Below are 109155 nucleotides of genomic sequence, written 5' to 3' on the forward strand. Positions count from 1 at the left end.
CCAGCTCTGGTGTGCTAGCGTATTTTACAGCTGCACCACCTGAGTGACTGACCAGTTTTTAAAGAGTACCAAAACAACATGTTTCAAATTTTACTTCCACTACAACTTTCAACTACTTTTTATTTTTAATCAACTTCATTGTGTTTAATAAAATTAGAACAAGAAGTATAAGATTAAGTAAAACATCCTAAAAACATTTTACACAGCTGATACAGTCATGCTTGGGTATTAGAAAGAAGTTCAGGAAACAATTATATCTTTATGAGCACTGATGGGTTGCATCATAGAATTATTAAACACTTTAAAATCAAAAGTTTGTTAACAAGTGATTACAATGATTATTACTTATTTTATCATCTACAGTGTAGAGGATTTAAAGTGCCTTTTACGCAGCACCCATTGCTTATTTAATCCAAAAATATTCAGACCATATTTTGTGTGTGTTACAACAGCATGGCTTCAAGTATAGAGTGTGCATGCTAGACTGTTCTGCCTGCAGTCCAGACATGTCTTCCACTAAAAGTGTAGTGCAAAATGTGCTTCATTAGACGAAAAAGGCACAGTACAGCTGCAGCTGAATAATAGAATAACTCACTCACTTTCTTTACCACTTATCCAATTATACCGCTTATCCTGCTGGAGCCTATCCCAGGTTTCCAATAGGCGCAAGCCACACAGTAACACCCTGGATGGGGCGCCAGTCTATCGCAGGACAGACACACACACACACACACACACACACAGGCAGAACCTATAGGGGGAACCAGTTAACCTGTTTAACCTCTCCAATTAACCTGACTGTGGGAGGAAACCCACACAGACAAAGGGAGAACATGCAAACTCTGCACAGAAAGGACTCGGACCGCCCCCAGGGGATCGAACCCAGGACCTTCTTGCTGTGAGGCAACAGTGCTACCCACTGAGTCACCATGCCTAACAGAATAACTGAATAATTTAATTAACCTATATTATATTGTATATTTTTATATTTATTAACTTCTGTCTTTATTCAACTAAGGATTGTTTTGTTGTTATAAAAAAGATTATAAACGTGTTCCTGTCCCAACTTTTTTGGAATGTGTTGCAAGCATTACATTTGGAATAAAAGGTTAGATAGTACACGAGGTAAAACATTAACAGTTCAACATGTTTCATACATATTTACATTTAATAAAAGTTAAAAGGCAGTTTACAAATCACCGATGCCTGTTTTTATAAGCATTTCACTTACTGTTCCACCCTGTTCAGAATAATGTTTGTAGAAATATTTTATTATTAAAAAAATCTGTTGTTTTTATTAGAACACATTTGGCTAACTTTAAAACTATCTTCTGTGTTTTTTGACCCAGCTGGTAACCAGCAGTGAATTTTTTACTGGCACTTTTTCATCATATTGTTCAAATACCAGTAATACCAGAGCACTCAGTGTTTTCTTGCAGTTCAACAATCTTTCACCCAGTTGGCAGTTAGAGATCCACATAGACACTGAATAATACTTTTACATCTGGATATTATATATTCTTTAGTAATCAAGGTGTTCTCTGTTTCGATAACTTCCTGATCCTTTGATCCTATTTAAATTATTTGTTAATAAATATGATTTCAAAAAGAACACTTACATTAGAAAAATGAGAAAACTGGACCAGTGATGCCATTGTGACTGTACGCAGCATGGATCCAGGCATGATCAACAATAAATAATATATATTATATATATATGAAGAAATAATACATATTATATATTTAGCTGGGGTGGCACAACGGGCCAGTAGGTAGTGCTGTCACCTCACAGCTAGTTTGATTCCCTGGTCGGGGGGCCAGGGTCCTTTTTGTGTGAAGTTTGCAGGGAATGGATGTACAGTACATTAACTAATGAAATGAAATGAAATATTTTGGGTTTGTACTGTCTTCAGTGAATAAAGTGAATGTAAGAAACACTATGTTTGTTTTATTTGCCTTTTCCATACTGTCCCAACTTTTTCTAATTTGGGATTGTTCAAAAATTGGGAGCGTGTTATACCCTGTAATTGATTGTTTGTAAGTGTGTGTTACCCTGTAATTGATTGTTTGTAAGTGTGTGTTACCCTGTAATTGATTATTTATGAGTGGGGTAACGTGTAATTGATTGATTGTAAGTGTGTGTTACCCTGTAATTGATTATTTGTGAGTGAATGTTACCCTGTAATTTTTAAAATAAAATGTTTGTTAGCGTATGCTGCCCTGTATTCGACCTGCTTAGGTCCCTGCTGAGTCTGGTTCCTCTCAAGGTTTCTTCCTGTAATTTGAAGGGAGTTTTGCCACTGTTGCCCTTGGCTTTCTCAACAGGAGTTTTTGGTTTGTTGGTCCTGGATGCTTTAAAGTTGCTTTGAGACTCGTTAAATTTGAGTTGACTAGACTGTAATTGAAATGTGTGTGCTGCCCTGTAATTGATTATTTGTGAGGGTGTGCTGCCCTGTAATTGATTAATTGTGATTGTGAGCTCCTCTTTAATTAATAGTTAGTGTGTGCTGCCTGTAATTGATATCTGTGAGGGTGTGCTACCTGTAATTGATTATTTGTGAGGGTGTGCTGCCTGCAATTGATTATTTGTGAGGGTGTGCTGCCTGTAATTGATTATTTGTGAGGATGAACTCCCCTATAATTGATTATTTGTGATTGTGAGCGCCCCTTTAATTAATAGTTAGTGTGTGCTGCCCTGTAATAGATTATTTATGAGGGTGTTCTGCCTGTAATTCATTATCTGTGAGGGTGTGCTGCCTGTAATTGATTATCTGTGAGGGTGTGCTGCCTGTAATTGATTATCTGTGAGGGTGTTCTGCCTGTAATTGATTATCTGTGAGGGTGTGCTGTCTGTGATATAGTGGAGTGTTGTCCAGGGTGTATTTCTGCTTAGAACCCAGTGCTTCTGGATGCTGCTAGACCTAACGCAACTCACCAGGATGAAGCAGTTCATGAATGTATTATCTCCATTTTTCAGGTTTAAAAAGCAGATATTTAATTAAGGGGATACAATAAATCTGATGTACAGTCAACAATTAGATGTTAATCTGTTTTGTTTGTATTTATGCATTTAGTGATGAAAGACAGTTATCTTAATATGAGGTTTGCTGCTCTGTGAGTGTATGTGTATGTGTTTAAGAGAATTCAATGTATATGATTACATAATAGACGTAGTCTCTAATGGTGTAGATTGTATGAGTTTATGGCTGAGAGTGTTTATCACCAATTATTTCATTCTGATGATGAGCGAGTGACTCTTTGTGCTCAGTAGGCATTAAAAGAATTAGGATAAAGGTCCTTTTCTGATTCTTACAAAGTATCCTAAAAACACACCAGATGTGTGTGTGTGTGTGTGTGTTTGTACCCTCTGCTCCACTCCGCCTTCACCATCACCCCATCATAATTACCCCCTCCTACCCCCTTCTGGATCTTTATAGCCTCCTTTACTTCTTTACTTCTCATAATCTGCTGCTGTCTGCAGGCAGTGATGGAGAGGTCTGTACCGCTGCTTCTGCTGGGTGTGTGGGCGCTCAGCAGCCTGTCCCAACAATCGGGTGAGTGCACACTTGAAATTTTAAGGATGTCTAAAAGTGTAAATGAGATAAAATTGCTAAAGATGGAATGTTTGCAATGATGCACGTTTATAAACAAATGATACACAAATGCAAATGATGCATGCGACTTATATGTAGGTGAAACCCTAAAGTGGGTTGGTACTATTTAGAATTTCCCAACTTTTTTTCTTTACTTAATGGTGTAATTATATATTTTTACGAGTTTGTAATGTGTATCATGTGACAGAATAGTTGCTGTCACAAGCATTCAGCATGGGACTGTGCATGTTTAGTATAAAGGTTAGATAAGACAGTCTGATTAAATAACATCATGATTTATTGACCCTTTAATACATATAGAGTAATTATGATTTTAGGAAGAGATTAGTAGTACAGTTTCCTTCAACTTTAAACTGCTGTGAGACTAAAATGTTTCTGTTTTTGTTACACCAGAAGATAGTGTGGGTTAGGTGTAAAGGCATTATTCCCATACTGCACCCAGTATAACTCAAGTTTCAGAACCACTGCAAACCTGATCGGGATAAAGGGGTTACATACATGTAAAAAGGGCTTTCATACCAATAAGGGCAGCACGGTGGCTAAGTGGGTAGCACTGTCGCCTCACAGCAAGAAGGTCCTGGGTTCGATCCCCAGGCGGGGCGGTCCGGGTCCTTTCTGTGTGGAGTTTGCATGTTCTCCCCGTGTCTGCGTGGGTTTCCTCTGGGTGCTCCGGTTTCCTCCCACAGTCCAAAGACATGCAAGTGATATAACCTTGTGAACTGATGAACTTTGTGTAATAACTACCATTCCTGTCATGAATGTAACCAAAGTGTAAAACATGACGTTAAAATCCTAATAAACAAGCATAGCAATAAATGCATTTCCTTTCACCCCAGGTAAATGATGTAGGTAAATGTGCTTTTATGACACAGTAGGTAGCAGGTAGTGTTGGTGTAGGTTTTTTAGTGCTCTGTTAACACCCCCAGCTGAGTTTGGGCTTGTCAGGGCTGACAAGTGCTTCTTCCAAATTACCGAAAGCCAGCCAATGCCATCGTCTACTTTTCCACATGGTCACACCTCATTCTGGACTGCTGACGATGCACCAGTAGACAATTTAGCGTGCTTAAAGGACCTCCTTCTATTTACATAAGATCACAGATGCCTGAAACTGGCTAATGTTGCATAGATCCCTCATAAACATCCCGCATGTGGCATTGCTTAGGATGGGACATCTTTTTCATTTTAATCTATGTAATTTAGTCTTACTGTGTCAGCACTAATTAATTTAATTTTCATTAACAATTTTCAGGGTTGTGACGGGTCTGGTTTTACCAAGAAACACTGGGCGCAAGGCAGGGTGCCAATTTATTGCAGGGCTTTGACCTTGCCCCACCCCCCACACATATACATTGCTAGCCAAAAGCAGTGGACTAGCATAATAGACCACTGTCCCAGCACTTATAAACCTAACCAATTAATATAAACGTTAAAAGATCTGTCCCTGCATCAACTTTTAAAACCAACATCGCTGGACGACATTTAATATTTAATCCCTACTACAAAAAAGTGATAGAACTGTTATGATCTGTAATTACGATGTAGATACAATAACATGATAAATGTTTACTAATATAATATCTATAAGATCAGATCTATATCAAATTGTAGGCATCATTGTAGTAGAAGTATGTTAATATGTTAAAAACAGTTCAAATATGGCACTGTAGCATTTTGTAAAATTAACTGTATTTTATTTATTTGTGTGTGACTTTATACATGCTGCAGTGGAGGTGATCGAACAATGTCCAGAGAGGATTCTGGGTAACAAAAGGAGTCAAACATGTCTCAAAAAGTGCCAACAAGACAAAGACTGTGGCAACAAGCGCCAGTGTTTGTGTGATGGACAGTGTGGACTCAGCTGTGTGGTTCCAGGTCAGACATTTACTAAACCCATGTCCAGAAAGGTTGGGATACAACACCTTTATACTCACAGAATGATTATTTACATGATGTCTTCTTTGATACGTCTCTATATGCTTTACACACATGGATTTAGGCAGTTTATGCAATTCTTCTTGGCAGATACTCAATCTCTCTCAGATTTGATGGTGAGAGTCTGAATTGCCACCTTCAGGTGTCTTCCCAGATGTTTAATGGGGTTTAAATCTGAGCTTTGTCTGGGCCATTAAAAGACTTCCCAGACATTTTATTAATTAAGAGTGACCACTGGATTCTTTCTTATCTCCATGACCAATGCCCTTCTTGCCCGGATGCCCAATTTGGCTTGACGGCCAACTTTAAATAAGTTCAAGGTTGTGTCAGCCCTTGAACTTCATGGCTTGTTTGTGTCAAGACAATGTAGGGTCAATTGTGTATCCATATTGCGCCAGCTGTGTGCCTTTCCAAGCCGTGTCCACTCAATTGAAATTGCATCAGGTAAACTCCAATTAAGTTGTAGACCAACTTAAGGTAAGATATAGCAATCACAATGCACCGGACCAAAACTTGAGTCAGCACAGACTTAGTTTTGAAGTTCAAGTCATGCAAGTCAAGAAGTCTGAATACTTGCAATTTGTACTCTAAATATTTTTAGACGTTTAGAGTAGAACAATACTAAAAACATCAAACTAAGTGTATTTGGTATTAATTTGCCCAACCCCAGATATAAATAGGTCATAAACCACCTTATTGAACTACATTTTAAACTTCAAAACTATTTGAACAGGTCGGACGTGTCCATGGCCTCTTACCCCCGGTGATCACTCTGACGTGGTTCTCCTCTCTGCATCACTGTCTTTCTCTGCTCTTCTGGAAGTGCGCTGTCATCCAGGTTACTCCACGGCCCATGGACTGAATGCTACTATCCGCCGGTGCCAAGGTGACCAACAGTGGAGTGGTAATGAACCCGTGTGCAGAGGTAATTAAACATATAGTAGATAACAAAAAAGAGGCACCATACATTATCAATCTGTGTGGCATAATGTTCACTAAACACAACAAATCAAGACATAATGAATAGTAATACAATGTAAGGAATATTTAATTTTAAAAAAGTACATTTCAAGGCACCAGAGAGGTGCAAGACATTCACTCTGTCTTCCTAGTTTAAAGCAAGTTGAATTCATGATGGTGTGGACAGATCCGTAGCAGAGCTTGTTGCTGTTAGGATCAATTTTGGTAATTAAAACAGCTATGGTAATGAGATTTGTATGTACTGATGTACAAGACAAAGATGGCACAAACAAGTTATTAAGAAACAAGAACAAATTATATGGCAGGACACATACCAATATATTACAAACAGTTGGAACATTTTTAAAATAATAAAATATTGCAAATACTGTAGGTCTTTTGTCATCTACAATACATAACCTGGAGAAATCTGAGTATACAGTGTATCACAAAAGTGAGTACACCCCTCACATTTCTGCAGATATTTAAGTATATCTTTTCATGGGACAACACTGACAAAATGACACTTTGACACAATGAAAAGTAGTCTGTGTGCAGCTTATATAACAGTGTAAATTTATTCTTCCCTCAAAATAACTCAATATACAGCCATTAATGTCTAAACCACCGGCAACAAAAGTGAGTACACCCCTAAGAGACTACACCCCTAAATGTCCAAATTGAGCACTGCTTGTCATTTTCCCTCCAAAATGTCATGTGATTTGTTAGTGTTACTAGGTCTCAGGTGTGCATAGGGAGCAGGTGTGTTCAATTTAGTAGTACAGCTCTCACACTCTCTCATACTGGTCACTGAAAGTTCCAACATGGCACCTCATGGCAAAGAACTCTCTGAGGATCTTAAAAGACGAATTGTTGCGCTACATGAAGATGGCCAAGGCTACAAGAAGATTGCCAACACCCTGAAACTAAGCTGCAGCACAGTGGCCAAGATCATCCAGCGTTTTAAAAGAGCAGGGTCCACTCAGAACAGACCTCGCGTTGGTCGTCCAAAGAAGCTGAGTGCACGTGCTCAGCGTCACATCCAACTGCTGTCTTTGAAAGATAGGCGCAGGAGTGCTGTCAGCATTGCTGCAGAGATTGAAAAGGTGGGGGGTCAGCCTGTCAGTGCTCAGACCATACGCCGCACACTACATCAAATTGGTCTGCATGGCTGTCACCCCAGAAGGAAGCCTCTTCTGAAGTCTCTACACAAGAAAGCCCGCAAACAGTTTGCTGAAGACATGTCAACAAAGGACATGGATTACTGGAACCATGTCCTATGGTCTGATGAGACCAAGATTAATTTGTTTGGTTCAGATGGTCTCAAGCATGTGTGGCGGCAATCAGGTGAGGAGTACAAAGATAAGTGTGTCATGCCTACAGTCAAGCATGGTGGTGGGAATGCCATGGTCTGGGGCTGCATGAGTGCAGCAGGTGTTGGGGAGTTAAATTTCATTGAGGGACACATGAACTCCAATATGTACTGTGAAATACTGAAGCAGAGCATGATCCCCTCCCTCTGGAAACTGGGTCGCAGGGCAGTGTTCCAGCATGATAATGACCCCAAACACACCTCTAAGACGACCACTGCTTTATTGAAGAGGCTGAGGGTAAAGGTGATGGACTGGCCAAGCATGTCTCCAGACCTAAACCCAATATAACATCTTTGGGGCATCCTCAAGCGGAAGGTGGAGGAGCGCAAAGTCTCGAATATCCGCCAGCTCCGTGATGTCGTCATGGAGGAGTGGAAAGCATTCCAGTGGCAACCTGTGAAGCTCTGGTAAACTCCATGCCCAGGAGAGTTAAGGCAGTTCTGGGAAATAATGGTGGCCACACAAAATATTGACACTTCAGGAACTTTCACTAAGAGGTGTACTCACTTTTGTTGCTGGTGGTTTAGACATTAATGGCTGTATATTGAGTTATTTTGAGGGAAGAATAAATTTACACTGTTATATAAGCTGCACACAGACTACTTTTCATTGTGTCAAAGTGTCATTTTGTCAGTGTTGTCCCATGAAAAGATATACTTAAATATCTGCAGAAATGTGAGGGGTGTACTCACTTTTGTGATACACTGTATGTAGGGCAAGGCAGGAAATCACTGTTGAATGCGTCTGACCCTTGAGCCCCCAGATTGCAATGCATGAAAAACCACCATGCTATTGTGATAATTTTAGCTAAAAGGGCTTGGAAGTACTTTAGAAAACTATTGTCACCTAACAAGGGTTACTGCTGCATCACAAAATACAACTTTAACCTCAGAAGACGTGTGCTTGGGTCAGATTACTCCATTTTTCCATGCAAAGAACTTAAATGACCATCCATATTGTTATCAGTAAAAAGGGGACAATATCTATTGCGGTATGGGGGTGCATCAGAGTTATTTGCATATGTGTGAAGGTACGATTGACATAGAGGCATTTATTATGCATCCCAAATCCACAGTGTACTAATAAGAATGTCAAAATAGAAAGATTGTTAATAGTGCCATTGTTGACTTCTATTGACATAATGTGACGTATATTGACAACCGGGGCAGTGGTAGCTCAGTGCTTAAGGTACTGGACTAGCAATCAGTTGGTTGCTGGTTGAAGCCCCACTTCTGTCTGTTTGTAGACACTGTTTGTAGACAGACTACTTCATGTAAAACAATATATTTTAATTATTAGTTATATAATTAGATCAGTAAAATACACAGAAATCTAGCAATTGAATTGTCGAACATTTATTTGTAGATACTAGAATATCATGTACAAGTGCGTTTACTCAAAGAGTACAGCCAGCCGTGATAACCTAACAATACAGTCCATTATTCAGCTCTCCTATATGCACACAAGCGCAAATACAAAGGTGCCACACACACACACACACACACACACACACACACACACACACACACACACACACACACACACACACACACAATCTATCTCCAAGAATAAAGCAGTAGGCAGGAGATTAGATGTGGGTGTTTAGAGAGCTTTTCTATAACAGCACCTGCAGCTCAGTGACACGGCAGAGCAGAAACTCCACACACATGCCGACACTGTAAATGTGTTAGATTTCCTCTCTCCTCACCACCGAATCACCCACGCATGCTAGAGTTTGTCAGATATCAAGAAAACCTGTGAACAGATTATTCCAGATGGATCGCTATAAAGATGTACACTATTCATCTGTCCTCCTTTTCCACCTACACATCTACTCAAACATTCATTCATTTAGGCATTAATCTAGTACTTTTGTGATTCTAATCATGATATAGCTTTACTGTAGTGGTGCAGGAGATACCTGACTGGCACCCAGTAATCAGGACTAGTTTTTTTCTATTCAGAATTGACCCAAGATATTTTCTCTCTTGATTGTTTTTCCTATATGTAAATGTCACTACATTGTAATGATTAATCCTCCTAGTTTGGTATTTGCAGACAACTGATACATGCATTTAGCCATTAGGTTTCTAAGTACATTTAAACACAATAAAATTGTGAAGATCTGAATGTGATCCTAAATCTGTTGCTAGTCTGTATGATCTACAGTTAGATTACCCCATGATTAAACCATTGGCAACTCAATAACTCATTTAATTGCATTAAAAGGCAATGGGTATAAAACATTTCCAAGACCTTAAACATTCATATTGACATTAGTCCAAAATTTCATCCAGAGACCTTAACGATCTTATCAGGACAACGAAGAAAGATAGGATAAGGTAAGATAATCCTTTATTTGTCCCACAGTGGGGAAATTCACAGTGTTACAGCAGTGAAGGGATAACCCCCCCCCCCCCTGTTTTACTGTTTTACTTACATAATGCCCTGATAAAGGTTGAGAAGAATATGTCAGTGGCAACCACAAGATCACCAAACAACCAATGACTTAATGGCAAGACTGTATAGTGCATGCCACTCCTAACCAAGAAGCACAGGAAGGGTCAATTGGAAAACATTATTTTGTTTTATCTAAATGCATGTTTAGCAGTAAGAGCGATCTTAATGCTTAAACAATTTAAACAAATCAGAATAGATTAATTGGGCGACATGTGGCGCAGTGGGTAGTGCTGTCAGTGTGGAGTTTGCAGTTTGCATGTTCTCCTTGTGTTTGTGTAGATTTTCTCTGGGTGCTCTGTTTTTTCCCACAATAATTTCCTTTGGGGTTAATAAAGTATCCATCCATCCATCCATCCATCCATCCGTCTATCCGTCTATCCATCCATCCATCCATCCATCCATCCATCTACCCATCCATCCATCCATCCATCCATCCTTCCATCCATCCATCCATCTAAAGTCCAAAGACATGCAGTCAGGCTAATTGGAGTTACTGACAATTGCTGTGTGTGTGTGCCCTGTGATGGATTGACCAAGACCATGACCAGGATAAAGCAATGCTAAAACAGGCCGAAATTATAAATGTATATATAATATATAATGTAACATAAAAACAATTTAAACAAAACAGAATAGATTAATAGGGCAACACATTGGCGCAGTGGGTAGAGCTGTCATTGTGGAGTTTGCATGTTCTCCCTGTGTTTGTGTAGATTTCCTCTGGGTGCTGTTTTTTCCCCCCAATAATTTCCATCAACCCATCCATCCATTCATCCAACCCATCCATCCATCCATCCATCCATCCATCCATCCATCCATCCAACCCATCCATCCATCAACCCATCCATCCATTCATCCAACCCATCCATCCATCCATCCATTCATCCAACCCATCCATCCATCAACCCATCCATCCATTCATCCAACCCATCCATCCATCCATCCATCCATCCGTCCATCTCAAGTCCAAAGACATGCATTCAGGCTAACTGGAGTTACTGAAAATTTGTGTGTGTGTGCCCTGTGATGGATTGACCAAGACCCTGACCAGGATAAAGCAATGCCAAAACAGGCCGAAATTGTAAATGTAATATAAATGTCAAAACCTGGCACTGGTGTGACCTCTGGTGGATATTTTCTGAACTTCTATAGAGGTAAAAAAAAAGGTGATTTATCTGTTACCTGTTTTTTTTTTTTTTCATCTGCTTTTAGGTCAAAATATTAAATCAGAGACAGAGTCTGGGGTATCTTGCCCTCTGCCCAGTCATGAGCTGCTGTATGTGAATGGCAGTGCTGCAGTAGGTGCCACAATTCAGTACCAATGTGCACCTGGGTAAGAGAGATGATCAAAAAATGAAAAGCAAAACAGAAATATTCTAAAAATTCTTTTAATTTTCACTTCTTATTTATCAAATCCATTTTAGATTCATGCTGGTTGGAAACAGTGAAAATGTTTGTCAGGAGAACCAGACATGGCAGTTTCCACATCCCATCTGTCAACGTAAGGATGCTTCGTTTATGCTTCGTGTTCACTTTTCACACAGATCTCACAAAATTTATGTAAGAATTTAAGATCATAAGTCACCACAGCTACAAATATGAAACAGGGCTTGGGGATGCAAGGTTTAACATGCATGGATGTGGAATACTGTTGAGATGAAGAGAAATTTTAAAGATCTGGTCTCTGTATGCATCCAAGTAAATAAATAAATAAATGTGTATTTACAAGCATTTGTGCTACAGTGAAGAGAGATGTTGGAGCATGAAGGATGGAGAGAGGAAGACTGTGTGGGTGGTCATGCTGGGTTGGGGGGCTAAAGTGCTATGCTGCTCTCTGTTGGATCCATTACAGGATGTACACTTTAGTCACGTGGTTTTCGTCTGTGTTTACAGTCTTGACTGCCATCTGCAGGTCATTATGAGGCACAGCAACTGCTGCAATTTACAGTGTAATCTACAGCAGCAGTGCAGAACATCCGCTGTACCTACCGCCCCCAACTCCAACATGAGCACATACTGTACAGCACAGCACAAACCCAACAGGCCAGACCTCTCAGTTGACAGTAACTGTGATGTAGCTACTCTAAGAGGTTTAAAAAGTGTGTACAAAGCACCTAGGAATAGAACAGAATGCCTTTATTTGTCATATACACCGATCAGCCATAACATTAAAACCACCTTCTTGTTTCTACACACACTGTCCATTTTATCAGCTCCACTTACCATATAGAAGCACTTTGTAGTTCTACAATTATTGACTGTAGTCCATCTGTTTCTCTGCATGCTTTGTTAGCCCCCTTTCATGCTGTTCTTCAATGGTCAGGACTCTCCCAGGACCACCACAGTGACATGGTGGTGGTGTGTTAGTGTGTGTTGTGCTGGTATGAGTGGATCAGACACAGCAGCGCTGATGGAGTTTTTAAACACCTCACTGTCACTGCTGGACTGAGAATAGTTCATCAACCAAAAAGAATCAGCCCACAGCGCCCCCAGGGCAGCGTCCTGTGACCACTGATGAAGGTCTAGAAGATGACCAACTCAAACAGCAGCAATAGATGAGCGATCGTCTCTGACTTTACATCTACAAGGTGGACCAACTAGGTAGGAGTGTATAATAGAGTGGACAGTGAGAGGACACAGTATTTAAAAACTCCAGCAGCGTGTCACCACCATGTCAGTGTCACTGCAGTGCTGAGAATGATCCACCACCCAAATAATACCTGCTCTGTGGTGGTCCTGTGGGGGTCCTGACCATTAAAGAACAGGGTAAAAGCTAAAAAAAAAAAAAAGATATGTAGAGAAACAGATGGACTACAGTCAGTAATTGTAGAACTACAAAGTGCTTCTATATGGTAAGTGGAGCTGATAAAATGGACAGTGAGTGTAGAAACTAGGAGGTGGTTTTAATGTTATGGCTGATCAGTGTATACATATACAGACATACAGTACAATGAAATTCTTTCTTCGCATATCCCAGCTTGTTTGGAAGCTGGATTCAGAGCGCAGGGTCAGCCATCATACGGTGCCTTTGGAGCAGAGAGGGTTAAGGGCCTTGCTCAAGGGCCCAACAGTGGCTGCATGGCAGAGCTGGAATTTGAAGTCTCAGCCTTTCAGTTTATAGCCCAAAGCTCTACCCACTAGGCTACCACTGTGGACCAACACAGTGGACCAACCATAAAATGCTCAACAAATAAAATGCTCAATAAAGTGCCCAACAGTGGCTGCATGGCAGAAAAGGAATTCAAACCCACAACTTCCCAGTTGGTAACCCACAGCTCTACCCACTACCACTGACAAACAAATTAAGATACAGTGTGTGTGTGTGTGTGTGTGTGTGTGTGTGTGTGTGTTTGTCTTGTAGGTGTGTTTTGTTTACCACCAGTGGAGGTCAACCATGGCTACTTGGTGGCTGTGCAGAAGTCTAAATATAACGTGGGTGACTCCATTTATTACCTCTGCAAGAAGACTTTTTTACTGGATGGACCAAACCAAGTTACCTGTCAGTCAGATGGCACATGGAGCACAGTGCCCTACTGTCGAGGTAAGAAAGGGTTCATTAAATATTGTGTTTAATATGAACTTTACTCCATGTTTAACTGTGTCATTAAGTTTTAATTTTGCATATTTGTCACACTACACAGTTTCAGATCCCAATAAAAATGTGAAATATGACAAAGAGCACATAAGAAAACACAACACACTGTCTTTTCCCACTAAATTTTATGAATGTAAATGTAACATATTATCGAAATCACCCATGTGAAGGGCAAGCCGTAGCCTAGTGGTTAAGGTACTGGACTAGTAATCAAAAGGTCACTGGTTCAAGCCCCACCACTGCCAGGTTGGTGCTGTTGGGCCCTTGAGCAAGGCCCTTAACCCTCAATTGCTTAGACTGTATACTGTAACTGTACTGTAAGTCGCTTTGGAAAAAGGCGTCTGCTAAATGCCGAAAATGTAAATGCCTCCCTAAACTGATGCCACTTACAAAAGCTGCAACCAAACGATTCCAATAACTGAAGATCAGTGTTTTGCATAGCTGTGAAAATTCTTTGGCTGACTACTAAGAATCATTTAAATTAAAGCACACTGGGGGGCCTTCAGGCAAGAACTGCCTATTTAAAATACTCACACTCAATCATAATGGGGTTAAGTCAGAAATTAGACTAGGGTAAAATCTTTAATTATTTTTTTTTTTTATTATCTTGGACTAGACGTACTCTTATTACATAATCCAGTTGTACTTGACTTACATATGACAGATTGATAACATACGATGGATCTTCAAAAAGTTTCCACACTTATATTTTGGCTATAAACGGTGAGGGTAGGAGTAATCGGTCATGTCTATATATACTGTATATATATATATATATATATATACAGTGTATCACAAAAGCGAGTACACCCCTCACATTTCTGCAGATATTTAAGTATATCTTTTCATGGGACAACACTGACAAAATGACACTTTGACACAATGAAAAGTAGTCTGTGTGCAGCTTATATAACAGTGTAAATTTATTCTTCCCTCAAAATAACTCAATATACAGCCATTAATGTCTAAACCACCGGCAACAAAAGTGAGTACACCCCTTAGTGAAAGTTCCTGAAGTGTCAATATTTTGTGTGGCCACCATTATTTCCCAGAACTGCCTTAACTCTCCTGGGCATGGAGTTTACCAGAGCTTCACAGGTTGCCACTGGAATGCTTTTCCACTCCTCCATGACGACATCACGGAGCTGGCGGATATTCGAGACTTTGCGCTCCTCCACCTTCCGCTTGAGGATGCCCCAAAGATGTTCTATTGGGTTTAGGTCTGGAGACATGCTTGGCCAGTCCATCACCTTTACCCTCAGCCTCTGCAATAAAGCAGTGGTCGTCTTAGAGGTGTGTTTGGGGTCATTATCAGGCTGGAACACTGCCCTGCGACCTAGTTTCCGGAGGGAGGGGATCATGCTCTGCTTCAGTATTTCACAGTACATATTGGAGTTCATGTGTCCCTCAATGAAATGTAACTCCCCAACACCTGCTGCACTCATGCAGCCCCAGACCATGGCATTCCCACCACCATGCTTGACTGTAGGCATGACACACTTATCTTTGTACTCCTCACCTGATTGCCGCCACACATGCTTGAGACCATCTGAACCAAACAAATTAATCTTGGTCTCATCAGACCATAGGACATGGTTCCAGTAATCCATGTCCTTTGTTGACATGTCTTCAGCAAACTGTTTGCGGGCTTTCTTGTGTAGAGACTTCAGAAGAGGCTTCCTTCTGGGGTGACGGCCATGCAGACCAATTTGATGTAGTGTGCGGCGTATGGTCTGAGCACTGACAGGCTGACCCCCCACCTTTTCAATCTCTGCAGCAATGCTGACAGCACTCCTGCACCTATCTTTCAAAGACAGCAGTTGGATGTGACGCTGAGCACGTGCACTCAGCTTCTTTGGACGACCAACACGAGGTCTGTTCTGAGTGGACCCTGCTCTTTTAAAACGCTGGATGATCTTGGCCACTGTGCTGCAGCTCAGTTTCAGGGTGTTGGCAATCTTCTTGTAGCCTTGGCCATCTTCATGTAGCGCAACAATTCGTCTTTTAAGATCCTCAGAGAGTTCTTTGCCATGAGGTGCCATGTTGGAACTTTCAGTGACCAGTATGAGAGAGTGTGAGAGCTGTACTACTAAATTGAACACACCTGCTCCCTATGCACACCTGAGACCTAGTAACACTAACAAATCACATGACATTTTGGAGGGAAAATGACAAGCAGTGCTCAATTTGGACATTTAGGGGTGTAGTCTCTTAGGGGTGTACTCACTTTTGTTGCCGGTGGTTTAGACATGAATGGCTGTATATTGAGTTATTTTGAGGGAAGAATAAATTTACACTGTTATATAAGCTGCACACAGACTACTTTTCATTGTGTCAAAGTGTCATTTTGTCAGTGTTGTCCCATGAAAAGATATACTTAAATATCTGCAGAAATGTGAGGGGTGTACTCACTTTTGTGATACACTGTATATATGATGTTATTTGTTTCTGAAATTCTTAATAAATAGTGCGGAAAAAGTGTGGAAACTTTTTGAAGAACCCTCATATATTCTCCTTCAGAATTTTGTTAGAATTTTTTTTGGTTAGGTGAAGTTCTGTCAGATATGGCAAGTAAATTAAGCCCCAAAGCATCGCCACACCATCACCACATTTGACTGGTCTTATATTATTCCTAATATAAACTCATCACTGTACAGACATACAGACATACAGACAATTATTCTTAAAAGACTGGGGGTCATCAAGGTGTTTCTGTGGAATATGAGACAGGAATTAATATTACTCTTGGTTCGCAGATAAATTTGTAAATCTTGCTTTGATCGCAGCTTAGTGTTCTGCTTCTAGAGACATTTTAGTCTACCTCACATTGCTGGAAAGCTTTTATTCAAAAGATGTTCAGATTTACCAGAGGTGACAGTAATTAAGTCTGAATCTAATTGTATCTAATTGTATCAAGAGCTCACTACAGACTTTATCACAGACTGGACTGAATAATAACTCCAAATATTTTTCTAGTTATAACTTTTAGTTCATTTTAATTTGTGTGTGTATAATATTGTGTAAATCCTATTTATTTAAATTATCCTCCAGGCCACCCAAGGAGGATGGGGGTCCCTGCTGAGTCTGGTTCCTCTCAAGGTTTCTAACTGTAATTTTAAGAGGGAGTTTTTCCTTTTCACTGTTGCCTTTGGCCCTTTGGTCTGTTGGTCCTGGATTCTGTAAAGTTGCTTTGAGACAATGTCTATTGTAAAAAGCGCTATATAAATAAAGTTGACTTGACTATCTTATTTTGGTTAAATTTGGTTAATTGGTTGATCGACTAACCTTTTTCCTTCAGTAAATGAAATAAACAACTGTAAAAAGGGACAGTTTTAAAAAACTGTATTTTTTGTTTACCTAGGCTGCCTTTGTCTTGTTTAAATTGAGTTCTGAACGAGATCTAAAACAATATATGCAAAAACAGAGGAAATAAAAAAGAGGAAAATACTATTTCACTACTTCCACTAAAAATAGTTTGACTGCAACCATTACGAGCTAGTGTGATCTGTTCACAAAGGTTTAGAAGAAAACCCAAACCGTCAGTTTAACTTTAGAGAAAATTAATTAAATGGTCAATGTGGTCAGATATAATCCAAGAACCACAAAAAAATAGACCTGTCTTGAATTGAAAGCTAGTAGAACATGGCTGACAGTCAAGTGAGCTTTGCGACGATATTCCTCTCAGCATACCTTTTAACCTTCCTGTTTTTTTCATTCTTTTTATGCCTGCCAATCAGCCCGCTGTACAATCCCAGCACAGCGCAGCAGAGTGATCGTGGATGGAGTTAAACGTTGGCCCTATGACTTGACAGATGGGATGGTAACTCATGGGGAAAATGTAACATTCTTCTGCAAACACCCACACAAGTACTGCAGTTTAACAGCTACAGAAAGCTGCTTTGATGGACATCTACCGGCACCCAGCTGCTACCTCGGTTAGAGAAATGCACAGACATACATACATACACATACACACAGTGGATTCAGACCTTAACTTTGTGCACAATTAATTGCCATTGTTATTCATAAATCTACACTTAATCACCTGTAAAGATGAATACTTCGATTTTTTTTTTTTTTTTTTTTTTTTTTACAATAAGTCTGATTTTCTCCTTGATCAAGGCAAGAATATGAAACAATATCTAAGACTTTAACTTTTCTGAGGACCCCAGTGGCCTTAATATTTTCAAAAGAAAAAAAGTCTTTGAACAACCTTGGACTTGCTTAGATTTGGTAATCCAGCCAAATTAATCATGTCTGCAGGAACATTTTTGGTCAGGGGGGTAAGAAAGAACTTAATGGTCAGTCTAAAGGAGCTCCAAAATTCCCATGTGAAGATGTAAAAACCTGTTGGATGGACAGCGATCTGTGCAGCACTCCATAAACAGCAAACTGGCAACATGGAAGCCACTGTGAAGTAAAAGGCATACGACATCCTGACTGGAGTTGCTATACATCATGTAAATGATTCTGATGAGGTCTAATGAGACAAATATTTGGGTGAAACATAAATCACTACGTCCAGCCAAAATTCAGGCACTGCAATTCCAGAATTGTGAATTATACGTGTATTTAAATTTGTGATTCAGATATACAGACAATCACAATGTAACATTTAGGGGCTAGACTGGACAAGAGGGGTGGACACACACACACACACACACACACACACACACACACACACACACACACACACACACACACACACACACACACACACACACACACACACACACACACACACACACACACACACACACACACACATTATTTAAACATTTATTTATAAGGAAGAAAAAAAAAAATAAATAAAATAAAATAAAATAAAAGACAGGTTGCGCAAGACCGGATTAAACACGTCAAGACAAACTAGCACAAGACCTATGCTAATTGCTAATCTAAATGTTAAATTCTAATTGCTAAACACATTAAACCTAAACCCTAAGTTAAACTAACAATACTAACATTAATCTAAACATGTGAACAATGCTAACACTAAACTAAATGCTAACAAGAACAAAGCTAAACATGAACTAGACTAACAAACAGGAACTAAACAAAACAAGGCATGAACAGAAACAGACAGTAGCTAACAGACAGATGGGAGCTAATAGACATGAGCTTACAGGAACAAACAAACAAGGGCTAATAGGAGCAGAACAGACAAACCAAACAAACAGACCAAACTCACAAGTTATTGTAAAATAAAGGCAAACCAAACTGACAGGACAGCATCAAATCAAAATAGTCTCCAGTAAATGGTCACCAGCTGCCATCTTAAATCCCTGTGAGTGATTAGCAGGGGACCAATCACAATGAGAGGCGTTGGCTTCAGCTTTGAGTGCTCCTGGAAAGAAGGGTGTGGCGCCTAGGCACACTCCAGGAGCAGAGAGGCTTGATTCGTGACACACAAATAGTTCACAAACTTCCCTTTGCAACATAGATTTGTACTGTTCTAAATGTAATGCACGCTAACATTTAAAAATGAATTAAATTAAAATAAAACACCAAAAATAAGGTAAAGATAACCTTTATCTACCCTCTCTCTGCAGACCCCACATGGTTCCAATATCAGCTCTACCCTCACCGGCTGGTATCTGAGATTAACCCGTGTGATCCTGCTGACCTGCTGTAACTAAATTACATCAGTGAAGTTCATACAGAAATTCACAGTGTTTAAACTTCTCATTACAGGCTTGTACAAGATATACATGGATTATTTTATGTAAAGCGATGTCACTATGTAACTGATTTAAAAATAAACAAAATAAGCAAATCAGAATGATATAATCATCATACATCATAAAGCACTGTTGTCGGTTTAGCTAATTTTATATTGCATAGACAAAATGTATTGTATATGAGCTTTAGTATTTTTGTAAATATTTTATACACTTTCCAGTTTAAACTTTGGTTTGTTAAAATTTGTTTCAATAAATATTCTAATAATATTAATTGTTTTATTTGGTTTTCATTTATGAAATAACTTTTCTAGCCATTTTTACAGTCAAAAACTAAAGAAAAGCTAAATTCATCTTTCTTAAATTAGTGATACACTATCTGCCTAAGAAATGTTTGTCTATAGTTTAAATTAAATATTTAAATTAAAGAAAAACGCAGTCACTACTTTTACTCTCTTGCATATTAATAAGCTACCTTTAGCCCATTCCAGTTGGCTGTTTTCAGTAAATGCCTATAACATGAATATTAAACAAATACATTTAAATAATCAATTTATGTACTTCGTCTCAAAGAGTTTAGATGATGTTTCAGTGAAAATTACTACCAATGCATGAACAATCTATGGAATAATACTGTAAGTTGGCTATTGTTTTAGGATGTGTTTTGGCTCTGTTTTTCTCCAAAGGCCCGGCAAACCTGTGATACATTACATTATAGACACTATAAAATACCAGGAAAACCCTGTTATGGACTGGTGCACAGACCATGGCATTTTTGTCTTTGAGCTCAATGTTTTTAGGGTCACAGTGGATCAGAAAACACTGGGCCTGCTTAGGGCAAGAAATATCTCCACAATTTCATTAAAAATGAAAAAGAACAAAACTAGTCTTTATGAAAGCTGGATATTTTTATTTTTAAAGAATTACATATTAAATGCTAATTAAAAGTCCTTTGATGGACTGATGCACAGTGTATTGTATTTTATGTCTTTGAGCTCAGTGTTTTTAGAGTCACAACAGGATCCTTGTTGTTGTATGTTCATGCAGTTGGTTGTTAAACACTTGGGGAGATGTTTAACATTTTATAGTTCCACTTCAGCAATACTCACATACACTATATGGACAAAAGATTCATGTGTTTCAGCCTCAACAACTGCTAACAGGTGTAATAATATGATATGCTTTTAGTTTTGCAGCAACAGTTTAGGGAAGGCCCTTTCCTGTTCCAGCATGACTGCACCCTGTGCACATAGCAGGCTCTATAACGACATGAAGAAAAGCTCGATTTAAAGCACAGAGCCCTGATCTCAGCCCCACTGAACAGCTTTGGAATGAACTGGAGCATCAATTGTGCCCCACTATATAAATGCTCTTTTGACTGAATGGGCACAAATTCCCACAGTCTTTTGAAAAGCCTTCTCAGAAGGGCGGCTCACATAGAGGTCACACATACACCGATCAGCCATAACATTAAAACCACCTCCTTGTTTCTACACTCACTGTCCATTTTATCAGCTCCACTTACCATATAGAAGCACTTTGTAGTTCCACAATTACTGACTGTAGTCCATCTGTTTCTCTATATACCTTTTTAGTCTGCTTTCACCCTGTTCTTTAATGGTCAGGACCCCCACAGGATCACCACAGAGCAGGTATTATTTAGGTGGTGGATCATTCTCAACACTGCAGTGACACTGACATGGTGGTGGTGTGTTAGTGTGTGTTGTGCTAATATGAGTGGATCAGACACAGCAGCGCTGCTGGAGTTTTTAAATACAGTGTCCACTCACTGTCCACTTTATTAGACACTCCTACCTAGTTGGTCAGCCCCAGCCCCACCCTAGCGCCGGCCCTGTAGTTGGTCCACTTTGTAGATGTAAAGTCATAGACTATCGCTCAACTATTGCTGCTGTTTGAGCTGTTTGCGCAGCTTCATCAGTGGTCACAGGACGCTGCCCACGGGACGCTGTTGGCTGGATGTTTTTGGTTGGTGGACTATTCTCAGTCCAGCAGTGACAGTGAGGTGTTTAAAAACTCCAGCAGCATTGCTGTGTCTTATCCCCTCATACCAGCACAACACACACTAACACACCACCACCATGTCAGTGTCACTGCAGTGCTGAGAATGATCCACCACCCAAACAATACCTGCTCTGTGGTGATCCTGTGGGGGTCCTGACCATTGAAGAACAGGGTAAAAGCAGGCTAAAAAAGTATGCAAAGAAACAGATGGACTACAGTCAGTAATTGTAGAACTACAAAGTGCTTCTATATGGTAAGTGGAGCTGATAAAATGGACAGTGAGTGTAGAAACAAGGAGGTGGTTTTAATGTTATGGCTAATCAGTGTAGGTGTTATAATAGAATTTGGTAACAATAATACTTTTGGTAACATCGTGTATTATTCAACTCTTTGTTTAATAAAGACCTTCCAAAGTGCTACGCCAGGCCCCGCCCCTGCCTCGCTGCCCCGCCCACTCATTCATTCATATATGGTGTTCCGGAAGTGAGCGAGGGTCGGGTTAGCCAGTGCCTGTGTGAGCCGAGTCGTGGGGTGAGATCAGTTTCATATTCAGTATTTTACTCTGTTTACTAAGTGCCGCGACACGCGTTCAGCCTCATGTGAATAAATACAGCCTGTCGTTTCAACAGTGTCGTTCCTCATGTGCTGTTCCGCTCAGAAAGTTTGGAGCGCGGTGGTGTGTACGCGGGTGGTGCTGCGCACACTGTGACCGGCTCGAACCCTCGGTAACCTTACGCAGAAAATGGCTGGTCGCAGGTCCGAGCAGGAGCGTGTGTGTGTGCGCACAGCGGGCGGATAGAGACGCGTTTAGGAGTCGGTTCGTTCTCCTCTCGGAGCTGAGTAAATAAAACGCGTGTAACGGCGTGGGTTCGAGCGGCATCACAGAATGGTAGGATAATGTTTCACCTCCGTTATTTTTACTGTCGGACCTCCGACTCGGTGTAATGGCGTCTGTGTGTGGCGGTGTCGCTTCCTCCCTGCAGGACGTTTCTGACCGACTCCATTCAGCATATTCAACCCAGAGTCTGTATTATAACCTTCGTGCTTTTACTTTAACATTCATGGCATTTAACATAGTGCAAGTAATTCAGGGATAAGGGCCTTGCTCAGGGGCCCAACAGAGGCAACCTGGCAGAGGTGGGGCTTGAACCAGCAAACTTCTGATTACTAGTCCAGTACCCTAACCACTAGGCTATGTTTTTACTTTAACATTTATGGCATTTAACATATTGCAAGTAATTCAGGGATAAGGGCCTTGCTCAGGGGCCCAACAGTGGTAACCTGGCAGTGGTGGGGCTTGAACTAGAGACCTTCTGATTACGTTTACATTTTTGGCATTTAGCAGACGCCTTTATCCAAAGTGACTTACAGTACTGCGACAGTGTACAATCTGAGCAACTGAGGGTTAAGGGCCTTGCTCAGGGGCCCAACAGTGGCAACCTGGCAGTGGTGGGGCTTGAACTAGTGACCTTCCAATTACAGCTCCTGTACCCTAACTGCTGAGCTACCACCACCCTGCTTTGCATTTAAGTGAGGTGAATTAGTGTGTGTTGTGCTGGTGGATGATGAGTGGATCAGACACAGCAGCGCTGCTGGAGTTTTTAAATACCGTGTCCACTCACTGTCCACTCTATTAGACACTCCTACCTAGTTGGTCCACCTTGTAGATGTAAAGTCAGAGACGATCGCTCATCTATTGCTGCTGTTTGAGTCGGTCATCTTCTAGACCTTTATCAGTGGTCACAGGACGCTGCCCATGGGGCGCTGTTGGCTGGATATTTTTGGTTGGTGAACTATTCTCAGTCCAGCAGTGACCGTGAGGTGTTTAAAAACTCCAGCAGCGCTGCTGTGTCTGATCCACTCATACCAGCACAACACACACTAACACACCACCACCATGTCAGTGTCACTGCAGTGCTGACAATGATCCACCACCCAAATAATACCTGCTCTGTGGTGATCCTGACCATTGAAGAACAGCATGTTAAACCCAGAGTTTGTATTATAACCTTCATACTTTTACTTTAATTCAGGGATAAGGGCCTTGCTCAGGGGCCCAACAGTAGCAACCTGGCAGTGGTGGGGCTTGAACTAGTGACCTTCCAGTTACATTTACATTTTCGGCATTTAGCAGACGCCTTTATCCAAAGTGACTTACAGTACTGCGACAGTATACAGTTTGAGCAATTGAGGGTTTAGGACCTTGCTCAAGGGTCCAACAGCAGCAACCTGGCAGTGGTGGAGCTTGAACCTGCAAACTTCTGATTAGTAGTCCAGTACCTTAACCGCTAGGCTACAACTGCCCTCGAGGTGCAATTACAGCTCCTGTACCTTAACTGCTGAGCTACCACCACCCTGCTTTGCATTTAAGGAGAGGATTAAGAGGCAAAAGTGTCCCCGACTCCTGACTGGCTGCAGGTAAAGACTGACCTGAAGTGATGAGCATCACTACCAACATAAAGTTCTCGTCACATCCACACTACTGCAGATGTTTGTTTGTTTATTAGGATTTTAACGTCATGTTTTACACCTTGGTTACATTCATGACAGAAACGGTTCATCCGCTCACAAGGTTATATTGAACACAGTTATGGACAATTTACTGTCTCCAGTTCACCTCACTTGCACGTCTTTGGACTGTGGGAGGAAACCGGAGCACCCGCAGGAAACCCACACGGACACGGGGAGAACATGCAAACTCCACACAGAAAGGACCCGGACCACCCCACCTGGGGATCGAACTCAGGACCTTCTTGCTGTGGGGCGACAGTGCTACCCGCTTAGCCACTGTGCTGCCCACACTACTGCAGATACATCTAAACAGGGATAAATATTAATGCTACTGGGTGGTACGGTGGCGCAGTGCCTAGAGCTGTCATCTCACATCAAAAAGGTCTCCAGGTGGCGCAGCGGTAAAAGACACGCGCTGCAACCAGAGCTGGATTTCGAAGGAGCATCGTTTCGAATCCAGCTCTGCCTTCACGGTCGAGGCTGGGCGGCTATGGACAACGATTGGCCTGTTGTCCGGGTGGGGGGCGGGACTTGAGACCGTAGGGGATGCTCTCTCAGGAACGGGGCGGTTGCGCCCTCTGCTGGCTGGTTGGTGGCGCCTGTATGGAGACGGGAGGGGGTGTGGCGGAGTGTGTGATCCTCCGTACACAGTACTCTGCCACGCTGCACTCGTCAAGTGTGGGTGATAAGACGGTCGATTGGCTGTGCACGTTTCGGAGGAGGCGTGGAACGGCCTCGTCAGCCCCAATCAGGAGCAGGAATCCGCACTAATGAGAGGATGATAGATGGGATGAAATTGGACGTGCTAAATAAAAAAAAAAATTACTCCAGTCAGTCTACAGTCAGTAATTGTAGAACTACAAAGTGCTTCTATGTGGTAAGTGGAGCTGGACAGTGGACAGTGAGCTGATCAGTGTAAACTAAAACGAGCCCACCTGCCGTATTCATCGACTGGAGGGGCTCAGTTATTAAATCGTATTCTTTTACCTTCCCAAATATGGCTGGCAGATGAAGCAGGGAGGCCAGATAATTAACGTGTCAGTTCCTCTTAATTGGTTGAGCGTTAATTTACCTCAGGTGGGATTGTTTCTACTTATTACAATTTCCTCCTCACAGATTTGCCAGCTCCTCTGTTGGAAACCTGCTTTTTTTTTCTTGAAACTGTAATGCCGGGCTTGGTCCGGTCTGGATTCCGGAGGGCACATGAGGCCAGCACAGTTGTATGTCTTTCTGGGAACAACAGCTGAAAGGTGCTGCAACACTGGCTGAATTCACAGGAACGAAGATAAAGAGTGTCGACATTTGCGCAGGTGTAAGACTGGACCGAGCCTGTCATCACAGTCTCACTGAAAATAAAACAGGTTGCTAACAGTAAAGCCAAGCAACTCTTTTGGGGAAAAAAAGCATTATTAAATAGAGGTACCATCACCTAAAGTAAACAAACCTTTAATGAGGTGCAGAGATTGAGTGTCAGGTGCATGGCAGGTAGGCATGATCCTGTAACCTGCACCTCCAGCTGATCTCTGCGACATGTGGACCTTCATATCAGGACATAAATGTCAGGAGGAAAGGAAACAAGCCAGTTCTAGACTTGTATTTGTTAAGGCACTTTTTTTTCTGTCCAGTTCAAAAGACACACCCAGTCATAGTCTGTTCTTCTCAAAAACACACCAAGGAGAATCAAGTATTTAATTTAAATTCATACAGACATACTTCAGACAAGTCCTGTGAGCTGCCTTTTCAGATCACATAGAGGTCACGCTGTTAAAATAGTGTTTGTTTTTGTAATGGCAAGCTCATGGTCAGGTGTCCAAATACTTTTGGGCATATACAGTAGTATACACCGATCAACCATAACATTAAAACCACCTCCTGGTTCCTACACTCACTGTCCATTTTATCAGCTCCACTTACCATATAGAAGTACTTTGTGGTTCTACAATTACTGACTGTAGTCCATCTGTTTCTCTACATACTTTGTTAACCCCCTTTCATGCTGTTCTTCATTGATAAGGACCACCACAGAGCAGGTATTATTTAGGTGGTGGATCATTCTCAGCACTGCAGTGACACTGACATGGTGGTGGTGTGTTAGTGTGTGTTGTGCTGGTATGAGTGAATCAGACACAGCAGCGCTGATGGAGTTTTAAACACCTCAATGTCACTGCCGGACTGAGAATAGTCCACCAACCAAAAATATCCAGCCAACGGCGCCCCGTGGGCAGCGTCCTGTGACCATTGATGAAGGTCTAGATTAGAAGATGACCAACTCAAACAGCAGCAATAGATGAGCGATCGTCTCTGACTTTACATCTACAAGGTGGACCAACTAGGAAGGAGTGTCTAATAGAGTGGACAGTGAGTGGACACGGTGTCTTATCCAGTCATACCAGCACAACACACACTAACACAGAGGTTTTCAACCTATTTAGGAATACGTCCCCCTTCGTGTGCCAAGCGCGACTTGCGCCACCCACCCCCCCCCCCCCCCCCCCTCGCGCCACGCCCCTTCCCCTTGGTGGAACGGCACTCGGTCGCGCATACCTTGCGCTGCTTCTGCCATGCCCCCTCCCCTTGATGAAGCGCGAACGCGTATGCTAAGCGCTGCTTCTGCCACACCCCCCTCCCCTTAGTGCCTTAGTGAGCCACGGCTCGATCGCAGATGACTGGTGCGTCCTCCGCCAGTCTCGTGTGCCGCCGGTTCATAATAGTAATCTTGTAGTGCCACGCCACCCTCCCCCGGTCAGCCGCTCACGCCCCCCCCAGACAAGTGGCCCCACAGGTTGAAGACCCCTGCACTAACACACCACCACCATGTCAGTGTCACTTCAGTGCGTAGAATGACCCACCACCTAAATAATACCTGCTCTGTGGTGGTCGTGTGGGGGTCCTGACCATTGAAGAACATTATGGAAAGGGGGCTAACAAAGCATGCAGAGAAACAGATGGACTACAGTCAGTAATTGTAGAACTACAAAGTGCTTCTATATGGTAAGTGGAGCTGATAAAATGGACAGTGAGTGTAGAAACAAGGAGGTGGTTTTAATGTTATGGCTGATCAGTATATATTAAGTAACAGATGAGCCCTTCTTTTCTTTTACGATCACAATCAATATTAGACAATTATAGAAAATCCAGGACTGTTTCAACCTCATTACAAAACTGCAGCCAAAAAGATTTTAGTAAGAGCACAAAGTACAATGCTGAGAAAGGTAAAAAATAACCCATGAGTACCGGCAAAAGACCTGCTAGACTTTGCTCTCTTTATGTGACCTCTAAAAAAATAAATATGTGTTGAAAATACTATACAACACTTCTGTGACAACGTTTAATATAATAATGATTAACTGTTCTTGTTATAACATAAATGCTTACTGTTACACTTTCAGAAAAAAACCCACTGAACTCCAACACTAAAACCTCATTCCAACTGAGAAGTGTTGAGTGTCCATCGTGGTTTGGATCTTGGAATAGTCCACCAATCAAAAATATCCAGCCAACAGCGCCCCGTGGGCAGCGTCCTGTGACCACTGATGAAGGTCTAGAAGATGACCAACTTTAACAGCAGACTTTACATCTACACGGTGAAAGCAGGGTAACAAAGCATGCAGAGAAACATGATCTGTGTATAATCCTTTGGCAGCCCAGAGGTTGTTTGGATTAATAAAAATTAGATGCTAAATATAACATTAGTAATGAAAAAAGCTTAAAAAATAAAAAGGTGGCTGATCTTGAATTATCAATATTAAAAATGTCAGTGCTGAATTACTATGCATTATAATCAATGTTATTTTTTTGACATTCATTGTCATGTTTTGCTCTTTTCCAGATTAAGACCTGATGACTGTGACTCTTAACAGGGACGGAGACTGATGGCTTCACCAGTAGAGGAAAGTGACTCAGTAGAGGAAGAGATGTTCAGTTATTTCTCAGGCAGTCACAAACTGATAGGATTACTTCTTCACTGGTAGGCTAACAACCAAAGTTAGCAGGCTTACATGGGGACTCTGGTCAGGACCTTCAAAGCCATTTGACCGCTACAGGTTTATCGTTGAATATCAGAGCCAGTCAAATGGATTTTGTGGACAACTAGTTTAGAGGACACCCACGGACAACTAGTCCGATCATCGACTACCCTACACAATCCAGTTCACTTCAGAACTACCTTGAGGATGGAGTGAAACGGACAATGGTGGTTCAAGAAAGATTCACATTATGATTCTAGTATTCTAGAAAATTCTTATTTAAAACAGGCGGTGGCAAATGCTGCCACAATGCCATAACCCAAAATTGCCAATATACAAATACTATATGGACATCTAACATCAGGATGAACAGTATTTCAGCAGAAATGAATGAACCAGTAAACAAAGCGTTATATTTAAATTCTGACGTCATATCTAATGATTTAAAAGTGATGGAAGTACAACAAGAATCACCCCTAAGTGATACTTCTAGTAATAACCAATGTGATGAGGGCTCTAATAACATAACCAAAGAGAAAAATGTACCGATACAGGATCTTTCTAATAATTCTGGGTCTGGAAATTTTACTAACACTGAAGACTGTATAAACCAAGAAAAGCCAGAACAGAGTCAAGACTGCAATAATTCAAACTGTGAATCCCAAATCCCCTGTTATAAAGGTCAGGAGAACGTTGAGGTAGCACTTGCTGAAGCGATGACCAGTGTTGAAGAAGCGATGTGTCAAGAAAAAGTGCTTGAACCACTAGATTTAAGGCTTCCGAAAAAGAACAAAGAAAACGACAAGTGTAAATGGCTTCTCGATCCTGGGAACAGTGTTTCACTGATAATGGAAGTAGATGAGATTGACGATGATACTCAGTATGTTGAAACGGGGGAGAACGAAGATGATCATACGGACAGTTTTGACCTGGACGATTGGGATCAGCATCCTTCGGTTGCCATGTCACCTACATATGAATCAAGCATGTCTCCTGATCTAAAGGATACACTTCTCATTGACGTCGAGGGCATTCCATACATTCTTACTCCAGATGGCCAGAAAATCCCACAGATCGACCTCGGATCCTCTGAGTTTGATCTTACGAGGTCCTTGGGTGTCGAAGATGCTGACTCTGATCAAGAAGTGTTTCTTCCAAATTTGACGTTAGGCAGCTTACCTGAGGAGGAGAAGAATGTGGAGAGTAAATCAGCTGAAGACCAGGCTGGACAGACAACCTTGCCACCCTTGTCTAGGTTTTCCTCCCTTCCTGTTCAGATTGGGGCAAGTAATACTGACTCAAGCACTCCAATCCTGCTTCTTTCTCCATCTCAACTTCAGGCACTCAAGGCATCAAATTCTAATCCAGGAGTTTTGACTCTGTCGCTACCTTTAACCCCTGCCCCCAGTATACAGTCCCCCCCTGTATTTCTTGTTCTTTCATCTCAAACGCCCTCTGAACCTCAAACTAAAATGCCCTCCATATCACCTGTTGCACTTTCATCATCTTCAGGTTTACTTGACTCTAAATCAGAACCTGTGTCCTGTACTACTGCTACAGACAGACTGCTCTCAGGACAAAATAATCCCTGTAACCTCGCTTCTTCACCTACCTCACCCACCTCCTCCAGCACTTTTTCAAACCTGGCTAACCAGTTGAAAACCGAGGCCTGCTCTGACACGCCTACATCTTTCCGTGAAGCGCTACTCAGATTAGCTGTATCTGCTGAACAAAAAAATGTGAACCAACCCAAATGCAATGAGGAATCTTTAGCCTTTAACCACTCGTCTTGTCCTGAAGCGACTCAGGCAGAAGGGGAACACCACAACACCGACGGGTCACAAGTTTCTGAGCAGACTTTCATCTCGGTGGACAAAACAGACTCTTCATTAAAGCCCATTTTTCCTAAAGACCATCCACTGCAGTCCTCCACATCGCCTGTTCATCCCGAATCAGCACTACTTCCAGAAGGCCAGGATTCTCAGGCATTAGGCCCACGGCGCATTCTCTACTGTCAGTACTGCCCACGGATTTTCTACTTCCTCTCAGACCTTGAACGCCACTCTATCACGCACTCCCAGAAAAAGCCACATGTTTGCCAGTGGTGCGGCAAGGCATTCAAACGCTCAAGCCATCTGGAGCGACATAAGCATATCCACACAGGTGAGCGCAACTTTGAATGCCAGCTCTGCCCGCGGCGTTTCAGAGAGGCTGCCGAGCTGACAAGGCACCAGCGTGTACACACAGGAGAAAAGCCTTTCCAGTGTCTGCTGTGCCATATGCGCTTTGCCGAGCGCAACACCCTAAGGCGACACACTAAGCGCAAACATCAGGGTCAGCACCACGAAGCGATGAACGGGAAAAGAAAAGCAAAAACTGAGGGGATGCCCGAGCAGGAGGAGGAAAATGCAGAGTGGTACAGTTCAGCCGTGGCTGAGATGGAGTCGGACAATGACACGGGAGGAGAATGAAAGTAAAAAAACTTTATTTACAAAGAGTTTGCTGTTTGATCTTTGTGTTCTGTTTTCATCTGGATGCATCTACACTTAAATTCCCATAATCTGAGTACCTAATTAGCTAATTATTTTACTGTAGTATTATAGAGCTAAACATTGAGGTTTTAGAATAAGCATAGATTATTTTATCTTAGTAAATTTGTAAACCCTAGAAAACTGCCTCACTATGAGCAGATAGTTTGATGGTGGTGTATAATCCTGCAGAAGCTGTCATTCTTTCTGATTATAAACAGTCACTTGCTGAAGTGCAGTTCAAATACAATACCAAACTGTACAATTCCAAACTGAAACCCGCCATTCAGATGCTACACACTTCTTTAACCCTTTAATGGTCTGCTTAACCATTTGCGTTAAGTCTAAATACTTCGGTAAAAATAAGAGATGTAAAAAATCTTGTTTGGTCTGTACCTACTCCTTGGTTGACGTGTTAAAAATATTGGTAGATGGGCCGCTGAGGTGGCGCAGCAGTAAAACACACTAGCACACCAGAGCTGGGATTTTGAATACTTTGTATCGAATCTCAGCTCTGCCATCCGGCTGGGCTGGGCAGCTGCATGAACAATGATTGGCTGTTGTTCATAGGGTAGGATGAGCCGGACCAGGTTCTTCATAACTGAGCGACTTATGACCTCTGCTGGCTGATTGATAGTGTCTGCAGAGAGTCTAGGAATAATGCTGATCAGGGTGTGGCTCTCCGTGCACAGAGCTGATCGGCATATGAACTCGTTTGAAGCGTTTCATGGTCCCGGTTAATGTGACTTATTTTACTAAAACAATGAGAAAGAACTTTAATTAGTGGAGAGAACTTATGAGCAGTAATAATTAAGAGTTTCTATCGTCATATATCATCATTTATTTTCTTGTCACCGTCAACGTTGTCAGCCCAACATTTTTTTTTTTTTTTTTTTGCAAGCGTTTTAGACTCTCTTAAGAAAAACTGAACCTGAGCTGTAATACAGGTTTAAAACTGAAAGAGAAGAAAAATCCAGCTAAACACAGATACAGTGTATCACAAAAGTGAGTACACCCCTCACATTTCTGCAGATATTTAAGTATATCTTTTCATGGGACAACACTGACAAAATGACACTGACACAATGAAAAGTAGTCCGTGTGCAGCTTATATAACAGTGTAAATTTATTCTTCCCTCAAAATAACTCAATATACAGCCATTAATGTCTAAACCACCGGCAACAAAAGTGAGTACACCCCTTAGTGAAAGTTCCTGAAGTGTCAATATTTTGTGTGGCCACCATTATTTCCCAGAACTGCCTTAACTCTCCTGGGCATGGAGTTTACCAGAGCTTCACAGGTTGCCACTGGAATGCTTTTCCACTCCTCCATGACGACATCACGGAGCTGGCGGATATTCGAGACTTTGCGCTCCTCCACCTTCCGCTTGAGGATGCCCCAAAGATGTTCTATTGGGTTTAGGTCTGGAGACATGCTTGGCCAGTCCATCACCTTTACCCTCAGCCTCTTCAATAAAGCAGTGGTCGTCTTAGAGGTGTGTTTGGGGTCATTATCATGCTGGAACACTGCCCTGCGACCCAGTTTCCGGAGGGAGGGGATCATGCTCTGCTCAGTATTTCACAGTACATATTGGAGTTCATGTGTCCCTCAATGAACTGTAACTCCCCAACACCTGCTGCACTCATGCAGCCCCAGACCATGGCATTCCCACCACCATGCTTGACTGTAGGCATGACACACTTATCTTTGTACTCCTCACCTGATTGCCGCCACACATGCTTGAGACCATCTGAACCAAACAAATTAATCTTGGTCTCATCAGACCATAGGACATGGTTCCAGGAATCCATGTCCTTTGTTGACATGTCTTCAGCAAACTGTTTGCGGGCTTTCTTGTGTAGAGACTTCAGAAGAGGCTTCCTTCTGGGGTGACAGCCATGCAGACCAATTTGATGTAGTGTGCGGCGTATGGTCTGAGCACTGACAGGCTGACCCCCCACCTTTTCAATCTCTGCAGCAATGCTGACAGCACTCCTGCGCCTATCTTTCAAAGACAGCAGTTGGATGTGACGCTGAGCACGTGCACTCAGCTTCTTTGGACGACCAACGCGAGGTCTGTTCTGAGTGGACCCTGCTCTTTTAAAACGCTGGATGATCTTGGCCACTGTGCTGCAGCTCAGTTTCAGGGTGTTGGCAATCTTCTTGTAGCCTTGGCCATCTTCATGTAGCGCAACAATTCGTCTTTTAAGATCCTCAGAGAGTTCTTTGCCATGAGGTGCCATGTTGGAACTTTCAGTGACCAGTATGAGAGAGTGTGAGAGCTGTACTACTAAATTGAACACACCTGCTCCCTATGCACACCTGAGACCTAGTAACACTAACAAATCACATGACATTTTGGAGGGAAAATGACAAGCAGTGCTCAATTTGGACATTTAGGGGTGTAGTCTCTTAGGGGTGTACTCACTTTTGTTGCCGGTGGTTTAGACATTAATGGCTGTATATTGAGTTATTTTGAGGGAAGAATAAATTTACACTGTTATATAAGCTGCACACAGACTACTTTTCATTGTGTCAAAGTGTCATTTTGTCAGTGTTGTTCCATGAAAAGATATACTTAAATATCTGCAGAAATGTGAGGGGTGTACTCACTTTTGTGATACACTGTACATGTGGAGCTTTTAGAGTGAATTTTACAGTTATTCCACACAAAGTTATTCCATGTTTTACTGCACGGGTCAAGCCGAGCGCTATTCAAATGGACTGTTCATTGTAAATTTAAAATTACATAAATAACATGTTGAGTTTATTTATATTTATATTTATATTCATTGGGTTTTATCATAACCACACAAGCACTAGCATTTGGGACTTTCTTCACAGCCATGAGGACAAATATTGAATTGTTGATTGTTTTGAATCCAAACCCTGTTTGTCTTCTTGGAAAAGTCATGAATAACATATTTATAATTATGTCATTATTATATGATGGATGATTTTTTTTAAAAATTGCCACTGTAGAAAATAAACAGAAATTGTGCCACTGAACAGTGGGTGCGCACTATTAAGGTCTATGAAGTTTAAAATGTTTGTTTTTGCTTTTACAAAGTTTTTGAATCCGTTTCTTGGTGGTGTCTCAATAACAAGTGCACATTTCTTTACACCACTTTGCTTTAAAAATACAGTAATTTACTCTATTGACTCTTCATTATTACTTGATCTTTTGCTGTGATGTTTAGACACATACACTATATTGCCAAAAGTATTCGCTCGTCTGCCTTCACACGCATATGAACTTGAGTGACTCCCATTCTTAAGCCATAGGGTTTAATATGATGTCGGCCCACCCTTTGCAGCTATAACAGCTTCAACTCAAAACAGCTTCAAAAGGCTTTCCACAAGGTTTAGGAGCGTGTTTATGGGAATTTTTGACCATTCTTCCAGAAGCGCATTTGTGAGGTCAGACACTGATGTTGGACGAGAAGGCCTGGCTCGCAGTCTCCGCTCTAATTCATCCCAAAGGTGTTCTAGCGAGGAAATTTCACGACTGGACTTGTTGCACAGGTGGCATCCTATCACGGTACCACGCTGGAATTCACTGAGCTCCTTAGAGCGACCCATTCTTTCACTAATGTTTGTAGAAGCAGTCTGCATGCCTAGGTGCTTGGTTTTATATACCTGTGGCCATGGAAGTGATTGGAACACCTGAATTCAATGATTTGGATGGGTGAGTGAATACTTTTGGCAATATAGTGTATTTTACAAATCTACATCATGACATGGATACCAAGCAATGGGTCACGTGGCATAATGATTCATTTTGCATATCACATCACTGGCCACTTTATCAGGCTTCTAATAGTAATAGTAGGTACTTGGTGACTGGAGAGGCTGCTGAAGTCCACTAAACTCATTGTTACGCTCATGAAACGAGTTTGAGGTGATTTATGCTTTTGAAATTGTGTGTTATTATGCTAGAAGTAGAGGTTGTTGCCATAAAGAGATGCACATGGTCCGCAATAATACTCAGACTGTGGCATTTAAAAATGTTAATTCTTTTGTAACTAGGGATGTAACTATACACTCTACCCACGATGCGATGCGATTCACGATACTGGGTTCACGATACGATTTTTTCCCAATTTTTTTAAACAAAGTTAAATTGAAGACAAATTATGACAAAGTTTTCTTTTATTATTTCTCTTAAAAAAATAAAATAATGTATTTGTGCTTATCTTTTGTTTATCTGAATAATGAATGCCCTTTTATTTTTGTGGTAGGTATAATACAATGAATAATACAAATAAAGGAAGTATCCTCACATGAATAAATTTGGCTGAAATTCCGAACCTGGCAACCCTGTAGTGTTGTCAACCAGGCGAGGTGAATAGCGCCAGTCCCCTCTGCTGTTTTTACGTGAATATCGATTCATTATACATGTAAACTGATTTAAATCGTTACACATGTGAATAGATTTTTAACTGTCTTGTGGTGCATCGTTACATACCTATTTGTAACAGATTCTGACCCTTCCATTAGTATGTTGAAGCAGAAATCGATCATTTATCCAGTAAGGCAATGTGTTTTTTATCTTCAACTGTACAGTATAAAATGCCCATGGTGCCCACAGGGACTACAGGTGCAGAGTGGGAAAGCACAGATCTCTTTAAACTGAACTTCAAAGGCATTCTCTGCACCTAATTAAGCTCTGTACACCTGGGGGTGGTGCTTTAAAAGTGTACTTGAAAAACTTCCTGGGTCCTCTGACTTGTGGTGCCCGGTGTGACCTGGTTGGTCATGCTAGCTGGACATGGTTAGGTCACAGCTCATTTATGGGCTGGGTTAGCTCCAGAAACGTGGTGTTACGCCACCTTTGGGGCAGTCTGCACTTCAGGGTGGTTCTGTTGTAAAGCCCAAAAATGTAGTGACACTTAGTGAGTCCCCTGAATGAGCTAAGGTGCTGACATCACAAGTCAGTAGAAGACCGGACTGGATTGAGCAGCCCGTTATCACAGCTACAGAAAAACTGCAGGTTAGTTAACAGAGGAGCTGCCAAGTCTGACAGGGAGAAACTGTAACATATAGAAAAAAACTACCACCTGGAGTGAATTAACACGAGATGAAGCTAAGTGGTAATTAGAAAAAACAGACAGAATCATCTGCATGTCCATGTCCCTTCGGTCGGCCAATATGGCAATGCAAAAGGGCATGAATCTTAACGTAACTCACTGCCGATCTACTTCAGCCGCTGAAACACATTAGACTTTATGTGCTCCCTGTGGTTATGTGGCCGTTTGAGTAACATAGTGTTCCTGTCAACTCGAACCAAGCTGGCCATTTACTTACTGTATTAACGAAACATTTGTATCCGCCGTATATTTAGTGTCTTATCAAATACACCGATCAGGCATAACATTAAAACCACCTTGTTTCTACACTCACTGTCCATTTTATCAGCTCCACTTACCATAGAGGAGCACTTTGTAGTTCTACAATTACTGACTGTAGTCCATCTGTTTCTCTGCATGCTTTGTTAGCCCCCTTTCCATGCTGTTCTTCAATGGTCAGGACCCCCACAGGACCACCACAGAGCAGGTATTATTTGGGTGGTGGATCATTCTCAGCACTGCAGTGACACGGACATGGTGGTGGTGTGTTAGTGTGTGTTGTGCTGGTATGAGTGGATCAGACAGCAGTGCTGCTGGAGTTTTTAAACACCTGACTGTCACTGCTGGACTGAGAATAGTCCACCAACCAAAAATATCCAGCTAACAGCATCCTGTGACCACTGATGAAGGTGGGCAATCGTCTCTGACTTTACATCTACAAGTTGGACCAACTAGGAGTGTCTAATAACGTGAACAGTGAGTGGACATGGTGTTTAAAAAACTCCAGCAGCGCTGCTGTGTCTGATCCACTCATACCAGCACAACACACACTAACACACCACCACCATGTCACTGTCACTGCAGTGCTGAGAATGATCCACCACCTAAATAATACCTGCTCTGTGGTGGTCCTGACCATTGAAAAACAGGGTGAAAGCAGGTTAAAGAAAGTATGTAGAGAAACAGATGGACCACAGTCAGTAATTGTAGAACTACAAAGTGCTTCTATATCATAAGTGGAGCTGATAAAATGGACAATGTGTGTAGAAACGAGGTGGCTTTAACGTTATGGCTGATTGGTGTAAATCCTAGGAGATGAACAAAAAGCCACCTGTCAGGCACCTCAATGCCGTGGTCAAAGTTACCCAGGTTACATTTTTCCTATTTTAATGTTTAATGTAACGGTTAACAGCTAGACTAGCTGACTAGATACTGACATAAACTTAAAGCATTATATAGAGGTAATAATTTAACTTCTCTATTTTTATTTAAAGCTGTTATGAATTGTACAGATCTGGTTATTAACTCCTGTGCCTTGATACGTTTCATTAATTCCTTTCATTATTATGATTGCACACTGTGAAAGAACGTTAAAGGTTTAAGCTAATAAGTTTATAACCAGTTTATTATTGGTGCTTTTGATTTGCTGTAAACAATGCAAAGGTTTATTTTTGTGTTGTTTGAGTGTGTTCTCAATATCTGCTTTTTAGTTATTTGTGGCATTTAAATTTGCAGTGCAGTTTAATTAACCCTCATTGATTAAGACTTTAATTAATGTCGCCCATATTGGTGTGTACACAGATAATTGTTTTTCTTTTAAATTTTATTGTCTTTGCTTAATTTGACTGTGACATGAAGATTTAATATTTTGCTGCAGCAATATTTCTGTTTAATAATAAATTTCTTGTAAATAATTAAAGGTCTAGATCTGAACACCCTGAGGTTAATTTAAATCTCAGCGTGTTGCTTGTATTTTATATGTAATAAGCAATCTGAATATTTGCTCACTGTAAGTAAAGCATGCTTGCTGACTTCTCATTCCTACTTCACTAGTTCCAGCGATCATTTATCCAGGTAATTTACCTTGTTTTAACTTCACATCTCGCTAATAAATTGATGCAGTGGTACCTCATTTTTCATTTTTTGGCATTTAGTGGGCGATTTTATCCAAAGCGACTTACAGTACTGTGACGGTATACTGTCTAAGCAATTGAGGGTTAAAGGCCTTGCTCAAGGGCCCAACAGTGGCAACCTGGCAGTGATGAGCCTTGAACTGGTGACCTTTCAATTACAAGTCCAGTACCTTAACCACTAGGCTACAACTGCCCTCATAACCTTGTAACTCAACGTCCCCTAAACTCAAAATCTTTAAAACTCGACGCCCTTTGTCGAGAAATTTGTCCCCTTAAACTCAGTGTTATTTATTTAATTTGAAATTGACATGAACAGCTGCTTTGTTTGACGCTTGGCATGAGCTGTGCAGTAAAACGTCATCAAGTGCATATATGAGACGAATCTGCATTTGTGTGGATAACCGTCAAATTCACTGTGAAAGCTCCACATGTATCTGTGTTTATCTGGATTTTTTTCTGTTTCACTTTTAAACTTGTGTTACAGCTTGAGGTTCTGTTTTTTTTCGTGAGTCTAAACCTCTCTTAATTATTACTGCTTATAAGTTCTCTCCACTAATGAAATTCCTTGTTAGTTGTTTTAGTACAATAAGTCACGTTAACCAGGACCATGGAACGCATTAACAAGTTTCCCATACATCCTTTTGAAAAAAATACCATGATACTCAATTGATGTTGAGTTTCAAGGTACCACTGTATTCATTTTAAATGAAACTTACACAGAGCTGCTTGGTAATAGCACCTTATTGACTTGGTTTGGTTTATAATAGCACATTTTAATTAATGTATATACATTTTCTCTATAACTGAATGATTGGAACACATACTTTTTGCCCCTCTATAATTTTTAATATACATACTAATACAACCCTAAATCAGCAAAAGTTGCGTCAATATGGAAAATGCAAATAAAAAACCTGCAGTTTCTTACATTCACTTTTACTTATATTTCATTACAGACAGTATGAACCCGAGATATTTTATGTTTTGTCTGGTCAACTACATTTCATTTGATAATAAACATCTATTCCTGCATTTCAGACCTGTAGCACATTCCAAAAATGCTGGAACGGGGGTAATTTAGGGCTTGTAAAAAACAGTGATGTGATTTCAAACAGGTAATGTGAACAGGTGAATGTAATCAGAATTTGGTACAAAATCAGTATTCACGAAAGGCTCTTTGAGTAGCAAAGGTGGACAGAGTTCCTAATAGAAAATGTAAGAAATTTGCATATTTCCCCCCTCTACAGTGCATAACATCATTAAATGGTTCAAGAAATCTGGAGGAAATTGTAGCAAAATATCTTGAGTACAACGCAATAAAGGTAATGGAGTGGACTTACAAAGCCCTGACCTCAATCCTATGGAAAATGTATGTGAGCAATGAGGACCAAAATTCAAGCAGCTTACTGTGTTATATTTGACCCAAATAATTTAAAGGCAATCATACCAAATACTAACCATGTCTAACTTCTGAGCCTGAGTCTCTAGTATTATTCTTTCATATTTCAAAATCTTAACATATAGTGGTGATCCTTACTGACCTAAGAGAGGGAATGTGGCATAACTGAGAAATAGAAACTAGTTAAATTTAAATGAAAATAGCGTAGGTGTGTGTAAACGTATAACTTCAGCTGTATGACTTGCCATAATTCTCTCACAAAGATCCACAGACAGTTCTGAAGGTTCATGGACTGTTTTTGTCCTAATAATGCAGTAGAAATTGAGGGCCCTTATAGACCCAGGCGTGTCTTTCCACACAACGGGTGGATTTTTCTTCTAGATCTAGAAGTTCTAGAAACATTTAAGGATAATTAAAGCAAACTAGATCCACCTGAACATGATTTAAAAAGCCACAACAAAGGGTGTGAATACTTTTGTGCATAAGAAATGTCTTCACCAAATTCCTTTTCACTTTGTTGTTATGAGTGATAAGTGATGAAGTGTAGACTGATAGATAAAAATGGCAATACAGTAAAGTGGACAAAAAGTCAAGGGGTCTGAATACTTTCTGAATCCACTGTGGGGTTTATCATTGTACCCCTCCCCTATAAAACCCCCAAAATGAACAACCAAAAAAATACCACCACCAAATTTTAATGTGTACCCGCTTCCCTGCCGATACAAATTTAACAGGGCTTTTGCTGAATTGAGTTCTTCTTAATCTGTAAACTATTGAGGCCAGAATAAGGAAATGTTTGCTGGAAAGAATATGAAGCATCTGGAAAACATCTGCTAAATGGTGTAAATGTAAATGCTTGTGTGTGAAAACCATTTCCACAAGGACAGCTGTGATAACGAGGATGCTAATTACCTCCTTACTTACTGTAAGAGATCAAAGTGTGTACAGCGCTTCACCTTAAAGTGTAAATTCACACACACACACACACACACACACTCACAGTGCATGTGTTTGGATTTGTGGGAGGAAACCGGCACACCGGGAGGAAACCCACACGGACACAGGGAGAACATGCAAACTCCACACAGAAAGGACCCTCCTCTACACATGCTCAAACCGTTTCAATCTCGCCTTCATACTGTGTAATAAACTCATTAGTAGTCTTGTCAATCCTCATCCTGCCCTATGAGAATCGCAGCATCTTTATCTCTGCCACCTTCAGCTCCCTGTCCTGTCTGTTTGTGCCGCCACCCTCAAGCCATCCAACAAAGCATGACATTTATTCAGAGCAATGTGACTGGCCAAATTATTCAGTCAGAGCAGTGTGCTTACATTTAAAATAAATAACTGTGTGTTTTAATGAGTTGTTTAATGTTGTTTAATGTATTTTTACACTTCACGTGTAATCTATGTTGCTAATCACTACGAAGCTTGAAAAAGCAAGTCACATTTAGCCAATCACAATGCTCGATTCCATATCTGGCGAGAGGATCAAACTGCAATAGCATGGTCTGCACCCAACTTCTCACAGAGGTCTCTCACAATTACATATGTCTGTCGAAAATTGTGCCTATTCAGTTAAAAGAGTATTTGTATGGCTGGGCACTGATGTTTTGGAATTGAGGAAAACCTCAATTAATGTTCTGGTTCATTCCAAAGCTGTTTAATGGGGTTGAAGTCAGGACTCTGTGCAGGACATTGGAGTTTCTTTAAACTAAGCTTTTCTTCATGCCTTTATAGAGCTTGCTTCATGCACAGGGGCACAGTCATGCTGGAACAGGAAAGGGCCTTCCTGAAACCAAGTCAGAAGCATGTAATTTTATTTATATAATTGATTTATTACAGCTCTTAGTGCGGCATGGTGGCTAAGGGGGTAGCACTGTCGCCTCACAGCAAGAAGTTCCTGGGTTCGATCCCCGGGTGGTCCAAGTTTTTTCTGTGTGGAGTTTGCATGTTCTCCCCGTGTCTGTGTGGGTTTACTCCAGGTGCCCCGGTTTTCTCCCACAGTCCAAAGACATGCAAGTGAGGTAATTGGAGATAGTAAATTGTCCATGACTGTGCTCGATATAAACTTGTGAACTGATGAATCTTGTGTAATGAGTAACTACCGTTCCTGTCATGAATGTAACCAAAGTGTAAAACATGACGTTAAAATCCTAATAAAGCAAACAAACAAACACCTCTTAGTAACTGTTTTGGCTGAAACACGTGAATTCAGTAATTAAAAGAAGTGTCCCAATACTTTTGTCCATATAGTGTAAGTTGCGGTGCAGTCATGTGACCTCCAACCCCTTCCTCACATTATTCCACTGTTTACAGGGTTAACAGGTGCTTATTGCGCGGTGCTGCCACTTGGGGGCAAACTCACTCCACATTTCTGCCTAGAGCTCAAACAGTAACATGTCAAAAACCTCAAAATCAGTGCTGTATTAAGCATGGTGCGTTTGATGCTATTAATAGTTCGCTTTAAAATAAAGAAGGTAAAAATAAAACCACTATTTTTAACCAGCCCAAACACTGACACCCCGAACCCCCCCACTGGTGCGTTCGCTACACCTGCGTCCTGTTTGTTTATTAGGATTTTTAACGTGTTTTACACTTTGGTTACATTCATGACAAAAATGGTAATTACTCATTACACAAGATTCATCGCTGCTCAGGTGGCACAGGGGTAAAATACGCTAGCTCACCAGAGTTGGGGTTTCGAATACATAGTATCGAATCTCAGCTCTGCCTTTCCGACTGGGCTGGGCGGCTGCATGAACAACGATTGGCTGTTCAGGGTTAGAGGGAAAGAAAGTCGGCTCATAGGTCCTCATAACTGGTGCGACTGCAGCCCCTGCTGGCTGACTAATGGCGCCTGCACAGGGCTGAGGAATAATGCTGATGGGGGTGTGGCCCTCCGTACACTGTGCCCGTCAAGTGTATGAACTCGACTCGTGCAGGTGAAAAATGCAGTCTGTACTGTGCGTAACGGAGGGGCGTATGTCAGTTGAGAGGCGTCCTCAGTCAGTGGTGAAGGGTCGAATCACGCAATCAGGGTAATTGGACACTGGGGGATAAAAAAATAAATAAATAAATAAATAAATAAACTCCACACAGAAAGGACCCGGACCGCCCCACCTGGGGATCGAACCCAGGACTTTCTTGCTGTGAGGCGACAGTGCTACCCACTTAGCCACCGTGCCGCCCCCGGCATCCTGTAGCCGCCTGAATTCAGTTCAAAACATACCAAGCCAAAGCCTACAAAGCCAAAAATGGACCGACCCTGTTCTTGATCCACCACTTACACTCTGTACAAACACCCAGGTGGTGGAACGAACTTCCCATGTCTGTTCGAACAGCTTATCCTCTTGCCATATTTAAAAGGCGATTAAAGACCTTCATAGCCTTTTTCCAAGGCACTTCACTTTAAACCAACTCACATATTCTGATCTTTTACACTATTTATTAAAAGACGCCTTTTAACTTTTGTTAATACATGGTTAGAACACTTGGTGGGTTCCCCAGGCGGGGCCGGTCCAGGTCCATTCTGTGCGGAGTTTGCGTGGGTTACCTCCGGGAGCTCCGGTTTCCTCCCACAGTCCAAAAACATGCAGTCAGGTTCATTGGAGACACTGAATTGCCCTACAGGTGAATGGGTGTGTGTGTATGTGTATCTGCCCTGCAATGGACTGGCGCCCCATCCAGGGTGTTACTGTGTGCTTGTGTCCATTGAAAAGCTGGCATAGTCTGCAGCACATCCAGCGACCCTGACTGGATAAGCGGTTAAGAATGTGAGTGAGTGGTTAGAACAGCAGATCTGTGTTCGTTGACTGTTGTCTATTAGAACTAGAGTAAGGAAATGTTTACTGAGGAAGCTGTTCTGTAAGTCTCTCTGGATAAGAGCGTCAGCTAAAAGCGCAAATGTAAATGTATTATTTATTAGCACGACTAACAATAGTTTGTTTTGTTTATGTTGATATTAAAATTATTATTATTATTTTTGACACCTATAGTGGATATAAAAAGTCTACACACCCCTTTTACAATACCAGGTTTATGTGATGTAAAAAAATGAGACAATAAATCATTTCAGAACTTGTTCTACTTTTAATGTGACCTACAATCTTTACAGTTCAACTAAAAAACAAACTGTATGTTGCATAAATATTTAATAAGTATACACTAATGTTGTTGCATTAATATTCACACCCTTAAACTAATACTTTGTTAAAATACATTTACATTTTCGGATAGGGCGGCGCAGTGGCTAAGTGGGTAGCACTGTCGCCTCACAGCAAGAAGGTTCTGGGTTTGATCCCCAGGTGGGGTGGTCCAGGTCCTTTCTGTGTGGAGTTTGCATGTTCTCCCCGTGTCTGCGTGGGTTTACTTCGGGTGCGCCGGTTTCCTCCCACAGTCCAAAGACATGCAAGTGAGGTGAATTGGAGACACTAAATTGTCCATGACTGTGTTTAATATAACCTTGTGTGAACTAATGAATCTTGTGTAATGAGTAACTACCATTTCTGTCATGAATGTAACCAAAGTGTAAAACATGACGTTAAAATCCTAATAAACAAACAAACATTTTTGGAAACACTTTCATCCAAAGTGACTTACAGTTTAAGCAATTGGGGGTTAAGGGCCTTGTTTAAGGGCCCAACCGTCGTGGGGTTTGAACCAGTGACCTTCTGCTTTCCAGTCTAGTACCTTAACTGCTAGGCTACAAAAGCCTTATATTACATTTCGATTTTATTACAGCATTCAGTCTTTTTGGGTTAAAGTCTCAGTATCAGTATGGCACATCTTGACTTGCCAGTCTTTGCCCACTCTTCCTTGAAAAAGGGTATCTCCTGTGCACAGCCCTCTTAAGGTCACCCCACAGATTTTCAATTAGAGTCAGGCCTGGACTCTGGTTGTATCATTTCAAAAGTTTGTTCTTCATCTGGTAAAGCCATTCCTTTGGTAACATTTCCTTTTTATCTTTTAGCTTTTTAGCAAAGGCCTGAAGGTTTTGTGTCAAAACTGACTGATATTTGAAACTCTTCATTATTCCATTCACATTGACTAAAAATGTGTTCTAAAACAGTGCTAAAACATAATGCTGCTACCACCATGCTTCACTGTGGGTATGGTCTTTTTGCAGCAAACATACCTTCTAAAATCATGGCCAAGTTCAACCTTGGTCTCATCAGACCATAACACATATTCCCACATGTTCTTTGGGATGTATGTACGTTTGGCTGTTTTATTTGCTACCCAACCTCACAACCCAGACATATGAAGAACACGGTAGATTATTGTCACATGTAATCCACAACCAGTTCTTGCCAAAAAATTCCTGCAGCTCATTTAAAGTTGCTGTGGGCCTCTTGGAACCTCTCGGACCTTCTTGTCTTCTTGTCTTTTCATTCATTTTAGAGTGATGTCCTATTGTTGGATATGCAATTGATGCATTTTATCCACTTTTTGATGATTGTCTTCACTTTGTTCCATGGTATATTTGATGAATTATATTTGTACCCTTCTTCTGACTGATACCTTCCAGCAGTGAGATGCCTTTGATGTTTTGTAAGCTCTTTGTGGACTGTGGCTTTTGGTGTAAGATGCAACAAAGAAATCCTTCTAGAAAAGCTGACTCTCATATGGGGTTCATCAGAGTCACTTTTAATTGATGGCAGGTACTGACTACTATTTAACATGAGCTTGGGCAAGGGCAGTTGTCGCCTAGCGGTTAAGGTACTTGACTAGTAAGCAGAAGGTTGCTGGTTCAAACCTCACCACTGCCAGGTTGCCACTGTTGGGGCCTTGAGCATGGCCCTTAACCCTCAATTGCTTAGACTGTATACTGTAAATGGATAAAAGCGTCTGCTAAATGCTGAAAATGTAAATGCTTGAATGTGATTGGTTGATTCTGAACACACCACCAATTATAAGAGTGTGCACACTTACACCGACCAGACATAACATTATGACCACCTTCCTAATATTATGTTGGTCCCCCCTGTGCTACCAAAACAGCCCTGACCTGTCGAGGCATGAAGTCTGACACCTTTCTATCAGAACCAGCATTAACTTCTTCAGCAATTTGAGCTACAGTAGCTCGTCTGTTGAATCGGACCACACGGGCCAGCCTTCGCTCCCCACGTGCATCAATGAGCCTTGGCCACCCATGACCCTGTCGCCGGTTTACCACTGTTCCTTCCTTGGACCACTTTTGATAGATACTGACCACTGCAGACTGGGAACACAACACAAGAGCTACAGTTTTGGAGATGCTCTAAACAGTCGTCTAGCCATCACAATTTGGTCCTTGTCAAACTCGCTCAAATACTCACGCTTGTCCATTTTTCCTGCTTCTAACATCAACTTTGAGGATAGAATGTTCACTTGCTGCCTAATATATCCCACCTACTAACAGGTGCCATGATGAAGAGATAATCAGTGTTATTCACTTCACTTGTCAGTGGCCATAATGTTATGCCTTGTTGGTGTATACTATCACATTATTTTAGACTTTTTATTTTTCCCCTCTGAACAATTTCAGTTCTTTTCACTTGAATTTTACTGATTGGTGGAAACAAAATCCCGGCATTGTAACGGGGGTGTGTAACAGGGACTTTTTATATCCACTGTAACCAGTTTAAATTGCTGCACAGCACAAAGCCCATCACACTTTGAGCAGCAGGGTTCATGCATTTTGAGCTGTGCCACTGAATGACGCACCCTGGGCGAATGGGAGGGGAGGTGAAAGAGAAGAAGTGTAACAGGTGTTAATCAGAACGGGGTTCCCAAGAGGGGGGCATGGCACTTGACAAGGGAGTGAAACATTACGTCATTCACCCACTTCTTTTTGGTACACACACTGTTTTCTTCACTATTTGTCTGTCAAAGTACCGTGTGAGCATTCACAGTGCAGTACTTTTTTATGAGTAATGTTCTTGTAATAATGTTGTAATCATTCTAAATGGTTAATGATCGTAAAATTATTATATGTTTATTATAGAAAATAGCCTGTGACCATCCCTTCTCTTTCACCAAACCTAACTGTCACTGCTGGACTGAAAGTAGTCCACCAACCATAATATCCAGCCAACAGCGCCCTGTGGGCAGCATCCTGTGACCACTGATGAAGATCTAGAAGATGACCAACTCAAACAGCAGCACTAGATGAGCGATCGTCTCTGACTTTACATCTACAAGGTGGACCAACTAGGTAGGAGTGTCTAATATAGTGGACAGTGAATGGACACGGTATTTAAAAACTCCAGCAGCGCTGCCGTGTCTGATCCACTCATACCAGCACAAAACACACTAACACACCACCACCATGTCAGTGTCACTGCAGTGCTGAGTATGATCCACCACCTAAATAATACCTGCTCTGTGGTGGTCCTGGGAGAGTCCTGACCATTAAAGAACAGGGTGAAAGCAGGCTAAAAAAGTATGTAGAGAAACAGATGGACTACAGTCAGTAATTGTAGAACTACAAAGTGCTTCTATATGGTAAGTGGAGCTGATAAAATGGACAGTGAGTGTAGAAACAAGGAGGTGGTTTTTATGTTATGGCTGATCAGTGTATTTCTGTTGCTCCGACTGCTTGGCCATTAAAACTAAAGCCATACACCAGAGATCTGGTAACTGACCGTGAGTGTTGGAACTACAAGAGCTGATCTCGGCTCAATACTGTGTGGCCTACATTTTTGCAACTGAGCTGTTGTTGCTCCTGAATGTTCCCAATACAACAACAGCCCTTTTATTTGATACTTGTAGCTGTACCAGGGCAAAAACATATAAACTAATTAGTTGGGAAACCAGTAGACACATTTTAATACCATGTTATATTATGACTGATTCTATTGACAGTGTTTGACTGCATGCTGGTATTAATTTGGATGGCATTTTTATCCAAAGCATAAGTAAGAATTAAGGGTTCTGCTCAGTGGTTTCGATGTTTGGAAGAGCCAGGAGTGTACCTCACAGCTTTCAACTTTCATACTGGTCTAGTCATTAAGCTCTAAGCCACTGCTGGTGATTTTATGCTTTTTTCAAGCAATGGTTGTGGCTTAAATAGCCAGACACACTTATTAGTAGTGGTGTCCACATAATTTGCCCTTTTTATTCCAAAAGACCACATTATGATTTCCATTCTATTTCACTTGCCATGTTGTGCAGCCATGTTGTGTCTCTCACTGCAATTTTACTTTCAGACTCTTTTAACGCTGAAGCTTTGACATCTGCTCCTTTCAGTCCTGAGCACTATATATACAATCTGCATAAAATAATTAGGATTGAACTTCCTGCAATGCGGTGAAGGCAATCCTCCTCTACCTCCCTCTGTCTCTCGCTGTCCCCCTCTTTTACGCCTTGACCTGCTGATACAGCAGCACACACCGACACGTCCATCAAAGTAGCTAAACAGGTGGTGCTGTAATGACCACCGTCAGCCCAGCCCCCCTTCTCACCACACACACACATACGCATACACCCACGCACACGCAAACGATAGTGAACCACAGTGAACCTAAATGCGCTGTAATGAGCTTTAGTTCTGAAAATGAACGACCGATCAATAAAACCACATGATCTACATGACATTATCAGATCTGATCCATGACTGCATGAGTGTTGTGAGGATCATTTAACTCCACATGTATAAAACAGGCAGTATACCACTCGTAGTGGTGGGCAGTGTGGCAAAAGATATTAACACATGAGTAGTGAAACTAGATATGTGCACTATTAATGAAATGAGAAATGACAATTAGCAAATAAGTAAACACATAAGTAAGCAAGTAAGAAAGGGTTTCATATCTGCTAATTATAAACTAATTAGACCTAATTATACCAACAAACAGACATGAACGGATTTTAAAGACACACAAATGCTGGTTCATACTTAATCAAGTCAATAATAAACAAAACTGTAAACATTAAAAGCTTTATTTTGACCAAAATAAGTTTCTTCATGGCATTAGACATGAAGTGGTAGAACAGTTGTTACAGAAATCAAGGAGAAATCAAAGCTACTTCGAAGTATCACAAAGTGGTTGTAGAGTTTGTAGAGTGGTTAAGTAAGGCCAAATGTTGGCTCTCACATTTTCTACTGTAGACTAATGAGCCAAAACATATGCTGTAAAAACAGCCCTGACTCACTGAGACATTAACTCCACAAGACATCTGAGGGACTCCTGTGCTGTCTGGAAATTTCCAGCAGATGGATCGTCCTACAGTGCGTCCTGGAGCCATCTATTCCTCGAATAAATGATGCATATATGTCCATTTATTCATGATCTTGGGGAAACCAGGATACGCTGGACCAGTCAAACTTCTTGCATTGCTCTAACGTCCAGTTCTGATGCCTGTGTGCTTATTGAAGGTGCTTTGATGGTGGACCAGTGTCCTGCAACCACGTAGCATTATTCACCAAATGGTTCCACACTCTATGTTGCGACATATTCACCTCATAACCAGTATTAAAATGATCTGCAATTTTAGACAGTAGATCTTCTGTTGGTCCGTTTTGGACACCATAGACTTCCTGTCTTCTGTCGTCAGTGGGTTATCTCGGTAGTTTGTGTCATATCCCTCCTGTGTACACTCACCATGGATGTCTGTGGGCACCCTTTACTGTTTCTGAGATACTTCAACCCACTAGTCTGGTCATATTGATTTGGCCATTAACAAAATCACTCAGGTCTTTATGCCTGATCAGATCCACTGCAGTCAACTCATGAACTATGAGTAACTACCATCAGCCCAATGTCAAATGTTACAAAATAGGCTTTGCCATGTATATTTTTGGGGGGCGATCGTAATGCTTTGGCTGATCAGTGTATATCATATGGAAAATCAGTGATACAAATTTTGAGCTGGTATCTATTCATGTTTCTTCATATACATGATTTAACCGTTTTGATACTACTATTGCTCACACCAAGTGCCCAAATGCCATGTTGTTGGACATGACATTTCTTTACATGCAAGCATGTTCAAACTTTTTAACTTTATATTCAATTGATCAGATGATTCTGATTCAGCATTTAACTCAGCGTTAAATATATAAATATGTTTTATAGTTTATAGCCCTTTTGAAACTGATCTGACAAGAGTCAAAGAGTGATGGAAGCCCTCAAGTGACCAAGCCTCAGCATCAATCAGCCAGCAGACAAGTCAGTGTGTGTGTGTGTGTGTGTGTGTGTGTGTGTGTGTGCCAATCCTAAGGTTTCTTAAAAGGGGGTTGGGATATAGGGGGAAGGGGGGGGGGGGGTTGGGTGATCGTTTGACAGCCCAACACAGTTGGCACTACCTCGTCCCAACGAGAGGGGGGTAGCGAGAGAGAGGGGAGAGAGGACAGGGTAAGTTCGGAGAGAAGGAAAAGAGACAGAAACTCTCCGAACCTCGTCTCCAGCGACTTTACCTATGTAAGGTCCTGGAAGGAAAAGAAGCAAAGCTTGGCATGAGAACTAACTCCGCTAAATGAATTTTAATTCCTGCCCTGCTTCACCTCCTCCAGTTTCTCTCCCTCTCTCTCTCTCTCTGGCACGGACTGAACAAACCTCCACTCCACTCCGGAGGTTCCAAGGAAGTTTCTGTGAGTGTTTCTTTCTGTATATCTCTGGTTTATCTCAGCACATGGGTGTATTTGGGTATGTAGAAAGTGTGTATATCTAAAAACTTCTGACGTACTTGCAGGGAAAAAAACTTTGCTGGTGTTTATAAAGAAAAGTTTTGATGTTCACAGAGAGACGATAAATCTTAATGGTATTTTTGGAAGTAGATGTGTCCTTGTTTTTTAATCAATATTGCAGGGAAATATTGCAGAGTGTCCGTTCGGCTGTAGTTTGTAATCATTCTGTCTGTTCCGAGCTGTTTGTAACTCAGGCTTATTTTATGCACAGCTACACAAGCTTCCATTAGAAAATAGAATCTGTCCAGTGTAATAAATTAATGCTTTTTTAATGTGTCGCTTTTGTCTGTCATTCCATTAGTCTCACAGCTTGCTTTCTTTTAAAGCACTGCAAGTATGTTGTGGTACATCCTGCTGTATCAGATTTTTAAAAGCAGGCCCTTGTCATCTTTTAATGAAGTCTGTCTCGTCTTGTTTTTTGAAGGGACGAAAAAAGCCAATCAGACAACATTGCTCATACCTGCTCTGCGGGAGGAAACATCACTGTACACCCCACTTTATAATCTTCCTCCTTCCATCTGTCCATCATGACCTTGCTGGCCTCTGAGAGGTCGCTGCTCATTCGGAACAAATTTCGCTCAGGTAAGGGGCTAAAGTCAGAGTTCAGATTGATCTTGCATTGGTGAGAATATACACGTGTGTGTGTGTGTCTGTGTGTGTGAGGTTTGAGTTTTGGCTGCAGATTGTTGTGTATTACGTAGCAGAGCTTTGATGGGGGTTGTGAGTGCTGTGCATCTATGTCCAACATAGGAATAAGACAGTAATAATGTATTATTGACCAATTTGTAAAGTAACGTGCAATTTTACATTGATACACTATACACATACAAAAGTATGTGGACACACAACCATAAGTTTGTTGCACATTCTATTCCTAAATCATGGGCATTAATATGGAGTTGGTATAACCACCCTAAACAACCCTAAATCTGAGGAATTAAGAATGCCTTTATTTCTCATTTATACATGTACACAAGTACAGTACAGTGAAATCCTTGTTTTGCATATCCCAGCTGTTTGGAAGCTGGGGTCAGAGCAGAGGGTCAGTCATTGTACGACGCCCCAGGGTTAAGGGCCTTGCTTAAGGGCCCAACAGTGGCTGCACAGCAGAGGCTGATTTGAACTGAATATTTTTCAATGAATAGCCCAAAGCTCTACCCACTAGGCTACCACTGTCCTAGAAGCCTTGTCAAAGCCTTGCACAGGATTTAGACATTTGTCTGAAATAATTAATGCCCATTCAACAAAGCATTTGTGAGGTCAAACCAGGCCTCCAGATTCCACACAAAGCTTGTAAAATCATGTCTTTATGGATATTGCTTTGTGCACAGGGGCATAGTCATGCTGGAAAGGGCTTTCCCCAAACTGTTGTCACAATGGTAAACATAACAGTATGTAATTTATTTGATACAACTGATTTTTATACAACTGCAAGCAATGGGTGTGGCAGAAACATCCAGACTCAGTATTTTCTATCTTTTCTGATTTTCTACCATATTAAAATGCTTTATTGAACAAAAGCAATATTATGTTGTTGCTAGGGGATAATATTGATAAGTTCTATGTGGTCATTCAGCTGTTCATTCAGCGTCTCAATTCCTTGCTAGTGATTATGATCGATCACAGCTGACAATTTTTCTGTGCCTTTATATATTTATAATGCTGGTTTATTTGCATGATCAAAAAGCACATGGAACAGTGGTCTTTTCCAAACATCAGAAAGAAAACCTAAAATTTCACTTTGTGCTGAGTGGAAATTTATCTGTACAGTCAGATGTAATCTAAGCATCAGTAAAACAGGACTGCCATGAATTAAACACGGTGGTGAAGCTGGCCACAGTCAAGCAAGCAGTAAATCGATATGGTTTTAGAGGTTGAGAGAGAAGCCCAGGTTCAGATCTGAATAACTAAACTGCCTTAAGAAATTCTCTAACTTAAATCTAATTGAGATTTTTTTGAGGTATGAATTTTGCAGTTTCCCAGTGACAAATTAGCAGTGTATCCAATTTAAAACATACAAACATAACTTTTGTTAGCAGTTGTAAAAATTTGGTGCAACCATTATTAGGCAATTACTTTTTTAAGGGTTATTAAATAAATTTTTCTTAAGTAATGAAATTATGTTTTACAAAAAATGTAATGTTTAAGTTAACTGAGCTTTGTGTAACATCATCTTTTGTTTAATAATCCAAAGTTATTAATTGTGAAGATTGGCAATAACAGACAATCAGAATTGGGCAGTTACTTTTTAATTTGATTATTATTCCAATCCTGGGTGTTTTGGAGTGTCAGGTTAAAGGAAAATCAATTTTAATTAATTGAATGCAATGGTTATAACAACATGTGAAGTTTAAAAACCTTGGGAAAAAAATGGGAAATCAATCAATCAATCAATCAATCAGCGGTAAAATACGCTAGCGCACCAGAGTTGGGGTTTCGAATACATCGTATCGAATCTCAGCTCTGACTTCTGACTGGGCTGGGCGGCTGCATGAACAACGATTGGCTGTTGTTCAGGGTTAGGGGTAAAAAATTGGATCATAGGTCCTCATAACTGGTGCAACTGCGGCCCCTGCTGGCTAACTGATGGCGCCTGCACAGGGCTGAGGAATAATGCTGATGGGGGTGTGGCCCTCCGTACACAGTGCCCGTCGGTGTATGAACTCGATTCGTGCAGGTGAAAAATGCAGTCTGTACTGACTGGAGTCAGTTGAGAGGCGTCCTCAGTCAGCGGTGAAGGGTCGAATCAGTATAGAGGACGCAATCAGGGTCATTGGACATGACTAGATTAGGGGAGAAAATTGGGGGGTGGGGGAGTGGGGAAATCAATCAACCAATCAATCAGTTAATCGTTATAACTCTTTATAATGATTATAATCAACTGATCAAAAGGTTTAAACATGTATAACCCCTTAAAACTGAGATGAATTTTGCACGCTGTTAAGGCATAGTAATTAAGAACCTTAATTTATTCCTAACTGTGTATTTAAACCTTTGAGAAGATTAATTCCACCACTGATTATAAAGCTCAGCAGAAAAGTTTTCTAATCAGCAGTGCTTTAAAAACCAAAAGAAACATCTTGTGTAACATCATGCATGTCTAAAAGTATCTAATCAGTATGATATTGTGTATATTTATGAGCGTGACATATTTCTGAATCAGTCATGATAAACACTAATATTAAAGGATCCAGTCACCACTAGGAGCATCCCATCCCAAATTAACCCTTTGTAATTGCTTATCATGGTATGTTCCACTAATCTGTGCTTCACAGTAAAATAAACAGTAAAAGTTAAGAGGCGTTTAGTATCAAACAGACCTAACAATGTGAGTTTTTACAACTAATTAGCTAATAATTGCAAAATTAATGAGTTCAATCAAACAGCAAACAACATGAAATCCATTATGATGGTACAAATATTCAGATTCAGCCACATATTTAGTTTTTATTTGTATTTTTAATTTAAATATTTTTTACAAGTAATTTCTGACATACTGATTTATTCTGGGTGATGTTTAGAATAGTATTAAATGAATTAAATTGAGGTGGATGTACTAGTACATACTATTGTTTGTTATATTATTTTATAATATTTTATTATATTATATATTACTTATATTATATGTATATTAATAATAATAATAATAATAATAATAAATAACTGAGGAATTAATTTAAGTATTTACTTTTAAATTAAAATAATTTCTGAATTACAAGGTATTAAATAATAAAAAGTACTTCAGGTCTGCCCCCCCCCCCCCCCCCCTCCCTTCCCACGGCCCTAATTGGATAAGCGGTTAAGAAAGTGAGTGAGTAAACTTCAGGTCTATGCCTTTCTTCCACCATTTAAACAAAAAGGAATTTGTTCTTCAAATTTTATTACAAATTACACATTTAATGTATTGAGCAATGGCTTTACAGCAGTGGTAGCTCAGTGGTTAAGGTACTGGACTAGAAATCAGAATGTTGTCAGTTCAAGCCCCATGACCTCCAGGTAACCACTGTTGGATAGCTGAGAAAGGCCTTTAACCCTTAATTACTAGAATTGTATGCAGTCACAGTTTGGACAAAAGTGTCTGCTGAATGTCACAAATGTAAATGTTTACTAAGTAGTGATTCTGATTACATATCAATGCAGTTATAAGCAGTTGTAAAGCTATGGATTAGTCTAGGATACAAAACTTGTGGAAAGCGTTGTACTTGATAGACACAGCCACAGCTATGACTGTATTTGGTGGTACTGCTTGTAGCTGTTAACAGTGCTGTAATGGATTCATTACTCACAGAAACAGATGATTAAACAGGAAGCAGGGCGTGGTAATATGAAGTGCTTTAATTTCCTCTGTATTGTTTTCAGTGCTGCTGTGTCATTGATCTTTGGCACATAGTTTTTCTCTCCATCTTCATGTGTTTTCTAATGAGAACTAGCTGCACTATTCCTAATGTATGAAGATTTATGCATTGGATCTGATCTTTACTATATGAAATATTAAAAAGAAATATATTAAAAACCTGGGTCTGTCCTAAATATTAGTAAAAGATAATAGCAGCAATAAATTCCTGACAAACGATCTTCTATTTATTATTTTACTTTTCTTATGCTACATATAGATATTACAATATTCTACAATACTACTACTAATAATTTACACTACATAATTGTTAGTGTACACAAATAACCAACAACAATTACAAACCATGTATTGTTAACAACTGCTATATTTATTTTTTTATCTTTACACTTTATGTACATTATTTTATTGATACATTTGATTCTATTGAACATACCAGTACGTATGTACCCTGATGGACCCTGAGATCTTTGGGTGTTTTGTGTTGTTCAACAACAGACACTCTCACCCAGGTGACCCAGCCGAGGTTAAAACATGCCACGACTTGTGTCCAAGTAGGACATTCAGTCCATCGTGTGCCCCTCCTTATCCACAACCATTTAGCTGTCTTTGGGGTGTCCTTGATGGCTTTTTTTGCTCTACCACTGATACCAAGCAACGTAAAAGCCTCAAAACCAAACCCCGTACAACCAACTTCAATGGTCTGTGGCAGATCTGTATATTTGGCTCTCATGGCTTCCTTTGGCTCTGCCAAGGAATAGTCAGTTCCAGCATTACCATCTGTCTCAGTGATTCAGACATCAAGATAATATCTTGAGGTTGGACCTCATGCTGTCTGCCCACTTTCAGTTGCCAGTCATTTGCTGTTACGTAGGTATTGGCTTACCTTTCTCTCAAAGCTTTCTGCCGTAAAAAGTGGGACTTCATACACCAGCAGAGGCCACAAAAATTGTGGTAAAATAGCATGCTGATCTGTGTACTGCTGCTCCAGCTCACATCTTGTGTGTTGGATAGAGGCGGTGTCCCTCAGGGAGCAGTTAAAGGTCTTGATCAGTCTGGCTTTTCAGATATGGTGGGAATCAGTGTGCCTTCCAAAGAGAAGTGGAACCTGTCAGCTAGCTATTCTTTCTCTAGCGCCAGAGACCTTGATTTGGAGGGCTTGAAGCACATTCATTCACAGGTCATGAGTCTCTCTAGGCCCCGGAGAATCCATCTTTAAACAGGCAGTGATGTAGCTGTCACTGTCAAGCCCTGAAGGGGCTGTCGAATGCCAGACTGGGTGATTGGTCCTCTGCACTTGACTTATGCTGATTTCACTAACTTGGCTATTGGCAAATTGTGCATCCAGCTATTATCCCTGTTTTCAGTATGACATGGTGGCTGCAGTGGCCTGAACCTGCTGTAATAGTCCAGGATTAGATCCCTGATCTTATCCTGGACATGATGTAATTCCAGTGTTAGCTTCACAGGCTAATGAGGTATGTAAGCATTAGAAAGGTCTATCTACGCTACAACAAGGTCTACCTTTTTTCTTGGTCTATCTGAGCACTTGAGTCACCATTTCTGTGTGCTTAGCACAGCCAGACACCTTGGGAATTCCTCTTTCTGGACAGAGGTGTCAGTGTAGGAAGTTCTTAGGAGGAACTCTGTCAAGTGGTTTTAGTCATTTACTGTATATGTGAGACCAACACCAAGAAGTATTTTTGTACATAATTGTAACTGGCAGATAATTTTCATACATTTAATAGTGCCCAACAGGTCCTTTAAATACCACATTCCTTTATGGATGTACGTATGTCTGCCATGCTAGAGCGCCAGCTGAGCTATAAAAACTGGACTGTGGAGCTCTGAAGCTGCATGACGTGAAACAAAATTGCAAGCACAGATGCACCTTTGTTATGGCACATGAAGGTCCATATTGAATATCCCCAATATACCCCAGTATACCATGAGCTATCAGGGACTGTTTTGGGCTACATGCAGTTGTCATATACAGGTGTGACCCAAAATATTGGTACCCTTTTAAAAAATCTCTAAATTAAGTAGAACATAAACTTAACTAAGTTTGAGGATCTGGATTAGATAAGCACTCACAGAGGACACTTCAGAACAGTCTAATGTTTTTAATCCTTAGGTGCGTTTTGATATGTGTTTTTGTCATAATCCTGCTAAAAGAACCATAACCTGAGACCGAGGCACAGCTGATATTTTTGTCTCCACAACGTCTCAGCTGTCTGACATTATGTTCAGCACAGTTTCAAATCACACAGTGCCTGAAGCAGCAAAGCAACCTCAAAACATTACTGAGCCTCCTCCATGGTTTACATTTAGTATGGTGTTCTTTTTTTTTAAAGTAGTGCCCTGTAAACAAACTCTACATTTTGTCTCATCTATCCAAAATAATTCTCCTGTTAGGACTGTGATTTGTTAGTATTTTGTTCAATCTAATGTAGTATTTTTGTATCTTGCCTGTAGAAGTAGAGTTCTTCTTGGTCTTCTACCATGGAGCTTATTTTCATTCAGAATAAACATTTATTTTATGAGTATTATGAAGGTCATCGTGGTTGTGTTTTTATGTTGTTCTTTGTTCTTTTTCAACCACTGGAATAATCTGTCTGCTGAATTCGGGCCAAGTTTTTCTCCCGCAACCACAACCAGTGATGTTGGCTACGGTCCCGCAGGCTTTCGACTTTTTAATAATATTAGCTATTGTGATCACAGGAACACAGAGAGATGGTTCTGATTCCTTTATACTGAGCATGCTTGCCTATTTTTCTCATCTGCTCTCTGCTTTTACTTTTGTTTGCCATATTTAATATGATACTCACAGCATACAACAGCAGGATGAGTAAATGTCTATTTTTAAGACTGGCTACACAAGTGATTGTGAGGTTAACATTACATATAGAACTAAATTAATCAGAACAGTTGGTAAATAATTAATAATAACAGAAACAATACATTTTTTATTTTTGCAACTTTCAAATGATTTCAATAATTTGATTAAAGCTTTATTAATGTTTTAGAATAAGCAATAATTCATCATTTTGTTTTTGTTCCAGCACAAAGACCCATATATGGGGCAGTGGTAGCCTAGTGGGTAGAGCTGTAGGTTATCAACTGGAAGTTTGTGGGTTTAAATCCTGGCTCTGCCATGCTGTAACTGTTTGGCCCTTGAGAAAGGCCCTTAACCCTTTTGGCTCCAGTAGTGTCGTACAATGGCTGACCCAGCTTCCAATATGTGGAAACATTTTATTGTACTGTATATGAGAATATGTATATATGACAAATAAATGCATTCCATCTACCGTAGATGGTGATGATGATGACTTTGGTTGCACGGTGACTCGGTGGGTAGCACTGTCACCTCACAGCAAAAAGGTCTTGGGTTTAATTCCCAGGTGGAGCGGATTTCCGGATCCTTTCTTTGTGGAGTCTGCATGGTCTCCCACTGTCTGTGAATGGTGGTTCATTATAATAAACAGCAAAGCTACCAATATTTTTGGCCACATCTGTAGTAGATATCAGGATGATTACCAGATCTAGAACATGCTCCTAAAAAGTGTATCGTCTAAGCTGGGAGAAACCAGTTGTTGCTGTTGCTATGCTGATTATAATGACACTATAGTAAAGTATTTTATAGCATGAGTATTGCAGTAAACCTGAGATCTATCCTGCTGTATTCACTAACAGAAAACCTCATAAACAGACTATTTTACATATTTTACTAGACTTAATCCACTTCAGTGACTTCAGGGACTTTAAGGATTCCACAGCTCTGTGGTTTAATAAAATAAAACATTTAAAAATCATTCCAGGACAATCGAATCAATTGGCTTTTTTTTTTTTTTCATTTTACTTACATGTTTTAACTCTGTATTGTGGTCAGGGCCCCTGGAATCTTTGGGTTCAAGGCAGTGGCAAACACCAGACAGGACGCTAATCCATCACATCCCTCCCCATCCTCCCCAGACATAACCAATCAATTGCACCGCAGGGCTATGAAACCTGGATCCCATCGGTAGTGAACTAGTGTAATTTAATGTAAATGTAATGTAAATGCAAATGTAAATGTAATTTAGTGCTGCACCACCCAAGCTGGTTATTTCTGAAAAAAAAACATTCGGTCACTTGGTTTATACCATTTTACTTTTTCTAGAAAACAGTTATAGTGACGTTTTAGCGACTGACCCTTTTATCTGAGTGTTAATGTTTTGTAGGTCATTGAGACACATTTGCTAGTTTACTGATGTACTCATTACAACAGGTGTAGAAACATTAGATGGGGTTTCCTACACTCTGCTGTTGTTACTAAACGAGTTTTAATATGCATGTGTTTGGTCATATTTGTGTTTTTAATAGACCAACATGCTTTAAAAATGCCAACAGCAGATCTGTACACAAACAGAAGCAACTATTGCTAATGCAGGGGCTACTTCATGTCAAAGTGACTGGGTTAACTCTACTGTAATTCAATTACAGTGTGAAAAGAATATCAAACCGCCTGTAGATTCTATATTTATGTTCTAGAAAAGTGAAAAGAGGAAGAAATTACTTTGCAAAACTGACTGAGAGAGAGAGAGAGAGAGGAACAGCTGACAGGAGGATGGGGTGACAGAAATAGATATACTGAGGGATAAATAGTTACCCCCGCCTGGTTTCTCCCCTTCATCCTGCTCTTCTATGTGTGTGTGTGTGTGTGTGTGTATAAAGTTGGAAAGAATGCATGACAGGTACAATGTTCCTGAATGTGATTGTTCCTAGAACAAGGTGAATGAGCAGCGTGTGCCTGATGTCAAACACATTTATGATCACACAAAAAGATGAATGATTCAATGTGCTTACAAACGCACTGCATACTGTACTGTACATACACCGATCAGCCATAACATTAAAACCACCTCCTTGTTTCTACACTCACTGTCCATTTTATCAGCTCCACTTACCTTATAGAAGCACTTTGTTCTGTAATGGTCAGGACCCCCACAGGACCACCACAGAGCAGGTATTATTTAGGTGGTGGGTCATTCTCAGCACTGCAGTGACACTGACATGGTGGTGGTGTGTTAGTGTGTGTTGTGCTTGTATGAGTGAATCAGACACAGCAGCGCTGATGGAGTTTTTAAACACCTCACTGTCACTGCTGGACTGAGAATAGTCCACCAACCAAAAAGAATCAGCCAACGGCGCCCCGTGGGCAGCGTCCTGTGACCACTGATGAAGGTCTAGAGGATGACCAACTCAAACAGCAGCAATAGATGAGCGATCGTCTCTGACTTTACATCTACAAGGTGGACCAACTAGGTAGGAGTGTCTAATAGAGTGGACAGTGAGTGGACTTTAATTCTGAATGCTGAACCTTTGTGGTGTGAGCGAGGCCTGCAGTTCCATAGATGTTCATGTTGGGTTCTTTAGTGACCTCTGGAGTCTTTAATGTGCTCATGAAGAAGTCTGTTTAAAAGTCGGTACAGTTGAGTTAAAAGTCAATATGGCAGGCAGTAATCAAGCTTGGGTCTGAGTGAACCTAGTTATCGGTTTATTTGCTGATTTTGGGTCGCAACAGCAGATCAGACTTGTTTTGATTCCGGATTCCCTCCCTGACACAACCCTTCTTAATTTATCTGGGCTTGGGACCCGCACAGAGAGTGCACTAACTAATCCATCTCCCAGTGGCTAGGCTGTTCAGCTCTCCGCCCCTAGACATAGCCAGTCATGTCTGTGTAGATGCCAGATCGGCCGATAGCACCTCTATGATTCAAACCCTGGATCTCAGCAATAGTTGGCTAACGTATTTGTATAAGTAAATGACTTTTTCACACGGGGCCAGTTGGTGTTGGATAATTTTTTTCTCTTTAATAAATAAATAATTTTGTTTTTACATGTGTTTTTTTGTCTTATGTTAAATTCTCTTTAGAGATCTGAAGCAATAGTGACAAATATGGAAAAATTTAAGTCAGGAAGGAACAAACACTTAGAATTGACCACTGTTTTCAAATCAGATACCCAAAGTAATGGCAAAATAACATGTATTTACAAAATAATGCTTCGTTGGTCACAAATGAATTCATAACTGGTGCCAATAACTTAATTTATATCAAGTTTAACTGAAAATCTATAGAGCCAGCACTTACAGTGGCTAAATCAGCATCTTTGTATTCTAGAAACTGTTCAATATTATTTTGCCCCGTCATGTTCTTTTTAAAATGTATTTATATGTAAAAACTACAATGAAGTTGATAAATTGATCAGTAAAAACACTGTGAACCTTTTGTTTTTACTTTTGTCTGTTAAATAAAGGTTCAGGATAATTAACAAATCACAGCTTCTTCTTTTTTGCTGTATTTTCCAAAATGTCCCAACTGTTATTGAAATGGGGTTTGTATTAATGTGCGGTTCATTAGTTTGATTGATTAGTTGGATTAAAAGTGTTAGAATTTTAGTACAGTCATTGTTTTGTTTTTCAGTTCTACAGCTGAGAATACAGAACCGCAGACAACAGAAAGAGCTAAATGCTACCGCTGGTGAGTGTTAGTCATGTGATCCTTACTACAATATAACTGTGACTGAGTGAAAATAAACTCAGTAATTCTCAGTAAATACGAGGGATCTTTAAAAGTTTCCGCACTTTTATATTTTGGTTGGAAACGGTGAGGGTGGGAGGAGTAGTAATCAGTCGTGTCTGAGAGACTGAGAGACGCTTATAGTCTGGATTTAGCACCATCTGATTTCCAGCTTTTTGGACGCTTAAAGAAGCTTTAAGGGGAAGAAGATTTTCATGTGATGATGATGTAAAAACAGCGGTGAATCAGTGGTTACACGCTCAACCAAAAACATTTTGGCATTAAAAAGTTGTATGACGCTGGAAAAAATGCATCGGAAGCTGACGATGTAGAGAAGTGATGTTATTTGTTGTTGAAATTCTTAATAAATAGTTTAAAAGTGCAGAATCTTTTTAAGGAACCCTCATATTTTTTCATATTTCTTTCATTGGGAGATTAATTGAGTTTTTGTAGTCCTTCTGCTCATGATGTTAATGACTAATTTTGTTTGTACATTTACTCTTATGTTGCAGCAGGTGTGAATGCCTCCTGCTCCGACAAAGTAGGGGAGAAAGAGGCCAACAGTGCAGTGGTGAGTACTGAATGAGAAATATCTAGTACAAGTGATAATGTTAATAAAGAATCTGCATCTGTAAGTACAATCATGTAACTTGGAGTAAATTCCAAATACAGAATACATTTGACTGGTAGTTATGTAGGTTCAGGTTATTTTCTTTATTAATCATCATTATGGTTAAAGAGGACTATGTAAAGTGGACTAAATGGTTAGATTAGGAGGGACCAACCTGAACATGTTAACCAGAAAAAAAACATTTAAGCATCTAAATAGACATACATACTACATGAAATTCTAAAAAATAAATGAGACGTCAGCTATGAGCCGTTGCAGACCATGTTTAAGCATGTTGTTATATCTCACCTGAAATGGCCAGGTTCACACATGTGCTTACTTCCTTTTCAGCAATGCCAGATACAAAGATATTGTGAAACTGAATATGATTAACATTATTATGCTGATTAAATGATTTGTAATAAGATACACTGAATTATTTCTACAGAACATGCAAAATAAAAGAATTTTTTTGGCCCACACTTTATGATCACTAAAAAACCCCATACATACAGTATGGAGGTGTGAGCGTAGTGATATGGGGTTGCTTCTCTGCAATATGTACTGGTTATGCCCCAGTACGTTTTGCAGAGAAGCAACCCCATATCATTATGCGCACACCTCCTTAGTGCGTGTATGTTTTTTTTTTGTGATTATAAAGTGGGAGCCAAAATTCTGAGACCAATAAAGAACATAAAGTTAAAAAATAAAGACATTTAACCTCATCAGCCAAGAAATGAAATCTGGGCTTTTCAACAATACAACAATCTCAAACATGAAGCCAAAAATAACTTGAAAATTCTTGAAGTCTTGCAAATAGATTTTTAGCCCTTTCATTATACAGTATATATATACACTATATGGTCAAAAGTATTAGGACACCTGACCATGAACTTTTTAGATGTCCCATTTCAAAAATGAATGCTATAAATACAGAGTGACGTCTGTGTGATATTTTCAGCTATAAGGCTTCTCACAAGACTTTGAATGTATGTCTGTGGGAATTTGTGCCCATTCAGTCAAAATAGCATTTGTATGGCGGAGCACTGATGTTGGTCAAGAAAGCTTCAATTAATGTTCCAGTTCATCCCAAAGCTGTTCAGTAGGACTGGGGTCTATGCAAGCCATTAGAGTTTGTTTAAACCGAGCTTACCTTTATAAATTCTGCTTTGGGCGGCATGGTGGCTCGGTGGGTAGAACTGTCGCCTCACAGCACGAAGGTCCTGGGTTCGATAGCCAGGTGGGGCGGTCCAGGTCCTTTCTGTGCGAAGTTTGCATGTTCTCCCCATGTCTGTGTGGGTTTCCTCCAGGAGCTCCGGTTTCCTCCCACAGTCCAAAAACATGCAGTCAGGTTAATTGGAGACACTGAATTGCCCTATAGGTGAATAAGTGTGTGTGTGTGTGGCTGAAGCCAATTATTTAAAAGGGTGTCCCAGTACCTTATATAGGGTTTTATATTGTGTAGTGTATTTTAACCTGAATTATTCAAATTATTTTACAATGTTTTTGACATTCTGAAATGAAATTATATGTGCTTATTAATCACAGTTCAATACATGAAAGGTTTCCTTAAAAACCATTAATGTTACTCGTAACTTGCACATTTACAGCTACAGTGTAGTGGTAGCTATAAGCAGAGATTTCTGTGCTCGCATTAGTTGAATACATGACTATGTAAGTGTGTTAGGCTATGACAGTGTGTGTTGGTGTTGATGGTTGGCATGACGGGGTTGTTTCTTCGATACAGCACCAGACAGTGGATGGCTCCTCTCTGAAGTCGCCCCCTAGTGCTCTGACTGCTGAAACTGCACAAGGTGATTCATGACGGGTTTGGAAGTAGTTTTTTTTATCACCCCGGAGATATTTGTGACAAACGTTCCTCCAGAGCTCTACTATAGAAGTGTTTATGTGTCTTTGTGTTATATATCTGATATATCCTTTGGATGATGCTTATCTAGAAGTATGTGACATATGTATGAATGATTTGAGTAACAGTACCATACATCCCAATACTTCATACTCCTTTTACTGCCTTTTATACATAGAGTCCTGCCGATTGAACCTTTTTTCTCTATTTTTTATAGACAGGGCTACTTGTGGTGCTCAGAGACAGAAAAAAGCTCGTCTGACTGAGAATGTTAGTGAGAAGATCCCAAGGCAACCTGGATCTCTTGAGCTTGTCCAGAAACAGATTATACCAATAGAAAACAGTAAGTGGAAATTCAGGGCTGTGGGGGCAGCACTGTGGCTTGGTGGTCGCCTTACAGCAATAACGTCCTGAGTTCGATTCCCAGGTGGAGTGGTTCCGGTCTTTTCTGGATATTATATTATACACAGGACAATAATCAACATACTGTACCTGTTAAACACCTTTAATCCCAAACATGGTGACACTGATGGCCCTCTTTCCCCTCTCTGTCTTCCTCTCATACTTTTAGCCCCCGTTTCCTTCACCTTACCCTCAGATGTCTTTGAAGACGACATCTTATCTTGCTCCTCTGCGTCTCCCGAGCAACTCGGGAACCACCAATCCCCCAGCTTCTCCTCATCACCGGGGCTGAGCAGTGACCAATTACTAAGTGATGGGTCACCTGTTTCCACGCCCATCAACCACAGCCCAAGCAGCATTCAGGTAAATGAGGTTATAGACTTAAGTTACATTCATGAGCAAATTAAATAAACCATATACACAAAAGTGTGGACACAACTCACACAATTATTGAATTATGGTGGTTTAGCCACACTCATTCCTAACAGGTCTGGAAAATCTTTTATAACCCCAATTCCAAAAAGTTGGGACAGTAGGAAAAATGTAAATGGAAACTGATAGCATTCATTCATTCATTCATTTATTCAATGTCTGTATTACCACCGCTTTATCTTGTTCAGAGTCAAGGTGGGTTTGATTCACTGGGTGAAAAATAGGAAACACCCAGACAGGTCACCAGTCCATCACAGGACAAAAACAGCCAGCAATTATTTGCTATATAGATATTTATTATTTAATATTAATATTTAATATTTTGATTGATCAGTTTGATTATTTTTTGTATATACATGAACGTTCTACATTTTACAATTGCAGCATGTTTCAGTGAAGTTTGAAAAGGGGTTTGTTTACCTCTGTGTTACTTCATCGTACTTTTTTACACCATTAAAAAGTGGCTTGGCACATAGTGACATCCAGTTCTTGTTTCTGCACTATCCCTTTTCTATCCACTGTCTCCACTGTGGGGCTTTTTGTGTTTTTTGGGGAACAGCAGACAGCAAAAACGTCACTTTACAACCACAACAAGTGACCTACAAAAAGAATGAGAAACAGTAGCTGGGGTAAAGTTCAGCTCCTGGGGGACAGGACTAAAATTAGAAAAAAGCCACTCATCAATAAGAAGCATAAAAGAGCCACACTGAGGTTTGCAACAGACAGAAGAGGACTGGAATAAGATCATCACTGATGAGTCCAGTGTTCAGCTTGGCTTAAAACCTGGTTGTCTAATGATTATATGGAGACCAGAAGATTTGGTAAAGGATTGGTGATTACCTGATGTGCTTTACCAACTCTGAAACCAGGCAGATTTGTCTTTGTGTTGGATACATGAACCACATTAAACCACCAACTCTGATCTTAAGATGTTGAATTAGAGCCACCAGTTCAGCTCGGTCTCCAGACCTGAACCCTATAAAAAGCTTCTGCACTTTTAAAGCTGAGCTGTTTAGGTTTTTGTGCCAAGAGTGGCATTACGTCACCCAACAGCATGTGTGAGAGAGAAACTGATATAAAACTTTCATCCCAGCTTCCAAGGAAGACAGAACTTTATTAGGTACACCTACTATCTGGCACATCCATGTGTTGATTATTTTATAAACTACACCTACTGTAAAGATGAACTCACAGGCTATACAGTTACTGACTGTTGTCCATCTGTTCTTTTCTTGCACATTTTGTTACCTCCCAGTAGCCAATTTATCTAAACCAGAGATCAGATTTTATTTTAGTGGTGAACCATTCTCAGCACTGCACTGCAGCTAATATTAAAAAAACATAGGAACCAGATTGGTGTATCTAATAAAGTGCTCAGTGAATTCATGCTGCTCTTTTTATTTATTATAGTTAAATAAACTACTGCAAGGGTTTCAACCTTATTGCAGGCAATAAAACTTTACTTTATTCTTTTTTATTATTTTTATTACTTAAACTCTTCAAGTTTTTGGAAGACTGTAACCCTTGGTCACTTATGTTTAACAAGAATTAGTTTCTCCACAAGAGGAACCTTTAAACACAGTGTACATGTACAGGGTGTCCATAAAGTCTGGACACACAGGCAAAATGCATATTTTCTATAAATTTCAATACATTTTTCAACAACATTTTATTTAATTAGAAAATTAATTAATAACATCTTCAATGTGTTTTCCACTATTTGTGATGCAATATGTGTGTGTGTGTATTTTAGTAAACATATAGTTAGATATAGTTAGTGATATTTTCTATGTGTCCAGACTTTTGGGACACCCTGTATACTTAATTGAACAAAAGTGTTTTTTAAATAAATACATTAATGTTAAACCCATTAAATTCAAGTGATCAGTCCATTAGGAATTTATTTACACTGATCAGCCATAACATTAAAACCACCTCCTTGTTTCTACGCTCACTGTCCATTTTATCAGCTCCTTCTTACCATATAGAAGCACTTTGTAGTTCTACAATTACTGACTGTAGTCCATCTGTTTCTCTGCATACCTTTTTTAGCTTGCTTTCACCCTGTTCTTTAATGGTCAGGACCCCCACAGAGCAGGTATTATTTGGGTGGTGGATCTTTCTCAGCACTGCAGTGACACTGACATGGTGGTGGTGTGTTAGTGTGTGTTGTGCTGGTATGAGTGGATCAGACACGGCAGCACTGCTGGAGTTTCTAATTACCGTGTCCACTCTATTAGACACTCCTACCTAGTTGGTCCACCTTGTAGATGTAAAGTCAGAGACGATCGCTCATCTATTGCTTCTGTTTGAGTTGGTCATCTTTGAGATCTTCATGAGTGGTCACAGGACGCTGCCCATGGGGTGCTGTTGGCTGGATATTTTTGGTTGGTGGACTATTCTCAGTCCAGCAGTGACAGTGAGGTGTTTAAAAACTCCAGCAGCGCTGCTGTGTCTGATCCACTCATACCAGCAGAACACACACTGCAGTGTCACTGCAGTGCTGAGAATGATCCACCACCTAAATAATACCTGCTTTGTGGTGGTCCTGTGGGGGTCCTGACCATTGAAGAACAGCATGAAAGGGGGCTAACAAAGCATCCAGAGAAACATATGGACTACAGTCAGTAATTGTAGATTTTCAAAGTGCTTCTACATGGTGAGTGGAGCTGATAAAATGGACAGTGAGTTTAGAAACAAGGAGGTAGTTTTAATGTTATGGCTGATCGGTGTATATAACATGACAATGTCACAGACCCCCACTTTGAGAACCACTGCATTACTACATTACACCACGTCAAGAATAGCATGACTTTATTTAGTACAGTGTATTTAGTAAGCAGCCATGAATAGTTTTTAAAGAGATCTTTCCAACTCTGTGCAACAACTGTGCAAATGCTACAAACACACAGTAATTATTGTTATTTACATGACATTTACTGCAGCCTCATTTTATCTAATCTTCTCCATTCTGGTGAAATAAAGCACATTTCTTTATGTTAGTAAAGAATGATGTAAATCATGTCTGACAAAATAATTTTAGTCAGCACTTATTTGTATTCAGTAGACGTCAGAAAGACCACCGGACCCTACCACAGTAGAAAAAAAACCCTGAAAACTGAAACCAAATAACAGCTTTAAATCTCTTTCTGTCCATCTAACAGCAGTGCAGCTCAGCCGTGTTCACACCATCCGAAGGCATCAATGAATCAGTCACCGTGACGACTGCAGGGTCGAACTCCACAGCAATGACTGGGAGACCCAAAGGGATGTACACGCCCTCTCAGACATCACTGCTGCCAAAGGTACAAATCACTACATCATGACTTGGGCTGACATGAAATGCTTGAATGCACTTGGTTTACATTATAACTAGAAACACTGTAAATGTTTACGGTCATCAAACCAACCGATGTTGGCAGCAGCTTAATAACATACACAGTACCCTCCATGATTATCCTGATTATTCCCCTGTATCTCATTCATCAATTAAACAAGGCCCTCTTGGACAAGATCTTATTTGACTTAGCACATTGGTGTATGAAACAGGAGACCCAAAATGAGTGCTAACAGGGTTAGTATGTTTAAAACTCCCAACAACACTGCTGCACTCGTACCAGAACAACACACACACTACCATGTCATCATCATGTCATCATCATGTCATCATCATGTCTTTGTAGTGCTGAGAATAGGCCATAAACCAAATAGCATCTTGTCACTTTAAGTTCTGTTTGGGTTCATTTTGATTGATAATTGGGATACAGGGGGGTGACGAGGTCTACAGAGTTTGCCTGTATTATTATTATTATTATTATTATTATTGGTATTATTATTTTTATTGTTGGTATTATTATTTTTATTGTTGGTTTATTATTATTACTATTTTTATTATTATTATTATTATTACCATTATTATTATTATTATTATTGGTATTATTATTATCATTATTGATAGTATTATTATTGATGTTATTTTTATTATTGGTATTATTATTATTTTTTTTATTTTGCTTTCTTCTTTTCTTTCGGTACCATCTGTCAGACAGCTCAGCCCCCAACACCACCCACTCATTCCATTCTGGGGGGTTCCTTACCCTCGCCTCGCCCTCCAAGGCCACGGAAGCCCCGCGAATGCAAGCCTAAAATGAGGAAGCTGAAGTACCACCAGTACATACCACCAGACCAACGGGGAAGCAACGGAGGGCCTTCTGGGAACAATTCCCAAAAGAACAGCGCCTCCCAGGTTCAGCCTATCGATCCAGCATACTCCCGCCTGGTGCACCAGCAGCAGGTTTTCCTACAACTGCAGATCCTTAACCAGCAACAACAGCTCACAGTGACAACCAGGTACTTTATTATGCACACTGTGGTACTTTAATAAACCAGAACAGAGAATATTAAACGTTGGCTGGAATGAAAGCCAAGCTAGGAAAAACACAGAGGGTTGCAGGTTTGAATCCATGAAATATTTCTGGTATCTGGCTGAGCTTTGGTTTTCTAAAAACGATATACTGTATTTTTAAGGTTAACTATCCTTGAGTTTCATTCTGGTAAGATTTTATTTGAAATAAAGACTTTCCAGGTAGATTTTGAAGTTTTATCATTCTTCATGACCAGTGCAGTTTAAGAATGTCGTCATTGTTAAAGCTCCACAGCTATTGATCATTTAATCAAATCTTTACATTTTAAAGAATAACAAGGCCCCCAAAAAGTTAATTGAATAAATTATTCTTTCTTTCTTTATTAGGATTTTAACGTCATGTTTTACACACTTTGGATACATTCATGACAGAAATGATTCATCAGTTCACAAGTTTAATGTCAAACACAGGCAATTTTGTATCTCATATTCACCTCACTGTACTGTGGGAGGAAACCGGAGTCCCCGGAGGAAACCCACACAGACCCGGGGAGAACATGCAAACACCCCACAGAAAGGACCCAGACCGACCCACCTGGGGATCGAACCCAGGACCTTCTTGCTGTGAGGCGACACTGTTACCCACTGAGCTACTGTGGCGCCTGAGTTAGTTATTTTAATAGACATTACTGGTCACCTACTGTTAGTTTATAACAACATATGAGATTAATATAATATAGTAATGCATAATAATGCATTGGTGGGTGGGTAGCAAAAAGGTCCTGGGTTTGATCTAAGGCAGAGCTGTCTCTGTCCTTTCTTTGTAGAGTTTGCATGTTCTCCCCTGTGTCCTTGTGGGTTTCCTGTGGGTGCTCTGGTTTCCTTTCACAAGTCTAAAGACATGCAGTCAGGCCAGTTTAAAGTACTAAAATTGCCCTAGGTGTGTGTGTGTGTGTGTGTGTGTGCCCTGTGATAAATTGGCGACCTGTCCAGGAAGTTTCCAACCTTTTGTCCAATGAATCAGACCCCCTGAATCCTGACCAGGATAAAGCGGTGGTAAAGCAGACAATAAATGAATGAATGAATAGTAATATAATAATGAATAATGATATTGGGTGCCAAATTAAACAAATTAAGAGAATCTAGGATATAAAATCAGTAATATTTTGGCCCCTGTATTATAGCTGTGCTGTATCTTGAAAACTAAACACTACCATGTATTTTGAGAGCAAAAAAAGAAAAAAAAAAGTGTTTTTAGGATAGAAAACTCATACTTCTTCTTCTTCTTCCTCTGCCTTTGTCCTGTTCAGTTGTGGGGTCGGCTTGTACTGAATTCCTTTAACCTCTACCAGTTTATAAGGTTCTATAAGTGTAAAGACATTCACACAGTCTGCAAATAATTACATCCTCTTTTTCATCCCCAGTGAGGACCAGGCAGTGAGGTTTTCTGGGGCTGGGCTTCAGCCTGCTCCCCCAGCAACAAACCCCACCCTCCTGAAAGCAAGCTCCCCTCAAAAGCTAGAATTACTGCCCCCAAACCTTGATGATCTAACGGTAAGAATCTCAATACTACTTTCATGAATGCAAAAATACTGCATTTGTTCCTGTGTCATTAACCCTTCTGCATGCGACTGCTTGTTCCAGGTGTCCGAACTCCGACAGCAGTTACGTAAACGTGGACTCACGGTGTCCGGCACCAAACCTGCTCTATTAGAGAGACTCCGGCCCTTCCAAATGCCCCGCCCTCAGCTAACACCTGCCCCTTTCTGCCTGATAGAAGGAACCATAAACCCATCTCCCCCACCCAGCCACAGCCCCACTAATGCAGACTCGTCCTCCAGCCCATCACACATTTACATCCAGTCGTCAGAAATACTGGAACAAGGCTTGGTCGGTGCTACCTATCTGACCCCCTCCCCTTCTTCTGCCGGTTCAAGTCCAAACCTGCAAGCGTCCTCACCTCCAGTGCCCTCTGGTGCCTTTTGGAGGACGGAGCAGGCAGCAGAGGAGCTGAGCGTGGAGCTGGAGATGAGGGAGAGGATTAGGAGCAGACCCCGAGAGAAAAAACAGAGTGAAGTAAGACAGGTAAAACAGACCTTTGGCTTCCTTAGTGCAGACATAATCTAGAAAACTGTAAAAGCTTGTTGAAAACCTGAGCTGTGTTTCTGGGTCACACAGGACTCACTGCTACCCAGACCAGGATATGTAAACTTTATATTTACCTGTATTACAGCCACGTGGTTCCTTACATCCCTTCCTGCAACAGGATCCTGGATGTTCCAGAGGAAAACCAGAAACAGAGAAACAGGAAATGCTGTTCACACCAGCTGTATGTCCAAAAAACCTTCATTACCAAATATATTAATCAATCTCAGAGCTTACCAGCGTTGTGTAAACACCTCACATAGAATTAAAAGTGACATCTTTTCCCTCCACATGCTGCATCAGCAGGTCTTCTCCTGTCCGCCGTGTGATAATATTGCTCAGGATTTTGAGCTCCCCATGCAAATCACAGCCAGTCCCGAACAAGCTCCGCCGCCCGCTGAACGCAGTCTGGAGGAACTACTGCAGGAGGCCATTCAGAAAGTACAGGTGTGTGTGAAAGACAGTAAAATGTCCTTGAAATGATCTTTTCTTTAAAGAGTGGAGCAGTCTATTTAGTTGTCTATTTGACCCACACCCAAGAAACTCCAGTGGCCCAAAGGCCGACCCCACTGATCAACTTGCCAAGATTACATGCCAGGCCTTCTTGTCCAAGAGGCCAACAGTAAGGGTCTGATAATAATAATAATAATAAATAGTGCCCTACTAAATTCACTGGAAAATGTGCTTAGTCATGGACCTCGAAGCTACAATACAGGATTGAATGTAAACCTAGAATATCTTAAAAACTAAAAACTACCCCCCCCCCGCGTCCACAGAACTAGTTGGGAGTTTTCCAACCTCAGTTACCTGAATTGTGTTTTTAGCTGCTTTACACTTCGACGTCTTGGACATTTTGACTATGTGATTGCTAACTGAATTGCTGTAGGATTGTTAGGACCGCCTCAAATTAACCAGTAAACATGAGGAACTTGAATGCTACGTGAATGAAAAATGTTAAATCGCTAAACACAAACCTTTCACCTTTCACTGACGTAAATAGGTAGGGCCTTTATAATAATAATAATAAAAATAATAATAATAAATAATAATAATAATAATAAATAATAATAATAAATTAGAATAAATAATAATAATAATTAGAATAAATAATTATAATAATAAATACTACTACTACTACTACTAATAATAATAATACAAATAAATAATAACAAAAAATAATAATAAATAATTATAATAATAATAATAATAATAATAATTAATACTAATAAATAATTATAATAATAATAATTATAATAATAATAATAATATATGGTGAGACATGAAGCAGATGTGAAAGCATCTGTTTCCACTGTTTCTTATTTTCTGAAGTCAGTATTTTAAAATATTCAGTGTATCTGCTCTTGTAGCCCGGGGCTTTTGTTTTAGTGTGTCCTGCTATCTTACTTAACACCACTGCAGCATCTGCTAATCTTACCTGCAAGTCAAACACACCAGCGCAGTGCTCATAGCATTCTTACTCCATGTCATCTTGTTGATAATAGCTGTCAGTGTGTTTTCTGATGGTGGGACTGGTGGGACAGCTTCAGTTTTGCTCTTTTGTTGTGTTTGGTTTGGTCACTTCACAAATGATCTAAGATCTTAAATGATCTAAAACTGACATTATTTCCCTGTAGTGTACATAAATATTAACAACCCGTTTTGGTTGCCTGTTAATTAAAATTGTTAAAGAGTAATCATGGGTATAATCACTCTAGGGTATTAAACAGCACGTCATACTGTGTCCAAATGCGATAAGACAGAAAGATATTGAAATATACCTGGAAAGAATTACTAATATATTTGAAAGCTTTTGGACTTCAGTGAACCACAGTGGGGGTCCGAGTCCTTTCTGTGCAGAGTTTGCATGTTCTCCCCGTGTCTGCGTGGGTTTCCTGCTGGAGCTCCGGTTTCCTCCCACAGTCCAAAAACATGCAGTCAGGTTAACTGGAGACACTGAATTGCCCTATAGGTGAATGGGTGACCCTAATTGGATAAGCAGTTAAGAAAGCAAGTGAGTGGGTGAACCACAGTGAGAGCAACCAGATAAAATAATGGCTAGATGACTTGGTTATTGTATTTTAGGTTGGTCTGAAAACCTAGTAAACTGCCATAGTAGATCGGACTCTAATAGACAGATTATTTAGCTGCACTAAATAGCAATTACGTCACTGCAGTTTCTGTTTACTAAGCTATCACAGTTAGCCTCAGGCCATTCAAACCAACGGGCTGAGGCGATACAACCCACTTGCACACCAGCTAACGTCTCCCTCTGTGTACCAAAAAGGTTAAATTGTCACTGACGAGCCCAAATTTGCAAATAAATGACACTTGTTCACCTTTATACAAATTATAAATCAATGAAATTGTATTTACATTTAAAAAGAACTCTGTTTGTTGCTTCGCCATATTTGTACGTTTTTATGAGAACAGTCGTGCCGCACTGAATGCTGGGATTGCCTTCTCCGCTACGGAAGTGTTGGATGCTTCTTTGTTATTTAGTCGGATTATTGCTTAGAATTAAGGCACCTCATTAGTCAAATTAATATATATATATATATATGGACAATGGACAATGTCTCAAAGCAACTTTACAGAATCCAGGACCAACAGACCAAAAACTCCTATTGAGTAAGCCGAGGGTGACAGTGGCATGGAAAAACTCCCTTAAAATCACAGGAAGAAACCTTGAGAGGAAGCAGACTCAGCAGGGACCCAAAAGATACTTTACATAAATAGGATTTACACAAATCTTACATACACAAAATTAAATTGAACTGAAAGTTATAACTAGCACAAAATAATAATAATTGGAATTTTTTAATGTTCAGTCCAATCTGTGATAAAGTACGTTGTAAGTTCTGGACATTTTTGGTGCAAACACGCCAGACTCCATCCCATCTAGCAGGAGCAGCATTGTTGGCACTGCAGTCTTGACTTGCAGTCTTTAACCTCGAGAGGGTAAACAGGTTTCAGTCAGAACCACCTCGGGGTAAAACAACAGAAGATTACAACAAAGTTACAATGTGAAATCGTTAAGAGTAAAATGTCAGTTTTACAGAGAGTAGCTTTAAACTCCGGCACCCCTAATTATTACAGCATAACTTAAAGGGAGAGCGAGCAGGTAACAAGGTCATGAACCCCCAAGCTCTGCGTCTTTGTCTATATATATATATATATATATATATATATATATATATATATATATATAATTTTTATAATTTTTATTATTATTATTATTATTATTATTTTTTTTTTTTTTTTTTGAAAAGACTAATCAAAAGCCTGGGTAAATAAATATGTTTTCAATCTAGACTTGAACATAGAGACTGTGTCTGTGTCCTGGACAGAGGCAGGGAGATTATTTATTGTGGATATAAGTTGTGGAGCAGTAGGCAGCATTTTAAAGTATGTCCGAATTTAGACATGCCTTCTTCTTGGGAAACGTAGGATAACATATAATGCGTCTATGTAGAGAGATCACAAGGTTTTCAGACAGATCTTTTGTATTATAACTGAGGTAACCAAGGTAGGAGTAAGGGTGCTTGGCCTGTAGGGTTAATAACTGCTTTTCATATTTTCTGGACCGTGTTATTTCAGATGGACCCACATGAATCCATTGATGACATTTTAGAAGATCCTGTTACCTATTCTGGTAAGTCCCAAAATCACAATTGCTGTTTTTGAAAAAGATATTTTTATTAGATATATTCCTGACATCTACTGTCATGTTTCATTTTCTTTAGATAATGCTCCTGTTACCTCAGATCTTCAGTCGTCCATCAGCACCCTGACAGGTTCCTCTCCAACCCCACCACCCGACCAATTACCACCCACCAACTTGAAAGATGAAACTGGCCTGTCATCTCCTCTTTGCTCCTCACTCCTGCTGGAGCTCCCACCCTCCCCTGCCTGTACTCCCACCCTTAATCCCAGCCCTGTTTGTCCTCCTCCACCGCCTCCCGTTTGCACCACTTTTCCTCTAAGATCTTCCACCAGGAAGAGGAGGTCTGCGGTGCCTGCGTTTGACGCTGCTGATTGGCTGGAATCCCTGACCTCCGGCCTGCACCCTCTCACGCCTCCGGCTGCACCGTTCGTGGAGAGCGACTTCAGCCTGGATTCAGACCTGAACATAAACCGGGTGCTCGACCTGATGGTGGAGCAGTGGTGAGGGCTATCAGTGCGGTGTGTGTGTTCACGTGTGCGTAATGCTTCATGGGTAATTACCTGCTGTTTAAATGGTGACCCCTGAAGAGGTGACCCCTTATTCTGTCATCTGTCCCTTCCTTTACCATCCATCCATCTCTGTCCGCTGATGTGACCAAAATGATTCTGACTGGTGTCGACAACGACTCTCTGCTCCACGCAACGTCGGGAGAGAGAGGGCGTGCGAGGCCGAGCGAGTGAGTGAGTAAATGAGAGTGAGAGAGTGAGTGAGACTGAGAGTGAGCACACATACGCATGTATTTATTAAACAAAACAATTCCTGCAGATATATACCCCCTCCCTCAGTGCCAGACAAACTGTCGGCATGGGGCGAGCACGCGTGTCTGCGGGGGCCCGAGCAAGCTGGGCCGCTGTACGCAGGGAAGTGAATGCGCTCCCTGTGTTTGTACGCTTTTCGCCGCTGCTTATTTTATGTGTTAGCGTTCGCGCACATTCGCTGAGATGTTATTTATCTACATCGTGAGGAAGTCGCCTCAGGCGCCCGAATGCACTGGTTTCCGTCTGTGTGTGCTGTACAGTTTCTTTCCAGATTAAACAAAAGATTCTTCTTTATGTTTTATAATGTAGGCATTAAAACAGCCTTAATCATTTAAGTGGTGGTTTATAGTCCTCCAGAGGCAGATTTAAAAGGTTTTTACATATAGTGAAGTGCAAATGTTTGCACACATCATAGTTATTGAAAAGACAACAGGGAAATGTGCATCTTTTTACAACTTACACTGATCAGCCATAACATTAAAACCACCTCCTTGTTTCTACACTCACTGTCAATTTTATCAGCTCCACTTACCATATAGAAGCACTACTTTTTTAACCTCCTTTTACTCTGTTCTTCAACGGTCAGGACCCCCACAGGACCACCACAGAGCAGATATTTTTTAAGTGGTGGATCATTCTCAGCACTGCAGTGACACTGACATGGTGTTGCTGTGTTAGTGTGTGTTGTGCTGGTGGATGATGAGTGGATCAGACACAGCAGCGCTGCTGGAGTTTTTAAATACCGTGTCCACTCACTGTCCTCTCTTTTAGACACTCCTACCTAGTTGGTCCACCTTGTAGATGTAAAGTCAGAGACGATCGCTCATCTGTTGCTGCTGTTTGAGTCGGTCATCTTCTAGACCTTCATGAGTGGTCACAGGACGCTGCCCACGGGGCACTGTTGGCTGGATATTTTTGGTTGGTGGACTATTCTCAGTCCAGCAGTGACAGTGAGGTGTTTAAAAACTCCAGCACAACTCATACCAGCACAACACACACTAACACACCACCACCATGTCAGTGTCACAGCAGTGCTGAGAATCATCCACCACCCAAATAATACCTGCTCTGTGGTGGTCCTGTGGGGGTCCTGACCATTGAAGAACAGCATGAAAGGGGGCTAACAAAGCATGCAGAGAAACAGATGGTAATTGTAATTGTAGAACTACAAAGTGCTTCTATATGGTAAGTGGAGCTGATAAAATGGACAGTGAGTGTAGAAACAAGGAGGTGGTCATAATGTTATAGCTGATTGGTGTATATACAGAAAGAATAATATGTTAAAATATAATGTAACATAGCTGTTTGTCCCTAGACCTGATTTGAACAAAGCAGGGTATGACATTTAACAGAATTAAACATTATTACCTAACATAGACTAGTATGCCAGGAAAAAAAGGATAAAAACTGCTCCAAAAGTGCTCTGAGGACAGACAAAGACATTGGAATTGTGGGTATATAAAATATTACAGAATATCACATTAGGAGAGAAAAACACAAACATTGAAGTAAGAATACCCTTCAAGCAACTGAGCAACTGAGGTTTAGGTTTCCTTGCTAAAGGGCAGTGGTGAAGCTTAAAGCCTCAACTTTGATGGGGCGGGTCGTGCCTTGCTTCTGAAGCCAAGCTCCTGCTAGACCAAACAGTAGCTAAAAAAGTGACAATCACAAATAAATAGGGTGACCAAAATAACTGAACAAAGTCACAAAGCTCGCAACGGAGAAAGTAGATAGAACAGGGATAGTGCAGAACTGAGAACTGGTCGTCACAATAAGACAGGCTGCTCCAGCCGTCTACGACAACTCAGTTCTTAGAAACAATGAAAGACAGAAAACCCACAAGCAGAACCCCAACCACACTACACCAACTGGCACACTCCATGCTTAACAATGATTTATGGGCTGGGTCTGCTCCGGAAAAGGGACGTCACGTCACCTCTGGGACAATCCGCTGTCTCAGTGTGGTTTCCTTGTGAGGGACAAAATGCCATCACACCGGGGTGAGTTCCCAGAAAGCTACTGTATGCTGGCATCACGTGAACCAAGCAGCCCAGTATCACAGTTTCAGAGTAAAGCAGGTGTGCCAACAAAGGAACTGGCAAGTGTGAGAGGGTGAAACTCCTATCTGAAGCAAATATATTTACATTTTCAGCATTTAGCAGACATCTTTATCCAAAGCGACTTACAGTACAGTTAAAGTATACAATCTGATCAATTGAGAGTTAAGGACCTTGCTCAAGGGCCCAACAGCAGCAACCTGGCAGTGGTGAGGCTTAAACCAGCAATCTTTTGATTACTAGTCAGTACCCTAACCACTAGGCTATGGATCATAAGGCGCCGGCGATTGTCAATTAAAGGAAGCTGACATATCAATCATCTGAGCCCCCGTGCCTCTTCTGCCGGCCAAAATGGCAGCAAAGAAGGACATGACTTTTAATTTGGCTCACTGCCGAAATCATTCAGGAGCTGCCACCTTACATTTACCTTCAGATGAATGGTTCAATACCTTAAACACTGCCCTTTTCATTTCGGACACACACCATTTCATCAGTTAATTTGTTATTACATTTAATAATAATGTAACAAGCTTTTTATTAAAAGTGACCTTTTTTCTTATTCAGAGCTCGCTCGTGATACTACATCACGAGGTCAAACACCCACCTCCCAGTGCAGGCATCTACAGCTGGACTGTCCTTCCTGATCTTATTATAAGTAAAGATTAGAACACTGATACTAAAGCAGAATTTTAACTGCAACGACAAGGTTACTCTGTGGGCAGATTTAAAAATTGTTCATTTCCCAGTCCTGCCAGCAGTGTGATGTATAGCCCAGTGGGACCCATCCACAAGACCTTGACCTTTCGAACACTACAAGATGTAACTGGCTAAATGAGAGGCCTAGTTTATAAATCCGAACTCATATATCTCATATATCATGTAGACTTATCACCGATGGAATCCAGAATGGGTTCAGAACAGTGTGTTTGATAATTGAATACACTGTTCAGATTTATAGAATAGAACAAGTGCTGCAGACTCACACAGTGTGTGTAGATCATCCACAACAAGTCACTGTGTTTATATGTGTTTAAGTTCATTTTACTTCTTTATGTACATGTCTGTGATGAATCGACTGAAAAGCCCATCCTTTCTGTGTTAATTTATCAATATATTTATTGAGTAAATTATTCAATCTAACATCTATCCATGTTTAATTATTCAGCTGTGTTGTAAATGATCAACAGTTCGATTAAAGTCTTACTTGATTTGCCCGTCTGGTCTGATTTGTCGTGAAATTTTTGTGCACAGTGATCAGATGAATCTAGAATGAATGACTGCACACAGCTATGAGATGTAAATGCATCAATGAAATTGTCCGAGTATGTTATCTCCTAAATCTTAAGAATTTATCAAATACTTAACATGACTTGATAGCATTTAATGTCTGTTCAGAGTTCTTCATGTTCTATATGTGTGCAATTAATCACATTATTAATTCGAAGTGAATAACACTGATTATGTCCTCATCACGGCACCTGTTAGTGGGGGGGGGGGGGGGGGTATACTAAGCAGCAAGTGAACATTTTATCCTCAAAGTTTATGTTAGAAGCAGGAAAAATGGGTGAGCGTGAGGATTTGAATGAGTTTGACGAGGGTCAAATTGTGATGGCTAGACGACTGGGTCAGAGCATCTCCAAAACTGCAGCTCTTGTGGGGTGTTCCCGGTCTGCAGTGGTCAGTATCTATCAAAAGTGGTCCAAGGAAGGAACAGTGGTAAACCGGCGAAAGGGGCATGGGCGGCCAAGGCTCATTGATGCACATGGGGAGCGAAGGCTGGCCCGTGTGGTCCGATCCAACAGACGAGCTACTGTAGCTCAAATTGCTGAAGAAGTTAATGTTGGTTCTGATAGAAAGGTGTCAGAATACACAGAGCATCACAGTTGCAGGGCTGTTTTGCTGCAGACTCACACAGTGTGTGTATTGGAAATGCATAACGTTCATTTTTTTCGTCAAATGTATGAGACCCACCAGGATAAAACGGAGGTAAAACAGACAATGAATTAATGACTACATTAATGTTAATTGCATCAGGAATGTATCAGGAGGAGCCTGACAGGCTACACCGCTTCTGGTCAGATTTTTAAAGGACTGCACCTCATTGCGATGCCCCAGATGCTGCCTGGGATGAGTATTATGCATGGAGGTATGCTAAAAATAAACTTAGTTTGGCTGGTCTGAAATGAGCCAGACATGGAGTTCACGAAGCTTTCATCTTGCATTTCTGTCCCTCTGGCTCTTAATGATCGTTTCCCAGCCCATAAGATCTCTCCAGAACTCTGGAGTGTTAGCAGCCGGATCTCTTTTTATTCACCGTATTTCACTATTTATCAGATTTTACAGTCTCTTTCAGTACAGACTGGATTGTGACTGGAGTGCAGATGCATCCAAACGGGTGTGATGAATTTTGGCTAACTTCTGCCAAAGGGAACAAAAGAGGAAAGTCACTGCAAGCTAGTACAAAGCTAACCTCACTGTTTACGGGATCAAGATTATGGAATATATATGCTACAGCTTTTCCAGTCACCAGATGTCATTACAAATAAAATCCAGTATAGTTTTATAGTAATATTCATGCCTGGGTGGTGAGCCAGCTGCAAGCTCACACACTTTTTGTTCCCCTTCAGTATAAGACCACACTGGAAGTATAGAACATGAGACATGACATATTTTTTTAAGTAAATATCTTCATATCAGAATGGGACAAGTCTTTTGTTACTATTTTCTATTCTTATTTTCATCAACCGATTAATCCTGGTACAAGGCAGGAATACCCTGGATAGGGTGCCAATCCATTTCACCCCTCTCAGACATAGCCAATCTTTTCTGTGTAAATGCCAGGATGGCCAATAGCATCAATCAGATTAGAACCTGTATTTCAGTGGTGGTGTTCTAGCGTAATAGGCCACTACGCCACCGAGCACCTATATTTTATTATAATATAATAAATACTAATAAAATACACTGATCAGTCATAACATTAAAACCACCTCCTTGTTTCTACACTCACTGTCCATGTTATCTGCTCCACTTACCATATAGGAGCACTTCGTAGTTCTACAATTACTGAGTGTAGTCCATATGTTTCTCTACATACCCTTTTAGCCTACTTTCACCCTGTTCTTCAATGGTCAGGACCCCCACAGGACCACCACAGAGCAGGTATTATTTAGGTGGTGGATCATTCTCAGCACTGCAGTGACACTGACATGGTGGTGGTGTGTTAGTGTGTGTTGTGCTGATATGAGTGGATCAGACACAGCAGCGCTGCTGGAGTTTGTAAATACCGTCTCCACATCGTCTCCGACGATGGCTCATCTATTGCTGCTGTTTGAGTTGGTCATCTTCTAGACCTTCATCAGTGGTCACAGGACGCTGCCCACGGGGGCGCTGTTGGCTGGATACTTTTGGTTGGTGGACTATTCTCAGTCCAGCAGTGACAGTGAGGTGTTTAAAAACTCCAGCAGCGCTGCTGTGTCTAATCCACTCATACCAGCACAACACACACTAACACACCACCACCATGTCAGTGTTACTGCAGTGATGAGAATGATCCACCACCTAAATAATACCTGCTCTGTAGTGGTCCTGTGAGAGTCCTGACCATTAAAGAACAGCATGAAAGGGGGGTAACAAAGCATGCAGAGAAACAGATGGACTACAGTCAGTAATTGTAGAAGTACAAAATGCTTCTATATGGTAAGTGTATCTGATAAAATGGACAGTGAGTGTAGAAACAAGGAGGTGGTTTTAATGTTATGGTTGATTGGTGTATTTTATTACTATTATTTTTTCATATTGAACACAGGGTAAAACATGGGGTAAAAGACAGAAACAAGGTGCCAATCCATTACAGTGCCATCCCCTGCTTCCCCAGACATAGCCAATTACCTGTATGTCTGCGTAGATGTCTGGCTGGCTAATAGCACAGTGGTGAGCTAGGCTGCTACACTATTTGAGCACCAATTATTATTATTCATTATTATTATTTACTAATACACAGACTAGGCATAACATTATGACCACTGACAGGTGAAGTGGATAACACTGATAATATCTTCATCACGGCACCTGTTAGTGGGGGGGGGGGGGGGGGGGGATATATTAGGCAGCAAGTGAACATTTTATCCTCAAAGTTGATGTTAGAAGCAGGAAAAATGGGTGAGCGTGAGGATTTGACTGAGTTTGACAAGGGCCAAATTGTGACGGCAAGACGACTGTTTAGAGCATCTCCAAAACTGCAGCTGTTGTGGGGTGTTCCCGGTCTACAGTGGTCAGTATCTATCAAAAGTGGTCCAAGGAAGGAACAGTGGTAAACCGGCGACAGAGTCATGGGTGGCCAAGGCTCATTGATGCACGTGGGGAGCGAAGGCTGGCCCGTGTGGTCTGATCCAACAGATGAGCTACTGTAGCTCAAATTGCTGAAGAAGTTAATGCTGGTTCTGAAAGGTGTCAGACTCCATGCCTCGACAGGTCAGGCTGTTTTGGCAGCAAAAGGGGGACCAACACAATATTAGGAAGGTGGTCATAATGTTCTGAGTTGGATTTAAATACTGGCGACTATAATGGATAGTGTTTCTCTAGAACATCTTGTCAATCAAGATGTTTTGGGCTTTATTCATGGTTCTTGTAATTGTCTCCATCTGTCTTGTTGCTGGTTGTCCTTGTCCTCTTTTACCTTCAACACTTTCCAGCACCATGTTTTCTAATCAGCTGGTTCTTCTCATAATGTGTCCAACATAACAGAGCTTCAGTTTGTTTGCCTGAGCTTCAAGTGAGAGGTCTGGGTTGATTTGGATGAGAATCCATTTGTTTGTCAATCTAAGGGACTCTCAAAAGTCATTGATATTCTTCCTGTCCTGCTTTTTTATTGTACAGTTTTGACATCCATAAAGAACCACAGAGAAGTCCACAGTCTGGACACTTCTGATCTTTGTTTGGAGAAACAAATCTTTACATCTGAAGACCTTATTCAGTTTTTCATTCTTGAACTGCCAGGTTCCAGTGTGTCGTATTTCCTGACTGCTGAATCCTTTGCTGTTAATAATTGATCCAAGTAGGCAAAAGCTGCCCTCCACTTAATCTTCTCCATCAATGGTAAATTTAGTCATGACTTTTTTATATTGAGCTGAAGTCTCATCCTTCCACTCTTTATCTTTCCTTAAAAGGGCCTTCAGGTCTTGCCGATTCTCTGCTGTGAGTGGTGTGTCATCCGCATATCAAAGGTTATAGATGCTTCTTCCACCAAGCTCGAATCCTCAGTCATCGTCCTCCAGTTCTGCTTCTCTCTTATATGTTCCGCATACAGGTTGAACAGGAATGGTGACAGAAATCTTGCAATCTTGTCTAAGTTCAATCATTTTGACCATTTGTTTGTTTGATTTTCTGTAATGATTGTGGATTGTTGATCAGTGTAAAGATTCCTATATGTATGAGATGCTCTGGCATTAACATCTTCCTGAGGATGTTCCATAATTATGTGTGAAAACGCTGCTGAAAGCTTTGCTTTAATTAATAAAGCACATTTTGACTTCTTTGTTGAACTGTTTAATCAGTTTTGGTCAGTTATGACCTGTCCATGGGCATCCCTTAGCATACCAATTTAAGATTGAAATTTATTCCTAATCTTGTTCTTAAAAAAATTCTTGTTTTTTTCCATGTTACTTGTCAGGCTTTGGTGGATTCTGGTTGTACTCAAACGAAGGTGACGTAATACTTGATTCAAGGTACGCTATTGGGTTCTCAGTGAAAGGGAATCAGTCAAGTGTGTTCACAGGGAAGTGCAGTCACATCCCTTGCTGCCCATAACATTTAATTTGAGGGACAAACATAAAGAGCCAACATGTAAATGCCTCTGATGCCCCTGTCAGATTAACCCCTGGAGCAGTGGCGTGATGACACCTTGAGGCGTGACAGATTATATTAAATGAGCTGGGACACTCAAAGGTGAAGTGGTGACCCAGAGGTCAGTTCCAAAGAGCCGCCGGTGATGTACGTCGGTGGTGTGCAAAGAGCATGGCGGATGTACTGTTTCACATGAGCTCCTGAGTCTGGATCTTGGACATCCTGACTGACCAAGGTGCATTATTCGTCAGGTACACATTGCAAACTGTATGGATTGTTGCAAATAAAGGGGATTCGCACTAGTGGTTACCATTAACAGATGGATGGGCCAGAAAATGCTGTAATATGTTTGTTTGTTAGGATTTTAATGTCATGTTTTACACTTTGGTTACATTCATGACAGGAACAGTAGTTACTCATTACACAAGATTCATCAGATCACAAGTTTAATATCAAACACAGTCATGGACAATTTAGTATCTCCAATTCACCTCACTTGCATGTCTTTGGACTGTGGGAGGAAACCGGAGCACCCGGAGGAGACCCACGCAGACACAAAATGTGAGAACACAAAATGGAGAACAAAATGCTTTAATAAGACACTAAAAAACATAGATAATGTTTGGGATACACAGTTGGAGTCATTAATGAGGCATCCCAGGCGCCACAGGTTTCAGCTTGTTTGGACTTTTTTTGTGTGCCCGTAAACCTTGTTGAGTGTTGGACATCTTCCACTTCCAGCAAAGTGAGGTGCTGTATTTACTCAACCTGCAGGAAAAAATTACATAAAATATATGTAGGTGTTGCCTCTCTCTGTCCATGTCTGTGTAAGCCTGCAGTATTACTGTACTGTACGTGTTTTGTATACAAGATATTCAATGAAAAGTATTAATTGCAGTTTTATGTTTCACATTCACAAGGGTCTTGCATCCCTAATCCATGCAAATATATAAAAAAAACTGTATTTACTCACGGTAACACACACTGTAGTAATGAGATTCACTTTTTTAAGGGAAACCATGAAACCATCTAAAATGAATGAAGTACTTCATCGTGCTGTGTTATTGTACACTTTCCAGATGTGTTAATATTTTTAAAGAATTAATTAATGTTTTTAAAGCTGCCACATTAATCAGAAAGAATCAAACACAAAAGAAACAGCTAAGTAAGATCAAATAACATTTTTAGTTTAATGAGGTTCTGCCCCGCTGGCTTTTGTTAATGATTTCACATCCAGTGCTGTCTCTCTCTAGAAATGTGAAGTGTCAGCGTTCAGATCTGTCCCCAGTTTATTGGAATTTACACTTTCGTTCAGTATATTGCTGTTTGTAAAGTTCTGCTGCTGCTTTGCATGCAAGTTTAATGATCTCAGACGTTCACGACAAATAGCTCATATAAGATTTTATATATACGACTTAAATCAGCAGTAAATTGGCCTGGAAAATAAATGTAAATTGATTTAGTTGAGGTTAATGTACTGGACTAGTGACTAGAAGATCAGAAGATCTAGAGCCAGTTTAAGCCCCACGACCTTCATGTTGTCACTGTTGGGCCCCTGAGCAAGGCCCTTAACCCTGAATTGCACAAATTATATTCAATCATAACTGCAAATCGCTTTTGATAGAAGTGTCTGCTAAATGCTGTAGAGACTGTACAGACATTTATAGTTTTATTGTAAGAAGAAGAAGGAAAAAACTATCTGTAACAGTGTAAAACATTTTATATATATATATATATATATATATATATATATATATATATATACACCGATCAGCCATAACATTAAAACCACCTCCTTGTTTCTGCACTCACTGTCCATTTTCTCAGTTCTGCTTACCATATAGAAGCACTTTGTTCTACAATTACTGACTGTAGTCCATCTGTTTCTCTGCATGCTTTGTTAGCCCTCTTTCATGCTGTTCTGCAATGGTCAGGACCCCCACAGAGCAGGTATTATTTAGGTGGTGGATCATTCTCAGCACTGCAGTGACACTGACATGGTGGTGGAGTGTTAGTGTGTGTTGTGCTTGTATGAGCGGATCAGACACAGCAGTGCTGCTGGAGTTTTAAAATACCGTGTCCACTCACTGTCCACTCTATTATACACTCCCTACCTAGTTGGTCCACCTTGTAGATGTAAAGTCAGAGACGATCGCTCATCTATTGCTGCTGTTTGAATTGGTCATCTTTGAGATCTTCATCAGTTGTTACCAGTGAAGGTCAGTAACGCGTTACTTAGTAACGCGTTACTCTAATCTGACCGCATTTTTCAGTAACGAGTAATCTAACGCGTTACTATTTCCAGTCCAGTAATCAGATTAAAGTTACTTATCCAAGTTACTGTGCGTTACTATTTTTGTCATTTTCCTTAGTAAAAAGTTATATGTTTGCTTTCTTCTTGCGTCTCGGGGAGTGACGTCTGGCCTATGCGACAGTTAAGTCACGGGCTGCGTCCGGAATTGGTTACTTACAGAGTGTGCACTAGATTGGAGGAAGTGTGCACGCCAAGTGATGACGTGGGGACATGATGACGTAATATCACCATGGTTACAGACTCATTACAAATCCCACTCGCCAAAATGTAGGATATTTATCGTCTTTTTGTTATTTATTTGTCTTTAAAAATGTTTTATTTTATTTATCTTACTTACACTTGTAAACAGAGGACTCCGTTTTCCGCGTCTTTCTTGTTTCTTATTCCGCTTCAATCGCAGCTCCAGTTGCATTATGGGATACATTAGCGGACCGCATTACATAACTAATAAAGTAACTTGTAATCTAACTTAGTTACTCTTAAAATCAAGTAATCCATAAAGTAACTAAGTTACTTTTTAAAGGAGTAATTAGTAATCAGTAATCAGATTACTTTTTCAAGGTAACTATGCCATCACTGGTTGTTACAGGACGCTGCCCACGGGGCGCTGTTTGCTGGATATTTTTGGTTGGTGGACTATTCTCAGTCCAGCAGTGACAGTGAGGTGTTTAAAAACTCCAGCAGCGCTGCTGTGTCTGATCCACTCATACCAGCACAACACACACTAACACACCACCACCATGTCAGTGTCACTGCAGTGCTGAGAATGATCCACCACCCAAATAATACCTGCTCTGTAGTGGTCCTGTGGGGGTCCTGACCATTGAAGAACAGCATGAAAGGGGGCTAACAAAGCATGCAGAGAAACAGATGGACTACAGTCAGTAATTGTAGAACTAAAAAATGCTTCTACATGGTAGGTGGAGCTGATAAAATGGACAGTAATTGTAGACACAAGGAGGTGGTTTTAATGTTATGGCTGATGTATATACAGTGTATCACAAAAGTGAGTACACCCCTCACATTTCTGCAAATATTTCATTATATCTTTTCATGGGACAACACTATAGACATAAAACTTGGATATAACTTAGAGTAGTCAGTGTACAACTTGTATAGCAGTGTAGATTTACTGTCTTCTGAAAATAACTCAACACACAGCCATTAATGTCTAAATGGCTGGCAACATAAGTGAGTACACCCCACAGTGAACATGTCCAAATTGTGCCCAAAGTGTCAATATTTTGTGTGACCACCATTATTATCCAGCACTGCCTTAACCCTCCTGGGCATGGAATTCACCAGAGCTGCACAGGTTGCTACTGGAATCCTCTTCCACTCCTCCATGATGACATCACGGAGCTGGTGGATGTTAGACACCTTGAACTCCTCCACCTTCCACTTGAGGATGCGCCACAGGTGCTCAATTGGGTTTAGTCCATCACCTTTACCTTCAGCTTCCTCAGCAAGGCAGTTGTCATCTTGGAGGTTGTGTTTGGGGTCGTTATCCTGTTGGAAAACTGCCATGAGGCCCAGTTTTCGAAGGGAGGGGATCATGCTCTGTTTCAGAATGTCACAGTACATGTTGGAATTCATGTTTCCCTCAATGAACTGCAGCTCCCCAGTGCCGGCAACACTCATGCAGCCCAAGACCATGATGCTACCACCACCATGCTTGACTGTAGGCAAGATACAGTTGTCTTGGTACTTCTCACCAGGGCGCCGCCACACATGCTGGACACCATCTGAGCCAAACAAGTTTATCTTGGTCTCGTCAGACCACAGGGCATTCCAGTAATCCATGTTCTTGGACTGCTTGTCTTCAGCAAACTGTTTGCGGGCTTTCTTGTGCGTCAGCTTCCTTCTGGGATGACGACCATGCAGACCGAGTTGATGCAGTGTGCGGCGTATGGTCTGAGCACTGACAGGCTGACCTCCCACGTCTTCAACCTCTGCAGCAATGCTGGCAGCACTCATGTGTCTATTTTTTAAAGCCAACCTCTGGATATGACGCCGAACACGTGGACTCAACTTCTTTGGTCGACCCTGGCGAAGCCTGTTCCGAGTGGAACCTGTCCTGGAAAACCGCTGTATGACCTTGGCCACCATGCTGTAGCTCAGTTTCAGGGTGTTAGCAATCTTCTTATAGCCCAGGCCATCTTTGTGGAGAGCAACAATTCTATTTCTCACATCCTCAGAGAGTTCTTTGCCATGAGGTGCCATGTTGAATATCCAGTGGCCAGCATGAGAGAATTGTACCCAAAACACCAAATTTAACAGCCCTGCTCCCCATTTACACCTGGGACCTTGACACATGACACCAGGGAGGGACAACGACACATTTGGGCACAATTTGGACATGTTCACTGTGGGGTGTACTCACTTATGTTGCCAGCCATTTAGACATTAATGGCTGTGTGTTGAGTTATTTTCAGAAGACAGTAAATCTACACTGCTATACAAGCTGTACACTGACTACTCTAAGTTATATCCAAGTTTCATGTCTATAGTGTTGTCCCATGAAAAGATATAATTAAATATTTGCAGAAATGTGAGGGGTGTACTCACTTTTGTGATACACTGTATATACTATATATATATATATATACAGTGTATCACAAAAGTGAGTACACCCCTCACATTTCTGCAAATATTTCATTATATCTTTTCATGGGACAACACTATAGACATGAAACTTGGATATAACTTAGAGTAGTCAGTGTACAACTTGTATAGCAGTGTAGATTTACTGTCTTCTGAAAATAACTCAACACACAGCCATTAATGTCTAAATAGCTGGCAACATAAGTGAGTACACCCCACAGTGAACATGTCCAAATTGTGCCCAAATGTGTCGTTGTCCCTCCCTGGTGTCATGTGTCAAGGTCCCAGGTGTAAATGGGGAGCAGGGCTGTTAAATTTGGTGTTTTGGGTACAATTCTCTCATACTGGCCACTGGATATTCAACATGGCACCTCATGGCAAAGAACTCTCTGAGGATGTGAGAAATAGAATTGTTGCTCTCCATAAAGATGGCCTGGGCTATAAGAAGATTGCTAACACCCTGAAACTGAGCTACAGCATGGTGGCCAAGGTCATACAGCGGTTTTCCAGGACAGGTTCCACTCGGAACAGGCTTCGCCAGGGTGGACCAAAGAAGTCGAGTCCACGTGTTCGGCGTCATATCCAGAGGTTGGCTTTAAAAAATAGACACATGAGTGCTGCCAGCATTGCTGCAGAGGTTGAAGACGTGGGAGGTCAGCCTGTCAGTGCTCAGACCATACGCCGCACACTGCATCAACTCGGTCTGCATGGTCGTCATCCCAGAAGGAAGCTGACGCACAAGAAAGCCCGCAAACAGTTTGCTAAAGACAAGCAGTCCAAGAACATGGATTACTGGAATGCCCTGTGGTCTGGCGAGACCAAGATAAACTTGTTTGGCTCAGATGGTGTCCAGCATGTGTGGCGGCGCCCTGGTGAGAAGTACCAAGACAACTGTATCTTCCCTACAGTCAAGCATGGTGGTGGTAGCATCATGGTCTTGGGCTGCATGAGTGTTGCCGGCACTGGGGAGCTGCAGTTCATTGAGGGAAACATGAATTCCAACATGTACTGTGACATTCTGAAACAGAGCATGATCCCCTCCCTTCGAAAACTGGGCCTCATGGCAGTTTTCCAACAGGATAACGACCCCAAACACAACCTCCAAGATGACAACTGCCTTGCTGAGGAAGCTGAAGGTAAAGGTGATGGACTAAACCCAATTGAGCACCTGTGGCGCATCCTCAAGTGGAAGGTGGAGGAGTTCATGGTGTCTAACATCCACCAGCTCCGTGATGTCATCATGGAGGAGTGGAGGAGGATTCCAGTAGCAACCTGTGCAGCTCTGGTGAATTCCATGCCCAGGAGGGTTAAGGCAGTGCTGGATAATAATGGTGGTCACACAAAATATTGACACTTTGGGCACAATTTGGACATGTTCACTGTGGGGTGTACTCACTTATGTTGCAGCTATTTAGACATTAATGGCTGTGTGTTGAGTTATTTTCAGAAGACAGTAAATCTACACTGCTATACAAGCTGTACACTGACTACTCTAAGTTATATCCAAGTTTTATTTCTATAGTGTTGTCCCATGAAAAGATATAATAAAATATTTGCAGAAATGTGAGGGGTGTACTCACTTTTGTGATACACTGTATATAATTTGTTGAATGTATTCGTCCATGATACTCTCTTAAACATATATAATATTATATAATATTAATGATATATTGCAATTTTATTACTGGAGTCTCCTCATCACTCACACATACATACACAGATTTCATCATGCAATTAAAGCAACATCTCACACACTCTCCACTCCAAACACAAGCTCACACACTCCTCACACTCCTCAGAGAGAGAGAAACAGGGGATGGTTGGGAAGCTTCATTAAAATTCAGACCCTAAATATGGCAATCAGCACAGCCATAAAAGACCCAAATTTTAATTGGCCCACTCAGGGCATTAATTCTGTAGTTGGCGTTGCACTGCAGAGCAACATATGCTCCCTAACAAATCCCAGTAGTTTTAATAGAAACACTTTATTGATCCACAAAGCCTGATTCACAGTCTACAGCCCATTGTCATGTATAGGTGCACATCACAGCCCAAATCTCTCTACACAGATGTGTAAGGTCAGGGGTATGACATGAGCCTGCAGAAAAAAGGTATTAAATATGATGCTGAACACCACACCACATCACTCACACACACACACTCACACACACACACAGAAAAAGTATCACACTGGAACGTCATTATGCGTCATTACAGAGAGTTCACCCTATGACAAACAGCCCCCCCGACCCCACATGAGAGGAACAGCAGTGAGGGTCAGTGTGCAATATTTTCTGTGCAACACTCCTCTCTGTAAGACTCGATGATGCATCACTGTTTCACCCAGCACTAGTTAACACTTAAATGGCCAGAATTCTGTACTCACTAGAATAAACATACACTAAAAATCCAGAGGTATGTGGACACCCCTCCTAATAATCAAGTTCAGGTGTTTTAGATGCATTATTGCTACAATAATCCTAGAAAGACTAATTGTACTATTTAAATACCTTCTCAGGTTTAAATGTGATATATATATATATATATATATATACAGTATATCCATATATATCCATATTTGCATCCAAGGAGAGCACGCCGCTGCCCACACCTTCTTTACACGTGTACAGCCCTCTTCTTCTCGTCCATGCTTCCTGCGAATCAGGGTCCTTACACAGTGTATGAAGACCCACCCATCCACCCACATATAGTCCGGTCCCCACCCTGCAGATACGGTGTATCTGCTGCAGGCACTGCCAATTATGCCCGCCAGATGGCACCTTGTCGACCAGTGCCAACACTGAGCCTCGAACCCGGGAGTTCAGAAACTCAGGGCTGGTGCGTCAGCGGAATATCCCGCTGCGCCACCTGGGCAACCTAAATGTGATATTTAACTGCATGATAAATTTACCTGTAACAGACATTTCTGACACAAATACTAAACACAGTCTAATTTTATACACTACATTATCATTATCACTTTGTGTGTTTGGATTTGACTGGATATAATTGTCCTTTACCCAGTAATTTATACTTAATTGCCCAAAATGACAAAGTAAAAAAAAGGTTTTTGTCACCTACACTTTGCTGAGTGCAATGCGGATCAGCACTGTGTACGGAGAGACACACCCTGAGAGCACTCTTTTCCCATCTTTGTGCAGGCACCATCAATCAGCCAGCAGAAGTCGTAACTGCATTAGTTATGAGAGAGTCCCTATCCGGCTTTAATATCCCACCCCTATCTGAACAACAGGCCAATCGTTGTTCATACGGCAGCCAGAGCTGAGATTCGATACGATGTATTCAGATCCCAGCTCTGATGTTCAGCGTGTGTTTTACCGCTGCGCCACCTGAGCGGCAGGTTTTTAGTTATTAAAAGAAGATTAAAAATTAAAATAAAATCTCTTATTCACAAAGGTATACAGACACACATTAAAAGCTATGTACACCTTGATTTAGGCAACTTTCCTCTTTCTTCATGTCATATCCTATTAAAAAGCATTCCAACTGGATAATGCTGCCACCACCATGTTTTACCTTAGGAATGGTATCATTGTTGATCATCGTTCACCCTCTGTCTCTCTATTTAGACAAAGAATAGTTTCTCCAGAGGAAGATCACTTCTGTAATACCATAACTGTACCAAACTGCTTCCTTCTTGTGGATCTAGGAGCAAGGGATAGCAATTAATAACAATCAACCGAGGGAACAGAACACAAGGGGAGCTATATACACAGATTAATCATAGACATATGGGGAATAACTAAGGATCATGAACCAAGAGTCAAAAGCAAAACATTAAGTCTGTGTGTTGCTACAGGTGAGGCTGAATCTGTTACAATGGCAATGCTGTGTTTTAAATATGTTAACAAAATAAAACGACAAAATAATACACTATGGGTGTGTTCGAAAAGCTAGTGAGCTCTCTACATAGGCAGCATTTTACGTCATCCTGTGCGCGCTCCCGAGAAGGAGGCTGTTCGAAATCCTAGATGCCTTAAAATCCACACTTCTGAGGCATCTTATTATTTCAATGTTATTTTGGCTCAAGAACGAGTGAGCATCGAACGCTGCCTTAGTGATCAAGACAATCCCAGCATTCATGGCTGACGGGGCGGAGAAACGAATGGAGTTATCTTCAAACGTAAATAAAATATTACTGATTTTTAACTTGTATAAACTTGTACCGAGTGTTTTTATTTGCAAGTTCGGGCTTGTCAGGAAATTTAACCGTTATCGGTACATGAAGGGAGATGTTATTGACGTTAGCGTGCTATGCTACCTCAGGTTATTGGTTTTAATGGCGAGATGCTAAATGGTAAATGCGAAATGCTAAACCCGATGGAATCGCTATCTAAGTAGTGCGTTCGAATAACCTGCCTTTTAAGTCACTAACTTATTAGAATCCTCTCTACTAAGTCAGCTGCCTATGTAGACAGTAAAGGCCTCAGCATACTTCATGCGGAAACGACGTTCGCCTGGCTTCGGCGACCGATGTGACGTAATCGCGGAGAAAGCGCACATGGAAGTTGGGCGAACTCCGCGGACGACGTCACGCCGCGACAACACCTGTGATTGGTCGGTTAAAAAAAGAGGCGTGTCATGAAAACAAACACGGATTTTGAGGAGCGTCTCAGCTGTAATCATCGGCTGCGTCCGAAATCACTACTTTTATACTGAACAGTATGCAGTTATTAATCATTATTAAGCATTAAGCATTTATTAAACAGTACACGAGAAGTACCTGGATAATCTACTGCTTGGGCAGCATTTTTGTGTATGCAAACACAGCGCACTTGCGTACTGAAAGAGCTTCTGTACCGGCCAAGCAGTGCACACTACCTCTATTTACTATGCGATTTTGGACACAGCCATCTTTTTCGGTAGTCACTAAATTTAAATTACATTAATTTGTCTTTACATTATAAATGTCACCGCGTCACATGCAGCTGTGGAGCAGACGCGACAGGCAAAACGAAACCGCCAGAAAGTATGCCAGCTTGTAAGCTCGCGAAGACGCGTTCGGCTTAGTTTCGCTGGAAGTATGCTGAGACCTTAAGACAGCAAGGCAGCTCCCTAGGTTTTCGAACACACCCTATATGTATAAGCTGCTCAGGTGGCACCAGAGCTGGGATCTTGAATACATCATACTGGGCTGAGAGGATTCATGAACAACGATTGGCCTGTTGATCAGATAGGGGTGGGATATTATAAGCCGGATAGGGTCTCTCTCATAACTAATCCAATTACAACCTCTGCTGGCTGATTGATGGCGCCTTCACAGAGACGGGGAAAGAGTGCTGTCAGGGTGTGTCTCTTCATACACAGTGCTGATCCGCATTGCACTCGTGAAAGTGTAGGTGATGAAATGCATACGGCTGCTGCCCACGTGTTGGAGTGGGCGTGGGTTAGCTTCGTTCTCCTCAATCAGAGCGGGGATCGGCATTGGTGGAGATGAAGCATTACGCAATCGGGCAATTGGACGTGCTAAAAGGGAGAGAAATATATATATTTATTGTGGCCACTGGGCTAATTAGCTAAAACAGTGCTAAATTGTTAGCATATGTTGCTTTTCCATGTAAGAAGTAGACCTAAATTATGCTGAAATCGTTATATATACACTACATTTTTATACTATATACGCTACATTTTTATACTAGTGTTTACTAAATAACCTAGTTATTTAGTTCTTGCTTTAGATCCACTCACAAACACAAAAACAACAAAATGAAATTTACTGTGTAAACCAGAATTAAAGACATGAGACCAAACAGAGCAAATTACTACATGAATATGCTGTATATTGGATTAACTTACTGATACTGGGGGGGGGGGTAAAGACAACACGTATGACATATCAGCTCTAGTTATTTAGTTTGCTAAGCGAGACGCATCTGGGGTCAACAAGGCTAGACGATGCCAGGCATCATTCCACTGCTATTAGGATGAATGTTATGAAGAGAAATTATGTTCCTAGGCCATAACCAAATGACTAAGCAGTGCGAGTGACACATACAGCCATACAAACACACATCCAGGTCATATCACACTCACGCATCATACATATTAATGAGGGTCAATCACAGTGTCGAGCTTATAGGGCATGAGTCGAGCCCAAATAAACAAACCACTGAGTCTATATGAACGTTCTGTGGCTACAGACGTTCTCTACATGACACAGAACAGGTGATGTAGTAACCTAGCTGACCTGGATTATTTCCACAATCATCTGAACAGTCGGTCTTGTTGCTGCCAGATTCAAAGATGTACAGTACGTCTCTATTGAGGGACACAAAAATGCTTTAATTTACTGTACTGTAGAATAGGTCAGTTTGTTCCTGGACAGCACAATTGATGGTCAGGTTGTTTGGATAACATTTTAAAATCTCAAAACTAAAATGTGGAGGAAGCTTTTTTCTACATCTAACAACTAAATGTCTTCAGTTCTTAACACCCAATGGAATTGTTTAATATAATCAGTTCTGAACTTTTAAACCACTTAATCAGAGCTGGTTAGCTTGTTTATAAATGTTTAGTCAGGTTTTAAAAACACTACAATGGTGAATTTTTCCTAACATCTATTAGCATGCTTGTGTCCTTTTCCCGGGAACTCCATGATTATTTCGGCTAGGTGATCATTATGGATACACTACAGCAGCGTGGCTTTGTAGACACAGAGTGCATGTGCTTAAACTGCCTGCCTGCAGACTAGATCTGTCTCCTATTAAAAATGACATTATGAGAAAAGGTGATGGAGCAGAGGGGTAAACACGCCAGTGTGTTCACATTTACAAACTACAACAAAGTACAACATCAGTGAAACATTACTTATATTATCTACATTTTTTTAAAATGCATTTTTCCTCTTTTCTCCCGATCTTCAGTGTGTCTAACTTTTACCCAATTGTGTTATGCTTCCTCTCTACTGGTGCTGACCCCTCGCCCCAATTGAGGAGAGTAAACTGACACACGTGTGCAGTAGCCGACTGCATCTTTTCACCTGCACGAGGCGAGTTCATATGAGGATCAGCTTTGTGTACATAGAGCCACACCCTGATTGCATTATTCCTTAACTCTGTGCAGACGCCATCAATCAGCCAGCAGAGGTCGTAATTGCATCAGCTATGAGGTCTTTATCCGGTTCCCACCCTGTATGAACAACAGCCAATCGTTGTTCATGTAGCTGCCGGCGAGTGTGAAATGTCAGCTCTGGTGTGGTAGCGTATTTGAACGCTGTGCCATCTGAGCGGCATGACTTTTTTTTTATAATAATTTCTTTCTACTTTCCTCAGTTAAACATTCAAGAGAATTAACACATCATTTTTCTCTTTACTGCATTTTACTGAATGTCCCAGCCTTTCTAGACGTGGCGTTTGTAGATATTATATCTAAAATATTACTGCAGTGTTTCTGCTAATCAAATTTCATTTTAATTATTTAGATTCTCAGTCGCCGTTATGTAGAGCCCAGAGAGCCTGACCTTCAGAAAGAGGGAAAGATGTTTCTTTTAGCTACGGTTATAAATATTGAGAGGCTGAGTTCCCGTGAGCCCAGTACTGAAGCTCTTCTCAATAACACCGCCTGTCTGATCATTACTGTCAATCTAGCATGACTACACAGTACGAGCAGAGGTTAGAAGGACTAGGTGAAGTGAGGAACATGGACTGCATGCATGAGAAGCAGGAGAAGAAGGAGAGGAATGCAATCCAAGAACCTCACAGCAAGCTAGAAATTAAAACAAATGACATTTACTGGTTACACAAGATTCATCAGTTTAAGTATTTTAATGTCAAACACAGTCCTGGACAATTTTGTATCTCCAATTCACCTCACTTGCACGTCTTTGTACTGTGGGAGGAAACCGGAGCTCCTGGAGGTAACTCACACAGACATGGGGAGAACATGCAAAATCCACACTGAAAGGACCCAAACGGCTCCACCTAGGAATCCTACCCAGGACCTTCTTGCTGTGAGGCGACAGTGCTACCCACCAAGGCACCGTGACGCCCAATTTATTCTTTTAGTCCCAGAACGAACAGATAAATGACCTGATAATTATCTTAGATTAAATGAGTGTAAACTGGAAACAAACTATAAATGAACATAATAATTTTATCTTATTTATTCATTTTCACTTTATCTTTCTCAGGGTCAAAGTATACTGGGCATAAAGCAAAACTCCAGCCCTGCCAGGGTGCCAATCCATTGCAAGGCACCGCACACACACGTTCACTCACTGACTCTCACTCAATTTCTTAACCGCTTATTCAATTGGGGGGGCTCTTCCAGCTTGTCATTGGGTGCAAGGCACATAGTAACACCCTGGACGGGGCGGCAGTCCATCGCAGGGCAGACACACACACCCATTCACCTATAGGACAATTCAGTGTCTTCAATTAACCTGACTGCATATTTTTGGACTGTGGAAAGAAACCGGAGCTCCCAGAGGAAACCCACGCAGACACAGGGAGAACATGCAAACTCCACACAGAAACCTAGGACCTTCTTGCTGTAAGGTGACAGTGCTACCCACCGAGCCACCCCACACACTTTCAGTTCAACCAAGTGATTGAGGATAACAATAGAGCACTAATACAAGTAAGAACTGACAAGAGTAACAACTAGGGAACTGATAAAAATGTAATATAAGGTTAAAATAAAATATTAAATTCTGGTGCCAAACATGAGAAATGTTCAGTATGAGAAACACAACATGCTGATTTATTATAGAATGAAAAACATGAACTCCCTAACTCTCTGTAGTAATTAATGATCTTGCTGATATTTTCACAGTGTCGTGTTGTATTATTATTTTGAAGGCTTATCAGAACAACTCTCTTGTAAATTTGCTAAACATGTCCGTCTCAGCAGAACCTGAACTGCCAACAGGGTGATTAGATCTCGTACTGGGCTGGATTTAATACTGGCCACATGGTAGCACTGGTGACCCATGGGCTATAACCTGTTTGATGTATTATTATATGGGTGTAAAAGGGCTCTGGGTGTTTGGAGAGTTTCTTTGTATAAGAGGTGTGTATCTCTGAAGCAAAAGCTTTCAAATGTTTACAAGCCTCTTTGATGAGCGCAGTGGAAGCAGGTATGGTCATCCCATTCTGCACCCTGTGGAACTTTTTACTTTACACTTTTTGCAATGATACACTATATTAAGGCTGTGGTCATGAAATAAACATTGAGTGTGTGTGTGTGTGTGTGTGTGTGTTGGGGGGGGGGGGAGGGGTAGGTCCTGTCATTCATACAGAACATTTAACATCTAACATTGTCTGTTTTACCACAGCTTTATCTGTTTCAGGGTCACAGTGGGTACAGTTCACCGGGTGATAGGTAGGAAACACCCTGGAAAGGTCATCAGTCCACCACAGGGCAACACACACACACACACACACACTCACCTAGAGCAATTTGGTACCACCAGTTAATCTGACTGCATATCTTTGGATTGTTGGAGGAAACCGGAGCTCCCAGAGGAAACCCACACAGACACGAGGAGAACATGCAACTCCACACAGAAAGGACCCAGATTGCTCCACCTGAAAAACAAACCCAGGACCTTCTTGTTGTGAGGTGACAGTGCTATCCACCAAACCACCAGGACGTTGAATAGGTACATTGATCAGCCATAACATTAAAACCACCTCCTTGTTTCTACACTCACTGTCCATTTTATCAGCTCCACTTACCATACAGAAGCACTTTGTACTTCTACAATTACTGACTGTAGTCCATCTGTTTCTCTACATACTTTTTTAGCCTGCTTTCACCTTGTTCTTCAATGGTCAGGACCCCTCCAGGACCACCACAGAGCAGGTATTATTTGGGTGGTGGATCATTCTCAGCACTGCAGTGACACTGACATGGTGGTGGTGTGTTAGCGTGTGTTGTGCTGGTATGAGTGGATAAGACACAGCAATGCTGATGGAGTTTTTAAACACCTCACTGTCCACCTGAGAATAGTCCACCAACCAAAAATATCCAGCCAACAGCACCCCATGGGCAGCGTCCTGTGACCACTGATGAAGGTCTAGAAGATGACCAATTCAAACAGCAGCAATAGATGAGCGATCGCCTCTGACTTTACATCTACAAGGTGGACCAACTAGGTAGGTCTAATAGAGTGGACAGTGAGTAGACACGTTATTTAAAAACTCCAGCAGCGCTGCTGTGTCAGTGCTGCAGTGCTGAGAATGATCCACCACCTAAATGATACCTGCTCTGTAGGGGTCCTGGGAGAGTCCTGACCATTGAAGAACAGGGTGAAAGCAGGCTAACAAAGCATGCAGAGAAACAGATGGACTACAGTCAGTAATTGTAGAACTACAAAGTGCTTCTATATGGTAAGTGGAGCTGATAAAATGGACAGTGAGTGTAGAAACAAGGAGGTGGTTTTAATGTTATGGCTGATCCGTGTACATCTGTAACAGTATACAATGGAAGCAATTGAGGTTTAAGGGCCTTGCTCAGGAGCCCAAGAGTGACAACTGGCCAGAACCTTAACCACCAAGCTACCACTGACCCTACTCAGCATTCTGACACTGTGGTGTTTTTATTTATAACCCCTACTCTGCAATTACTGCTAAATCCCCTGGTGAATGTACACAAGTAAACAATGTATAAAGAAAGGTTATTTAATAGATGTTTCCAGAGAAAGGGAGAAGTAAAATAAGAGACAACAAATAGGGAGGAAATAGAGGGGCGGCTAAGTGACAATGTGTCAGAGATACGCTTCTGTAGAGCTTTTGACCTGAATCTGAGATTCTCTTGTTTAATTGAGGATGTAATTACTCTCTCTCACCATGCAATTTAGATTGTTATCTACAGACTGCAAGAGCTTATTATCATTAACTCAAGTGACTCCCCATCTCTAAGTCTATCCTGAAAAACCCCCCTCTTCCGTCCCCTCTGCTCCTCGGTGCGTATTAGCGCTTATTTTCAAAGCCATCAAAACTGTAGACCAAGAGAAGCATCATTAAATTAAAGACAAGCTTAATAAAAAGAATATTCACTCACACACAGATTAATGTTAAAATTTTTTAAGATTTGAAAGTGAACCAGTACAGAATAAAATCAGAACACATCAGAGATGGGGACTCGAGTCTGTGACTCGAGTCCGAGTCGCACGTAAGTCGCACACACAGTGACTTCAGACTCGACTCAGACTCGTTTCAAATAACTCAGACTCGAGAAAAAAAAAAAAAAAAAAAAAAAAAATATATATATATATATACAATACAGTATATATTCCAACATCGTTCATATTGTGTCATTTTCTGCTCTTTAATAACGACCATCTTAACCCGCAACGCATGCAATGGTTGAATGTTCCAGCTTCTGGCGAAGGGATGGAATACTCTACGTAGTGCACTTCACAGTAACAGATAATGTGAATGGAACGCTCCTACAGAATTGGCACTAATGATTGTAAGAACCGCTTTCTAAACCAATCTTCTGAGTTCGTGTTTTACTTCACAACCGGGAAAAGTTTGGAGGTTTATAATTATAAGCACATTTACAAAATAACGGATGATATTCCTAATGGGACACACGCTTATAAATTCAATAGCATCTGGAACAACATAAGCTAAGGTAAGCAGTTTTATGGATTTTTTGGTGTGTTTGGGATTTTGGCCGCCATGCCGTGATTTGCAATGAAAACAAAACGTCAGTTTAAGCTTTTAACTGGTACCTAGGAAAGTAAAGGCACGAAGTAAAACGGCAAAATACAGTCGCTAATCTGTTGTTGTTTTTATCTGAACTTACAGATTATTTGTTCATTTTTACGCTACATTTCCAAAATATGTTTTGTGTTTATTATATTGACTCGTGGCTTGACTCGGACTCTAGCCTAAAGACTCGTGACTCGACTTGGACTCGTACTTTGTGACTTGTGAAGATCTCTGGAACACATACACTGACTTGTAACGACCTTGTGAGCTTGTCGCTGTTGACATGTAATGTAATGATTGTTATGTAATCATTTTCTTTAGATCCATTCGGCTCCCACTGTTCCACCTGTTCAAACAGGCACCCAGCAGAGACGACAGATCCGACGCTACACGCTTCTATTCGGCTAACACTCGTGCACACAGGCCGCATCCGTGCGTTTTCATTTCATGCTTTGACCTCCGCTCTAATGAAGGGAAAAAACACAGAAGCGATGAAGGAAGACAGGATGCAAATGAGGAAAAGCCTGGGAGGGGGGGAATCCATTTAAATTTTACTCAGAGGTCAGCGTGCGTGCTACAGTTTCTCAGAGCCGGGAGAGAAAATGGATACCTCACAATCAAAATGCTAATTTTGTGCATCTGTATTGTGTTGTGTACAGTAGCCCGAAGGCACCACAGAAGGATGGGGAGAGGGAAGCTGCTCAAACGATGCTTTTTAAAACTTAAATGCCTGTCTGGACACTGCAGGTTTCAAAGTGATTTGCAGTGGCACAGAAGAGTAAGTGTTTTATATGGTGATACAGTGACAATAGTGAGCACATAGACACGACTTAACTGAGAAGCAAAGACTGGAATATTTTAACTGTGTAAAGTATCTTTTTAACGAATAAATGTTTAGAATATTAAAAACTACTCTATAACCTTTGTGTAAAACTAATTACACAAACTCCCTAATTACAAATGCAATTACTCACTCACTGTCTTAACCGCTTATCCAATTAGGGTTGCGGAGGGGTGCTGTAGGGGGGCTGGAGCCTATCCCAGTTTTTCAATGGGCGCAAGGCACACAGTAAAACCCTGGATGGGCCGCCAGTCCATCGCAGGGCAGACACACCTACACATACACATACACACACCCACTCTCCTATAGGGCAATTCAGTGTCTCCAATTAACCTGACTGCATGTTTTTGGACTGTGACATGGGGAATACATGCAAACTCCACACAGAAAGGACCCGGACTGGCCCGCCTGGGGATCGAACCCAGGACCTTCGTGCTGTGAGGCGACAGTGCTACCCATTGAGCCACTGTGCTGCCCCACCCAAAACCAAATGCATTTAAAAATAAAAAAAACATACGAGTTCAAGTTTGAATCTCAGCTCTGCTACCTGCAGGCTGGGCGTCTATACAGACAATGATGGGCTTATCTGAGGTTGGGAATGCTGCAGGGATTCCTCAGAATGCTGCACTTTTAACCTCTTATGGCTGATCAATGGCACCTGCACAGAGACGGGGATAATAGAGATCAGGGTGTGGCTCTCTGTGCGTGTTACGCATCTCTATATGAACTTGCCTCGTGTAGGTTAAAAGAAATGGCAGTTCTCTAAGCTTCTTCTGTTCAGCCACTGCACTTGACCCCAGAGTCAACCACCCCATTACACAAAGAAAGAGAAAGTGGAACGCTGAGCTTCTAGCTGTGTCCATCAGATGTCCCTTGCCGAGGTTTTACAGCAACATCCACTACTAAACTGCTAAATGACCCGAAAATCTAAAACCAAGCTCTGTGTCAGACCATTAACAAAACATCAGAGGCTTCAGAGCGCTGCAGCTGGTGTTAAGCCTTCTGAAGACATCATGTTCTAACTGACAAAATGTTACAGATAAAAGTTGCCCACTTGAAAACCCCATTAATGGATTTACCCAACCCCATCACTGTTTTCCACACTGCACGTTTCAGAGATTTCATAGAATTTATGATGATGATATGATGCTGGATGACTCTATCAGGATTACTTTATTATGTCCTGTGTATGGGAACATTGAGCTGGACTAAGACCTGGGAACAGGGAGCTAGGAAGAGAACTACAAACACTGGTAATTACTGTATTTATTCATACAGGCAACAATCAGCCAGGAACAAATGGTACACATGAGGTACATACTGTATATAAAAACTAGGGCTGGCTCGATACCACTTTTTCATGTCCGATACCCTCATTTCTCCTCTCAAACAACTAAGCAGTAATAATACACGTCTCAATGCACCATGGTTAAACTAGCTATCTAAATAACAATGCTCAGACTGTAAAACAAATATTCTAAATGAATAAATACTGAACCTACAACATCACACTTATACAAAACTGCTGTTTTTATTTTCACTTTTACACAGAACATTTAGCAGCATTTCTGGTTTCAATTACGTTCCAGCTGTTGTTCACGTGACACATCTCGCTTTACGGCGTGTCATCCAAAGTGTCTACAATTGGAAGATGTGGATGTCAATCAAACACAATGGACCAATTAGAATTGACACAGTGTTTGGTTGAGATTTTCCGTTAAAGTTCTGTCATGTTTTTAGATGATTAAACCCTGCTGGATTTTGAGGAGGACATCTGTGGCTAAAAGGGAAACTGTGTAGTTTGTTTTATTTCCTAACACTAATGGATTAATCGTTGAGGATGTGAGAGATCTCCAAGCCGAGACAAGATACGTTTTCTTTATCCCAGGTGAGCGATTTATCATTTATAAAGCGATTTTTATTGTGTTTTATTGTGTTTAAACAGTGTTTTTAGATGTGGCAGTAGTAGATGATTGTTTTAAATGCTAAAAGTTTAAGTAGATCAGTGTGTTTTAATTTCTGAATGGTTGTTGTAGATGAGTTGTAGATCAGTGGCACATGTTAATGATGTCATCAAGATGCAGTTGCCGAGTGAGCTGGCAATAAACGGCGCTCTGTTGGAACGTATCTTCGTGTGTTATTTGCTATACACACAAACAATGGTCTTATTTACATTAAGTGTTATTTACATTAAGCAACAGTATCGGATCAGACTACACATTGTTTTCCTTCAGATATCCGATCCAGTGATTTGGGCCAATATCGGACTGATACTGATACAGAGTATCGGATCGGTGCCAGTCCTAAGAAAAACTAATTAGGAGGTGTGGGGAACAGGTGTGGACAATAAACATAGGAACAAATCACAGAAATCAATAAGAGACAAGGTATGGAAACCATAAAGTCCACAAACTTACTACTTAGTGAATCAGCAAACTCAGCTGAGGGGTCCAAACTGACAGCAAAGAAATCAGAGATCCTGCATCCCCAAGTATCAGTAAACTGAGCAGGGGGTTCCAAACTACTGCTAGACACATCAGCAAAGTTGCCTGATGTTCTTAATGGGCAGTGGGACCAGAATGACATCCTTGGAGGCATAAGGGGGCAGATCAACAACCTCAGCGACATCAGGGAGAGCAGCAGTGCCATCAGGAAGCATGGTGACACCATCAGGGAGCAGGGTGATACCATCTGGGAACAAGGCAGTGGGATCAGGATGCAGGGCAATGCCATTAGTAAGCAGGGCGAGCTTATTAGGAGCGCTTCAGGAAGCACTGTCTCTCTCTCTGTCTCTCTCTCACACCCTTTCTGTCTTATTTGGTTTTGGATCGAGGGAAAACTTCAAAGTTCAGACTGGAACATACTGGAGTGTTTCAGGGAAGAGAACATCCATCATACTGCGTCGATGTGATTAGCGGTATGGATGGTGGTAAGTGAACTGAATTAAAGTCCAACAGAGTGAGGAAGAGATGTAGGAGATGTGCAGAAAGACTATTAATTAGGCCTCAAGAAGAACCCCGCTCCATCTCAACTATGTGAATACCAAGCATACCAAGGGCCAGAAGCACAACAGTAAGATTTTATATATTTTATATATGACATGACACTGCCTGAAATATGATGCCTGAAATGCACTTTAAAAAATTGGACAGGCAAAATAAGCAAGAAAATAGTCACATAGGTTGGGAGGACCCATAGGTTGGGAAAACTATTGTCACTTAACACAGTCTACCGCTGTTACAGGTGATAGGTAACTGTAAAACAGTTACAGGTACAAAAAATAAAATAGAATAAAATAATAATAAAAACAGTGCAAATAATAACAATAAAAATGGTGACATTTACAGTAATGAGGTAGTAATAGACGTTTGTTGTGTGCGTGCGTGCATGCTTGTGTGTGAGAAATGGTCACCCACTGTCCTTCACCTGGTGGCAGGACACACACACACACCCATTCACCTATAGGGCAATTCAGTGTCTCCAATTAACCTGACTGCATGTTTTTGGACTGTGGGAGGAAACCCACACAGACACGAGGAGAACATGCAAACTCCGCACAGAAAGGACCCGGACCACCCCGCCCCGCCTGGGGATCGAACCCAGGACCTTCTTGCTGTGAGGCAACAGTGCTACCCACTTAACCACCTTGCCGCCCAGGTGGAAATCAGATGGCGCTAAATCTGGACTATAAGCGTCTGTCAGTCTCTCAGACACGACCAATTACTACTCCTCCCACCCTCACTGCTTCCAACCAAAGATCCCTTGAAGATCCCTTGTATAATCCTCATAATCCAGTGTCTACACTGACGTAATTGTTTATGTCTTGTGGTGGTCGAACAGCCTAGTGAGTGGGGATGGACTTGTGTGTGCGTTCTTAGTGCTGGTCCCAGGCTAGAATAAAAATAAGGATGGTCACAGACCCTCCCTATATACATGAGCACCCGAACAGAAAGAATATAACTCTATTATATGCTTTTTTCTTATTCACTGTGAGCTTTATTTAATGTATGTGTGTTATTAATAGGTGGGTTGGCTGATGGTAGTCAATGTAATTACTACCGCCTCTATTTAGCAGAGATTGATGTGATAGGAAACTAAACCCACAGATGTATTTTACTAAAAAAGATTCACATTAATTATAGTCAAGCGCTCATTTTTTATATTTTATGTCACACTGGCGTCGGGCTTTAACTTAGTATAGTGAATATAAATAACCTCTCATTTTCATTCCAGTGTAATGAATGCAAGACTAATGTATTGATTTACATGAATTAAGACATTGCACATTGACTTGACCTTGAACGCATGTTCTTTAAAACCGTCATCCTACATTTCACCCGATCGTCCGTCAATCCTATCTCTGAACGCACAGAGCAGATTGATTAGTCACATGCTGTAAAGCCTGGAAGATCCATGTGGAATTAATTACTGTTAAACATTATTTAGCAGCGTGGGTTTTTACAGCTGCCCTGACTTACACGATGCTTGGGATTTTTAGACTATTTAAAGATTTCTTTAGATCATATGAGAGCATCTGAAGCTCTAAGTCTGAGTTCTGAGAACTGCAGGCTGTCCAGGCCCTTGTGTAGCAAAACAGCCCCCCACCATGATGCTCCCTCCAGCATGCTTTACAGCTGGGATGAAGATTCATTGGTGCTTAGTGACTTTTAACCTTCAAAAATAACAATATACATTACTGTCACAAAGTACCATTTTATTCAGTGTTTTAATTAAAACCAGCGCAACAGAGTCTCAGGGCAGCACGGTGGTCTTACGGTAAGAAGTGCCCGGGTTCAATTCCCCGGCTGGGCAGCCAGGGTCCTTTCTGTGTGCAGTTTGCATGTTCTCCCTTTGTCTGTGTGGGTTTCCTCTGGGTACACCGGTTTTCTTTTTTATAGTCAAAATACATGCAGTCCAACCAACTGGAGCCAAATGATCAGTGTAAGTGTGTGTGTGTGTGAATGTGCAGGTGTGTGTGAGAGTGTCCTATAATTGATTGCCGACCTATCCGGAGAGTTTCCTGTCTTTCGCCCCATGAATCACACCCACCGTGACCCTGACCAGGATAAACAGTGGTAAAAAGGAGAGTGAATAAATGAATGAATAACAGGGTCTTAACTATTCTGGACATTGTACTATTGCTGAAATTATATCCATTCATAACCATATCTGATTTTCTATTTTATACATGTCCACTGATCAGCCATAATGTTAAAACCACTTGTTTCTTCACTCACTGTCCAATTTATCAGCTCCACTTACCATATAGAAGCACTTCTACAATTACTGACTGTAGTCCATCTAATTGTAGAACTACAAAGTGCTTCTATATGGTACGTGGAGCTGATAAAATGGACAGTGAGTGTAGAAACAAGGAGGTGGTTTTAATGTTATGGCTGATCAGTTTCCATTTACTTTCAACTCTATCAGGAAGTTGGAACTTCTAGCTAGACCACAGCTAGAACAGGGCAGCATGGCTTAAGTGTAATAAAAACCTAAAAGAAACATATTCTAGAAAATGAGCAAGACTGATATGAACTCTACCGTCAGCTCCTAATAAAGCAAATATTAGCAGGCTGTAAAAATGATTAAGCTCTACAGCTGATGTCTTTATACATGGTGTATCTTATTCACCCTCTCTATCTGCCATGATGTCAGAGTTGATTAGACTAAGCTCTCTTACACAGCGGTTACATTATGACCCTGTTCGCTGTGTGTTTACAGGATCGGCTCGGCTAAGTCTCTGATCATGCAGGAGCAATTAAGTCCTTGCCCTTCCCCTCAGATCCTCGCCTTACCCCCCACCTCAAACACCCCCACGCTGCTGCCGCTATGTGCTGCGAAAATCGAACAAAGCTGACCTTCTGCCGGCGATCAAAGTGAGAGTGCGTTCCCGAGCAGATCCCCTGCAGGGGGAGGCTGGGAGAGGACACCGGTCTACACACACACACACACACACACTGGTTGATAGACATCTATCAGGCTGATTTAAAAACGCCCCAGTGGCAGTTTGTAATCATTTACATGAAGGTAGACGTTTATCCTGGCAGATTCCTACAGCGAGCCCTAACACCCCTCTAAAAACCCTAAAATTATCCCAAGCTGTGACTGAATGAGTATGTGTGATGCCCTGACATAAATTGGCACCCTGTCCAGGGTGTATTTCTGCCCACCACCACCCATGTTTTGCCGTAGGATGGTGACTAAGCAGTGACTGTTTTTCACCAGACATGCCAACTGGTTCTATCCAAAGTGCTCAGTTCTCATCTCATCAGATTTTTTTCTCCTTTAAATGCCATTGAGTAAATTCTTAGCAAACTGCCAGATGCCCTTTACTGATGAGTGGTCAGTCTGGCCGTTCGAGACCTGATTCATAAAATATTGCAGAGATAGTTGCTATCCAAGAGCAAACATTAGATCTTTATTTAAGAATCCAGTGACCAAAAGCTGTACAAGCTCAGATCTTCAATTTGGCCAAAAGGACAATTTTAGGAAGGTTCAAAGCTGGGCCAAACCTCTCCAGTTTTAAAAAGATTGAGGCCACTGTGTGAACGAGGAAAGCCGTAGATATAATATCCTTGACCTGATCTCTGTCCTGCCACAATTTAATCCTGGAGATCCACAGTACTTTGGACTTCATGGTTTGGTTTTTGTTCTGACCATGCAGTATAAATTGTGGATGCTTATACACTGATCAGCCATAACATTAAAACCACCTCCTTGTTTCTACACTCACTGTCCATGTTATCAGCTCCACTTACCATATTGAAGCACTTTGTAGTTCTACAACTACTGACTGTAGTCCATCTATTTCTCCGCATGCTTTTTTAACCTGCTTTCACCCTGTTCTTCAATGGTCAGGACCCCTACAGGACCACCACAGAGCAGGTATTATTTAGGTGGTGGATCATTCTCAGCACTGCTGAAGTTTTTAAATACCGTGTCCACTCACTGTCCACTCTATTAGACACTCCTACCTAGTTGGTCCACTTTGTAGATGTAAAGTCAGAGACGATCGCTCATCTATTGCTGCTGTTTGAGTTGGTCATCTTCTAGACCTTCATTAGTGGTCACAGGATGCTGCCCATGGGGCACTGTTGGCTGGATATTTTTGGTTGGTGGACTATTCTCAGTCCAGCAGTGACAGTGAGGTGTTTAAAAACTCCAGCAGCGCTGCTGTATCTAATCCACTCATACCAGCACAACACACACTAACACACCACCACCATGTCAGTGTCACTGCAGTGCTGAGAATCATCCACCACCCAAATAATACCTGCTCTGTAGTGGTCCTGTGGGGGTCCTGACCATTGAAGAACAGGGTGAAAGCAGGTTAAAAAAGTATGTAGAGAAACAGATGGACTACAGTCAGTAATTAGAACTACAAAGTGCTTCTATATGGTAAGTGGAGCTGATAAAATGGACAGTGAGTGTAGAAACAAAGTGTATAAGTGATAAGTGTATACTTAGTTGTGTCACTTACAAACTATGTCCAGTATATTTTAATGTAGTTTAAATATAACCTCATGTCAAATGCTGCTCTTTAGAATTTAAACTCTGATCAACTTTAATAAGACACAAAGAAAATGTATTTCCCTGAGATTGTTTTAATTTCAACAAAATAAGTTCTAAGTACGCTGTGTACAAAATGTACGTCTGGGTCAACAGTTCTTATGTACATACATGTAATAAACAGATCATTTTATATTCAGCTCATTTGTTATACAGTGGTACCTTGTAACTCAACGTCCCCTACTCAACTCAAAATCTTTGAAACTTAACGCCCTTCATCAAGAAATTTGTACCCTTAAACTCAACGTGTTCAGTTAAAAAAAAAAAAAAAAAAGTATTTAATTTTAAATTAACAATGAACAGCCGCTTTGTTCAGCACTTGGCTTGAGCCGTGCAGTAAAACGTCATCAAAGTGCAAACATGAGACGAATCTGCATTTGTGTGGAATAACCATCAGATTCACTCTGAAAGCTCCACATGTATCTGTGTTTAGCTGGATTTTTCCTGTTTCACTTTTAAACTTGTGTTACAGCTCGAGGTTCTAATAAATTAAGAAAGTAAGAATCAGCTTTTTATTTCAGTGTTTTTATCTTATATTTGTTTATATTTATTTTCAGTGTCAAAAACAACCCCATTATTTTACATGAACCTTAAATATATGCAGTTCCACGGGACCATGGAACACATTAACAGGTTTCCCAACCATTCTTATAGGAAAAAATACCTTGAAACTCAACGTCTTTAAAACTCAACGCCACTCCCAGAACCAACTGACGTTGAGTTTCAAGGTACCACTGTGGTTTTGTGTGATGAGAGAAAAAAGTGTTTTAGGGCCAATAGATTTACTTGGTTTAGCATCTTAGTACTTTTAAGGCATGTAGAGTTTCACTGCAGTTGATTGGCCAGTGTATTCATGTGCATTTAAGGATGAACCTGGCATGTCCCACTCACTCTGAGAGTAAGTTGCCATTGCAGAATACACTGATTAGGCATAACATTATGACCACCTCCTTGTTTCTACACTCACTGTCCATTTTATCAGCTTCACTTACCATATAGAAGCACTTTGTAGTTCTACAATTACTGACTGTAGTCCATCTATTTCTCTACATACTTTTAGCGTGCTTTCACCCTGTTCTTCAATGGTCAGGACCCCCACAGGACCATTACAGAGTAGGTATTATTTGGGTGGTGGGTCATTCTCAGCACTGCAGTGACACTGACATGGTGGTGGTGTGTTAGTGTGTGTTGTGCTGGTATGAGTGGATAAAACACAGCAATGCTGCTGGAGTTTTTAAACACCTCACTGTCACTGCTGAACTGAGAATAGTCCACCACCTAAAAATATTCAGCCAACAGTGCCCTGTGGGCAGCGTCCTGTGACCACTGATG

The 109155-nt window shown here is 41.0% G+C and overlaps 3 protein-coding genes across 5 annotated transcripts; all 3 read left to right on the forward strand.

Moving 5' to 3' along the window:
* The first annotated feature begins 3484 nt into the window (after nucleotides 1-3484).
* Nucleotides 3485-19774, forward strand: ntd5 (ntl-dependent gene 5). 2 transcript variants are annotated; one of them, XM_062992535.1, is made up of 8 exons: nucleotides 3485-3554; nucleotides 5340-5486; nucleotides 6280-6471; nucleotides 11552-11672; nucleotides 11764-11840; nucleotides 13653-13880; nucleotides 17672-17869; nucleotides 19487-19774. In XM_062992535.1, exons 1-8 carry the CDS (start codon nucleotides 3488-3490, stop codon nucleotides 19567-19569), a joined length of 1113 nt encoding a protein of 370 aa, XP_062848605.1. In that variant the 5' UTR covers nucleotides 3485-3487; the 3' UTR covers nucleotides 19570-19774. The 2 variants fall into 2 exon arrangements, with proteins under 2 accessions (XP_062848605.1, XP_062848606.1); XM_062992536.1 differs by having other exon boundaries at nucleotides 13701-13880.
* Nucleotides 19775-27533: 7759 nt separating this feature from the next.
* Nucleotides 27534-30724, forward strand: LOC134310212 (PR domain zinc finger protein 1). The gene is made up of 2 exons (XM_062991751.1): nucleotides 27534-27743; nucleotides 27978-30724. Exon 2 carries the CDS (start codon nucleotides 28479-28481, stop codon nucleotides 30582-30584), a length of 2106 nt encoding a protein of 701 aa, XP_062847821.1. The 5' UTR covers nucleotides 27534-27743; nucleotides 27978-28478; the 3' UTR covers nucleotides 30585-30724.
* Nucleotides 30725-49328: 18604 nt separating this feature from the next.
* Nucleotides 49329-75298, forward strand: si:dkeyp-69b9.3 (myocardin). 2 transcript variants are annotated; one of them, XM_062991753.1, is made up of 15 exons: nucleotides 49329-49599; nucleotides 50120-50277; nucleotides 60514-60570; nucleotides 61122-61180; nucleotides 62967-63033; nucleotides 63304-63429; nucleotides 63658-63851; nucleotides 67085-67225; nucleotides 67966-68270; nucleotides 69708-69837; nucleotides 69928-70368; nucleotides 70517-70612; nucleotides 70732-70875; nucleotides 74026-74080; nucleotides 74172-75298. In XM_062991753.1, exons 2-15 carry the CDS (start codon nucleotides 50223-50225, stop codon nucleotides 74594-74596), a joined length of 2295 nt encoding a protein of 764 aa, XP_062847823.1. In that variant the 5' UTR covers nucleotides 49329-49599; nucleotides 50120-50222; the 3' UTR covers nucleotides 74597-75298. The 2 variants fall into 2 exon arrangements, with proteins under 2 accessions (XP_062847823.1, XP_062847824.1); XM_062991754.1 differs by having other exon boundaries at nucleotides 70735-70875.
* Nucleotides 75299-109155: the final 33857 nt, after the last annotated feature.

The sequence above is a fragment of the Trichomycterus rosablanca genome, chromosome 3 (genome assembly GCF_030014385.1).
Source record: "Trichomycterus rosablanca isolate fTriRos1 chromosome 3, fTriRos1.hap1, whole genome shotgun sequence".
NCBI lineage: Eukaryota > Metazoa > Chordata > Actinopteri > Siluriformes > Trichomycteridae > Trichomycterus > Trichomycterus rosablanca.

Coding starts and splice junctions, on each gene's coding strand:
- ntd5 (XM_062992535.1), top strand. CDS start 3,488: ATGGAGAGGTCTGTACCGCTGCTTCTGCTGGGTGTGTGGGCGCTCAGC. Junction 3,555..5,339: donor CAGCCTGTCCCAACAATCGG/GTGAGTGCACAC, acceptor TACATGCTGCAG/TGGAGGTGATCGAACAATGT. Junction 11,841..13,652: donor TCCACATCCCATCTGTCAAC/GTAAGGATGCTT, acceptor ATTAAGATACAG/TGTGTGTGTGTGTGTGTGTG.
- LOC134310212 (XM_062991751.1), top strand. CDS start 28,479: ATGAACAGTATTTCAGCAGAAATGAATGAACCAGTAAACAAAGCGTTA.
- si:dkeyp-69b9.3 (XM_062991753.1), top strand. CDS start 50,223: ATGACCTTGCTGGCCTCTGAGAGGTCGCTGCTCATTCGGAACAAATTT. Junction 68,271..69,707: donor CAGCTCACAGTGACAACCAG/GTACTTTATTAT, acceptor TTTCATCCCCAG/TGAGGACCAGGCAGTGAGGT. Junction 70,876..74,025: donor AGGCCATTCAGAAAGTACAG/GTGTGTGTGAAA, acceptor GTGTTATTTCAG/ATGGACCCACATGAATCCAT.